Genomic DNA, 144,179 nt, shown 5'->3' with positions numbered 1-144,179 from the left:
CAAGAGAATGAGGCAGAGGTGACAATGTGTCAGGACCCAGGATAGATCTCAGGAGACCTTACACATTTTTATGTCTTTTGGAGTATCCCCTTCTCCATATGGACACGCCTGATCTCTCCCGACCAGGAGTGGGAGAGTGAGTCAGCTCAGAGGCCCCAGCTGAGGCCCCAGAGATGTGGGAGTCCACCAAGATCAGCGAAGCTACACTTGACCTAAAGGTGAGTGCAGATACATGAAGGAGACCTGCTGAGACCAAAACTTCATTTATTTGAGACCAGCTCACACTGCTGATCCACAAAATCTGAGCTAAATAAATGATTGTTCTAAGCCACTTTATTTTGACAGTACTTTGTCATGCAGCAAAAGTTAACTCATACTGCCTTTAAAAATCTCTTTACTCATATTGATTAAAAATTCAGGGGTTGAATGCAGATCACAAAATAAGATCTGTTCCATGGGGAACCAAAGAAGTATATGTAGATATCACATCAAAATTTAGGAATTTATTTCTGAATTCACTCAATTTTTATAAAGCAATAACTTTGTCTAAGGCACAGCTGACATAGCTTTTGGTTTATAATGATTCCTGCAGATTAGAAAAGTGGTTGCCATGATGATACTTAATATTCCATGTGAAGCACATTTTTATCCTTGATTCCTACAAATAGAAGACATTCTCTATCTTTCCTTATCTTGCACCCCGCCCCAGCCATACCCTTTCATGATATTCTTAAATAGAAAGTTCTTTACCATCGGAGTTACAGGTTAGTATAGAATACAATTTTGAAATGTAACCAGTTGACATCACATTAAAATCAGTTCTACTAATGTCCATTTTTGCTGATTTTTTATCAATAGCCCATTTAAAATGGTATAAATAGTCTCTGTCTAAACTGGGGAAAAGATAACAGAATACTAGTATGTAGTTCTTAGGTCAATGTTTCAAATAATGGTAGGTATTAAGATCCAAAATCTTAATTTACATTTCCAGATATATACAATGCCTTGCTTTGTTGGCATTCGTTAATTGGTTTTATTTTTATAACTCTTCAAACGTTATAACTGAATAGTTATTTTCCAAGTTTGCTTATAAAAGAAATCATTTGAGATATTTTAGTGAGTCATTCAGCAGCACAACAAGCCTTCCAGATATTGAAAGAAGATTGCCATGTCTTTGGCTCTGATTGTCAAACCAAAGCAGGGCATAGCTCTCACCAATACAATAATTATCCCATTCCAATTATGAGGCCCAGAAATATAATCATCATTACATGGAAGCTTTTAATATTTTTTTCTCAGCACTTAGCTGTTGTTAACTGAGTTAACAATTAAATGTGCTTATTTTAGCCCTAAATTCAGTGATAATAGCTGATTCACAGCCTTTGTAGGCAGCATAAAAGGCTTCTGAGCAATATATAGTGAACAATAAAAGTAAAAGAATGCAATCATCTTGAGACCTTGTTTATTAATGGATTTGGTGCTTCTTTTGCATCCATCAATGATCATTACCACTTCCTACATAAAACAAAAAGCCAATATTTTGGATAAAGCAACTTCACAAGCACATATGAAATATGTACCATGTGGAAAACATGGAAGACCCAAGTCTGAGTAAGAACACACACTAAAATATGGTAAAGAAGATAGACTATGAAAAGAGGCCAAACAGGAAATCGATGAATGCTGATAAAAGCTAGTATTTTTGAGAGCTTACTATTTTATATGCTCTCAATAATCCTATTACGCAGATACTATTATTATTCCCACTTTGCAGATAAGGCAAGTGAGAATTAGAGAGATTACATAACTTTCCTAATATTACATAGCTAGAATGAGATGGAGCTGGGGCTGATCTCTAAAGCCCAGACTCTTAACCACTGCACTACAGATTCCATACTAAAATGAAGCTGTGTGCATGCTGATTTCAATGGAATCTGGCCTTCTCTAATTTCCTCTAGTAACTCTAAAATTGTCACACAAGACATGAAAATTATTATTCAGGTGTAAGTGGATGCACATGTGAAATTATATTTTCCTTTAAAAAATTATTTGTCTTGGTATATCTTATTTTCTAGTAGTTTGCTTTTCACCTTTTGCTTTTTTTCTTTATCTGACTTCATTTTTCTAAAATACCTATGTCAGTGGCATATTTAAGTAATTAGTTAAAGAATGATTTGCTTTTATGATCATTGCAGTAGTTGGGGTTTCTTTTATGCTGTACAGGTGTGTGGTCAATGCACCTTTTAAATTCTATGGAGTGTGGTCCTCCTTTTAATTGCAGTAAATTGGTTGCAATAATTACTTAGATTTGTTGGTCAACATTTTTATAGATTTGTACCAGGTGTTCTACCAGACAATAATTACCTAACAGTACGGAGTATTTCAAAGGTATTGACTGTAAAACAAATCCAATGTTAGTCCCAAATACTGGTTTCATCATTCATTTACTCATTCACTTACCTAGTCTAAAAAATATATTGTTCATCAAGTGTGTGCCAGGCATTAAACCAAACATTGGAAAAATAAAAATTATCAGTAGATGTTCTGCCTTTGGGAATCTCACAATTTTAGTGGATATAATAATAGAATACAGGATATGATGAGCCATGAGAATAAAAAAAGAGATACATAAAAATTTCCATAAGAGTCCAAGCAGGTGAATAACTACTTTGAAGTTAATAGAGTCAGAGTGACAAAGGAGATAATTACACTTCAGTTAAATCTTGAAGAATGTGTAGAGATTCACCAGTTGTGGGAATAATGCAGTTCCCAGGAGCATCAGCACATTTTGTGATGGTGACACATAGGGGTACACAAGGGAAGAAGGTCTGGCAATGAGGCTGTGCGAGAACTCAAACCCACCCTACCCACAAATTTGTATTTGTGCAAATATGGCATGAAGAAACTGTGCAAAACCATGATAATAAGAACCCAAACTCAAAGCCATCTAAGCACTGTAGTGAAATGGGCCACCAGTCACCCTACTGATTAACCCTCTGAAGTCCTATCTTTTATTTTGGGAAAGAACTTGAACTTTTTCTGATTAACAGTGCAGAAGCATGGAAGAGCTTTAATCATGGAGTGGTTGTATCTCAGATAAAGCACAGACCACATTGCTTTGTGGTTTTCTGTGTACAAGACTGTCTTCCCACTTCCCACTAGACTTTTCGGTGTCTGGCTCATCATAGCTATTCCAGAAAGTTAAGTAAATACTGGGTGATTGAATTAATAAAATAACATTTTAAAAAAGATTACATATGGGCGGCGCCTGTGGCTCAAAGTGGTAAGGCGCCAGTCCCATATGCCGGAGGTGGCAGGTTCAAACCCAGCCCCGGCCAAAAAGATTACATAGCCAAGCAAACCATGGATTTGATTAGAGTCAGTTGGAAAGCAAGGAGACCATTTGGAAAACTTGTATTTGTGTAGATATGTCATGAGAGACTGCAAAACCGTGACGATAAAAACCAACATTCAAAGCCATCTAAGCACTGTCGTGAAATGGACTACCAGTCACCCTACTGATTAACCCTGTGAAGTCCCTGTGAGCAGTTGTGAAGAAAACATTCAGGCCTAGAATAATATCATGCCAGTTACCCAGCTTATCGAAGGTCCCCACCTGTTCTGTCACCAACTCCTTGAATGCCCCATAATCTTGTTTGGGGTTGATGCTGTCATAAGTAAGTGATGCAAACAGGTCTTCCTTGAACTTAAAATTGTATCTTTTGTTGTAATCCACATTTTCCAGCAAACATTTTAGGTTTTATTGCATTGTTCTGATATGAAGTCTACCTGAACTGTTGGCAATTCAAATGATGTCTTTTTCTAGCCTAATAATAGGGACCTCCAACGTCAGCAAAATTCTGTAGCAGCAGTGGCAACAGTAATGCTAGGTAAGAGGGTTTATAAATAAGAGAGTTGATGAGAGTTAACGAGATACAGAGAATGCAGATGATAAAGTATAGTGAGAGCTCGGTGCACATTTAAGTACCATGCTTTATAGCCAGACAGGAACCTTTGATGGCCCAAAGAGCTAAGGAATAAATGAAACTATTGCAAGGAAAGTGCTCAGAGAATGTAATAGGCCAATATTAAAAACCATTACAAAACTATGCACTTACTGCAATACTATTAGCAGTATATATTTATAAAGATGAATAGAAATTGTTTTTTCCCTGATTCTTAGAAGCACCTCTTGAAACTAGGCAGTAGAAATATTTAGAACAAACCTATACTATATCATTCTATAGACTTGTCCCTGTGGACTCAAATTGTTCTTGATGAAAACCTTTTTCTCCTCCAAATTCAGGCCAGGAGTATATGCAACAATTTTTCCTGATTCTCTTTGTCCAACTGCCTACCCTACAACCTTTGAAGCCCAAAGGTCCTTTAGGTATACCATTACCAGATATTTACCAGTGACAAGATTTCGTAAGTGTAAATATTTTGAGTGGAAGAAATCAAACATTAAAAAGTGAATGTCTTTCTGGTGCGGTGCCTGTGGCTCAAAGGAGTAGGGCGCTGGCCCCATATGCTGGAGGTGGTGGGTTCAAACCCAGCCCCAGCCAAAAACTGAAAAAAAAATAAGTGAATGTCTTTCCATTCTAGGCACAAACATGATTAATTCTCACATCACATACCCATAAACAAAAGCATGATCAATATTAGACCACTATGTTGAGACAGAGGCAAACAACACTTGAGAATCATGGAGCTATGAGCAGAAACAAGAAACCAAGAGAAAAGAGCTGGTTTGGCAAAAGATAATGAGTTTGGCCTTGGTCAATTGCTGTTTCTGAAAGATGGAAAATGCCTATATCTTGATAAATTGTCTTTTCTCATTCTCTATTCAGTTTTAGATAAGAGTTTAACAAAATACCTAAGAAAAGAATAAATATTTAAGGCCTACAAAAATGTGTACACAGTTTACATTTTAAGAAATTAAATAAATAAGAACACTAGAAAATAATGCCTTTCAAAACTGCAATTTTTATAGAGAACTCATATGACAAAAGTTTCCATTTCATCCCTTGTTCTTAAGGACTACAGCTTGGTGTCACCCTCACTAGAACCATACTTTTAAAGGTTTGCAGGAAATAAGACATTTTCATGTTTAACACTTTAAAACTCACTAACTTAAATATGTATGCTTTGAAAATCATGACAGCTCCTTAAGTTGATGAGTAAAAACAGAAGTCCACATCTGCTTTACATGGCATTTCCATCTCAGGTGACTCTTGGGAGACTGGACAAGCCCTGGTTTGCCAGCAGGTTCACAAGGCAATGCTTGAGCCAGGGTCCCACCATGTAGCCCTTCAATTAATGGAACCAGCAGCATGATCAGTTGAAACACAAGTCCAGAAATAGTGTAACGGATTTTCTCATGAAGACCCAGCAGAAAAGTGTATTGTTTCTCATTGCTCATTAGCATCAAACTATAACGATGCTTTTAATTATTTTTTGGCAAAAGGGCACATTGATCAGCCCACACATTGGCTTGTCAAATTTTTGTTTTTGCCACTGAGTCAGTTGATACAGAAATGCTTCTTCATTTAAGTAGATATATGTCAACTATGTCCCTTTTCAAATTCCATGTATCCATGCAAACCATCTCTCTTTCATACGTGCACATACGCATACGTACACAATAAGAGACTACACTTAAATGTTCTGTGTGTGTGTGAATGTGTGTATGAGAAAGGGAGATTGATTTCTGCATGAGATGTAGGTGTGACATTCAGATAGAGATGTCAGACAGGAAGTAGGATATTTAACTCTGGAATGAAGGAAAAAGGTTCAGTATGAAGACAGAGATATAGAAGTCATTTGATAGAATTAATAATTGAAAATATGGTATGGGATAAAATCATAAATGGAAGAGAAGGGCACACTAAGGAGTATGTTAAACTCAACTAAATCTGGTCTGAGGATGCTATTCTACTCTGAGTCCTTACGTAACAGATTGCAACCTAATTTTGATGTAAACTAATTGAAAGCCTAATATAAGAGTATACTTTGGTAGCAAATAGCTGAATCTCAGTCAGTTTACAGGAGTCAGGCCTCAGTCGATCACAGGCAGCCAACCTCTCAGACCACGCTCAATCAAGGCAAACACTGAGCTGTAACCAATCAAGCCACTTCTGTACCTCACTCCTATTTTCTGTCCATACATGTGCTTGCTGGTTCTGAGGGCTGCTCAGTTCTCAAATTGTTCTTTGCTCAGTCTGGTAAATTGAATTTGTCTAAAGTTTTTAACAGTGTCATTATTCTAAATTTTATGTTTATCACAAATAAACTCATCAAGTTAATAGTATAGTGAGCATTTGTTCTTGTCTTTACTTTGCTTGGTTGGTTGGTTGGTTTTTAATTTTGCCTGCTCAGCCTCTGATCTAATTTGGGGATTCGGGTAGGGGTAACGCCTTCCCTTTTGTAGTCAAGTGTACTTGCCAACCCCAGTCTACACCAAGGAAATCAACCTAGAGGCTACTGCTAGCAGGAAAGAGAGTTGACTTTTTGCTGCAGCCGCTGAGCTGAAAGGCTGTAAGTAAGACTAAAGTAGTTGTCCAGTCTTCTCTTCTCCACCTCTTAGGAAGAACTTGCTTTGGAATAATGTTAATACAGAGGAAAAGAATTTGCAGAAGCAGAGAGAAGGCTCCCTGGTGGCATCCATTAGTATATCAGATCAAGTTATGCCTGAAGCTTGATTACCTCTGGACTTACCACTTGCAGCTGAAGAAATCCTTATTGATTCAGAAATGAGTCAGTATCGGAATAAGAGAAAAATAAACTTTCTATCACAAATTTGAAACTATTAAAAAGGAAACTTTTTTTTTTTACAAAATGCTAAGTTGCCAGCAAATTATTATTGCATAGTATTTTTGGTTTATTTGTTTGCCTGAGGTATACAAACATTAACCTCCCAAGATAAGAGCTATAATGACCCAAATTTGAGACTTGCAGAAAAGTGACAGAAGATGAATCCTCTAAGAGAAGCAAAGGAAAAATGGAACTGGTGATCTATCATAATGACCCCTCCTTTCTCAAAATTGCTGCCTCTCACTGGTCTCTGTCCAGCAAGCAAAAAATGATTGTTAGTCAACTTCTCCCAAAATCTTTACTGCTTAAAATATATATGAGATTTTTCATAATTGTCAGTTTCTCATGTATGATTTTTCTCAATTCTCAATCCATTAATCTATACAACCTCTCAGACAAAACTCAAAACACATATACTATTTTAAAAAGTAAAGTAATGTTTACAAAATTTTAACTTTTTGGTGCCTGTATTAATGTAGTTAATGCTCAGAAAAAAAACATCAACTTAACTTCACATGCCCTGATAACAATTTGAAACTATCCAGACATGAAAAGGAGATTTAGATAAATGGAATGACTTACATAGATGACAAACCAGTGTAATTATATATTGCATCACCACATGCTGAATCCAACACCACTCCATTACAGTGCATCTAATTAACATATCTACTTGAAGGACTAGGGGATGATCACCTTTGCTACTGGGACCAGATTTGCAAAGCTGCCTCCAGGCCTTAGGCAAACAAGGAAACACAGGAAGAAAAATTTAGAATGCCTTCCAAGCCCCTAAATTATTAAAGCTTAAAATACTGCAAAAAGGGAGTGATGTGGTCAGCTTTCCTGCCACACATCACAGTGCCATCTCTTTGCTTTAGCTTTTACTGTGTACCACAAGAATTACTTATTTCCTGGTTTTCTTTCCCAGAAGGCTATGGACCCCTAAGAGAGAGAGATTATGTTTCATTCATCTCTGAATCCCTTGAATCTGCCTAAATAGCTCCCACAAAGAATGAGTTTAATACATTTTGGTCAAGACATCCCTTTGTAGAGTGTGTGGGGAGATTCTCCTGAAAACAAAGGAATTTTTCCTTACCATGAGATTCTAAGGCCTAATGGGGGGAGGGCAGTTAAAAATCTAGAATACCATGTGCGTTTAAGTTTATTTTTCTAATGGAATGCCAAAGAAATAAAATAATTTTTAATGATGAAAGTAAAACCTGTTTACTACAGGAAAAAAATAAGAATATTAAACTTTTAAGTCACTTAGAGTCATAATGACCAGAAATAGGTCTAGTTAACATTTTGGTGCTTTCCTTTCAATCTTTTACACACATGCATACACACAACACTATGCATGTACTTATCTAATGTACATTTTCTCTTAACATTATATTATGAACATTTTCCATATGTTTACAAAGGTATTGAAAGTGTAATTTTAGTAACTGCATTCAATTCTCTGTGTAGATGCTTCAGAATGCATTCAATCTCTCAACAACTATACTAGTCAACAAATATTGATTGAGCACCTGCTAAGTATGAGGAACAAGTGCAAAGCTCTGAAGAGATATGACAGTGAATGTTGTAGATATGGTTTGTGTGGAGTTTTCAATCCCCTCTTGATGCATTCAGGTGGTTTCACAATGTTTTATTACTTTAAGTCACAGTGCAATTAATGTTTTTCTACAAATATTTTTTAGAATTTTTTTTTTTATTAAATCATAGCTGTGTACATTGATATGATCATGGGGCATCATTCACTAGCTTCACAGACCGTTTACCAAGTTTCACATATACCCTTGTAAGATGCACCGCTGGTGTAATCCCACCAATCCCCTTCCCTCTACCCACCTCCCTCCTCCCTCCCCTCCCTTTCCCCCTTCCCCCTATTCTTAGGTTGTAACTGGGTTATAGCTTTCATGTGAAAACCCTAAATTAGTCTCATAGTAGGGCTGAGTACATTGGGTACTTTCTCTTCCATTCTTGAGATACTTTACTAAGAAGAATATGTTCCAGCTCCATCCATGTAAACATGAAAGAAGTAAAGTCTCCATCTTTCTTTAAGGCTGCATAATATTCCATGGTGTACATATACCACAATTTATTAATCCATTCGTGGATCGATGGGCACCTGGGCTTCTTCCATGACTTAGCAATTATGAATTGGGCTGCAGTAAACATTCTGGTACAAATATCTTTGTTATGATGTGATTTTTGGTCTTCTGGGTATATGCCCAGTAGAGGAATTACAGGATTGAATGGCAGATCTATTTTTAGATCTCTAAGTGTTCTCCATATCTCTTTCCAAAAGGAATGTATTAATTTGCATTCCCACCAGCAGTGCAAAAGTGTTGCCTTTTCTCCACATCCACGCCAACATCTCTGGTCTTGGGATTTTGTGATATAAGCTAGTCTCACTGGAGTTAGATGGTATCTCAAAGTAGTTTTGATTTGCATTTCTCTGATGATTAAAGATGATGAACATTTTTTCATATGTCTGAAGGCCGCATGCCTGTCTTCTTCAGAGAAGTTTCTCTTCAAATCCCTTGCCCAGCCTGCGATGGGATCCCTTGTTCTATTCTTGCTAATGCGTTTGAGTTCTCTGTGGATTCTGGTTATTAAACCTTTGTCGGAGACATAACCTGCAAATATCTTCTCCCATTCTGAGGGCTGTTTGCTTCTTTTACTTACTGTGTTCTTGGCTGTGCAGCTTTTTAGTTTGATCAAGTCCCAGTAGTGTATTTTTGAAGCTGCTTCAATTGCCCTGGGGGTCCTCCTCATAAAATACTCACCCATCCTGATTTCTTCAAGGGTTTTCCCTTCATTCTCCTCTAGTATTTTATAGTTTCATGTCTTAAGTTTAAATCTTTGATCCAGTGAGAGTCTATCTTAGTTAATGGTGAAAGGTGTTGGTCCACTTTCAGTCTTTTACAGGTTGCCAGCCAGTACACCCAGCACCATTTGTTAAATAGGGAATCTTTTCCCCACTGAATGTTTTTAATTGGCTTGTCAAAGATTAAATAACGGTAAGTAGCTGGATTCATCTCTTGATTCTCTATTCTATTCCAGACATCTCCCTCTCTGTTTTTGTGCCAATACCATGCTGTTTTGATCACTATTGATTTGTAGTATAGTCTGAGGTCTGGTAGCGTAATTCCTCCTGCTTTGTTTTCATTTCTGAGTAATGTCTTGGCTATTCAAGGTTTTTTCTGATTCCATATAAAACGAAGTATTATTTTTTCCAGATCTTTAAAGTATGACAGTGGAGCTTTAATAGGGATTGCATTAAAATTATATATTGCTTTGGGTAGTATAGACATTTTAAGTATGTTGATTCTTCCCAGCCATGAGCATGGTATGTTTTTCCATTTGTTAATATTTTCAGCTATTTCTGTTCTTAGAGTTTCATAGTTCTCTTTATAGAGATCTTTCACGTCCTTTGTTAGATAAACTCCCAAATATTTCATCTTCTTTGGCACTACTGTGAATGGGATAGAGTCCTTAACTGTTTTTTCAACTTGACTGTTGTTGGTATATATAAAGGCTACCGATTTATGAATGTTGATTTTGTAACCTGAGACGCTGCTGTATTCCTTGATCACTTCTAAGAGTTTTGTAGTAGAGTCCCTAGTGTTTTCCAGATATACAATCATATCATCCGCGAAGAGTGCAAGTTTGATATCTTCTGACCCTATATGGATACCCTTAATCGCCTTTTCTTCCCTAATTGCAGTGGCTAAAACTTCCATTACAATGTTAAAAAGCAATGGAGACAATGGGCAGCCTTGTCTGGTTCCTGATCTGAGTGGAAATGATTCCAATTTAACTCCATTCAGTATGATATTGGCTGTGGGTTTACTATAGATGGTCTCTATCAGTTTAAGAAATGTCCCTTCTATACCGATTTTCTTAAGTGTTCTGATCATGAAGGGATGCTGGATATTATCAAAAGCTTTTTCTGCATTGATTGAGAGAATCATATGGTCTTTGTTTTTAATTTTTTTATGTGCTGGATTACATTTATAGATTTACGTATATTGAACCAGCCTTGAGACCCTGGGATAAAACCGACTTGGTCATGATGTATAATTTGTTTGATGTGTTGCTGGATTCTATTTGTTAGGATCTTGTTGAATATTTTTGTATCTATATTCATTAGTGATATCGGTCTATAATTTTCTTTTCTTGTTGGGTCTTTCCCTGGTTTGGGGATCAGGGTGATGTTTGCTTCATAGAACGTGTTGGGTAGTCTTCCTTCTTTTTCTACCTTTTGGAACAGGTTAAGTAATATAGGTACTAATTCCTCTTTAAAGGTTTGGTAGAATTCAGACGTAAAACCATCTGGTCCTGGGCTTTTCTTTTTAGGGAGGTTTTGTATGGTTGATGCTATTTCCGAACTTGATATGGGCCTGTTCAACATTTCCACTTGATTCTGGCTAAGTCTTGGAAGGTGACGTGCTTCCAAGTATTGGTCAATTTCCTTCAGATTTTCATATTTCTGAGAATAAAGTTTCTTGTAATATTCAATAAGGATTTTTTGGATTTCTGAGGAGTCTGTTGTTATTTCATCTTTGTTGTTTCTGATTGATGAGATTAGAGATTTTACTCTTTTTTTCTATTAGGTTGGCCAAAGGTTTATCTATGTTATTGACTTTTTCAAAAAACCAACTTTTTGATTTATTGATCTGTTGTATAATTCTTTTGTTTTCAATTTCATTTAATTCATCTCTAATTTTGGTTGTTTCTTTTCTTCTACTGGGTTTTGAGTTGGAATATTCTTCCTTTTCCAGTTGCTTTAGATGTCCCATTAAGTTGTTAACTTCCTCTCTTTCCGTTCTCTTGAGGAAGGCTTGCAGTGCTATAAATTTCCCTCTTAGAACTGCCTTTGCGGTGTCCCAGAGGTTCTGATAGTTCGTGTCTTCATTGTTGTTTTGTTCCCAAAAATTGGCGATTTCCTTCTTAATCTCATCTCTGACCCAGCTATCATTCAGCATAAGGTTATTTAATTTCCATGTTTTTGTATGAGTATGCAGATTCCTGTTGTTACTCAGCTCAAGTTTTATTCCATGGTGGTCCGAGAAGATGCATGGAATAATTTCTATTCCTTTAAATTTACTGAGGTTAGACTTGTGACCTAAGATGTGATCGATTTTGGAGTAAGTTCCGTGGGCTGATGAGAAGTATGTGTATTCAGTTTTGTTGGGATGAAATGTTCTGTCCTTTAACTCTCCTTCTGAACGGGAGCCTCTGTGGAAAGCTGGCTTCAGTCAGCCATCTTGTCTCCTCCCCCTAGAAGTTTTTTAATAAGTGTAATCTAAGTCAGTGAGAAACATTTTTATCACAAACATATCCTTTTATTATATATGAATTAATGATATTAAAATATCATGAAATAATACTAATCCTTAATATAGACAATGTATTCCTACTTTTCTATTCTATTAGTCATTTTTCTTTATTAAATCATAACGGTGTACATTAATGCATGTATGAGTTATAATATGCTGATTTGATATACAATGTGGAATGTTTACATCAAACCAATCAACATTACCAGCTCCTCGCTTACTTAATTACTGTTGTAAGATATTTACACTCTATTCTTAATAGTTTTGAAATGTACCATTGCATTGTGCACATTAAGTGAGGTCCCACCAAATACCCACCCCAAATGCTCCTCCAGCCTCCCCCACTCCTCTCCACTCTCCCTCCATGTTCCCACCTTCTTTTGGGACTATACCTATGTTTTACCATTCATATGAATGTGTAGGTGTTATATCTTGATTTCATAGTAGTATTGAGAATATTGAATACTTCTTTTTCCATTCTTGAGGTAATTTATTAAGAAGAATATGTTTCAGCTCCATCCAGGTAAACATAAAAGACTTGAAGTCTACATCTTTTATGGCTGTATAGTAGTCCATGGTGTACATATACTACAATTTGTTAATCCATTTATGGGTCAATGGGCACTTGGGCTGTTTCTATGACTTCAATTATGAATTGGGCTGCAATAAACATTCTGGTACAAATGTCTTTGTTGTAAATTTATTTTTGATTATTTGGGTATATACATAGTAGAGGAATTACAGGATCAAATGATAGGTCTACTTTTAGTTCCTTGAGTGTTCTCCAAAATTCTTTCCAGAAGGGGTGTATTAGCTTGCATTCCCACCAGCAGTGTAGAAGTGTTTCCTTCTCTCCACATCCATGCCAACATCTGTAATTTGGGGATGTGGGCTAATCTTACTGGAGTTAGATGATATCTTAAAGAGGATTTGATTTATATTTCTCTGATAATTAAAGATGATGAGCATTTTTTCATGTGTTTGTAGGCCATGCTCCTGTCTTCATCAGACAAGTTTTTGTTCAAGTCTCTTGCCCACATAGAAATAGGGTTATTTGTTCTTTTCTTATTGATTAGTTTTCTGTGGATTCTGTTTTCTGACTTTTATTGGAAGCATAGCCTGCAAAAATTTGTTTTCAAAATAACTGGTTTTGAGTCACTACATTGATTTATCACCCATTAATGAGTAAGGACCTGAAGTTTGAAAAATAGTTCTTCAAAGAATGCTGAAGTACCATGATTTCTCTACAAGACCTGATAAAACCTCCAGCACCTACTAAGTGTCAAACTCAGCAGCTATAGAGGGAGCATGGGGCTTTATGAAAAAGCAAAAGACCCCAGCAAAACCTTAGAAAGGTTGCTGTCAGGAAGATTGTTGTCATCATCCAGGGAAACCACTGAAAGCAGTTGGTATCTCTCAAAGCCATCACAGATAACAGAATCAACCAGGAGGAAGGGTCTAAAGGGAGGATCCTTGGTAAGAAGAGCAAGACCAATACAAGAGCCTACACCATCAGGATGCCCCTCTGCCAAGAGAAATTGCCAAGAGCAGTTGAGGCATCTGACGGATGATTTGATGGCTAATAGGAATGACCTTTAAAGCATCTGGAGTATCTGGATAGAAGGATTTAAATGCCCAGAGGTCTTTAGCTTTCTTCCACTTTTTAGACCTTGTCATCTTTGAAATCAAGAGAATTGTTGAGTTTTTCAACACAGTCATCACCAAGGAGGAAGAATAACAATTTTCTGTCTGGAAATCTAATAAGTTTAGAGGCCCAGAAAACCACAGAGAGACTGAGTTGTCAGCCTTTCGATTTCCTGTGGCCCAGAAAAGAGGGCAAATGAGCTGCAATTGTAGTTACTGTCTCACAGCCAATGCAATGGCAAGCTCAGCGTGCTGCTTCAACTAGGAGAAGAAGATGGGCAGTGAGTGGGTGGGGGGTACGGGAGATATGAGGGGCAAAATGTTTTAGGGAGAACTAAATATTTTGGAAACTGAAGGAAAAAGATGAAGAGTGTAGAGTTTCTAAAGTCAGACATTTAGGGTTACCAACAGTCCTGGTTGGCCTAGGACTGTGTCAGTTTCAGCACAGAAAAGTCCTGCATCCCAGGAAACCCCTCAGTCCTGAGCAAACTGGGATGCTTGGTTACCCTGGAGTCTGGTTAGTTTGAAGATTACCAACAGTGTGCCTGTTACATCTATAGAGGGTGCCCAAAATACATATTTTAAGAAAGGAAAAAACTGTATTAAATGTGTAATACGCAACATATACCATAACATTTGTTATCTTGTATATTGTATCTTGCATCCCTTGTAATTTCAGAAGTCAAATGTGACTTAGTATTACACATTTAGTACAGTTCTTTTTTCCTTTCTTAAAATGTGTATACATATTTTTGGTACCCTCTGTATATGTATTACCACAGGGACTGACTGACTTACTAACAGTGTGATTCAACCTCTGTGAGGGATTCACTGCACATCTGTGAGCTTCAGTTTCCTCATCTGTTAGCCTCAGCTAACAGTGCTTATCCAGCTAACAGCATAAAAGGAAATCAGAAGCATTTTTTAAAACTTTTGTTCAATTTCTGTACAGGTATGGGGGCTTGCCTCACAATCAACTCTAACCACAATAGCCCCTAAGATAAGAAGACGACACAATTAAAAGAGCCATTTTTAGGTAGTATGAGGTTGAAAGGATTGTAGTGCTCACAGCAGCCTTTTGCACCCTGGTAAATTAGGAGTGATTTGGGCAATACAAAAATGGCCTGGCAGCTGAGATGCTTTCAAGATTGAGGGAAAGACAGAAGTTTATAAAAAGAAGAGTAAGTTTATTATAATTTTGTACATGTCCTGAAATATCTGTGACAAATATGCTATTCAGCTTGTTTTGTCTTCAAAACAGAACAAAAATTGTGGAAAAGTTCATTAAATGTAGTCTGTCAAGTATAAACAAATTGATATTATTCCAAGAAAGATATTATAGACAATCAACATTTTAATATCTTCACATTGTCAGTCTCACATTGGGGGAGTTTTTTGCCTTGCTTGGACTCTTAGAACTTGGTATTTCTATTTGAATAGTTTCACTTTCAGATTCATGTTCCAATCAAGTTAATGGACCTTGTTTTCATTATTGATATAGGCCATGACTAAGTTACTCCATAAACGTTTCTACACAATGACCATAGCAATCCAAACTTTTAAAGGTAATATCATTTGGTCAAGGATCAATACCACTTCTTTAAGAAAAATTTTTCTCTCTAGGTACTGTGCACCAGCTTTTCAGAAGTATGGTTTGAGAGGGACTTTTAAGCCCAATATCAGAAGCAGACGTGGCATAGATTCGTGAATGACTAACAGAGGTAAAATGTAATCCATGAAACTAAAACTACCATCAAGGATGACGTCTGGGAGAAGTCAATCAAAGAAAAACTAACCTTATCAGTTACTGTAAAGGCCAAACGATTTTCCATTGGGATGATACACAAATCCAAGATGTTTAAACTACATTTGAAGACAAGACATGAAAAGAACAGCTATAACATGTTACATGACTGGGAGAATGTAAAATTTACGAAAACGTAACACCTTAGGACCAAAATATTCTCAACCATAATACTTAAAGAAAAAGAAATAATGTTTTGTGCCTCATTCTGTGTGCTGAGCACTGAAGGAACGCTCTCCTTGCATAAAGTTTAAGAGATACGTATTGGAATCTGGCTCATCACCTATAGCTCAGTTGTTAGGACGCCAGCCACGTATACCAAGGCTGGCAGGTTCGAACCCAGCCCAGGCCTGCTAGACAATGACAACTGCAACAAAAAAATAGCTGGGCGTTGTGGCAGGCGCATGTAGTCCCAGCTACTGGGGGTGCTGAAGCAAGAGAATCGCTTTAGCCCAGGAGTTAGAGGTTGCTGTAAGCTGTGACGTCACATCACTCTACCAAGAGCAACATAGTGAGACTCTGTCTCAAAATAAATAAATAAGAAATATGTATTGGAATCAGAAAGAGGGAAGGAGGGAGGTGGGTGGGGCCTTGGTGTGTGTCACACTTTATGGGGGCAAGACATGATTGCAAGAGGGACTTTACCTAACAATTGCAATCAGTGTAACCTGGCTTATTGTACCCTCAATGAATCCCCAACAATAAAAAAAAAAAAAGAAGAAAAAAAAAAGAAAAGAATAAGAAACTTATTGAAGGTTACATAGTATTAAATAAATACTAGGCTTTGAACCCATGTCTGTCTATTTCCAAAGTACATGTATAATTCAAATAAATTAAGATTTGGTCTTTTCAAAAATTGATTTGCATAAGACTTTTATTTTTCAGGACTTAAATATGATGGTTCAACTTGACTCCCTTGTTAACTTCTAAACTGAGTTTCCACCACTGTCTCTGAGACCTGTCCTTGGACTGCAAGCACTGAGACATAGCAGATAAACATAATTTTCTTAGAGGATATAGGCCACAGCAGACTGGGACATCAGATCTTATCCAGTTAGTACATTTCAACTTTGAGAAAAATTAACCTGGGTTTGCATCCTCTTGGGACCTAGGCAACTCATTTATTCTCTCTTAATCTCAGTTTCCATAAAATTTAAAATTTTAAATATGTGAGATATTTGTACTAACAAAAAGAGATGACCCACAGGACTAAATGAGAAAAAGAAAAACAGATAACGATTAGAGGAGCAGGAAGGAATGGAGAGAACACTACTAAGCTTCCAGGAAAATAAAAATACAAGTCCCAGAAGAGCTTGATGCTTTCTTTCCATCAAGAAAAGTTCTGTGTTCCTGAGTCACAGCGTTCCTTAGGGCTTGTTCCTGAAAGGCATATCAAGGGACCTTACTAGAAAAAGTAACAGGCCTGCATTCACGTTTCCCCACACACAGCCTTACTCTCCATCTCTTTCAGATTAAATCGGTGTGGATGTTCTGTGAGCAGAAACTTTATAGTGGAGAATTAGAGTAGTTATTGCTTCATTTGTTCTAAAAACATACTGAGCTCCTTTTATGTCCCAGGTAATCATGAATGGCCCTGAAGATGAGAGGTGAGAGCTCTCCCTCTTCACTCCTATTCTCACCTCTATGCCAGGACAATGCTTTTGAATGTGAATTCCTCATGGAATAAAATCAGCTTACCCAATGCTTGTGCCTAAATTATCAAGTAAATTGTGGATTAGAAGAAACCTTTATAAAGATTAACTAGCATATTCCTTTTATACTGTGGAAAGGGAAGTGAAAGGCATGGTTAATTTCCACCTTTCCAGCCAAGGTTTCAGAAAAGTAGTGGGTTATCTGACAACTTAACATTTTTCAAAGCTGTTTAACATTCAATAAACATATGTGGAAGGCATTCCTGGCTACTACTTGTTAAAACTAACAGAGCACTATCAAGAACGATTTGTAGTTTTAGCAACATCAAAACATGCATTTCCAACAAAAATAAAAAACAAATGCTATTTGGGACTTAGCAGATACTTGGAATCATCTATAATTCACATTCTAAAATCAAAAGCAAAACATCCATTCACTAGTGAAATCAATATAGCACATACCATCCCAACATTATGCATTACACATACCTCAGCTTTCTTTCCGATGCTTTTTGCATCTGCATTTTAAATGGTTGCATTCTCAACCTGAGCCAGAGTTATATATTTTTTTCCAAAACTGTCTTTGAGAACTCTCAACTTCCCATAATTGCCACGTCTTTTGCTCAAACAAATCTAAACTCAGGTGACTACTTAAAAATATATCTGTTTGGGGGCAAATGGCCGTCTTACGTGCAAAACATGCAATGGAAAAATTTATTCTGGGCTTGAATAAGGGCATCATGTACACAAAAGCATAACAGGTAACTTCAGAACCTTTATTTATAACTAAGTCACCTTCACAGAACTTAAAGACAAAAATCAGAAATCGATGCATCAAATACAACATTACATTTAGCATATTGTTACAGCTCCACCAAGTTCATTGCCCATTGCTGAAAGAGAAGCGATGCCCTGAGATAGCAGGGGCTACTGCAGAGAAAGAGTATAGTGTCACAGGTGCCATGAGAGGAGATGAGAGGAAGTTCTCAAATCTATGTCCCAAATTATCTTCCAAAAATTCGGAAGAAAGGGTCTTTAAAGATAGTTTGGCAGGCAAACGCCTAGGCAATTGGGTCTCCTGATTGCCTGGGTTTGGGGTGGAAACATAGAAATTGTCTTCTTCTGCTGCTGAAATCAGTTCCTGGGTAGGGGCGTGCAACACCAGTTGAGTCAGTTGCTTGGTATGGGCTACTGGTCAGGAGGCTCCACCAATCCACTGGAATGTAGGGCCTGGAAGATATCTTAACTAGGCTTATGCTTCATAAGGGTGATGTTATGAGAGTAATTAAGAAATTTGAGAATCTTTATGACCATCAGGTATGTAACCCCTGAGTAGCAATTACAGGAAAGCAAAGTAGGGGACAATGGCTGGCTCCATATACAGTATTTTTTAACTATGCCTATGCCTGTGCAGAGTTCAGGCCCCTACCACAATTCCCACCTGTTGTACTTTATTAATTTTATAAAGAGCAGTTTCAATATCATAATCCACTTGGTCTTTCACAGTGGCATAGGCACTGCTATCCCATGTTACATGAAATGACAGCGCTGAAATTGAGTGGTTAAGTAAAATTTCCCAAGGTCATTTAGCCAGCACTCTAATGCATGTCTATCCGGCTCCAAATGTTGGATAATATCCCGCTAATCTTACCGTCCATGCCTCTCTTTCAAACTTCCCTATGGAATGAGCTATGGCAAAAACCAAATCATACCTGATTTTCTATATAGTTTGTCTACAACTGAAAAATTGGAAGGAACTCTAGAAATAATCTGACTAAACAGATGATCTCAGATGAATGTATGGCATTTGCCTACAGTGCTTAGAGGTAATAGTAACACCACTGAAAATTGCAATCTGGTAGATTTTGTTTTTTTGTTTGTTTGTTTTTTTTGCTATCATAGTACATCGTTTTTAATATTGTTTAGAAAGAGTATGGTGATGTTTATAGCTCAGAATTCTTTTTAATCTTAACGATGGAAAGAAACCACATTCAGTCTGCAGATTTGTTATTTAGATTTTTAGCAGTTTAGAGAAGACTTCAGTTCAATAGCACCAAGTTTAGCTTTGGACTCAAAACCTACAGGAACCCAGCTAATTTAGTCAGGAATCCTTTGATTGCAAGCTACAAAAATACAAATAAAACTGATGTAAGCAGAAACAATTTATTTGGCTCAAGGGACTAAATAGTCCAGAGGCACAGTGGCTTGAGGTACAACTTGTCTCTAAATAAGCTCTCCCCTTGTATCTGCAAGATAACCACTAGCACTTACCAGGCTTCTGTTTTACAAGTTTAATGACCGTAGCAGAAGGACAAAGTCTTATCCCTAACAGTTTCAGCAAAAGTCTTGGGTTTGAACTTCAGTGGATAAGTTCACTGTTGAACTAAGGGCCATGACTAGCCATTGAAAAATGCTAATTGTCAAGATTCAGGCCACATAGACTTAGAGTTGCAGATGAGGGTTGGGGTTCAGAGGAAAACTGAGATAGAATTTTCTAGAGAAGGAAAATTGGATTCTGAGCAGACAAAAATACAAATAGCTGGTCTGCACTCTGCATGCTTCGTACTTTTACTGTTACATCATAGAATTTTGTTTTGTTTGCTGTTAATATAACAAATCATAAAAATTCATAAGGCACTTGCCTGAGAAGTAGCTTCTTACTCTCAGAACAGTAGGATCAATTCAGTTCAAGAACTTGACATGTAACATCCCTTCAGGCAAAGAATGCCCACTAATAAACATGGGCTTTGCTAAATGCTGAGGAGTTCTCCAAACCTGTGGCCCCCTAAGGAATAGATTCAACCACTTCCTTCCTTAGGGCAAACAAGACAATTGGGCAAAAAATGTTGCCAGGATTATGGGTCCAACACTCTGAAATTTAGCATCAGTGTCTGACTGTGGCTTTGCCTCCTTACTGCCCTGCACCTCAACTTAGGTAGTACATGATCTGGGGAGCATTTTGAGACTTCATGAAAATAGGGCAATGGGCAAGAAGTAGACCAGGGCTAAGAACCAGAAAGGGTGGGGCGGGGGGGACTTGAAGAGATATATACAAAGGCATAATCCAGCAAGGAAGCCCAGCATCAGGGCATTCCAGGCAAATGGCAACCTCAAGGTTTCCTATAGTCTTTCTAAACAGACATCCAGCAAAGAACACTGGCAAGGGGACTAAGATTTGGATATGGCTCCAGTTCTAGTAGGACAACTGGAGTGCTTCTCAGAAAGACACGGTAAACATGGCATACCAGGGACTAATTTACATTTCATACTATACTTGCTAACGTACCCTTCGTTACAAGAAAAATTAGGGTGCATGCATGTAACAACAAACATTGTGCATGTTGTACATGATGTACACTAACCAGGGGTGTCCAACCTGCAGCTTGAGGGCCATATGCTGATCTCATGAGAAGTTATTGCTATTTTTGCTTATCCATGGTATAGGATATCACAAAAAGTATACATGGACCTTTTTTGTTTTTCTAATCAGCTTTTTGTTAGTGTTTGTGTATTTACTGTGTGGCCCAAGACAACTCTTATTCTTCCGATGTGAAGCAGAGGGAAAAAAAAGGTTGGACACCCCTATGTGTCCTATGACTAAGCCAAGTTTATGACATGCCATAAGGATAAAGAAACTGAGGTCTATGACTATTAAATGGCTTTCTCCAGGTCAAAAATCGGTAGGTAGCAAGGTTAAACTTGTATTCAAGTTTGATCTGTCTGACTTAGCCTGAAATTCTCGCAGGGAGTCATGGTTCTCTGTTGCCCAGTCCTATGACTAGATATTTGCTGCTTTCCCAGATGCCAACCTCCTGCCTGCTACTTTCCTGAGCCACTAAGTATCATTTGCATTTGAAATCCTCCTTTTTGGGCCTCCTTGGTGCCACCTGCTCTGCCTATAACTTTTCTATTGAATGAGCCTTCTCATACCATGACCTGGGCCAGTTTCTCTTCCATTGTTTGTTTTTGTTTGCACTTTGCAAATTTGCATTTTTGTCAGTTTTATTTTTTATTGTTAATTTCAGTAGATTTACAAGGAGCAAGTTGAGTTTCATTACATGTATATACTGCATAGCAGTGAAGGCTGGGCTTTTAGTATACCCAACACCTGAATTCTGCACATTGTACCCAAGGGACAATTTTTCATCCTTCACTCTCTTTCCCATCTTCCTACGTGGAGACTCTAATGTCCATTGTACCTCTCTGTGTTCCCTTGCACAGCCATAGTGTAGTTTCTACTAAAGAGAATATGTGGTATTTGTTTTGCCCTGTCCTGAATTATTTCATTTAGGATAATGGTGCCCAGTTCCATACAAGTCGCTGCAAAAGATAGGATTTCATTTATTTTTATAGCTAAGTCATATTCCATGGCATTTACATATGGGGGTGTGTGTGTGTGTGTGCGTGTACCTTTTCTTTATTCACTTATGGGGTGGTGGGCACTTAGGTTGATTCCACATCTTTGCAATTGTGAATTGTGTTGTAATAAACATGCAAGTACAGGTATCCTTTCTAAGTTAATAGGATGATTTCTTTTCCTTTGGGTTGATAACCAGTAGTGGAATTGCAGGATCAAATAACAGATCTACTTTAAGTTATTTGGGAAATCTTTATACTGATTTCCACAGACGTTGTACAAATCTTCATTCTCACCAACAGTGTATAAGTGTTCTCTTTAACCACATTCAGGCCATTCCACAGACGTTGTACAAATCTTCATTCTCACCAACAGTGTATAAGTGTTCTCTTGAACCACATTCAGGCCAGCACCTATTGTTTTCTGATTTTTTAATAATGGCAGACTGAAATAAGACATCTCATTGTGGTTTTAATCTGCATTTCTCTGATGATGAGCGATGCTGAGCATTTTCTCATGTTTTTTTTTTTTTTTGGCCATTTGTATATCTTCTTTTGAAAAATGGTTGTTCATGTCATTTGTCTAGAATTTAATGGGTTTGTTCTCTTCCTCACTCCCACATGGGTTCTCTTTCCGGATTCTATTAACTGCCAATCTCTACTATTTTATTGAAATTAATGAAATGAATGTTTTTCAAGTTTCAAGACAATCACTGTAATCTTCTGTTTGCTTGATGGATGTTGATTTGTCAACAGGAAAAAAGGTCTTTAGGCTTTCTCTTGGAAAAAAGTCACAACTTTAGGCTCTTGACTCCCAAACTCTGAGAGTAAATGGAGTGATGAGAGAGAGAAAGTGGAGTGAAGAGATGAGATTGGGACTATCTACTGGGAAAATCTCCAAGGGATGAGAGCTGCTTAATCTACCTGGAGAGTAGCCTGGCTATGGAAATAATTTGATATATGTGTGGACTTTAACCTCTCAGTCCTGCTTCTGAGACAAAAGCTGCAGAGCCTAAGGGCACATACACTAGTATGCTTGTTGTAGCACTAAGGAAGTTGACAAAAACCTACAGTAACCTGCATAGGAGAGGAGATGAATAAATCATGCTATTATTTGAACTAAGAATACATCTTAAAAGAATTACTTAGATTAATAATTGTTAAGCTCCAGGAAAGTCTGGTTCTTTACAGCAGTCTGACACGCCAACCACCATGTAAATACTGATAAATAGTCCGAAGCCATGGACCATCCTAGTGTGTTTCTCACCAAGTCTCACCCTGACCTAGCTCTACTACTCAAATTCCTGGCTTTAGACCAGTCTTTGACTCTTTGAGCTTTGCCACTTGGTCACCTTAACACTAAATGCTCACTATTCCCCCAAAGGACTCTAAATGCAGCCTTTAAAGCTGTAACCGTCCTAACTCCACAACCCTTTAATGCAGTTCCTCATGTTGTGGTGACCCACAACCATAAAATTATTTTCATTGCTACTTCATAACTGTAATTATTGCTACTGTTATGAATTGTAATGTAAATATCTGATATTAGGCGATCCCTATAAAAGGGTCATTCAGCCCCCAAAGAGGTCATGAACCCGCAGGTTGAGGACTGCTGCTTTAAAGAGAATGGTTTACATCTATCTATACATAGAAAGCAACAGGAAAATGTGGAATGTTATGAGATATTGTATTATAGGATATTGTAATTTTTGGAAAAATGAACAGTAGCCAAGGATATAGATATAGCTATAGATACAGATACTCATATTTAAACATTTGTATGAAATTGAAGATGTCAAAAACTCTTCATTAGGCTGTTTTCTTTGATCATCTCAGATGGTAAGGTTGGGAATGGAGACACGGGGAGGGTAGATTACTACTAGTTTTTAAATTTAGAAATCTTTGATTTATTTCAATAGTTAAGTCATCACATATACCTAATAGAATAATTTTGGAAGAGGACTTCAATAAAAAAATTTTATAGGGAAAAGAAATTATATGAGACATGCCTAAATGTGACTACACACATCTATTTGGTTGCAACACACCAGGACATTCTGACTTGGTAGCAGAGGGTGTTAGTGGGATTCTAAGCAGAGTTCTAAGCATGACTATTAGAAAGGGAGTAACATGATATTATTCATATTTTAGAATACCCCTTTTAACAACAGCAAAAAGAACATCTACCCTATCCCAGGCCCAGCCCGACATGCCAATCACCCTATATTCACCCAGGGAATAACAGACATGGGCCATGGACCATCCTTGTGTGTTCTTCACCTGATCTCACCTTTACCTAGCTCTACCCAACTCCAAATTCTTGGTTCATCCCCCAACTATGAACTTATCTTTGGCCCTTTCGCCTTTGGTATTTGAATCCTTCAATGTTTAACTCTCCATGTTCTCCAAAGGACTCTGATTTCAATGTGCCTATTTATTCTAGGCCTCCTTGGCCAGGAGAGTCTATACTGGTCTTGCTTTCTCATCCTCAATACCCACCACTGGTCTTAATGGAAAGGGATTGGAACTGGGATAGTCTCAGACTCTCCCTAAGGAAATGATTGGAAAGGATGAGTTAGGGGAAGTTGGAACTGGAGGAAAAAGGAAAAAAAGACACTCCAAAAAATGGTGAGAACAAAATTACAGGAATTCAAATCAAAGACAATAGGGAATAAACTAAACTTGGAAATATTACACTACGAAAAAAAAGAGCTGAGTTGGCAATGACTAATTCTGTGCTAGGAGATGAATTGTGAAAAGTTTACTAAGTTGCTAACTTAAGCAATATCTCTCTGTCACACACACACACATAGAGAGAATAAATATCATAAATTAAACCTTTGATATAAACTTTAATCCCTCCACACTAGGGAACCTATTTAAAATCATGCATCTTAGCCATGCATGATTTTAAAATATTATTCTGAAATATTCTTCTTTTATTTACTTGTCTCCATCATAAGAAACAATTTCTGGTTTCAGGGCTTTTACAGTCATTGCAGAGAATTCTCCCACTGCATGCACTTGCTCAAAGTTCAAACTCGAAGCCCAGAATCTTAGGGTTTACAAATCAATCTCAGTGTGTTTTATAGTGTCATTTTTTTCTTTTAGTTCAAATGGTATCTTAAAGGTATCATAACTCAATGGGTGCTGTGCTTGGTGGCAATAAAGACAGCAATATCCTACTTGCAGCCTGCTTCATGCTTTTATGCAGTCCTCCTGGTCTCTGTTTACATTTCTGTTAGATGCTTGGCTCCTGTAAGCATTTCAGTTTATCATCTCTCACATTATTTTCACAAATATACCTATACATCTTTTTGTCTGTTATTACTCAGATCTAGGCAATTTGGGATTTACAGTGGCTTCATTCTCCTGCAATATTCATTTACCTAAGTTGCTGTTTCTACTTCTGTCTGTACCTCGGAATCCTTTCCTCTACCTCCTGCCCACTGATTCTCTCCCTCTGTTTCCATTTCCCTCCTCCCCAAACCTTACCCAAGTATTATAAAGAATTAAGACAGAATACTACCTGAAAAGTAATCCCACAGTGCCAACAGCCATAACATTATCTTACTTATGGGTTATACTATTAGGCACCAGGATCTGGGTCCTGGCCAGCCAACTTCTCATGGAGTACTTATTAGTAATTCAATGGCCTCCCATCAAAAAGCCTGAATAAAACTATTTTTTTTAAAGAGGCTAATTAAGGCCAGGCACAATGGTTCATGCCTGTAATACTAGCTAGCACTCTAGGAGGCCGAGGCGGGTGGATTGCCTGAACTCATAGGTTCAAGACAAGCCTGAGCAAGAGCAAGACCCTGTCTCTGAAATAAGCTGGGTGTTGTGGTGAGTGCCTGTAGTCCCAGCACACTAGGGACTAGGGAGGCTGAGGCAAGAGAAATGATTGATCCCAAGGGTTTGAGGTTGCTGTGAGCTGTGATGCCACAGCACTCTACTGAGGGCAACATAGTAAAATGCTGTCTCAAAAAAAAATAATAAACTAAACTAAAATAAAATAAATAGGCTAATTCACTACATCACTTGAAAATCTTTCACCCTGTTCAGTGATTTTGTAAATCAAGTGACCTCATGGGATTAGACACATTTCTTTTTTTTTAATCAATTAATTAATTAATTTTTATTGTTTGGGATTCATTGAGGGTACAAAGAATTAGGTTACACAGATTGAATTTGTTAGATAAAGTCCCTCTTATACTTGTGTCCCACTCCCAAGAGGTGTGCCATGGTCACCATGGTGACTACCCTCCCTCCTCCCCTCTCCCCACTTGCTCATTCCCCTACTCACCCCCCTTATATTAGCTCATCTACTGCCTTCATATTAGAATAGAGTACTTTGGATTCTTGCTTCTCCATTCTTATGATGCTTTGATAAGAATATGTTCCACCTCCATCCAGGCTAATACAAAAGATGTAATCTTTTTTAGTGGCTGAATAGTATTCTATGATATACATATACCACAGGTTGTTAATCCATTCCTGGGTTGGTGGGCATTTAGGCTATTTCCACATTTTGGTGATTGTAAATTGAGCTGCATAAACAGTCTAGTGCAAATGTCCTTATGATAAAAGGATTTTTTTTATTCTTGGTAGATGCCTAGCAATGGGATTGCAGGATCAAAAGGGAGATCTAATTTGATATCTCTGAGAATTCTCCATACCTCCTTCCAAAAAGGTTGTATTAGTTTGAAGCCCCACCAACAGTGTAAAAGTGTTCCCTTCTCTCCACATCAATGCCAGCATCTTCAGCTTTGAGACTTTGTGATGTGGGCCATTGGGATTAGACACATTTCTAATCAAGCATCTAATCACCTCATGTGGCATACATGCCACCAGCATCACAAATTGTTTATATTACTTAACTTGGAATATAATCTATTTTTTTAATTCTCAATATTTTATAGCTCTCTACTTGAAAAAATAAAAACATAGTAGCACTAATATCATTCTTAACTTGGGTAAAGATGGGATGAACATTGCTGAATATGACAATTATCCTGGTCTCCCAGTATTGTAGACTGAATGTTTATGTCTCCCAAAATTTATATATTTGAAGCCTTAATCACCAATGTGGTAGTAGTTGCAGGTGGACCTTTGGGAGTAATTAGTTTTAGATTAGGTCATGAGAGTGAGACCTACATGATGGGGTTAATGATCTTGAAAGAAGGGGAGACAGAAGGATATCTCTCTTTCTCTCCCTCCCCATGAGTACACACCAACGGCCATCTCAGCAAACAGCTAGAAGATGGAAGTCTGTAGCCAGACCTATAAGAAATAAATGTTCGTTGCTTAAGCCACCCAGTCTATGGATTTTGTTGTAGCAGCCCAAATTGATTAAGAAATTATGGTAACAAATGTACTAATATTGAAAATCAAAATTGATAAACTGTAGTTGCATACCTAATGACTTGTCATCAGCACCTTAATTTCCCTATATGCAGAAGTAGCCACGTAGCTTATTCATTCATTGGTGATTCTGAATGAAATGGACTACTTCAAACATATAAGATGACCATCTGCTCTGTTTGACTTGATAAGTGGAATTAAGACAACAAATAGCAAGTTTATAGTCAGTAGGACTTTAACTTATGTTAGAGAAGGTAAATGATCTTTTATTCTGGGGTAACTGAACAGAATATATTCTCCAAGGATATAACTTAAATTAATGCTTATTTCATAACAGTTCAAGTTGAATTTTTCATTTGGATAGTTTTATCTCCAATGGACTTAATGAAAGCTGAATATTCACATTTTTGTAATTTCAACATTGAATCATTGTATGTTATTACCCTTCCATGCTTCCCAAACATTATATGGAGATTTAAAGGCCAATTAGGTTATTCAATAATTATTTTTACTTTCTGTTCTGCGTAGACGATTAAGGGCATTTGTTTATAGAGCTTCTGGCTGCTTATGGCATTAGAGAATTCTTTGATTCTTTTATGGCAGGAGAAAGGCTGTTTCCAATATCTAACATGAATGGACAAGTTATTTGCAAGTTATTTAAATGAATTGTCAGTAGTCATTCTGGCAAAAAGCATTAAGGGCTGCCTGCAACAGCTGCTTTGCAGAGCCAAACGACATAGAGCTCTCAGAATCAAAACAGTGTTGGACAAAAGATGCTGCTGTTCACAATACAGTCTTCCCTGAGACCTGAGAAGCTCATGCACGTGCACACAGATACTAGTATTAGTATAGTTTTATTTCTTGACTACTTATTTTTCCTGAGCTTCTAAAATTATGCTTTTTTCCACTTTTATGGGTAATTCTCTATTACTGCCTATAAGAGTAATCAAATTATTTTTATCACTCCTTCCAGGTCATTCAAAAGGATATTCAGGGCGGTGCCTGTGGCTCAAAGGAGCAGGGTGACAGCCCCATATGCCGGAGGTGGCAGGTTCAAACCCAGCCCCGGCCAAAAACTGCAAAAAAAAAAAAAAGGATATCCAATACAAGTGGCCTCATAACAATAACCCCACTGGCATCCACCTAAAAATCCTCTTCCTGTCACAATTCACAACAGGATCATTTTTCATTGTATTTTATTTGCACTTGCTCCCCCACCAATCCATTCTTCACACAGCATTCAGAACAATCTTTCTAAAACATGTCACTCCTCAGCTTAAAACCCAGTGTTACCCTTCCATTATACTTAGACTTAGGAGAAAGTCCAAAATGTTCACACCATATAAAAAGCCCTCCAAGAGCTTGTCCCTACCTAACTCTTTGGCCTCGCGTTATACCAGTGCTTTTTCATTTGCTAGTTGAGGTACCTTGGCTACCTTTTAGTTTTTCAAACATGATAGAGTCCACATGTGAACTTTGTGAGGACAAACCTGAGTTTGCCATATTTGCCACCATATCCTTTTCTACAGAGCATAGCTACTCAATGAATATTTATGGAACGAACAAATAAATGAGCCTGAAAATAAGTTTTTCAATAATAAATTTACATCTGAATCATTTAGCATTTTCTTGTAGATTTGAATGAAAAGGGAAGAAAATATTGCTTTGGTTGTAATAGTAACAAAAGTTTCATTTTAGAAAATCATAGCTCTTTTTCCTTTTCAGTCATCTCAGTAGAAAGAAGGGGGAAAATGGCAATAGATAAAGAATAAGTTTGTGGTCAGGTGCAGTGGCTCACACCTATAATCCTAGCACTTGTAGAGACCAAGGCAGGAGGATTACTTGAGGTCAGGAGTCCAAGACTAGTCTGAGCAACTTAGCGAGACCCCCATTTCTGAAAAATATATTTTCTTAATTATCTGAGTGTGATGACATTTGCCTATAGTCCCAGGTACTTGGGAAGCTGAGATAGGAGAATTGCTTAAGTCCAGGAGTTCAAGGATGCAGTGAGCTATGATCATACTATTTCACTCTGACATGAACTACAGAGTGTTATCTTGTCTCTCAAAAAAAAAAAATGTTTTAACAATAAAAAATAAGTTGTGCCACACAACCAGAATGATATTTCCACTATGTCTGAAAGCTTCAGGTTTTAGATATAGCTTTATATCCTAAGGAGACTGTCTAGTTCTTCCAATCATCAGCCCAGATGCATGATATGTTCCAGTAGATTATCTTTCATTTCTTATCAGGTTATGAAGGACATACACAGTCTTTGGGCATAAAAATTTTATGGAGTAAAACAGTACTATATCCAGTAATATGTTACTAAACATTTAATAACCAGCTAGGTATTGGTGGGGGGTGACAAGTATGTCCTGTATTATTTGTTGGTTCCTGTGGTGTAAACACTCCAAGTGTGACCAATTTCAAGTTAATTGTGTTTAATAACTGGCTTACAAAATTCCTAAAAATTTAACAACTGGTTCTTTTTTTTTTTTTTTTTTTGTAGAGACAGAGTCTCACTTTATGGCCCTCGGTAGAGTGCCATGGCCTCACACAGCTCACAGCAACCTCCAACTCCTGGGCTTAAGCGATTCTCCTGCCTCAGCCTCCCGAGTAGCTGGGACTACAGGCGCCGCCACAACACCCTGCTATTTTTTGGTTGCAGTTTGGCCGGGGCCGGGTTTGAACCCGCCACCCTCGGTATATGGGGCCGGCACCCTACCGACTGAGCCACAGGCGCCACCCTAACAACTGGTTCTTACAAAACTATGTGAGCATCTCTAACATACCACTGGCTGCACAATTTCACAAAAGTAGTTTTGTGTTTTTCACATACGCACACACAACAATTATACAGGATATAAATTAGTCAAATCCACTTTTAACATATATAGTTTTTGGACTATAATATGGAAGAAAAAACTTTCATATACAAGAAAATGTATTCTGTCAGCTTACTGTGATAAAGTTCATTTTGTAATCATTTAATTTCTTCATCCTACTTCCATCTAAAGTCTGTCCCAAAGCAATTTCACAGCTCAGATCCCATCTGTTCCACTTTAAACTTTTAAGTGGTAACATTACAAGTGTTGAGTATCATAAAAATGCTTTCTCCCTATTTACCAGAAACAACGATGGCTTACCATTCCCCAGCTTCCCCTCATTTACTGTCTGCTATCATTCACTCATTATGGAGCATACGTAAGTGTTTACCACGAGCCACTTATGAGCTGGTGGGTTCCGGGGGCGCACACAGACACAACCACTGGCTTCAAAGAACTCACAGCCTGCTAAGGAGACAGACAAGGACAAGTCTAGGCAGAAAGTCCTAGAACAAAAATAACCACAGAGTCCTCCAGTATGTAACTCAGCTAGCATTTGAAAAAGCCAACATGGAAGTTAGGCCTTGATGGATGAGTAGGAATTCGCCGGGGAAAGAAGGATGGGGATAAGAGTATGTCTATCATAGAATGTGAATGTTACTTTTCTTGCATTATCATTATCATTATCATTATTATTATTGCTCAATATTTCGTTGCAGCAATCGCCTGATTTCTTTTCTGAATATATTTATCTTCGTTCGTTCTTTACGGGATTTTTGTTTCTAGTCCTTATCTTAAACATTTTTATTGTTATTAAATTTTAAGCCTTTTTAATTTTGTAAAGGCAAAAAGTGGAAACCAAATAAACACATGTATATGTATAGATAGAATTAAAAATAAAGAAGGAGGGAGAATGCATTCCAGGGAGAGAAAAGGAAAAGCACATGGGAAATTACATGACGGCAGTATACAACTAAAATTGAAGCAATAATGGGCAAAGTATAAGAGAAGGTGGGAGGAACCATGAGGCTGCAGAGACAGGGGATGGTACAGCCATGTGGGGCTCATAAAGGTCATCTTGTGGTGCGAAAGAACTTGGGTTTTGCACTGAAGATAACACATCAGGGAGCATTTAAGGCCTTTAAGTTGGCAATGGGATTGCTGCTTTAGATAGATTATTGAGAGTCTGGGCTGAAGTCGGGTGAAAAAGAGGTGAGAGACTACCCGCCAGCCAGAGCAATGACCTCAGCCCAGCAATCAACTCTCCCTCCAACACTGTTTTCCCCGAGTTCATCTCAATTCTTTGCAGCCACCAAGTGACTTCTTTTTATATGGAAGAAAAATGGTTGCCCTCTGCTACTTCCTTTGGTTCCTAAATCTCTTTTAGGTCCATTTTCTCTAAGAAATGGTGCTCATCATGTGTTAACATTTTGCATCATAAACCAAAGGGAGAAAAAAGGCCTCAATTTAACAGACTAAAGGGACCAGATGCCCAGCACAAATTTAAGTTTGATCAAGGGAGTAGCATGGCTGCTGTGGTTGCCTGTTGCTACATCATAAACTACCCTACATTCAGTGGCTTCAAACTACAACAATCATCATTATTGCCTAGATTCAGAAGGTCAACCAGATTCAGAGCTGTGCCTCCAGTCTCTCAAGGAGAGGCAGTCAAATGGGGGCCAGGGGCAGAGGCATCTCACAGGCCCCTCACTCACATGTCTAGTGGCTACTGCTAGTTGTTGATTAGGACCTCAGTGGGTGCTGCCAGATCAGGCTCTTTATGTGGCCTGGGTTCCCTCCCAAGGCACAATGTTGGGTCAAGATACCAAGGAAAGTGTCCCAAGAGAAAAAGTCAAACCTTTTTTAACTGAATCTTGTTTTTCATATAGCACATTTCTGCCACATTCTATTCTTTAGAAGTTAGTCATTATGACCAGGTTGTTTGCAAAGAGAAGAGAATTACAGGGTGTCCCAATAGTCACATATATAAAGAAAATGGGAAAATATAGCTAAATGTACCCTTACTTACAAAATATTCATTACAAAATTTGTAAAAGAATTTTTCCATGTGTTTGTTAGCCACCTCTTTCTAAAATTTCGTAATGGATATTTTGTAAAGAAAGGTACGTTTAGCTACAATCTCCCATTTTCCCTATGTAAAGTGACTTTAGGAGCAACGTTTAAAACACTGGAGAGTCTATCTCTCGATGGGAGAAGTGTCAAAGAATTTGCAGACATTCCAAAACCATCATGATTGCTGTCATGTTTTTGACCAGTGCAAGAGATGTCCATTTTCATTTTGGCCCACCAATCAAGAAGCAGCAAAATATAACTATAACCAACATATTGGGAGGAGTACATTGGAAGGAAGTAAAACCTCCCCCATATGCGCTCTTCAGAGACTGTATCAAAACATAAATACACAAGCAAAATCTGAGAGCAGATCATGAACGTCCCTCTCAGAAAGCGAACATCCCAGGGGCAGTAAGAAGAGAACCCCAGACTGTCTCTTTAGCACTGTGGGATAAAGATTAACTTGATTTTCAAAGTTAGAAGAATCTGAAGACTAAAAGCAGAATCATTCTGAGGCATATACATCTATAAAGCAAGCTGTAAATAGCTGTCATTATTACAGACTAGAAGTTGAATAATTCTCAAAAAATCCTTTACACCTCCAAAAGGTGATAAAGAACGCCTCTAGCTATCATGTACAAGGGTGCCTTGCTCCTAAAGTGAACAAAAATAGGTAAGAACTCCCCTGACAGAATTTCCTCTTAACAAGATTTATTTCTGTCCCTGTGATACAATTTACACATCTACCTTAGAAAATGAGAAATATTTGAAATTCATACGGCTTCCATGTAGGTTAGACCAATGTAATTGACAAGACCTATAGTACCCAACTGTTATTTGAAAAAAAAAAAATCTGAATAGAAGGTAGAAAAAAGAATGCACCAGTTGTAAATGCTGAGAGAAAAACTGAAGGGAGGCTGTTCCTCCTACCTGAGTTTCACACTGCTATTGGGAAGTAAAAACAAAGCGCTTCTATTCCCACCCCTTTATAGATTGCCCAATTTCTCAGTCTGTTCTTCAGCAGGGCAACTTGGGTTATAAGAATAGAACCAGAGATCAGTCTTTAAGTCCAGAAATACTTTGTTGCCCCATATGTGTTAACCTAGTAATGATCATTTTGACAAATGGTTCTCAAATTTACAGCTCATCAGAATCACATACAGAGATTATTAAAAATGCAGACACCTGGGTATCATCACAGAGATTCAGATTCAGCAGTAGATTTGGGATAAAAACTGAAATTTATTTGAGTATCTTCTATGTGCCAATCATTGCTGTAAGCAGAGGGAATACAACTGTGAACAAGACACTCTGGCTAAGAAGGTAGACGATAAACAAACATAACTATAATTTCAGGCAATCAAGTGCTATAAAAGAAAAACAAGCATTCTAAACATGTAGAGAGTCCTGAATAATACTTCTTTACTTATTTTAAATGGAACTGTCTTTATGGGTTTTTTAATAAATGTAAAATTTCAAAAAAAAAAAACCCACCATATGTGTAAAATAGAAAAGTGAAAGCGACTTGAGAGAGAACAATGTTTACATGTTGCCCATCTTCCTGTGCTGCTTCTTGAGAAGAAAATGGTAGGAAACACACTGAACACAACCATGCAGAGATCTTAAGGTCCATTGGTTTATTGAACAACTGTCTACTAAACACCTACTATGTGCCAACCAACTACTCAAGGAGGTGGGACCAATGCAGGGAGGAGACAAAGACCCTGCTGTCTTAAGGCTGATAGTCTTTCCAGGGAGGATGGAAAATACTATAAAAAAAACAAAAAAACAAAAAAAGCTAAGCAGGGACAGAATAATATTCAAGTTTGGATTAAGGGATAGTGGGGAGTTAATAGAATCAAGAGTGAAGAGACTTCTTGGCGAATAAAAGCCAGGAAATTTTATATCAGAAATAGAAAAGAAACAGCAAAGAAAAAGAAGAGAGAAAAATCTTAAAGTGAAGCGAGGAAACTAAGTTCATGTCAGCTGACCTTGGCTTTCTCACTCACTATATCTATATCTTATCTATATCTACATCTATGTCTATATATCTATTCTGTTTCTCTGGAGAACCCTGATTAATATAGGGGAATTCACAGATGCAAAGAGGAGGTTGGCAAATTGACAAACCAAAATAAGAATCAAATACAGGAGAACCTTCGTGGTTGACCCCCCTCCCTTCATCGACCACCTCCTGTAGTTGACCTAATTTTCATAGACCGGACATGCACTATGTGTATATATGAGTACAGTAGGCCTAGTTCCTCATGTTGAACACCTCTGTATGCTGACAATTTTGTTACTTTTCCTTTGTGTGGTTAACTTACAGAGGATCTACTGTAATTCTAAAAGGTTCCAGTTATAGGAATTGCCCAAAGCACCTCTGCTAGAATAAATAAACTCCAAATGATTTCAATCTTTTCTCACTTGATTTAAATTCCTTCTGTGGTTGTTCAATTAACTTAACATGGATCATATGCCTAGACCTCTGCTGATGAACGACAGACACCTTTGTTAATAGCATACCAGAGTATTTCTAGTGAGGAAGAAGCTATGCTCTGAAAAAAAAAAAAAAATCAGTATGATGCTTTTAATAAAATAAGGTAAAATGCAGCATACTAGATAGAATACAAAAAAAACTAATGTTTCAACCACATGTAAATACAAAAGTTTGCATCTAATTTTGTAAAGTTCACAAACTTTCTAGAGTCTATACATGTACCTTTTCAGATGGGATTCTTGCCCCCCACCAGGTCAGGAACCTCTAGTCCAAACATAATTACTCTATAGCCTTGGTTACATCACCTCACTGAATGCACAGACTCCTGGGAAAGAAAGTGGTGGCTTCTCTTTGCCATCTCCTTCCACTCCACCCCAGTGGTAAGAAGTTGGCTTGTTCGCATCCTCCCAGAGGAGAAAGGTGGTATTAAACTGTTGCCAAGACTTTACTGAAGCCCTTCCCTATACTACAAAAGAGCCCAAGGTCCGAAACAAGAGGATCTGGGTTTGAATACCATTCCTACCACTCACAAACCAAGAGACCTTCAGTTTGAGAGCTTTTTTGAGTGTCAGGCCCTCAAATTTCTCTGCTGAGCTCAACAAATATTGTGAGGTTCATGTAATTACCTAGGAATCCACTTTGTAAACTATAAAGTTATGAATAATCTTTAGATATAATCCCTATATCTAGATACATACAGATAGATGATATAGATAGGTGGATGGATGGGTAGATAATTACTTCAGTGATTGTCAAACCTGGAAACATCTGGTAATCTTTTTAAAATGCAGATTCTCAGGTTCCTTCCTAGACCTATTAAATCAAAATCTCCAGGGATGGAGATATAGATGCAGGTACACATGTCAGGTTTCCCACATTCTTCTTAAATTAGCTAGATCCGGGATCCCAACCACATTTCAAATATTTCATGGTCATTCACAGTTATCTGTTGTGTGTTGATGCTTCTGATAAAATATTAATGTTTTAATATCAATATTACTACTTGTGAGACTATCTAGACTTTAATTGGATAAACAAATATATCTTTAACTTATCCCATACTGTAAGATGCAACTGATCATATATAGTCAGAAAATCTAACAGCCCCAATGAGGAAATACTGGTGCAGCAGTAACTTGCTCCGAACAAATTCTGTTCTCATTTATATGCTCAAAACCATTAAAGTAAAATTTTACTACTCATGATCATTTTAAGCACCATCCATTTATGAGTATGGCTATTTCCACAGTTTCAAAAACTTTGCAGAGAAGTGTATAGCTTCCCGCAGTGATGTATTCTTTAGTGGGGGAAAGTGAGAGAAATTAAGGAGAATGTAAAATACAAAAATAATGGTGCTGGTCTTTGTGATAACAACATTTTTCTTAATGTTGGATGTGTGTTTATCATTAAGGTATGAGAATTTGTTTTTCAATCTTTCCTTAGAAGAGAAAGAAAGTTCACAAAGTATGTAAAAATAAAGGCAGAGGAGGAATAAAGGAATTACCATAAATGCCTTTAGCTTCAATCTTCTCCAGTCTCAGCTTCACACTGTTTTGTACTTGATCTTCATAATGTCTTCATGCTGTGTCGCATTTTTAAAAAGTGCTAACTATTATAACATGAGCCATAGATGAGGATGGCAGAGGTCTTGTTGTCTTTCTTGTAGTAAGGACTAATTTTCCTTGTGGAGGGTGATGTTGACTTCAGTTCTGTTTTCCTGAGAGAATAAAGGCAGCATGTTTTGATCGAGGGTTCCGTCCCTACATGGGAGCACCAATTCCTTCCTTGCTAGCTTCTACTAGACAGAAGGGCCATCTTAGAGGTGCCACCATGAAGTCAAGAATACCATGTCAGAATGTTGATCCTTGAAATAATAAAAATATCTAACATTTTAACATTCAAAAAGTACTGATTAAAATGTAAATTAACAATGAATATACCTCCTTTCATAACTAAGGCACCCCCTTACAGGTTGCAAAAGACAGCCCTGGTGCTGCTGCATGTAACATAGGAGTGCCCCATCACAGGTCAGGAAGAGTCCAGCTTCTCCTCTTCCTGGGTCCACCTTCCCTGAATGTTCACAGAGCCCCCAGACTGCTTTCTGGAGTCTAAAGTTCCAAATGACCTTCTGTTAAATCATATTGAGGCCAAAATTAGAGAACCTTCCTTAAGACTGGCAGAATACCCGTAGTAATGAAAGCTGGTTTCTACAGAAGTGAAAGTCACGCTGCTTTTGCCACCATTATATGGACAGCTCATAGTCCCTTGATATGTCCCTAATTGCCAATGATACTCTCATCAGTAATTGAGTTCAAAGTTACCACCTGTGGAGACTATAGGTGCAATCCTAGTGATTTTCACCTTGTTCTTAGACCCTTGAAGCTGGAGGATTCTAACACCCCTACTGGAAGCTGGTTGTTCAGTATAGTGGTTCTCAAATTTTAGACTGAATCAGAATGACCTGGAGGACTTGTTAAAATACCAATTGCTATTCCCACCACTCTCAGAGATTTTTGTTCAGTAGGTCTGGAGTGGTTACTAGGAACCACGAGTAAATAAATAATAAATTATTTATTTATTTATTTATCTAATAAATTTCTGGGTGATACTGATACTGCTATCCAAGGGACTTCAATTCCCCAGAACAGCAATCTGAAGGAATGTCCTTTCCAAGACTATCTGGAGAAATTCTCCTTTTGTTTTTGGAGTTGCTGTTCTAAGGACATAAACCCTGCCTGCCCCACCCAAAATGAGAGTTGGACTGAACCCCCCTGTGACAGAGACTCCTGGCTGGTCTGCAGTAGTCCTTAGAGGGAGAGAGGAAGATCCTCAGGCCTCAAGACAGCCATGTGGATGCAGGTAGAAAGGCTCCAGTGTCTATTGCCTCACAGACCCCAGAAAAACCACTGACCTTTAGCCATCTAACTTTTGTCCAAGCCAACCCTCTGGTCAGTTTTTCTACCTTGTATGATAATTTTATCTCAGAGCTTTATCACCGAGGGTGTTTATGCCTACCTTGATTCTTGGCCCTTCCTCAGGACCAAGTAGGCTGCCTTGATAGATTTATATAACATTGGATTTGGGGGCATCTCAATCTCTTCTGTCTTTGGGGGGGAGAGGATCCTAATGCAATTTAGTTCACTCTTGTCTTAGCAACCTTTAAGTTCTATATTTGAGGTGCCGGAAAGAGACCAAGTGTGACTAAGGGCTGTTAGTAGATTTTATCACTTCAGATGATAAACTGTAGCTAATAGATGCAGTGCATTTTTTTGCAAACAGGTGTGCATGCGTGTACACATGCAAGAAAAAAGGAAGGACAGATTTGATAGCAGAACAAAGAAAAAAGCATGCAAAGTTTTCCTTTGTAATGAAATTGCTATGTACCTTGGCCTTTCCCTGCCTAATGGTGGATTGAGCATTAAGTCATTCATTAGATCAATAGCCGTCAGTCACACTGCACAACACATCCCTAAATCCCAACCTCAGTAGTGAGCTTTTCACTGTTAGCATAAATGTGATCATCATTACCAAGTAGATATGTAGACAGGAAAATCTTTTTTATCCTTGTTGACCTTTATTGTTTCAGCATGGTATTTTATCGTATATGTATCCCTAGTAGGTTGGAAATAAATATTAATAATAATAATAAAAGCCTTGCATTCTGGCCAACATTTCCTTATTTGATATGTATAGAGTTTTAAATGCATAACAACCTCAAAATTTGCTCAACGTTATTCACTACCAATGTTTATTCTGTAAAGAGCCTTAAGGCATTCTCAGTATAAAGGGCATAATATAAAATATTGTTTTCCTTTCCTATTGCTAATCTAAAAGCTAAAACAACTTCTGATATAGTTTAAGGTAAGAAAAAATTACTCATCAGCCTTTTTCACAGGTAAACAGTTTCCTTTGAGCATTGTTTTCTGAACATCCTAGTTAAAATTCCCCCACCCCATCATTCCCATAGTCTTTAGTCCATTACACTGATTTATTTTCTTCAAGGCCCTTCTCTCTCTCTGAAATCATCTTATTCGTTTCTGTGCTCTGCCACTAGAAGATAAGTTCCATGAGGGCAAAGACTTGGTCTTGACCACGACTAGGTTGGTATCTGGAACAGAGTAGATTCTTGATAAATATTTGTTGCGTGAACGGTTAGGAACTACCTCTATACAGTAAATATTCACATTCATGCCAGTAGAAGACTCCATGGAATATAAACTTTGAAGCTCCTCTTTGCAAGGGGCAATACTTCTTGAATAGAAGTTTCATGATCTGTATAATATGTTTAACAGCTAGTGTTCAGGAAAAAAATCATTCATTTGATTTGCCTGTAATGTGACCATCATGACACATGTTGAATAATTTTTCCTGTCTCATGAACACAGTGAATACCTGCATTTCATATCCACTGTGAGAAAACAGGTGCCTGTAAATCTGGGCTTCTTGTTCTTTAAAGTGCAGTCCATAATAATCAATTGACATGCCTGCTATAAATAATAATGCATAGCTTCTCAAGGAACCCAGCGTGTAATTGATTCTCTAGTCTGAGGACACTGTAGGCCTATGATGTTTTATATATATACTGACTTAATGTCTTATTTTCAGCTAGCACTTGAAATAAAGGTCCATGAATCTTTATTGTACATCCAACCTCTCTGAAACAAGAAGTGGTAGTGTGGGACTCTTGGAATGTGTTCATCCCTATCTTTGTACCTAAGGCCATGGTGACAAATAGTGTAGTAGGAGTATGTGAGCTCTGAGCATGTCCAGAGCCATCCCAGGTGAAACCAAATATTGAGGCAGGCAGTAACATATCAGCCTTTATTTCACAATAGCCTATTCCAAAAGTCTCAAATCACCAAATGCTAATGTGGCCACAATTGGAGAAGGGTATTTTAAGTTCCTGACTGATTCATAGTTCCTTTTTTTTTTAAGGAGAGCTGACTGTGTAACCTTACTCCTCTGACCACAGTAAATTGGACCAGAGATGGTGCTTGACTCAAACCTGGCCAGTGGCCTATGATATGGCATAAAAGCTCTGCCAGCAGAGCTACTGTTCTTGGGAAAGTGACCAGCTAAAGAAATCAGTTCTCTTTCATGGGGAGGGAGGTGGAAGGAAGCACAGGGGAAATGTAGAATATGTGATTTTAACTACCTGATTTGGGACCTATAAATTTCCTTTTTATTGTTTCCATAACCCTGCACATATTAAAATTATTCATGAGGATAGAAAATAAAAACAAATAATAACTGTGAGCATTATCTTGTCCCAGGATCTACTAATCTTTGATTAAAAACAAACTTATGTACCAACTTCCATCCAAGATAATAATAAACTCATCTGCTGGGAGGAAAGGCAAAGCAGACAGAAATCCAGTGAAAAGGCAGGAGGCATAATCCATGAGGCAGCAGAAGTTGTAATGTAGAAGAAACCATGAGTGAGCAAAAATCAGGAGGTAACATGGAGCAGAGAATGGTAACTGTGAGGCCTAAAGAGTTGGCAACTGAGAATAAAAAAGCAGAGCCATTACCCTGGTGAGATATTATAATGGGTAACAATACCACTAAAGAGACAGAAACTAAACAGAAAATAGCACTCAGATCATACTGAATCACAAAAGTTCTTGCAGGTTTCTGTGAGACCCGGTTGCATGGCTGTAGCATTCTTGGTGTCCCTCTCATTAAAAATTTGGTGTGGGTAAAAATCACTAAAAACATGAATGGAAAACCTACTACTCCAAATGTTGGACTGTCTGATCTAGTAGATGTAGGGCGTGACCTAGGAATTTTCATTTTATACATCTGAGCCTGATAGGCCAATAATTCATCCCTTAAGAAACACTAAGATATCCAGAGTTTGTATATATTCCTTGAAATTGGGAAAGAAATCTACATAATATAGATCCCATGTATTGCTTCAGTTTTGCAGACAGAGCCCAGAGTTAGAGAATCTAGAACACATTGGTGTACTGCTTTTACGTCACATTAAATAAATATCACTTCCAGAAATGGTCCATTTTAAGTATTTTGAAATAAGAGTTCCTCCCTATCTTGATCCCAAAGGATAGTACCAGGCTCATATTTCTCTATTGCCTTGAAGAATTCTGACTCAATCAAACTCATTGATTTCTAGGAATGGGCCAAATTCTGTTCATGTCTGAACCCACCTGTATGTGCCTACCCCATCCTACCCATCCTACCCCTAATTAGGAGAACAGTGAAGAGGAGCCCTGTGGAATATTGGGTGAAGACAGTGTTGGGTCCCACATGACTGTGTTTGGGGGGTTGTAATGCAAACTAGAACTTCACCCTAGAGACCGTCCAGCAAGGAGTCAAAACAATAGGCAAGTCAAAGTCCACAGGTGAGTATCAAGCTTTAAAAGTGGAAAGAGCAAATCCAAAGACCAGTGCAGAAGCAAGAGGCAGGAATCAAGAAGTCTCAGATCTGGAATGATAGAGCAGGCAGAAACAGAGTCTGAGTAAGAAAGTACTGGGCCATTACAGGCCAAATGGCACAAACATCACTGAGTGGCTGTAGCTTAAATTTATGGACCGGTGAGTACATGGTGAATGGGTGATTCATGCCAGCTTAAAGGCCCTTGTGAATCAATGCTTCTTCTAACAACTCCCATCTAATTTTCAGGTTCTTGTGGACTAGGTAGCTTGAGAAGACAGCCTTTGCCCAGATACTGGTACAACTTATGGACAGAACTTTTTTATGGCATTTGACTGCTGGGTATCACACACTAGGGGATTGATATCTCAATGTCCTTATCTATTAAATGGAAAATTGACCCGGCCCGTGGGTCAGTCGACAGGGATACCTGGAGGAGGGGGTGAGAATGGGAAGGGGCAAGGGGCGCAAAGAATGGAGACAAGACAGGAGTCTGATCAAGTCTTGTTTATTGCAAAGTTCTTCCAGGGTATATAAGGGTAGGTGAAGGAGGAGGTTTACGTCACCACGTATCCAAGCAACCTGGCCTTGGTGGAGATAAGTTCCAAACGGCAAGCTTCCAAATTTCGCTCACGTGATTTACGAGAAGAGGCCTGGCGTTTGCAGGGAAATAGAAACTTAGGCCTAGCTTTTGCAGGGAAATAGAAACTTAAGTCTGTTAGTACCAGAAATAGCACTTGGCCTACAAAATAGATGCTGTGGTGTCAGCCTTCCACAGAAAATATAATAGTACCTAATCATAAATTAGTGAGGATTGGAAGAATAACACACGAAACGAGATAATATATGAGTATCTAGCACTTAGCAAGCACTCAACAATTGTTGATTGTTGCTGCCACCATTTTTACTACTGTCATTATTGCTGTAATTCATTATTCCTTATGAATGATCAATCATTTTGACACCTTTCTCCTTTATGCTGGATCTCTTGACACTGACTTCTTGCCCAGACCTTTGTACTTACTATAAGCCACTAATTTCCCTCTAGATCAGCGGTTCTCAACCTGTGGGTTGACTGTATTAAAGGGTCAAGGCATTAGGAAGCTTGAGAACCACTTCTCTAGATGCTAAGTTTCAGACTGAACTCCCAGCAATTAGCCTGTCTGATCCTCGTGCTTAACCTATCACTTACTGCTTCCTGATAGTGTTACCTGCCCACCAGGTAACAAGTCATTCCTACTCACACCCCCAGATAACACAGGTTTCTTCTCCCTTACCATATGTTCTTGAAGTACTAACTCAAATTCTTCCTTCTACAAACCTGAAGGGTTCTCCTGGCACTATGGAACGCCTACTATAGGTAGTCTGAATAATTAATCTACCAATTAATCATTTACTATTTCATAAAATCTTTTCATCAAGTCCTTCAAATCATTATTTAAATCATGTATTAGTATTTAATTTATCATGCACCTGTCTTTTGTACCCAGTAAGAGAGTATCTTCCTTGATGATAGCAACATGTCTTATTCATCTTTGTATGCCCCACAGCTATGCACCATGTTTTGTGCAGAGCTCAATAAATATATGTGATTTTATTTGAAATGCTTAGTTAGAATACTATAAAAGACTGCATTGTTCCACATTTCAAGGAAGTCATTAAGATTTAAAGAGGCCATTAAGGTCTACTCCAATAAGCCAGAAGAGTGTAAATTTCTTACTTTTAGGCAGATGTGCTAACTTTTTAGGCCACTGAGGTTCTCTTTGAGCAATTTACTAAGAGTAAATTATCAAATGGATCCAGGTAGCTCAAAAATATTAATATCTGTTACTTCCTATTAAAAGGCAAGTTATTCCTCTCTTCCCTGCTTTGAACAACCCTAGCCAAGTCCATCTATTGCTTACAATATATTGAGAATTATATTTAAATGGGGTAACCATTTTGACTAAATTCATGTAGCTGAATAAAGCAGTTCTGTGAACTATAAGATTACAGTGCACTGATGGCACCCAGTGCTATCGGCTTGCCTTACTAATTGACATCACTCTTCCCTTCTTTCTACCCCATATTCTAAAACGCTCACATGTAGTATGAAAGAAAAAGACAGAAGAATTAGTTAAATTGCATTCACCATTAATTGATGCACAAACGACTCTCAACAATAGGAATACAAAGAAATTTCAAACCTGAAAATGTGATACCCGCTTTGTGAGACTGCCATCCTACTGAAGAGGTTAGAAGGGAGGTGGGGTAGAAAATACATCATCATGTCACAAGGCAGTACATCCTATAATAGTGAAATTTGCAAAGTGTTCTAGGGAGGATGCTGCCAGCTGTGGGGGAGAAGTGAGAGCAGGTATTGAGCTATGCCGAGGGGGTTAATAGAAGTTCAATGCAAAAAGGAGGCGTGGCAAGTGAATCGTGTACAACTGCAATTTCTCCAGCAGTTGTCCTCAATTTTTCCCTCCACTCACTCACTCAACAAGCTTATTGACATGAACTGTGTGCCAGGTACTCTGTTAGGAGACAGGAAGGTAAGACTGCAATAGTGACTGGGACAGACATACATCTGATCTCACAAAACTAACAAATTAATGGAGTTATGAACAGGCAAACCAGCAGTCAGAATCAAGCGTCAGTGTTGTGACAGGGAAGTACAGAGTGCTCTGGGAACACACTTGGGAGAAGCTTTCCTGCCCTGAGAGCCCTCTTTCTACAGGCTAAAACCTGACAGGTCAGAAGGAGGCAGCAGGGTGTTCCCTGAGAGGTAACAGCCTGTGTATAGGCACAACGATGAACAAAGATTCACAAAATAGAGAGGAGCACTAAAATTTCAGAGCAGTTGGCTGTCTTCTTTTCCATGCCATCCTTTAGTCAACTTCTACTTATCACATTGTAAATGACATGTTTCTGCCTCCCTTCCCTGACAAAGCAGGTCCCTTAGTGCTGAGCGTCTACTGATTGTGAACTGCAATTATTGATTCGTTACCTGGCTTTCCCACCAAACCATAAGCTCTGAGGGTAGGAATGACGCCTTTCACAGCTGTTGCACCCCCAGTGCTTCATAGAGTATCTTGAATAAATATGTGGGGGGGTGGGGATTAATGCCTGATAACGGTGGTAGACTGAAAAATGTCCTCTGAAGATATCCAATCTTAATCCCTAGAATCTATAAATGTTACCTTGCAGGAAAAAGGGGTCTTTGTAGAGGTGATTCAATGAAGGATCTTGAAATGCAGAACTTATCCCGGATTATCCAGATGAGCTCTGAATGCAATTAAAAATGTCCTTATAAAAGAAAAGCAAGCTGGAGACTGATTACAGACAGAAGAGAAGAAAGCCTTGTGACCACAGAGGTAGCAACTGGAGTGATGCAGCCACAAGCCAAGGAATACCAGTAGCCTGTAGGAGCGGAAAGCGGAGATCATTTCTTCCCTAGAGACTCCAGATGGAGCACAGCCCTGGTAAGCCTTGATTTCAGCCCAGTGATACTGATTTTGGACTTCTGGCCTCCAAAATTGGGAGAGAATAAATTTCTGTTGTTTTAAGCCATCAAGTTTGTGCTAATTTCTTATAGCAGCTACAGAAAACTAAAGCAAACACTGTTATACATCTTTTCCCATAATGATGGTTTTAGTTTTGTTTTACCATTAATTCTTTTGAATTCCCAGAAGTGACATTGTGAATTAAAATCTATGACCATTATTTAGGCTTTAAGGAGATTACTAAATTGATGTCAAAATAATTTATATAAACACCGATAACGTAAAAGAGTATCTATTCACCAAAACCTCTGCATTCATAAATACATTCACTAATTTGAATGTATGCTGTTTTAATATGCAAAAGTTTTTAAATCTTGTTTTAATTTACATTTCTTTGATTGCTAATGAAAATAAAGATTTTACCATGCTTGTTTATCAGATTTATTTCTTTTCTTTGTGTGCAAAGTTTATTTTTTAAAGAGATTTGGATGTATTTTCCTAGAGTAAAGATATCAAACTTCTGTGTCTTAAATGTGCTAAAAATATTTTGTCTTTCCCTATTGTTTTCCAGTTTAATTAGGTAGGATTTGGATTTCTGGTTTTTTTAAAGGGACTGTGCAAAACTTTAATCTGTACAAATAAGACAATGCATTAGTCTTTTCCTTAGTGCTTTCTTCTTTTGTTTCTAAACTTAGAAAGTATGTTCCCCCCTTTTCTAGAAGGAAGCCATAAAGAGTAAATTCTATTCTTTTAGATTGTACATGGCTTCATTATATTTAACTTTTTTTCTGCCTGAAATTTACTTTTGTGTATGACACATGTTAAAGCACCAAATTATCAAATGTACTGTGTTCACAAGGCCAATTGTTACACTATTGAATAATCAATTTGCTCTCCACTGCTTTATAATGCCTCTTTTATTATGTATTAAATGACCATATATAGTGGTATCTGTTTCTGATCTATATATTATGTTTCTGTAATCCAACTCCCTATAATTGTATCAATATCGAGTTTTCAACACTGCATTCTAAAATTTGCTTTCAAACATGGTAGGCCTACCTCATCACCATTCATACGACTTCTTTTTTTTTTTTGAAATGTCTCTTTGCATTTTTAATCTTACTGTAATTTTCTAACACTTGTTTTAAAAGAGTTTCATATTCTTTTAAAACATATTTATCTACAGTTCTCTCCACAACAGAAAGTATAGTGACAGATCTATAAAAAGTACATACAAATTGTAGCTATTATTAATATTGCTAAAGAATGACTTTTAAAAATGCTTTGTTAATTCTATTTGGTTTCTATGCTATTAGAGTAACTTTTTATTTTGACAATTAGGAAACAACCAAGTCCAGGAACTGTAGCTTTTTAGTAAATAAAATTATTGCTAGCATCCCCCACAAACATACATAAACATGCTCAAACACACACACACACAAAAAAAAGTACTTGTTTTTTAAAAAAAATTAAAACAAATGATTAAGAAAATAAATTCTTGTCACAATAAGCTGAACAGACCCAGAGTCTTTTACAGGACTCTTTGTCATGTCTTTAAAACTGCTGAGTTGTACCTGACATGCAAGCCCTAAAACCACACAGCGCACTTCAATAAAAACTAGGTCAACAGTAAACGTCAAGTCTTGTGAGAAACCACTCACTTCTACATATTATTAAGCCTCTTGCTCTGTCTTTAAAAATATAACCACACAATGTTGCTTACTAGAATTAGCTGATGTACTTGCCTCCTTCTTTCATTTCTTGCTACACTTGAACAAAGCAAATCCTTAGGGATCACCTATTCATGCAGTTAAATGGTATCTATTCCTCATCTATCCGTGTCTTGTATATGCCAAAGTGCTGGGAATACAAAAATTAATGATGCTGACCTTGCCCTTAAGAAGATCATATATAGCAAGGGAAGTAAACAAGTAAACAACAACTGCGGTGAAACCCTGGGAAGGGACTTCCTGCATTCAAACGGGGTTAGCAAAAGTTTTTGTCTTGAGAGTAAGGCAGGATAGAAATCACAGAAAGGCTATGTTAACCAGTGTGATGAAAACGTGTCAGATGGTCTATGAAACTAGTATTTGGTGTCCCACGATCACATTAATGTACACGGCTATGATTTAATAAAAAAAAAAAGAAAGAAAGAAAGAAAGAAAAGAATCTCAAGGAAACTCATGTAACAACTGATGTAGAAACATTGATTCTGGAGACTAATTGAAGAGAATTAGAAGACTTTTTTTTTTTTAATTCCATGGGGAAAAAAAAAAAAAAGAAATCACAGGAATCCCTCCCCCCAACTCCATTTCATTTACTTTGAAATAACAACTGGAACATTCTAGAGTGACAACACAATGGGATAAAAATTGCAACAACAAACTAGGAAAGAGGCCTATAGAGATGGTATTTAAACTGTACCCTAAAGACTAAGCATGACTTTTTCTTTCTGAAATTCGTAGACCCTGTCAGACTCTCTTATTATCTCTTCCAGGGTCACGCTTGCCCTAATTCTTTGCCTGGTTACTTCCCCAGCTTCTGTTGGGTAGTAAGCATTCCTTAGAAAAGCATTCCCCAGACATCTTATTTAAAAAATCTGCCCCTATACATACCTCACCTACTATCACAGAGAAATCTTTATTTTATAGCACTTTATACCACAAATTATAATGATTTTGTTTATATTTTGGCTTACTTATTTGTTCTCCATCTCCTCCACTAGAATGTAAGCTTCACGAGGGCAGGAGCCATATCCAATCGTCCATGGCTATGTTTCCAGCACCACGCACAGGACCTGACACGTGGTGGCACTGGAAGGAAGACAAAAAGGAGCTGGAAGTAGGAAGTGAGAGAAAGGGGGAAAGAGGGAGGAATAAAAGGAGAGACAGAATATAGGCAACCAGAAACTAAAGGTTTAAGTTTTAGGAAAAGTTCAGGGTATATTATCCAAGAACAGTGGCTTCTGTTTTTGTAGTTCTTAAATACTATGTCAGAACTCTTATAAGCAGACATTTGGAATTTTCCTTGTGACACCAACATTCACACATTGAGAGAATTAAAGCTGGTAATTAAGGCTGGCAATCAGGGTTTCTTAGCGCTTGTGGATTTAATAACCCTTAATTTGCAAATGCTTGTGCCAGAAAGACTGCATCTTCAAAAAAATCCAAAACATGAAAACATAACTAATAAACAAGTGCCCGTGTTTGATTAAATATCAGAGGAAGAATGAAAACCTAAAGAAAACATTCGAATGACTCAGTCTATCCTACTAACACAATAAGGGGCACGTGGACCAGGAATCTTTGAAGGATGCTTTGGAGCGTGCTTGGAGAACTATGCTGTTCTGAATCTCACCTCCTCCCCGCAAGCCTCAAAGGAAGGAGTGTTCTCTTCTTCTGAGCTAACCTCTCTACCTACATTCCTGAATCAATTTTCTGCATATCCTCAGGTTCCTTGCTTCAAAGGTTGCTTCCTCTTTTTACTGTATTTAATCTTGCTCTCTCCGCAGGCTCCTTCTCAGAAGCCTAAACATGCTCAGCTTCCTGTTTCAAAATGTACACTCATTGGCTTTTAATTCTCCAACAGCTCTCTCCGTCTCTGCTCAGCAAGCTCCTTCGCACACCAGTCTTTCTTCCCTTACTGCCTCTTCAGTGAACTGCCATCAAGATTCTGCTCTTCCTGCCCTCCTGAGACTACTCTGCCAAAGGTCATCTTTTATATCCTAACCCACTGTCTCTTTTTCTTCAAAATCTTGACCTCTCTGCATCACCTGATCATACTGACATCTCTCTGCTTGGAACAATTCTTCCTTTGGTTATGGCTGCTTGGGTCCCAAGCGACTAATATTGTCATTTTCTGTAGGTTTCTTTGTCAGAGCTCCCTCTTCCCTGGTCCTTTAATGTTAATAACTGCTGGGGATAATGTCCCTGTTTCTTTTTATTTTTCTTGTTGTAGAATATCAATACTTTATTTATTTATTTATTATTAAATCATAAAAACATAGATCATGTATACATTAATGCATTTATGGGGTACAATGTACTGATTTCATATAGAATTAGGAATGCTTACATCCCACTGGTTAATATATACCTCATCTCATTTACTTAATTATTGTGTCAAGACATTTATACTCTATACTAATAGACCCAACAGGTACCCTTGCATTATGCACCATAGGTATGATCCCACCATTCACCCTCCTTCGATCTGACATCTCCCCTCCCCTCCCAACTTCCCTCCTACCTCCTTCATCTTGGGCCATAGTTGTGATCTATTCTTCATATGAAAGTGTGAATGATTATAAATTGGTTTCATAATAGTACTGAGTACATTGGATATTTTTTTCTTCCATTCTTGAGATACTTTACTAAGTAGGATATGTTCCAGCTCCATCCATGTAAACATAAAAGAGGTAAAGTCTCCATCTTTTTAAGGCTGCATAATATTCCATGATATATATACCAAAATTTATTAATCCATTCATGGCTCGATGGGCATCTGGCTTCTTCCATGACTTGGCTATTATGAATTGAGCTGCAATGAACAATCTGCAAATATTTTTGTTATGAAGTGATTTCTGGTCTTTTGGATATACACCTAGTACAGGGATTGCAGTATCAAAAGGCAGGTCTACTTTTAGATCCCTACGTGTTCTCCACACTTCTTTCCAAAAGGGATGTGTTAGCTTGCACTCCCACCAGCAATGCAAAAGTGTTTCCTTTTCTACACATCCACACCTATATCTGTAGTTTTGGGATTTTGTTATGTGAGTCACTCTTATGGGAGTCAGATGATATCTCAAAGTGGTTTGATTTGTGTTTCTCTGATGATTAAAGATGAGGAGCATTTTTTCATGTGTCTGTAGGCCATGTGTCTATCATCTTCAGAGAAGCTTCTGTTCAAGTCCCTTGTCCACAATGAAATGGAATTACTTGTTCTTTTCTTATTAATAAGTTTGAGTTCTCTGTGGATTCTGGTTATCAAACCTTTGTCATAAGCATTACCTCCAAATATCCTCTCCCATTCTGAGGGCTGTCTGCTTGCTTTACTTACTGTACTCTTGGCTGTGCAGAAGCTTTTTAGTTTGCTCAGATCCCAGTAGTGTATTTTTGGTGTTGCTTCAATTGCCCAGGGGATCCTCCTCATAAAGTAATCTCCCCTGTTTCTTTTTAATATCAACATTCTCCTATGGGATCTTATCCTTTCTTGTAACTTCATCAACACCTGTATGCCAGTAACACCCAAATCTATGCCTATAGGTCCCACCTCTCTTCTGTAGTCCACAGTACCTATGTTACTGCCTGAATTACTTACAAATAGCTCTAAACTAGCTCTAATCTCTATTTTGCTGCTCTTCTGAGCGTGCCCATCTTAGTGACTGGCCTGCCATCTACCCAGTCATGTAGCCAAGAACCTGGAAAGCATCTTAGGTCCCACCCTTCTTTATTACAATCCACAACCAAGTCCTCTTGGTTCTACTTTTTCAAAATAATTTTTCCAATCTATTTTCTTGTTTTCAGCCTTCTGGCTACTGCCTTATTCAATCCCATAGAAATAGTATTCCCAGGCTCCTTCTGCCTTTAATCTAACATTTCTTCAATCCATGTACCATGTTATGTTCAGAATGTTTTTTCTCAAACTGAAGTTCTTTGTCTATGTACCATTTCTTATGGTTTTATGTCTACTCACCCACATCCCTTGACCTGAAGTATCTTGGTCCTTTACTCACTTTTCAGGTGCATTTCAAGGATAACCTTTTCTGTGGCAATTTCTTAACCGTCCCTACCCCATAAAATTGATGACTCCTAGAATACTGACATCTCTCATGCTGCCCTAAACATTGCATTGCATCTAAAAAAATTCTACTATATTCTAAGTTCCCTTTGCTCTATTTAAGATTCTTTGATGTCAGGAATGAAACTTTTTGTCTTTCCACTCCTCGTACAAACACAGCATGCAACAGATAATCAACAACATAAGCTTGCTGAATGAGTGAATAGCTCTTCCAGTGTCAAAAGAATAAAACTGCTGTTGCTAAAGACAGTCATCTTGTCTAAAGATGGTGATAATACAGTGCATTAAAAATTCACTACATCAACACTCATCTCTACCTCAAAATCTGGTTCTGCTTTTAAACTATGATCCTAACTGTATCAATAATGAAATATTAAATATTCATCAAATAATATCTTCCAAGGCAGATGGACAGCATGGGTTTTCATGTTTGCCTGGAGATTTGCTGCATGCGCTAGGAAGAGCTTTCCATTAACCACAGCCCCTCGGCTCCTGCCCCCTGTGGAAACAGAGTGCACCTGCTAGCTTCTGAATGTTCCCGCAGTCTGCAGTTAAACCACTGTGGGCCTTGAGCCATCTGTGTGCTGCTGATACGTAAGAGTGCAGGCCAAAGAGCAGGAGCTGCGTGTACTATTTTGCATCAACACCTTGTGCTTTCAATGGCATCCTTGGTCTAGACCCAAGCCCATGCTGGAGTCCTTCTGAAGATGTCATCCTAGCACTCCTGATCTTGCCCTACTTAATTTTCTCTTCCTTCCTGAATCATTTGACTACCTGGATCTGACCTATGTTTTACCCTGAACTTTAGTCTTCAGTGTTAGTTCTAGGAGGACATATGAATGCCCTAAAGGAGACCACACCTTGGTAAGGAGGAATTCACTGAAATTTGGCAGAAATCATAAGAACAGAGAAAAAACTGAGTTCCCTAGTACCAGAGCTCTGAGATCAAGATTTATAAGAAATTATTTGCAAACACAATCCAGTCTCAGATGTAGCCCCTTGAAATTAAAGATTACCTGACCTTAAGGGGTATACACTGAGTAGAGCTTCAGAAATGGAGATGGGAGAGAGTAGACCTGTCAGAATCAGAGGCAGGACGTATCAGGAGTTGGCCTAGCCCCCAGGAACAGACAGTTGTGACGTCACAACAGTGATGATGCTGTAGGACTCCAAAGCCTGTGTTTGTGGGCCAAGCACCTGAACCATTAGGAGTACTGAGGCCCAGGGCAACAGTGCATAAAACACCTGTCTTGGTGCCTAACATGTATAATGCAGTTACTGTTCATACTACTATTATTGCCTTACATTTGACCCTGCAAGTTCATGAGCCCCCTTTTTCTTTCCTGAGATTTTAATTGGTTCAGCATTTCACCACCTGAAGAAACACTGTGTATGCTTCAAATCCAACCACTCCATTATGCTCACCTGTCTTAAGAATTTTTAAAAGCTATTGATAGATTACTATTATGAATTTTCCTAAGCAATTCATTCCATTGTGAATCTTTGTGCAGAGACGTGTCTGGTGTACTCACCCTTTCTCCAGTCCACTTAAATAATAGCACTGTTATTTAAAACACGGTCCTCATGCTATGGTGACTCCATTTTGCTCTGTCAGTGCATTCTCTCTAGATACACCAGGCTTCTCTTCTTCCAGCTGGACTTTAACTCTTAGAATTTCAACACTAGTCTTCCTCACATTCCTAAAGTTGGGGTATAATATCTCAGCAGAGGTTCTTCTTTACCCCAGAGTTTCTTAAATATTATTATTTCTTCAATTGATAAGTATTCAGAATAGATCGATTCCAACACCCATCCTAGTAACAAGCTAATGCAGTTGCAGCTATGCTTTGCTTCCTATAAATATACACCAACAATCATATGTAAAATATATTTTATTAGTGTACACAAAAAGCAAAGAAGTATATTTATGAGATGAATAATCGTTTTTTGTTTTTTTTTTTCTGAGACAGAGTCTCACTTTGTTTCCCTCTGTAGGGTGCTGTGGCATCACAGATCACAGCAACTTCCAGCTCTTGGGCTTAGCAATTCTCTTGCCTCAGCCTCCCAAGTAGCTGGGACTACAGGCGCCCATCACAACACCCGGCTATTTTTTTGTTGCAGTTTGGCCGGGGCCAGGTTTGAACCCACCACCCTTGGTATATGGGGACAGTGCCCTACTCATGTAGCCACAGGCGCCACCTGAGATGAATAATCTTACTAAAAATTAAGATTCCTGGATAAGAAGCACATAAAGAAACAAAACATCTTTTAGAATGTTGTCATATTCACACAAGTTATATACATATATCTCAAAGAAGCTTAGAAAAGTACAACAGGAAAGACATTATTTTTGTTATGTTTCTTTTTTAACTTTAAATAGTTGATTTCATGTTGAAATTGAGGGACAAAGATTTTAAAATATACTCTATGGCTTATAGAGTCATGCAATAATTCCCAACATAAATTTACCAATGCAGATTTCTCCAGATGGGTAACTGCATTCGTGTTTCACCAGACTAATAATCTCTCCTTTTATTCTGTTGTTTATAAAATTTGAAGAATCTTAAAATCTGACCTTCTGCAAGCGTATAAATTTCTTTGTTATGTTTCCTTTGTCTGTCTCCAACAGGACACATGATTGAAGGAGTCCAGAGTTCCTGCCGGCTAGACAGTCATCATTACAAAGAGTGACTCATCAGTCAGATAATCAGGACTGAGATCAAGTTCCACTGAAGATAATTCTGTTATTGCTGATACTTATTGTCAGTAGTAAACAGTCACACCCCCCCCCCCAAAAAAAGAAAACTGCAAGGAGGAATTTGGAGTTTAGAAGTGGATTCTTTCACGTTCTTGAGTTTGAGTTACAAACTTCATAACATTATATTGACAAAGTCGTCGTTGCTCACATTTCAAATGTGGAAAAAATGACCAAAATAATTTGGCTATTAAACATGGTGAAAAGGGAAAAAGAACGATGCAGAGTTCAAAGGTTATACCTAGTACTTATAATGTATAGATTAAAAATATCTTTACAATTGCCAGTTATACTTGTTTCTAAAGAGCAATTTAATTTCTGATTTCTGCATGCTTGGTTGGACTGATTTCTATTGCTTTTTCTCAATGGTCTATAGTAATCCTTCACGACGTAACATGATTATTTAGTATTTTCAATGTGTCTTCTCTGCATCCCTTACTGCATTCGCTTCATTTAAGTTTTAGACGCCATAAGTGCTTAGAGTTCTCATTACATGGCTATTATATCTTTTAAGAGCCATTAAGAACTCTACTTTTTAAAAAATAATTTTATACTACTCTTTTTAAAGCCATAAAATTTGGAATCAGAAAACCTATGAGACCCAATTTTGCCACTTACCAGCTTTGCAAACATGAACAAATCCTTGATCTCCGGATCTGTTTGTTTATTTATAAAATGGAACTTGTAATGACATCTCCTTTACTTATCCATCCTCTGCTAGCAACTTGTTGTTTGCTAGTATTCACTGTCACATGACATTTTTCTAAAACTATTTTCATAATTTAAGAACAGGAAGTTAGGAAAATATACAAATATATGGTTTTTTTTTTGTGTGTGTGTGTGTGATTTTTTGGCCAGGGCTGGGTTTGAACCCACCACCTCCGGCATATGGGACCGGCGCCCTACTCCTTGAGCCACAGGCGCCACCCCCTAAAGCTCTGGTTTCTTTTTTTTTTTTGTGCAAATATATGTTGAATAAACTTAAGCATTGAGAATACCTTTGTTCTACCACACATGATGCACAGCTTATTTAGTATTTTATTATATGGTATGAGGAGAAATGAAGCCAGGTGTCATAACTATTAAACAAGTAAATTCAACATACATGGCTGAAGTGTCAATGACCTGAGCTATTATTGTACCCTAACTTGCCCTAACAGTTGATGATCATGTAATACCTACCTGATTACTCTAATTCCTGATTCTGGAACCAATTGCATTCTTATATAAAAAATGATAAAACTCTTTAGTTAATTAGCCAATTGACCCAGCATGAAGTGGCAGATTGTGTTTGGAGTCCAAGTTCCCCTTGCTCCCCACTGGGGTTTCCCACCATTCTTCCTCTACCCTCCTTTCCATTTGCCCTCAACTTTGGATCTCATTTCTTTAGATAATACTACTGTGATGGTTAATTTTATGTGTCTACTTGGCTAGGTCATGGTAACCAGATATTCAGTCAAACACCAGTCTAGATGTTACTCTGGATGTATTAATATTTCTTAAATGAGATTAACACTTAAAACAGTAGGCTTTGAGTAAAGCAAATGACCCCATGTATGTAGGTGGGCCACATCTAATCAGCCAAAAGCCTTAATAGCAAAGATTGAATATCCCCTGTGAAGAAGAAGGAATTCCTACCTTGAACTTGAGGTTCTATATCAACTCTTCCCTGGGTCTCCAGCCTGCCATCCAGCCCTGCAGATTTCAGACTTGCCAACCTCCATTGTTGCATGAGCCAATTCCTTAAAATATCTCCCCTCCATCCCCACCCCACCGTCCCTAAACCCCACCTCCGTCTCCTCTCCCATCCTTTCTCTCTCTCTCTCTTTAGGAAAACTATGGTGAGACACGAGGTCAAAGTGATAACCAGGGGACACAGAGGAAGATGCAGATTAAGTAGTGGCTTATATAGCTTGAGAGGACTTCAGTTTTTCTCAAAGTGACTTAGGAAGTCCTTGGATACTTTTGAGTAGGTATGAAGCTATTTGACATGTTTTTAAAAATACAGTCTGGCTATTGGTTGAGAATAAACCGCTGCTTAAATAATTTGAGCGCCGAAAACTAGTAAGGGAGTTCAGAAATCCTTTTAGGTTGCACTAAATTTAAGAAACTATAAAAATATGAATGGAAAGGATTTTTTAAAATCTACATTTTATTAAATGTTTTGCAATTAATTACAAACAATAAATTAATTGCTTAACACTATTTTTTTAACTAAATGCTTGGCAATAATTTATTCATAATGATCTAGGATGCTCATCGAAGTGCCCTTCAAATTCTCAGATTTCTCTATCTGCCATGGCCTCACAGATATTTTCACATGTTCCCACTAAAACTTGGCTTAAAAAGCTCCTGAAAGGAAAAATGGCAGAGATTCAGTAGTTGAAAGATTTATTGTGATTCAAGGTTAGACAAGACTAATCAAGTCTTGGCATGAGAAATTGAAATACATTGTATTGTGATGTGTTGTTTTCCTGATAATAATTGAAGAAGATATCCAAATGCTACTGACCTGACCAGATCAAGTTACTTGAGATATTGAAGATTTTTCTGCATTTTGTTAATCTTCAGTGTGAGAATAGGTCATGAATATTAGTCAGAATTCTCTAGCAAAACAGAACTGATAGCATAGATAGATGGATGATAAATATATAGTTAGACAGAGATTTATTTTAAGGAATTGTCTCATCTGATTATACAGGATGGAAAGTCTAAAATTTGTAGACCAGATTAGCAGGCTGGAAATTAAGCAATAGTTACTGCAGCAAACTTGACTGCACATGCTCCAGGGCAGCAGGATGAAAACTCAGGCAGTTTCTATATTGTGCTTTTGAGGAGCATTCCTTCCCTATGAAACCTCAGTCTTTATTCTTAAGGCCTTTAACTGAATTGGAAAAGGACCTGCTGTGTTATCAGAGGTTATCTGCTTTACTCAAACTCTACTGATTTAAATATTAATTATTATGTTCAAAAATACCCCCACAGCAACATCTAGACTGGTGTCTGATCAAACAACTGGGCACCACATAGCCTAGTGAAGTTGACATGTAACATGAACTGTCATACCATATTAAACATCAGTTCAAAGCTCTTTCCCATGGTAGCATCTCAATAAATTTTGAACTGATCATTGATTTCCAAAGAGCATACATTTTCTAAAATTTGGTACCATAGTCCAATTACAATTTCATTATTTTTCATTTTTCACTTTTTGCTGGGAAAAAGGTAGGAAACACAATTTAAATTTATATTATTAAATTCATACATGAGAACAGTTAATATTAATAAGGAAGGAGAGAGCAAATTTTCTTCTACTTCTTCATCTTTATATTGCTACAATAATTAATATAAGTTATATTTGATAATTGCTAGGATAAAAATCCCTGGACTAGGTTTATCCATTGCCATAAACTGAATGTTTGTGTCATCCCCCAAATTTATATGATAAATCTTAACACCCGTGAGATGTCATTTGGAGGTGACACCAGTGGGAAATAATTAGGTCTTGAGAGAAGAGTTCTCATGTATAGTATTAGTGCCATATACAAGAAACCTCATGGACCTCCTTTGCCCCTTTCTACCCTAGAAGGCTACAGCAAAAGGACAGCTATCTATTAACCAGGAAGCAGCCCCTCACCAGACACAAAATTTGCTCCTATCTGAATCTTGAATTTCCCAGTCTTCAAAACTGTGAGAAATAAATTGTTCATATGCCACTCAGTCTGTAGTATTTTTGATATAGTAGGCTGAATGAACTAAGACATCTATTAAACATGAAAAGTAATCTAATAATGCACAAAAATTGTTTTCAATGAAGTTGGTCTAGGATATTAGTAGTGACTAATTGTATTTTCATGAGACTTGAAGCCCTCTTCTCTCATAGCTGGAACCACTGAATTTCCACATACTAGTGTTTCTTAGAAGAACTTCTTTTCTTAAAGGAGATATAGGGTTCCATCATAGTATCTTGGAACACACTGTTTTTCTACTTTGTGTCTATGAGCTCTGACACTGTTCCCAGAACTAGGAATCTTCCTTGCTGTAAAACTACAATACCCATCTTAAACATCCAGTCTAGTTCAATGCTGAACCTGTTTTTAACCTAACTGGCATCCCAGTATTGATGCCTGGCTTTGCTCTTATTAGATTTCTCTTCTTCATGGGGACAGAACACTTGTCTCTGGGTTGAAGATGAATAAGTAAGGTCCCAGTTATTCAGGGCCCACTACCTACATGGATTTCAAGTCCCAATTGACTGGCCTCCCTGTTATGGCTGTGTAATACACATCTATTGGGATATTTCTGGAAACTCAGCCCTTCATATAGCATGCTTTTTCCATGATTTTGGGATTCCTTTCTGAAAATCAGTCCATTTTTTCTTCCCCAACTCCTCCTTATGCTTCCTTCTTGGTCTCCATTTCCCCCAGAATTTCTATCTCCCAGCAGAATTCAAAGAATATTATTGCCCTTGTAAAAGTGGGTCTGAGTTTTCTTACCTGTAAAATTAGAAGCTCGGACTAGAGATGACCCTTTCAGCTCTGACAATCTTATGATTTTATAAATGCCTCTTCTACTTAATGATCCTTGACAGTACCTCAGAGAAAATAAAATCACACCAGGTCCTGAGTAGATTATTACTACTCCTACATATCTGCTCAGCTCTCTTTTCTTATGATAAATTTCTCATCATTCCTTTAGAGTAATGCTTCTATTTCTTAGAGAGTATTTTTCCTTAAATACTATAGTTATTATCAGTTCATTCAATTTATTCTAGTGAAACAGGTAAGGGATGTGCTAAAGATTTTCCTTCTACGTTTCTTACATAACACAAATTTAACTTAAATGAAAAACGCTGTTAATCTCCTGCTACCTGCCCCTTGGTGCTTGTGACTGAGCATCCCGGTCAGGACCCGGAGCTGCCTCTAGTAATGTGCCTTTGCTGGTTAGGATCTCTTCGGGCTTGTACACTTCCTCCTCTCTTTTGGTAAAACAATATTTTTACACAATGCATTTATTAGGAATCTTGTTCTCTGAGGCTTAAATGTAAATAAAGGATTTAAAGCATAAATAATTTACATGAGATACAAACATATCAATGGAAGCATAACACATTTACACTGAACAAAAGTTAATTGTATTCAGAATAGACAAATTCTCTTGTCATTTATCGTTAGTTTGAAAAACAAAGTTCATAACAAAGAACATTTTTCACTCATTGGGCTATTCTTTTTTTCCAATCAGAGAACTTCAGCAGAGATTATTTTAGGAAATATGATATCTGTACCTATTGCATGTATCAACTGAATCTTAAAAAATGATTAATGAGATTGGTTTCCTTTTCTAAACAACTGAATTAAATTAAAAGCATGATCAAAGTACTTGGCTATACAGAAGTCAGTCATTAATAATGCTTTAATAATGTAACAGGAAACAGCTGATTCAGAAGACATAGCTATATACGGCCTGTAGGGCTGAACTTGTCTGTCCCAAACCATTTTTGAAGTTACTCCAATAGCACCAAACAAAATGGTGACAGAGTAAATGACATTAAACAAGATAAAAGATATGTGTTCTTTGGCTGTTATGTTAGCAACTAAGTACATTGAAATACTATCAGCCAAAAATATAATTTCTAAAAAGAACATTACAGACATAATAAATGTTTGTGACCTTTAAGTCTTCCAAAGGTTTAATATGGCTCTAGGAGGAAAAATTAGACATTCTTGTGCTGACTCTTCTCCCTACCTCAGGCAGAGATTGCTTTGCAGTAAAGGGCACCAGGGAAGCCCACTGACCCCAAGTCTCTCCCCCACCCACTGAAATGCCACCCTGAAGCTTCCACTAACAACCTGTTAGATTACAAAACTCTAGAAAAAGAAACCGTATTTGGGTTCACGGTGGATTCCTTTATAAAGTTTTTTGCTGAGAATCCTTTCTGCAGGAAGAGTGGTGAAGCTGAGATAACATCAACGGGTTGGAAGTCTGAAGTCCAAGGAAGAGAATGTAAGTAAGACTGAGGAGGAGAGAGGGGAAATAAAAAAGAGGCCATTCGGTACAAACTTTATGTACGTCCATGTTGTGTCCAGGGACCACGCTGGACATTCTTAAAGTTAGATTAGAAAGGGATAATGCTGTAACATAGCAAACTGAGGGGAAAATGGCAAAATGCCAGAAGAAATGAGAAAAAGATCATCAATAATTCAGTTTTGATCTAAATCAAAGGCCAGAGAGATTTTTGAGAAGCCTTCATATAAGCACATTAGACTTCCTAGTGGAAAATTCTACTAGTTCCTCTTCATATCTTGGCCTTTCATTACTTGAGCTCTCTTGGGCACTGACACACTTTGCATTTCCTCTCTTCTTAAAATATTCCTCAGTTGATGTCTGTGAAACCAAACGTTTCTGCATCTTTTCCTATCCACGGGCTGTTCTTTCACGTTCTCCCCTGATTACTTTTCCTCTACCACTGCTACTCCTCGAAATACTGGTGGTTCTTACATTCTCCAAAAGCCAACTTATCCATGCCCATAATTAGGTTCTATCTTGACCCATTTTTCTTCTCTGGAGTACACAGTGTATCTGGCTGCCTATCCCACTTCTCTACCTAAATGTGCTGACTCCAAGTTATACTCAGTATTTTCTCTGCTCTGCCTACATCACCCCCTTTCCCATATTCCCCATGACTGGGAAAGGTACCAGCATCCAGGTGCTCAAACTAGAAATCTGGCAATCTTAGATCCTACTGATACTAGGCATCACTCCACTCATCTCATCTCCTTACCACTATCTGTAGCCTCCTCCTCACTGGTCTCCATACGTCCTCTCTTTCCCATCCCAGGCTCTATCATAGATAGAGTATGACTGCACTGCTCAAAATTCTCCCAGGCTTCCCATGTCTTGCATCATACAAAATAGAACTACACTCATTTGCACATCATTTATAATTTTTAATGGTATAATTTCTGATTATATTTCGATCTTATTATCTCCCTCCCCACCTCTAACTTTTGAATCAGCTATACCAAACTACTTTGCATTCCCAGAACACATTCTATTCTTCTCTCCTATCTTTACTTAATTTTCTTCTACGTGGGATGCTTCATTTCTCAAATCAAGTGTTTTTCCCCCATGGTTTGGGTATAGCTTATATTTATTAAAATTATATTTGTTTACTGAGTAGTCCCAGCATGTGAAACAAGGACCAGCATGCAGTAGCACATAGTAGCACATATTTGTTGAGTGAATAAATGTTGCTTATATTTATTGCAATATCTGTTTCCCCACAAGCTCATAAGCTCCAAACTTTGCAGGGACTACCCTCACTAAGCATAACCACCATCATTAAGTGACAGAGTCAGGTAATATGAATTTCTACACTGTCCACAATCCTTATCACATTTCAAGGGTTCTGAAATATAACAATTGATTTTATTTTGCTGAATAATAAATTCAAGCAAATACACATTAAGGGAGAGAAGACAAAATTGATAATGGCAAATGATGAATAACAAACATAATTCACCTTGGAGTTTTAAGGTGGGAGGGTGCTCTTTGTACTTAACATTTTAATATGATACTGACTGATCAAACAAGAATTCATAAAACATTGAATACATCTTGAATTTGTACTACAAATGTCTGGCTATACAGGCAGCCTTCTCTGTTCTCTGATCTTTTTTTTTTTCCTTTTATTAAGTCATATACATGTAGATCATGAATACATTTATGTATTTGTGGGGTACAAGAGGTTGATTTTTTATACAATTTGGAATGCTTCCATCAAAGTAATTAATACAGCTTTCACCTCATTTACTTAATTATTGTGTTAAAACATTTATGTTCTATACTTGATAGATTTGACTTGTACCCTTGCAATATGCTCCTTAGGTGTGGTCTCACCATTTAGCCTCCCTCTGTCAAACTTCTCCCCTCCTCTCTCATCCCCCTCCACTTCTCTCCTTTATCCTGGGCTATAGTTGTGATCTATCTTTCATAAGAAAGTGTGAGTAATTATAAATTGGTTTCATAAAAGTACTGAGTACATTGGATACTTTTTCTTTCATTCTTGGGATACTTTACTAAGAAGAATATGTTCCAGCTTCATCCATGTAAACATAAAAGAGGTAAAGTCTCCATCTTTTTTTAAGGCTGCACAGTGTTCCATGGTATACATATACCACAATTTATTCATCTATTCATGGGTCGATGGGCACTTGGGCTTCTTCCATGACTTGGCTAATATTAATTGAGCTGCAATGAACAATCTGGTGCAAATATCTTTGTTATAAAGTGATTTTTGGTCTTTTGGATATACACCTAGTAGAGGAATTTCAGGATCAAATGGCAGGTCTACTTTTAGGTCCCTGAGTGTTCTCCAAACTTCCTTCCAAAAGTAACATATTAGCTTGCATTCCCACCAGCAGTGCAGAATTATTCCCTTTCCTCCACATCCACACCATCATCTGTATTTTTGGGATTTTGTGATGTGGGCTACTCTTACTGGAGTTAGATGATATCTCAAAGTGGTTTTATTTGCATTTTTCTGATGATTAAAGATGATGAGCATTTTTTCATGTAAAAATATGGAAGACTTCATGAATTTGCATGTCATCCTTGCACAGGGACCATGCTAATCTTCTCTGTATCATTCCAATTTTAGTATATGTCCTGCTGAAGTGAGCACTGTTCTCTGATCTTGACTTCACTCTGGGCATTAATTTCATCACCTCTACCACTGATGCTAAGGAGTAGCTTAACCTTATACACAATGGAGTTGATATCTGTCTATGTACCTGAAGCAAAGTGTAACTTCCCACCTTTCTAAAGAAGCATGTTTTGAAAAGCCTTTTTCTGAGAGTTTCTGCTGAGTGAGAGAATCAAAAGTCCTGCTTATTTTAATAGTCAATAAAATAAGTAGTGGCCAAACTTACAATATAGGGCCAGTTGAGGCCACAAAAAGCACAGCACATTGAACCTAGTATAGTGGAAATATTAAATATTGACAATAAAATTGTGGAAAACTATGGCTTTGATACCTGAATCATTAAAAACTCATAACTCAGTATCTTGATTCTCAATACATACGAATATGTGGGTCTCAGCCTGCAGCTAGGTGTATTGGCTCTTCCTAAGAACGAGCATAGAAGATTTGCTCCCTTTGAGCCTCGGCTTCAAAGCTGGCAGCTAGGAGCCTTCACTGTAGCCCACTTAGGCACTAATGTCAGGGCAAGTTTATTGAGCGTCTATTTGGTGACAGGTACTCCTACAGGTGCCGAGGACACGGCATTGAAGAAAACAGACAAAAGTCCCCGCTTACCTGGAGCCTTCTTTCTCATTTTCCTTGTTTATTCCTCAATGAAGATGGGAGCACCCAAATATTCTAATGCTGCTCTCCACATTTGCAAATGCACAGTCTATGGGCCATAAGTGGGATCATTGAATTCAGAGTACTTCCCCATCTTCAGAGAGAGGTCTGTGACTCAACTCGTCCTGTTGTTCTTTCAGAGGTATGAGGGATGTCCGAGAAGTGACTTGCCAGAACAGCTCTGATGCCTGTACTAGAAGGAGGCATGTGGAGAAAATCAGTTCATTCTGATGAGGGTAGAAAATGCTGTGAGAACAGACTTCTTGAAAGACATCATCTACTGAAATGAAGACGGGAGGAGAGTCGGGAAGAGTAAGTGTACACTGTGGGCAGTCTGGCTCTCTGCTTCTGCCTATGTGAGGCAATGGAAAATGGTAAAGTGCCCAGAGGAACCTCATGCCAGTGTATCCTGGTCTCTGGAGAACTGAAGGTTAGAACTTCTGGGTCTAATCCAGAAGGAGCACAATCAGCACAGTGGCTCTGGGACTAGCCTCTTCCCTCCCTGTTTACCGGCCAGCTGCAGCAGCCTCCAAATCACACTTCTCTACCTGTTAACTGACATTAATTGCCTTTGGATCAAGCATTTAAAAGCTAAAATTATTTTTTGAAATTTAGCATATAAGAGCATTTATAAATTTGGATTACCATCTCAGGAGTGTCCATATTTGAGCAGAGATAATGACATGGGGAAAAAAAGTTATGGTGACTAATGTGCCCTGGCAACCAGAACCAACATAAACTTCTAAGTACTTAACTTTTCTTCACTTAATTCACCTTACTGAGAACAAAAATAACATTTTTGTGTTGAAGTACTTTTGATAGAATTTCTTTAATAACATTTGCTATGCAATGGAGGCAGTGGGCTTCAGGAATCAGAAGGCCCGGACTGTTCTTGTCCATCACAGCTGGTGTGTATTCAAAATGCAAACCTGGGGTGGCGCCTGTGGCTCAAAGGAGTAGGGCGCCGGCTCCATATGCCAGAGGTGGTGGGTCTGCAAAAACCCACCACCACCAAAAACTGCAAAAAAAAAACAAAAAAATGCAAACCTCCCTGGCATTTCTAAGGAAAATATTCTTTTCACAATGAAGCTGGAATAATCTTTTCTTGAGTAGAAATGATTCGTGTTTTCATAGACTGAGCTGTTTCATAGGATTTGATGTATTCTTACAAATCAGAAAAAAAAAGTCATAGATCTTTCCTGAAGATTAAGGAAATTAGCAAACTAGGGTTCTCTGATCTTCAGAGGAAATTGTAAATACTGTCTCCTCTCATCACTGAAAAAAATTACTACAAGGGACAAAAAGCCAGACTTATGCCTCATCTAATTGACACGCACTGTTTTCTAAAACTCAAGGATAGAAACTTTTTAAAAATAAATCCGAGAGGGGTAGTGTGAGTTATTCCTGGAAAACATAAAGAAATGTAACTATATAGATTTTATTTTAAATTGCACGATAGCAAAGCATAATAAGTGTTTTGGTAGCCACGTGGGGTGGCTCATGTCTATAATCCTAGCACTCTTGGAGGAGGATTCTTTTTTTTTTTTTTTTTCTTTTTTTGTTGCAGTTTTTGGCCAGGGGTGGGTTTGAACCTGCCACCTCCGGTGTATGGGGTCGGCACCCTACTACTTTGAGCCACAGGCACCTCCCTGGGAGGAGGATTCTTTAAGTTCAGAAGCTCCAGACCAGCCTAAACAAGAGTGAGACCCTGTCTCTACAAAAATAGAAAAAATTAGCTGGGCACTGTGCTGGGTGTCTGTAATCCCAGCTACTCAGGAGGCTGAGGCAGGAGGATCTCTTGAACCAAGCAGTTGGAGGTTGCTCTGAGCTAGGCAGACACTGTGGCACTGTTGCTTGGGGCAACAGAGTGAGACTCTGTCTATAAATAAATAAACAAACTGTTTTGCTTATGTCACTTATGTTTTTAATAACATAACTGTCATTTATTGAGCAGCTATTGGGTGCCTGACATTATATTAAGTACTTTACATACAACATAGTAGAATGATTGAGTCCATGCTTCAGAGTCAGACGGCCTGAGTTTAAATGCTGGCTGTTTACTATTAATATCTGTGTGATCTTGAGAAAATTACTGAACTTCCCTGTGCCTGTTTGTTCATTTGAAAAATGGGGATAATAATAGCATCATTATCTTAGGATTATTTGAGGTCTGAACGCATAGTATACCATAGGCATTCAACACATTTTAGCAATTATTGTTATCTCTCTTCAGGCATGTAGATAAAGGAATCCCCTTTTTTCCCATTTTTTATAGGAGGGAATGTGAGGTATAAGAAGTTAGGTACTTACAAAGGTCATTTACTTAGATCAAAGCCAGCACTATTAAATTCTTGAGAACTTTGCCTTTATCTGCTGAAGTTAACTCTTGAAAAACACGGGGATGCCACTTAACATGTGCTTGGATCCAGTACTTGTGGAATGCAAAACTGTGTATGCAGTGGGCCGTTTATATACTCAGGTTCCTCAGGGCTGACTGGACTAAAGGATGCCCTGACTTTGGTATACGGTGAGGGGTGTCCTGCAACCAATCTTGCATGTATACCCTATACACTGAGGGATGACTGCATTTGCCAAATGGGGAAATTCAAATCCATTTTGGATTTTGCAGAGTACAAACAAATTACATAAGTCTGAAATTAGCAATATTTCCCTACAAAGAGCCATTAGGCTGCCATCACAGTTACCAAATTCACTTCTGATGGACTCATGCGAACATGAAATTTCCTCCTACATGTTTTCAGTTTATATCCTCAATCAGTCATGGTAAGAACCTAAACACAAAGTTATACACATTTTGAAACTTAACAGTTAAACAACGACAAAAATGCCCATAGTATCTCTTTATAAATACCACTGTCTACAGTTAACTCTCCCTTCACTGCTTTTTTCTTGGTGGGGGCAACTGAGTTCATACATATTTTATGGTCTGGTTTCACAATTAAGAAGTTGAGTTTATGAGGATAAAACTAAATCTGTGTGAATTGGAGCTATTTAAGTTATAGCCAGGATTATGTCTTTGACTATGTAGTACAATGCTGGATATACTGTCAGAGGATCGATAATAATAAATAATAACCACAATAAATGCACTAGTGAACTGGTATAGAAGCTGCCAAGATTGATGGTTCTCATTTAGAATTCTCTATTATTCAGCTCCAATGGAAATTAGAATTTACTTGTAAGGAAATCTCATTATTTAACAGTAATCTTTTTTTAAAAAAAAAGTTTTTCTTTCCCCTCTTGTTATTTATGTTTATTTAAGTTTGTTTTTTCCTTTTAAAAGAGAATATTTCTTTGAGGGGAAGGCACAAGATTTGTTTGGAAGCATGCCAAGTAACCCACTATCATCAATTTTCTTTTAATAAAAGATGATGCTCAGAGTAAACTTAAATTCTCTTTCCAACCTAACAGTGTTAACAATGGAATGGAACAAATTTTATTGATGACAAGAGTAAAAATTAAACTATCATATGTGATAACCAAACAAAGAAGAAAAGTTTAAAACCTCACAAAAGGATTTATTATTTAAGGGCATGTTTCCATAAAGTGGAAGATTACGGCCCTTTTAAAATATATCTAGGGAAAAAGAAGCAGTCCACGTACTTCTCAACTCCCAATTACATCTACTTGAGAAGTTCCAGAACCTCTTGGAAAAGGATTAAGAAGCAACAAATGGCTGCCACATTCAAGTATTTTTAAACTTAAAAAAAAATATGGTTGACACAATCTCTTAAGAAAAAGACTCAACTACCACTTGAACTTTACCTTAGAGTTGTAAACATTTGTGCACTCCTATTAATCTGAAATCATCTTAAAAAGTAACAAACATACACACAAAGGAATCTGCTTAAAATAACAAATCTTCTCCCTACAAAAACACATGACAACAAAACTTTCACAGTTTTGAAGGCTTATGAGACCCTTTGAAGCCCATCTATGGATCTAGGGGACCCTTTGAAGCCCATCTATGGATCTTTTAAGATTAAGAATCACATGGGTCTCAGGGGCATAATTTATGTTTTATAAAGTGTAGATTAGAACACTGACCAACCAGACTGTGGCTCAGTTGGTAAGGCACCGGCCCCATGTACCGAGGGTGGCGGGTTCAAACCCAGCCCTGGCTGAACTGCAACCAAAAAATGTCTGGGCGTTGTGGTGGGCGCCTGTAGTCCCAGCTACTTGGGAGGCTGAGGCAAGAGAATCGCTTAAGCCCAGGAGTTGGAGGTTGCTGTGAGCTTGTGATGCCATGGCACTCTACCGAGGGCCATAAAGTGAGACTCTGTCTCTACAAAAAAAAAAAAGAAATAGTCCAACCGTAATGGAAATGTTACCAATACTAACCACTTTATAGCTGTAGGTTTTGTTTTTATGGATTTCAAAGTGCTTTCTCACGTATGAGCTATTTGATTGATTAGCCTAAATAGCCAACTAGGTAGATTAGGTAACAAAAAGGGTTAACTACCATTGAGTTCTATTCTGCGCTGTGTTGCTTACCAATGTCTGATATCCAATTAGAATTTTTTGTATAAATAAAAATGTCCCCTCATAAAACATAAATATCCTTCATTAGTGAACAGTGAATACCTGTTAGATCCTTTCTAATGAGAAACAAAATATTTAGGCTTTGAAGGCATTAAGACACCTAGATCAAAAAATAAATAAATAAATAAATAAAAGACACCTAGATCAACAGTTCTCAAAATTTTATTTGGTGAGTGTGTTGCTGAGACTATTTCAGGAAGGTACATGAGGTCCTTCCTTTGCCAATTTATATATCTGTGTGAGTCTGGATTTTCTTCACATAATTCAACCAAAACAACATATTGCAACATATTGGATGCAGAAGCAGTTATGAGAATCCAGCTGTCTTCTATTAAGCCAGACATTAGGGAGATTTACCAAGATTGAAAACAATACCATTCTTCTCACTAAATTTTTTGTTCTGGAAAGTAGAGTTATGTAAATTTATATCTTTTTAATTTAAAATGAATTTACAAATATTTTACAATTTTATTTTAATTTCTACGTGGTAAATATATGTAGATATGACTCACATAAGCAAAAGCTCTTTGGAGTCCTCACCACATTTTTAAGTGTTAAAGGGTCTAGATACCCAAAAGTTTGAGAACCAGGTAAGCCTGAGAAGAAAAATCTAGGTGGACAAGCAACTGTAGGCGTAGGAAGGGTGTGATAGTCTGTGACTGCTGAGGGCATGTGTGTCGTGTGTTGGGGATAGGGCTCTTTGAATAGTATTAAAAGTAGACAAAGGAGGATGCTATGGACAGATCCAGTCAATTTTCTCACTTTGCTGGTAGCCTGTCCTCAACACAGCAGTCATGGCAGTGCAATTTATAGAAAGAGGTCACAAGAAATAAATGGCGTTTAGAATCCTTAACCTAGCAAAGACAACTGCAAGTTGTTTAGTGAAGAATTCTGATGCTGCTTCTTTTTATCCAATGAGAATAGAAAACATTTTTATTGTATTTATTTGACACAGAGTCTTACTCTGTTGCCCAGGCTAGAGTACCTATAGCATCAGCTTAGCTCACAGCAACTTTAAATTCCTGGGCTCAGGCGATCCTCCTACCTCAGCCTGCCAAGTGCCTGGGATTACAGGCAGCCCCACAAAGCCCAGCCAATTTTTCTATTTCTAATAGAGATGGATATCTCACTCTTGCTCAGCCTGGTCTTGAACTCTGAGCTCAAGAGATCTCCCATCTCGGAGTGCTCGAACCAAGAAAACATTTTTAGAGTTCTAGTTACTTTTCTTTCCAGATGATACAAACAAGATTAGTTAATTATTAGGTACTTATAGTATTTGTTAATACATTTTTTTTCTTTTATGTGTTGGAATACCTAGAGGGAAACCTAATGTACTCCCCCAAATGTATGCCTTCAAATATAATATTTATCCCTTACTAATCATTGTGCTAGACAGTTTGCTGTGATACAGGGGAAACTGTCTTTACCTTGGAATAAGAAAAACTATTTCAAAATATTTACTTGCTATACCGTTTTCTTTTCTATAAAATGTGGACAATAATATACATCTTGCAAAGTTGTTAGGAATTAAAAAGAGAGAACCCATGCCAACAGGACAGCATAGCGCATTGTAGGTTTTCAATGAATAGCCTAGAAAGTGCTAGTAAAGGTCAACGATAAATCTAGTAGCAGAGGTAAGACATTGTACACAAGCACTTTAAAGTGCAAAACACGGCGGAAGGTCTGACGTGCCAGTGTCACTACAGATGTGTTCAGCAGTGTTATGGGGACTAAGGCAAGGCGGGGTCACACTTGTTGGGAGCGGGGTAAGAGGTTTAAGTCCATTGGGGAGTCCTGGATGATCACTCCATCCTCTCCTCGACCACCAAGGTCGACTCAACCTAAGCATCCTAGCCGGGTGCACCCTGCATCTCTCGCTGGAGATGTCAAACGACCTCCCGCGGCTTCCACGCCAGACTGGAAGAGCTCCGCATTCCAACCTTACCCAACTCATTCCGGGCAACTTGACCGTGGGCGCCCACCCGGCCCCGCGACTGCCCTTCAGCCGGGGTCAGCCACACGAACTTGTGCCCACCGCCGCCCTGAGTTCCGTGCCGACCTCAAGTCGGCAAGTGGAGGCAAGTGGGCTTCCGGTAGAGGAAAGAACTCTCAAGTTCTCATCCTCCAACCACCCACTCTTCCCTACTCCTAGCCAACTACAGCCGCCCAATTCGCCCTCACTCCACCCAGGGGCCAACGCCGAGGCCTTGGACTGCGACCGAGCTTCTCCACCGGTTCCGCTCTCCAGCCCCCAGGAATCCAGCGGCCGGCGTTCGCGCGCTCGCTCATCGATTGGCACTGCCTTGCTCTTCGGGCCCCAGTCTCAGGGAAATCGGCCCCGAGACTGGGAAAGTCCAGCGGAGCGCGGGGCTGGAACCGAGGAAGGCGAGCCAGGGGATTGCCGATCGCACGGATGAGCGCGCGCTCAGTCTGGCGGGTGGCGGCCCCGGCTAGCCTGTGCGGCGGGAGGTCAGAGTGCTGCATTTGCCACCCTGTCGCCTCAGCGCCGGTACGCGCGCGGCCTGCCCTCGCCCCGGGAGGGCCGCCCGCTTGGGGCTCTCGCGCGGCCCGAGGTGGGACCCGGCGAGCGGCTGAGCGAGGGCCGGAGGGAGGGAGCGCGCGCGGGTGGCGGCCCCGCCCTCCCCCTCCCGCCGCCGCGGAGAGCGCAGGGAGCAGTCGGGGGCTTGGCGGCGGCGGCGGCGGCGGCGGCAGCGTCTCGCCCCGGCTCCTCCTCCCCCTCCACCTCCTCCATCTCTCTCCCTCCATCTGCCGTGGTTATGGCCCGTCGCTGGAGCACAAAAGAGTCTCCGCGGTGGAGGTCTGCGTTCCTCTGGCTTTTCCTCGCTGAGGTGTACGGTAAGTGTCCGCGTCCACGCGCCCCGCTGACTGAACAAAACTGGGGCGACCCGAGCCCCGAGGCCTCCAGGACAGGGGTTCCCCTGGAGACCCGGCGTGGGGGGGACCCTGGCGGCTGGCGGGACAAAGACCTGGCTAGGGGTGGATGCGGCAGAAGTGCTGTCCCTCCTCGGAGATGCTGTCATGTATTCGTCCACCCTGGACCCCCGGGTATTAGAGAGGAGCTGGGGGGTCCCGGCCGGGAGGGCCCCTGAGGGAGCGAGGGGCTGGCGGGCGGACTTCCCAGCTGGGCTCCAGGGCCCCGGAGGCCGGCTTCTCGACGACTTGTAGCCCCTTGTACAATCCACACACACCAAGATGTATGGCTGTGTGAGAAAGAAGGGGGATCGTCCCCGCCGCTGCCGGGACGGTCCTGCCACCCCCGACCCTTTGGGGTTAGGAAGTTCTCGCCCCAGTGAAATTCCCACTCTACCAATCCCTCCCCTACCCCACTCCCCGAGAAGCACCCGCTGCTTTCCCCCCACCCCTCCACCTCGGGGCCAGCTCTGTTGATTCCGGGCGGGTAGAGTCCTGTTGGTTCCCCAGGAGCAGCACGCGGGAGAAGGCCAGAAAATAGTTTCCAGCCCCACCTCGGTCTCTCCCTCCTAGGGCGTACGGGTCTGCCGCGACTCCTAGTTCAGTTGTTATTTCACCCATCGTCGTCAGCTGGGGTCATCACTATTGCTTCATTCGAGCCCATGGAGCAGGTTAGAAATAACTCGTTTCACGTAAAGAGAAGGCTGAAGACAGTGTATGAGGGCTAAGCTTTATATTGCGTTGGGGTCAGAACAAGAACTAAATGGAATTAATTGGAAAGAACAGTTATCTCTTGAGAGAATTGAGTTCCTTTTCTGACTTTACTGTTCTTAGTTCATCAGTTAGACACATTGAATAGATATTTCAGAGAACTGAGTTAACCTTTCCTTTTCGGAGTATTGCTTTGATTTCTCTGGGAGAAAATAATTAGAAGCTATCATTCTTCGGTAAATTTTACTTATAAAAAGTCTAAGTCATTTGCCACAAGCACTGATTCAACCAGTATAATGGTGGTGGTGGCGGGAGTTCAGGCAACATGTAATTCATCAGCAAGTATTATCTCTTTCAAAAGCATTTATCTGTGGAATTGAATGTGTTGGTGGTTTTTAAAACCTGAGAAATGTCACTAAATGAAGAATTAAGTGAACTTAAAGTGGCATTTACCGACAGCCAAGAAATAGTAGTCTTTTGTGTAATTCAGGATATGTTGCTTCCTTACCTGATTAGTGTATTATCATTTTTGTTTGGGGGAGGAAGAGTGGTTTGGTCCCTTCTTGATGTGGTACTTGCCAATGGTGTGCTTGTTTGCAACCATGAAACCCAGCGTATGACTTTTGATTGTTAGTTGCATCAAGTGGCTGTGATCCCTGCTTGCCTGATGACTTGTGGGTTTGAGTCTACACCAGAGATCAATAAGCTATTATGTTGTTTCTTCTAGCCTGAAGGAGGGTATAATTCTGCTCTAGGTTTGTTGTAATGGCCCAGAAGAGAAAAGAAAGTGAGAAGCATCTCTAATTTGGGTGACTAGGATTGTCCACCTTTGTCCTCTAATCAGAATTGAATTTCTGTGATGTCTGATCAAAGTAGATAAATGGGCTCTTCTTTCGTTAAAACCTATGTCATTAGTGTTGGATCTAAAATCTTTTGCCTCAAAGGATAAAAGGCTGTGAACCCTGTAATTTGCCTTAGTACGTTCTTCGTTGGTACTTGTACACAAAGTGAATTTCTGGTAGGTGCTTAGGAAAAGTTTATCTTTTTGGAGTTTGTGTTCAGTGATAAATTGTTAGTAAGCAAAGATTGGAACTCCATTTTCCATCACTATGGCCCCATATTATAAAACTAGCAGGTGATTATGCCACAAGTTTCAAAGTATAAGAAAAAGAAGGTAGTGAGACAGGCAGAACATTAAACTACATCAGTAGAGATTAAAGGACCTCTTTATCTTGCAACTGAGGAAATCCTCTTTATAGCTGCATTTTTTTTTGTCCTATTCTGCCTTTGTAACCATATGTGGGTTTGTATTAGTGAAAAAAAGCTGTAACAATAGTATAGAGGGATGTGGTTCTCTAACAATAGTGGAATTTGGGTAACATGAGTATGTGGTGGTTGTAATGTGTAGTGGATCAATCCTGAGAAATGGCTGTCACCCTTGAGCTTCTTAGAACAGTACTAGCTGTGATTTATGAAACTTGTGCCCTTCACAGTCAAATAGTATTTTTTTAATGTCTTCAAAAATAATCAGAAAGCTCTGTGAAAGCAGCTGAATATTCAGAATCACTCTTAACGTAGAGAAGCACATTGGTCAGTATTTAGAGAATTCCAATACTAATTCCTCAGAGAGTGAGTCTTTCTTACCTATTAACTGCAAAATTAAACAGCTCCAAGGTGTGCTTTGAACCTTTGAAATATTTGATACACCTTTTTAAAAAAAAATCTTTATTTTGGTGTTTGTACTCTTCACATGACCATTTTAGTGGACTATGATATATGACTGGTAGAGTTCCAAGTTACTTTTCTGAATGACAGAGTCTTATTTGAAATTCTGAATTGTGCTCCATAATACAGTTAATGTTTTCTAGAAGTAATTGTTCAAGGACCACTAATTATCCTGTAGAGACTGCTATATCTTTTTTTTTTTTTTTTTGTAGAGACAGGGTCTCACTTTATGGCCCTCGGTAGAGTGCCGTGGCCTCACACAGCTCACAGCAACTGCCAACTCCTGGGCTTAAGGAGTTCTCTTGCCTCAGCCTCCCGAGTAGCTGGGACTACAGGCGCCCACCACAACGCCCTGCTATTTTTTTTTGGTTGCAGTTTGGCCGGGGCCGGGTTTGAACCCGCCACCCTTGGTATATGGGGCCGGCGCCTTACCGACTGAGCCACAGGCGCCGCCCGAGACTGCTATATCTTAACTGTATTAAATGTGCCTAAGAATTAGGAGAAAGTAAAGGTTGCTTTCTGTCATCTTTGGAAGTTTGAAGGGGTGAGAACTTTAGTGGTGGTGACCACAAACTTTGCTAGACATTGCCCTAGGCCTACTGTGAAGAGGAGAAGCACTTAGGAATGTCTGGTTTTATGGATGTTTACAAAACCTCTGTCTCCTAGTTAATACAAGTTGTTAGTCTTGCTCACCTCCCAGACCACAACTTAGTAATTCTGATAGCTTTATCTCTTCCACTTCCATTTGTCTTCCAGGTCAGTGTTTTTTTGTTTTTGTTTTTTTTTTCTCAATCTCACCCTTAAAATGCACATTGCTTTGGTACTATCTACATAAAGAACAAAACAAAGTTCCTGAAATGATAACCCTATCTACCTGTGGTGCACTCACACATTTTCTATTCTATTTATTTTTCTTCCCTCTTATCCTTCTTTTCTTTGTTTGCTGATCTGGAGTCATTAAATTAATTTTGGACCCTGTAATACAGCGGTTCAAAATCTGTGGGTTATGACCCACAGGAACTGTATTAAAGGTTCGCAGCATTAGGAAGGTTGAGAACCACTGCTCTAATAGATTACAGCCCTTAGTTTGAAAATCACAATGTAGATGTAGGCTTTAAATATAATTTAAAATGTTTGTTGTGTTTGTGTATCATTTTATAATAGTCTTGAAGAACTGAAGATGGTTAGTATTTGGTTACTTGCTGCCAGAGTGTTTGGTAGCAGTAAGAACTAACTCTTCCTAAACTGTTAAGACTGATTTGAGATAAAACTCATTTTCAAAGTGGTTTTCAGCTTATTACAGTCAAGAGTCTTCACTGTGCACAGTCCTGTTCTAGATGTTCTTGCATGTGTCTAATGGATGAATCTCTCTCCATGAATTTTATGGCACACTCAGTAGCATTATAAATTTTCAGTTTAAAGGTAGACTAGAAGTTTACTTTTTAAAACATTGTAGGAGTAACTGGAACGTGGAAAAAAAACCTCTAAACCTGATACCAACTACTTCTGAAAAAGTCAAGCTTGATTACATAAAATATGTTGAATCAAAGTGAGTTAATTCCTTAACACAAACCCTTCCTTGAGTTCAGAATCTAAATTATATCCGTATCCTTGGGAGAATATAAAAGGTAGGCACTATATTCCACAAAATTCTAGGTTTTATCAGTCAGAAAGTATTAAACAATGACTTTTAAAAGAATAGCTATATTCTAGAAAAAGTATGAAGGAAATTTGAATGATGTATGGTAAATGATTTAGAAGATTCCTAGAAAGTAAAATCTCATTTGAAGAACATAAAAGGGATGTTAGGCTGAAAAGTGAGCAGAAGTTAAAGAAAACATTAAGATTTGTTAAGATTTACATTTGTGGTTAAATAATGTAAAGGTTATTTTAAAAAAGGCAACAAGGAGCCCTTTTGTGTTTCTGATCGAGATGTTAATTTTTTGTTTTTTGGGTTTTTTTTTTTTTTTTTGTATTTTACTGGTGATATTACAATTCAAAGAATGAAAGTTAAGCAAAAAATATATTAAATATGGATGAGATTTCTATAGATCTAAGTACATAGAAAATGTTTTACTTTTAAAATTGTAGAATGGTATTAATTCTATTCTTGCTGTAGAGTCCTTACAGGTAAAGGAAGGTTGTTCTAAATTTAGGAATTGTAACTGAATTGCTGATCTCTAATTTCTAAGGTTACCTTTCCTTTTTGTTTCCCCTTTTCTCCTCACTATCTGCCCTCTCCTTTTTGAGAGAGGTGGGCAATAGATGTGTACTACTTATTCCCATTTTTCAAAATTTAGGATTAGATTCTGCGAATATAAGTTACTTATGTATCTGTTCAGGTACATGTCATCAGAGTCTCTTCTTTTTAAGTAGATTCAAATAAGATATTTCGTTTCTTTACTGACTTAGGGAATGCTCAAGAAGGGAAAGAAACTAAGATTTATTAAATAAGTTTATAGAATTTATTTGATCTTTGTTCATTATTCTTTAGTAGGTCCAATTTAGCAGTCCTATAAAATATTTTTTTTAATGAAAGAGAAAATTAAAGCTCAGAGATGTTGTGACTTATCAAACCACTGGGAAATAGCACAGTCATGATTACATGACTAATCCTGTTTTTTCACTTATTAGTTCATTATCAAAGATTTGTTGAGCACTTGTTATTCTGTCACTGTTTTATACAACTTTATGGACAGTTCCTGCCCTTCTGAAGCTTAAAGTCTAGTGAATAAATTGTATTGTGCTCTAACAGAAACAAACAAGAGGGAGAGATAGTGAATAATTAGGAGAACACTTCTTTGAGGAGGGACATTTTATAAGACCTAATGGATAAATAATTGTGTTACAGCTGGGAACAGCAACACATGAAAGGCCTAGAATTGGGAAAGAGATGATATGAAATATTGATAGCTGGTGTGTTGCAGATAAATAAATGTATCTGTGAAATCAGCATAGTGGTCATAGGGGAGAGCAAAAAAGGTGAGGTTAAAGTGATATGTAGGAATTCAGGGCTTTAGAATTTATGGTTATTTAATACAAAAAGGATATTTTAATGCCTAAAATAGGAAAGGCAAATATTTCAGTGTAAAGGAAGGCCTTTTAAATTTTAACACATACAACTATATTGCAGATTTACTATATTGTCTTGTGTTTCTCATTTCACAAGAGATCAATGAAACTTTTTAATAAAGCAATATCTTGAGAAAAAGAATTTATGGTAAACAGTTTGGGTTTTATTATAAGTGTATCTATTGAAGGTGTTTAAGTGATACAGTGTGATTTATGTTTTGAAACCTTCGCTTTTGCCACTATGTTGATTATTGTCATGAATTGGTCAAGAGCAGCAATGGGATAATCAGGTGAGAGCCAGGGCAGGTTGGACCACCTTAGTAGAAGTGGAGATAGAAGAACACAATCTAGGTGTAAGGTGGAGGGCAAAAAAGGTGTACTTCCTCTCGTCATAGGAGGGAAAGAGGAAAATAATGGTGTTTAGGTCTGTAGGTATGGGATAGGAAGGAGATGAAATCTGATTGTTCCTATTTTCTCAAAGTAATATGACATGAGATCATCATTGAAAAGGAGGAATAAGTTGAGAGTGATTTCTGTTCCCTCAGTTTCAGTAATTTGGACCCTTAGAAAGTTAATTTTCTGTTACTTAGTCTAGAATAGAGAAGGGTCAGAATACACAGTGCAAGAAGGGATAATGTGGTGAATAGTTATATAACGTGATAAGCACCAACAAGAATGGACAAGAACTTGTAAAGGGAAAAAAGAAGATCAGTTCCAAGGATAGTCATTTTGTCAGTGAAATAAGTACAGAATGTAACTTTCAACAGTTTTGAGAATATTTTAGGCAAGAAGCAAAGGGTAGACAAAAGGTAGACTTTATACCTATTTCCCCAAGTTAAGTGATCAATAAAGATTGCTTTGTCTTTGGAAGAGTGAAGAATAGATTGAAAGGTTAGTGAATTTTAGAACATAGTTGGAAAAAATTGAGCTTTTACCCCTTTTTCTCAATTGTGTAGCTTTTTTACAGAAATAACTCTAGTAGATTCCAAAACTTCAAAGTAAAACTACCAGAACAATTCTCTGTAGTTTTCCTCTTAAATATTTTATAACTCTCTATCCTGCTAGAATCAGTTTGGCAAAAATATGAAATTGTTTTATGCTCGTGTTCTTATCACTGAATGATACTATCTTGATACCTACCTTTAATTTACTTACATTTCAGTTTATAGAGAAATCAAAAATGGTGATAATCTTTTAATATTAGTATTAAGTGTAGCACAGGAAGGTGTTTAGGATTTGGAATTTAACTTTTCAAATATAAATATCTGACTTAATTTTATTAATAGTTAAAGTGTGTTTTAGATTTTATGTATGTTGAAGAAAATACAAAATTAACCTTTTTATTTGGTGTATTCTGAGATAGAATTTAGTTTCTTGAAATTATAATTGCTTGTTCTTTTTTTTTTTTTTTTTTTTTTTTTTTTTTTTTTGTAGAGACAGAGTCTCACTCTATGGCCCTTGGTAGAGTGCCGTGGCCTCACACAGCTCACAGCAACCTCCAACTCCTGAGCTTAGGCGATTCTCCTGCCTCAGCCTCCCGAGTAGCTGGGACTACAGGCGCCTGCCACAACGCCCGGCTATTTTTTGGTTGCAGTTCAGCCGGGGGCCGGGTTTGAACCCACCACCCTCGGTATATGGGGCCGGTGCCTTACCAACTGAGCCATAGGCACCGCCCATATAATTGCTTGTTCTAATCACACTAAAACCTTTCACTAGTAGAATGTGGAACACTTTTACTAAATGCTGTGATAAATCCTCAAAATAACTCTATATGAGATGGATATTATTAGAAGAGACTGAAGCTTGTGAGTAGTAATCTTGCGTAAGGTCCCTGCCTCTCTACTGCTGTTCTTTTCAAGGAGAAGCCCGTTATTTTTTCTCCACATCTGTGTAACAGCTCCCACCTCGTCTTGGCTCTGGTTTTGTCCCTATTCAATCCCATATGCATAGCAGCAGCCACAGTAACTTTTCCAAAGTACAGATTTGATATTCTTATTTCTCTTCAGATGAAATAAATCTCGCTTTTTACTAAAGTACAAATCTGATCGTGTAACTTTCTTGTTTAAAATCCAACTGTAGCTCTGTATTCTTAAAAATACAAATATAACTAGCTGGAGCCTTCACGAACTATTTTTTACCTTTCTGCCTTGTCTCTTGTCATTTCCTTTCACTGCTGCCCTTTCTTTCCCCTATAGCTTGTTTCTGCCATACTGAACACTTTTTTAGGTGTGTTTCCTGGCTTATTTATGAATGCCATAGTTTAATATTAGGAATCACGTAAATGTAATTATTCCAGTGCACACTGTTTCCTCTGCCCAACTTTGTCTTTCTTCCTCCACTGCTTTCTTCATAAGGTTAACTCTAGCTTGATCTTTGGCTTTCCTTTCAGTGGTTCTCAACCTTCCTAACGCCGCGGCCCTTTAATATAGTTCCTGTGGGTCGCCACCCACAGGTTGAGAACTGCTGCTTTAGATGCTGCCTCCTTAAGGAGGCACTTTGGGAAACGGTGTCTACTAAAGTTGAAACATGCCCTGTGGCCCGCAGTTCTACTTATAGATATGAACTCTTTAAGAGAGTCTTTCTTGGTCTCTTAAAACTGGGTGCCCCTTGCCTTGGTGCCTGTAGCTCAGTGTCTAGGGCACCGGCCACATACACTGCGGCTGGCGGGTTCAAACCTGGCCCAAGTCTGCGAAACAACAATGACAACTACAACAACAACAAAAAAAAATAGCTGGTGTCATGGTGGGCGCCTGTAGTCCTAGCTATTTGGCAGGCTGAGGCAAGAGAATTGCTTAAGCCCAAGAGTTTGAGGTTGCTGTGGGCTGTGATGCCATGGCACTCTATCGAGGGCGACATAATGAGACTCGGTCTCAAAAAAAAAAAAGAAGAAACAGGTGAAATTAGAGTTAATATATTTAATCTAATATATCTGAAAAAATATTCCAACATGTAATCACTAGAACATAATTTTTGATGAGATCTTCTATTTTATATTTTTCATACTAGTTCTTCAAAATCCAGTGTAAATTTTATACTAAGCCCATCTCAGTTTCATCACATGTCAAACCACATTTCAAATTTTCAGCAGCCACTTTAGGAAACAGTGTCTATTAAAGGTGAAACGCCCTGTGGCCCAGCAGTTCTACTCCTAGATATGAACTCAGCAGAGGTGGCTACATATTATATACCAAAAGACATGTACAAGAATATTTATAGCATCCTTATTTGTTATAGTCCCAGAATAGAAATAATCCATGTGTCCATCAGTCGTAGAAGAGATGAATGAATTATAATAAGTTCATATAAGAGAATTCTATTCAGCAGCAGTTCTCAAACTTTTTAGTGTCCAACTCTACATTAATTGAGGAATTCAAAGAATGGTTTTTATATAGGAGATATATGTGATTTTGAATAGTATTAGAAATTAAAATTGAGAAATTATTAAATTTAACATGCGTTTATAAAATGATAGTAAGAAGCCCACTACCTGTTGCCATAAATAACCTACATTAAAAATGTGTAAAATGACAAATAATTATATTTTCTAAAACAAAAAATGATTTAGTGAGAAGAGTGACATTATTTTTTACATTTTTGCAAGTTATTATGAGGCCTGAGTTATGTAATTAAAACATACTTAGCCAAATAATACTTGTTGAATAAATGATGTAATTTATCCATAAGTGGAATAATTATGTGATTCCTAATATTAAACTGTGACATTCATAAATAAGCAATACCAAGTTGTTAATGATATTTTAATCTGCTGGAATACATTTACTGCTAGTTTTTGGACTTTGCATTTGTGTTTATGAGATTAGTCAGTTGTTCCTCCCTCTATCCCTTTTCTTTCTTTCTCTCCTGCAACCTAAGGTCCCCTCTCCTGGATAACTTTCATATCTGTTAATCCCTTCTTTTAGATGCACTTGTAATCTTGTGATGCTCTGTTGACGTCAGTGTTCAAGAGCAGTATAAAAGGTTTTTAGCGGTCCAGTTAGGATCATTTTGCTTTCTGAGATTAGCAAAAGAGAGATGTTTACTTATGAACTGTAGGTAGTGTGGTTAAACTAAGCAGGATAATAGAAGTGAGCCTATAAGAAATAGATCTCTTCTTAGGAAAGGACCTTAGGGTAGAAGCCAATTAGATCCCTTAGTGGAATTGTTTTGGTCCTCTGAGTAGTGTAACTCACATCTGAAGACAGGAGCTGTGGGGAGTAAAATGAAGCTTCTAGGTGAGGGTTAAGGTCAAGTCAAGGGGTAGGACTCTTGTTTTCTGTCACTGGGGTACATCCACTTTGTTGAAGATGACTCTTTAAGGCCAAACTAGTTTGCTCAACAAATATTATAACAGCTGTAGAGTTAGTCAAAATGTATCTTCGGTAATGTGTAAAAGCCATGACCTAGCCATATTACTAACATGATCACCTATACATAAGAGTATTCACCCAGATACAAAGGGTAGGAGATGAAGGAGAACTGTTACCATTGGTCCTACTGGAGTAGATCACTGTGGTTTAATGGCTATATGAAAAATACAAATGAGTATAGAAAAAATTGCATAAATCAAATTTACATTGGATGCAACTCCCATTACTTTTTTCTATCACGTTACAATAAGGGGATGAGTGTTTCATTTGATTGGTATGTGTGGATGGGTTAGAGATAATTAGAAACACAACATGTGATTTATTTCTTCTTTTTATAATTTTATTGTTAGAACTGTCTAAAAATATACATGTATTTTGCCATGTATAATATTCACCTGTGTATAATGCACACCCACATTTTTGGTCCAAACTTTCAGGAAAAATATCTTTCATTTTAATTATTTAAAGGAGGGCAGCAGTGGCCACGCTATGGTACCACCTTCTCTTGTGAGAGGCGTGAGGCCCAGATCCAGCTGCTGTAGAGAAGCTGGGAGTGAGTCCAGGCAGCAGGTGAGAATAGTCCAGACAACCTGAGCACCTGTCCAGACAACCTGACCTCTCCCAACTGTCTCCTCCAGGCCCACCCACATCCCCACATCCTCTCATTTCCTATTCCTATGTCCATTGGTAGGAATGTTGCCACAGGCCACCCTGCTGAAAACCCTGGGTATTTATTTCCCAGGAAGCTTGTGCTAGGGGCCAGGGCTGACCCTTCCTGCCTGGCCTCCTGGTGGTAGATCCCCGCCTTTTCCAGGCAGCCTCATCTCTCATGCAGCTGGTCCCATTCTGAGGCCCCTGGGACACTGTGCTGAGGAGGAAGCCTTCCCTAATGATCCCCCAGTAAAGTTTCTGCGTTTACATTTCTGTTTAGTGACTAGACGGTGATGTCCTTGAGCCATCCAGACCATGGCACTAAGAATGAATGACACCAGCATCTCCCAAAATTGCAAACACTACAAATTACCAAGGGGACTAGTTAAAATGAGACTTCCGAACCACACCCAAATATACTGAACCATCTCTCCAGGAGAAAGACCTGATCATCCTTTTTGTTAACAAGCATCTTAAATGATTCTTTCTACTGGCAAAACTGGGCAACTATACCAACTCAATACCTTGGGGGTTTGGACAAGTCATATGCTCTAAATTACAATCTGTGGTCACAGGTACCACTGAGCTTTCATACTTCACTGCCAGGTACCCTCTCAGGCAGAAACCTCATAGGAACTGAGGCCCAGGGTCACAACTGTGGCCTACTACCCTGTTTCCCCGAGGTGTGCTCCCAAAGATACGCTAGGTCTTATTTTCAGGGGATGTCTTATCTTTCCTGTAAGTAGGTCTTATTTTCGGAGGATGTCTTATTTTCGGGAAACGGGGTAGTAAAAGTGGGTCTCAAAACGCAGGTCTCCAAACCCCATTTCAGGGATCTTTCTCCTCAGTACAATGTTCTCAGAATGGGGCCAGCTGCATAAGAGATGAAGCAGCCCAGAAAGGGCAGTGATCTACTGTCAGCAGCCCAGCACAGGCAGAGCCAGCCCTGGCCCCTTACACCTGCTTCCTGGGAAATAAGCCCACCATAGTTCTCAGTGGAAGCCATGGCCACATGCCCACCAACAGGATGGGTGGGAATAGGAAATGAGAGGATGTGGGCTGGGAGGGGACAGTTGGGGGATGTTGAGCACTCATGTCATCTGGACCACTCTCATTTACCACCTGGGCTCACTACCAGCTTCTCTATAGCCACTGGTTCATACTTTGCACCTCTTCACAAGAGAAGCGGGTGCCACTTCTGCCCTCCTTTCACCCCAAGGTCCCAATGCTAACTGTCAGTTGCCATCAGTGCTGTACCCATTTCCAAGATGATGGTGGTAATGGTGTCTGGCATGATCCGCTGAGTGGATTGAAGGCTCCTGAAGCTGTGGTGCCTGCCCAGTGATGAGGGGTGAGATTACTGTATTCCAGGGTATTATTTTGCCTACGGATATTGTTACTGCTTTCTGGAGTTACATTTTTAATGGAAAAGTATAAATAAATAATTAAAAATATTTATATAGATACAGAATTAGTACTACACATTTATAATGCGTATCCTTATTTTTCCCTCAGAAATTTGAGCAAAAAAGTATGCATCACACACAGCAAAATACAGTATATCTTTGAGGAAATAACTTCAATTATCTTTTTAATTTCTTCCTCTTTAACTCAGTTTTGATACTTTACATTAATTTATATTTCCTAGAATGTTATTTCATCTGTATTTTCACATTTGCTTAACAATTATAAATAATATTCTCTTAAAAGTATTTTCTACATCTGTGATTATATCCGCATAGTCATTCCTAATACACATCTGTCTGTCCATTTGTCTGTCATTCATTTCTTGAGCAGACTTGTCACAGGCTTCTCTATTTTAGGTGTTCTTTTCAGAGAACCAGTTCTTGGTTTTATGATGTGCTGATTTCCTTGATTTCCATTTTATTAATCTCTTTTAATTTAATTCTGTTGTTTCTTTTGTTGTTTTTCTAGGTTTTAATGTGTTTGCTTAGTTTGTTTACATTTAAAATTTTATTTTTCAAATACAATAAAATTGACTCTTTTTCCTTTTATACCTTTTGGTGTAAAATTATGTGAATATTAACGTATGTGCACATTCACGTAGCTACCACCAAAATCAGAATACAGAACAGTCCTGTCACCCCAGAAAACGCCCTTTTTGCTATTCGTTACACCCACCCTCAGCCTACCATAATTCTTGATAATCACAGTGGTGTTTATGACCATAGTTTTGTCTTTTTAAGAATGTGATGTAAAATGGAACCATTTGAGTAAAACTGCTTTTTACTCAGCATGATGTCTTTGAGATTCATCCACATTCTTGCATGTATCAGTAGTTTTATTTCTTGCCATTGTATAGATGTACCACAGTTTTATCATTTCATCTGTTGAACATTAGAGTTGTTTTCAATTTGGGGTTATTACAAATAAGGCTTCTATAAACATTCGTGTACAAGTTTTTATGTGGATATAAGTTTGTATTTCTTTAGGATAAATACTAGTAGTATGCACTTTCTCCAGGATTTGGTATTGTCAATATTTTTATTTTTGTCATTCTCAATGGCATGTAGTGGTAGACTGTTTGATTTAAATTTGCAATTTTTAATGGTTAATGCTGTTGAACATCTTTTCATATACTTTTTGCCATCTTGTATGAAGCGTTTCAGTCTGTTACCCATTTTTAATTGGATTGGTTTTTTACTGTTAAGTTTTCAGAGTTCTTATACATTTTTTTTCTCTCTCTGAATCTGTAGCTTGTCTTTACATTTTCTAGACAGTGCCTTTGGCAAAGCAAAAGTTTTTAAATTTGACGGGTTCAACTTATCATTTCTTTATTTTAGGAATTGGATTTTTGGTATCATTTCCAAAAATTATTCACCTAACCCCACAGCACAAAGATTTTTTTTTTTCCTAAAAGTTTTAGAGTTTTATGTTGTACATTAAGATCTAAGATTTACTTTGATTTGTTGTTTTATAGGCTGGGTGGTTGAAGAAAATTCTCCATTTTGCATATGAGTAGCCAAATACCAATTTGTAAAAGATTTTCCTTTCTCCATTGAGCTGTCTTTGCATCTTTGTCAAAGATCAAGTAGCTATATTTGTATGAGTCTATTTCTGGACTCTATTCTGTTCTGTTCTGTGTGTGTCACTTTGCCATTACCATATTGTCTTGATTACTGTAAATAGTCTTAATGCTGAATAAAGTAATACCTTCAATCTCTGTCAAAATTGTCTTAATTGCTCTAATTCCTTTTCTCTAATATAAATTTTAAAATCAGTTTGTCATTCTTTATCTATAAAGTATCCTGCTGGGCCAAGCACAATAGCTCATACCTGTAATCCTAGCACTCTGGGAGGCTGAGGCAGGTGGATTGCTTGAGCTCAGAAGTTCCAGACTAGCCTGAGCAAGAGAGAGATCCCATCTCTACTAAAAATAGAAAAACTAGCCAGGCCTGAGGGTGGGTGCTATAGTCCCAGCTACTTGAGAGGCTGAGGCAAGAGGGTTGCTGGAGCCCAGGAATTTGAGGTTGCTGTGAGCTATGTATGATGCCACCTCACTCTACCTTGGGCGACAGAGTGAGACTCTGTCTCAAACAATAAAATAAAATAAAATATCCTGCTGGGATTTTGATTGGCATTATGCTAAATTTATGGATCACTTTGGGAAGAATTGATATCTTTTCTATGTTGAGTTTTCTAATTCAAGAATATAGGGTTTCTCCATTTATTTGGGCCTTTGATTTCTTTTGTTTGTGTTTTTAGTTTTCAACACATAGATCCTATATATATTTTGTTAGATTTGTATGTATTTCATTTGGGATAACTACTGAAAGTATTACTGTAAAATTTTGGTTTTTAATTGTTCTTTGCTTGGATGTATGAAATGGATTGACGTTTGTGTGTTGATTTTGTATTTTGCAACCTAACTAAACTTCACTTATTAGTTCCCAGAGTATTTGTGTAGACTTTCTTCTAGTTTTCTACATAACTCTGTCATCTCTGTAAATACGAACAGTGTTATTTTTGTCTTTCCAAACTATGTGCCTTTTATTTTGTTTGTGGGTGTTTTTTTTTTTTTTTTTTTTTTTTCCTTATTTATTGGCTAGGACTTTTAGTAGTTCGTTGAAGAAGAGTGGTGAGAAAGGCTTCCTTTGTTTTCCATCATGGGAGGAAAGAATTCCATTTCCACCATTAACTATATTGCCTATAGGGTTTTGTAGATGCCTTTTATCAAGTTGAGGAAGTTTTTTTATAGGTTCAGTGAGAGTTTTATCATGAGTGGATATTATATTTTGAAAAATGCTTATTCTGGACCTACTGTTACTTGATTTTTTCTTTTAGACTGTTAGTATAATGAGTTACATTGATTGATTTTTTTAGATATTTAGCCTTTCTTTCTCAGGATAAACCACTTAGTCATGTTATATTATGCTTTTTTAAAAAAAAATAACAATTTCGTATAATGAACTTCAACCTTTTAATGTGTATAATTCAGTTGTTTTTAATATTTTAAGAATTATGCAACCATCACACCTCTCTAGTTCCAGAATGTTGGTATTAGCCTAAAAGGAAATCCTATAACCATTAACAATCACTAACTCATTCTTCCTTCCCTTTGGTCTCTGGCAACCACAAATCAACTTTCTGTCACTATGAATCTGCCAATTCTGGACATTTCATGTAAGTGAAATTATACAGTAACAAGAATCAATACTTGTTTGATATTGGCTAGGTAATATTCCATTGTATAGGTATACCACATTTTGTTTGTCCATTAGTTGATAGACATTTGAGTAGTCTTCACTTTTTGCTATTATAAATGCTGCTGCTATGGACATTTATGTCCAAGTTTTTGTTTGGACATATATTTTCTGTTCTGTTATAGGAGTAGAATTGCTGACTCTTAAGATAACTCTGCATTTACCCTTTAGGAACTCCTAACTGATTTCCAAGTGACAGTACTATTTTACGGTTCCCCTAGCAATGTGTGAGGGTTGCGGTTTCTGCACACCCTTGCCCACACTTTATTGTCTGTCTTTTTGATTATAGCCATCATAATGTGTGAAATGGCTTCTCGTGGTTTTGTTTGCCTTTCCTTAAGGAGTAATGATGTTGAGGTTCATATGTGTTTATTGGCTTTTTGTTTTTATTCTTTGGAGAAATGTCTATATAAATCCTTTGCTCAATTCTTAATTGGTTAGATTATTTGTCTTTTTGTTATTGTTAGAGTTCTTAACACAGTGTGGCTATCAACTCCTTTATTTGATACATGATTTGCAAATATCTTATCCTATTCTTTAGTTTGTCTTTTCACTTTCTTAATAGCATTCTTTGAGACACAAGTGCTTTCACTTTTGAGGCAGTCCAATTTACCTATTTTTTCTTTTGTTGCTTATGCTTTTGGTGTCATATCTAGAAATTTATTTCCTAATCTAAGATCATGAAGGTTTACTCCTACTTTTTCTTTTGTAAGAGTTTTGTAGTTTAGCTCTTACATTTAGATCTCTGATCCATTTTGACCTGTTTTTGTATATGATGTGAGGTAGGGGTCAAATTCATTCTTTTCCATGTGACTGTCTATTGTCCCAGCATTATTTGATGAAAAGATTTCTCTCTTTCCCATTTAATTTTCCTTTCACCCTTGTTGAAAATCAGTTGACTGAAATCGTGAGAGTTTACTTCTCAACTCTCCATTTTATTTTACTGATCTGTGTCACACTGTCTTCATTACTATAGCTTTGTAGATTTTGAGATTAGGAAGTGTGAGAACTACAATTTGTTCTCCTTTTTCAAGATTGTTTGGCTCTTCTGGCCTCCTTGAATCCATATGAATTTTAGGATTAGCTTATCCATAAGTGGGGAGGGAGCTGGAATTTTGTTAGGCATTGCATTAAGTCTGTACAGCAATTTGAAAATGATTGCTCTTACCAATTTTAATCTTTCTGGTCCATAGATATGGGGTGTCTCTCCATTCATGTAGGTCTTTAAATTTCTGTCAATAACTTTTTGTAATTTCAGAGTTTTGCATTTCTTTTGTTAAATTTAATTATGCTTCATTCCCTTTTATGCAATTGTAAATGGACTTTTTTTCTTAATTCGATTTTCATATTTTTGTTGTTAGCACAGTGAATACATTTTTTTTTCTTGTAGCCTATGATCTTACTGAACTTATTTTATCTCTAAGTTTTTGTTTTTACAAGTATCTTAGGATATTTTAATTACATGTACAAGGTCTTATCCGCAAACAGAGGTAGTTTTGCTTCTTCCCTCCCAATTGAAATGTTTTGGTTTTTTTCCTTACCAAATTTCCCAGACAAAAAGCTCCAGTACAATGTTTAGTAGAAGTGGTCAGAGTAGACATCCTTGTTTTTATTTGTAATCACCTTTAAAATGATTGTCATAAGCCTTTTATTGTCATTGAAGCTGGAAGTGGGAGGGTGATACTTGAGAACCTATTAAACTATCCTTTCTCTTTTATTCACATTTGAAATTTTATGCTATAAAGCAAAAAAAAAAAAAAAAGGTGTTAAAGTACTTACCAAAACCCATTGCATTATAGTTTGCATTCCATTCTCAATAATTATTTTGACTCCTTACATTTTCTTCTTTCTCTCCCTCTCTGTTGATTTTTTGTCCTACGTCAATTTGCTTGAAATCTTTAATATGATAAAATTTTATTTTGCTGAACTACATTCTTGAATTATATGTTCTCTCTCCCCCCCTTCGTCTACCAGGATATGTGTATGGGTTGTATGGATATCATCTGAAAATATTTCTTTACTGTGTCCTCACACTTGAATAATAGTTAGGCTTTCCAGACTCCAATAATTTCTTTCAGAATTCTGTGTATGTTCCTTTATCATCATGTAACTTTTAAGTTACCTTTTTGTTTTCATACTTTCATCTTTTAAAAGCTTGCAAATTACTTTTTCATTTGGAGTTTACAGTTCTCACTAGTATTTGTCTATGTATGTATTTCCAGTCATTATTATTGTTTGCTATTTGGAGGGCCATTTCATCTGAACATACTATTTTTCTGTAATACCTGTATCTAGGAATATATATGCACGTACATATATATTATTGATTTCATTGTCTGGTGAAAGCTCCTTTTTGGTTCACAGACAGCACCTTCTAACTGGGTCCTCAAATGGTTGAAGGGGCAATATCAATAATATATATATGTACGTGCATATATATTCCTCTTATCCTATAAATTTCCTCTTATTAAAACTTTTATGAAGCGAATATTAGATACCCTGCCTTTTTTTTTCTCTTAGGCTTTTATATTCTTATCTTTTTATTCTATAAATTTATTCTGTAAAGATTTGTTAGTCTGGGCGGCGCCTGTGGCTCAGTGAGTAGGGCGCCGGCCCCATATGCCGGGGGTGGCGGGTTCAAACCCAGCCCCGGACAAACTGCAACAACAAAAAAAAATAGCCAGGCGTTGTGGCGGGCGCCTGTAGTCCCAGCTGCTCGGGAGGCTGAGGCAAGAGAATCGCGTAAGCCCAAGAGTTAGAGGTTGCTGTGAGCCGTGTGATGCCACGGCACTCTACCCGAGGGCGGTACAGTGAGACTCTGTCTCTACAAAAAAAAAAAAAAAAAGATTTGTTAGTCTTCCAAGTTATAATTTGTCTATGTCTATTTACAAATATTTTTTTAACAAATTTTTTTTTATAATGACAGTTTTGCTTTATCAGTTAGCTGTGGGAGCTGATTTATGTCTAATTTGTCACCTTCTCCAAGAATTCCCTCCCTGTCCTACTCCCTACTCTCATCCTCATCCCTGAGAATATGGTAAGAACTATAGGTCTTTTCCTTGGAAGTAATGCACCTCCACAAAAAATTTTGTATAGAATATTCTAGATCAGTGGTTCTCAACCTGTGGGTCGAGACCCACAGGAACTATATTAAAGGGCCGCAGCATTACGAAGGTTGAAAACCACTGTTCCAGATACAGGACTTCTAGAAACTTACTTATGAACTCTAAATACTTGGTATTCAGGCCTCTTGTGGAATTAGCTTGTGGAGGTTGTTAGAAATGCGAATCTCAATCCCAGCTCCAGATGCTTAATTGGAACCTCCAGTTTAACAAGATTCTCTGTGATTTATTTTATATGCAAATGTGAGAAACATTGTTATAAGAGGTTGGAAACTCCTGTGGTGTATGTGATCTATATTGACTTCTCATTGTTATACTTTTCTTAAAAAGTATTATTTCTGGAATGTCATCTAGAGCACTTTTTAAAAAATATACCTTGACCGTCAAAATTATAGAGATATTTTGAAGTAGTCACAGTACAATACAACGTTTGAATAGCAAGCTTTATAATATGTTTGAAGTAGCAGGAGGCAAGGAGGAGATGATGTGTAAACTCATTCTTGTAATAATAGCAAACAGTTACATAGTATTCATAGTATTACATAGTATTCATAGTTACCATGAGTCAGACAACATTGTTATCATTGTTGATATTGTGTGCATGTTTTATACATGTGTCTAAATCCATTTGAGCTGCTACAAGAATGTGTCATAAACTAGGTAGCTTATAAACAACAGTTTATTTCTCAGAGTTCTGGAGTCTGAGAAGTCCAAGATCAAACCCCTGGCAGAGTCGTTGTCTGATGAAAGCTCCTTTTTTTTGGTTCACAGACAGCACCTTCTAGCTGGGTCCTCAAATGGTTGAAAGGGCAACCTCTCTGGGGTCTCTTTTATAAGAACACTAATCCCCTTTCTGAGGGCAGGGCTCACATGACCTAATCACCTCATACGGTTGAAAGGCCCCACTTTTTAATACTGTAAGCTTAGCATTTTAGGATTTCAACAGAGGGATTTTGAGGTGGCAGAGACATTCAGACTATCTAGATTATATAGGCAGATAAACTCATTTACTTATAACAAATCCTATCACCCCGGATGCTATTTCCATTTTACAGATAAGGAAACTGAGGCACAGAGAAGTTAAGAATCTTAGCTAAAATCACATAGTAAATGGAAGACCTACAATTTGAACCCATATAGCATGGCTCTAAATGCTGTGCTGTTACCTTTGGCCATGTACTGCTTCTTTGTACTTTTACTTAGGGACACTCCTCTTACTCAGTGCGGCTCATAAGCAAGCTGATTAATTCCTGATACATTTACTTTCCTAAAGTTATTGCTAGAGCTCATCTGCTTGTGGTGCTAATAGATGAGCCAGATCATTAATGTTTTCTGAATTAATTTCTGTTTGCTATTAATTGAGATTTCTGAATGGCAAGAAGCTAGGTTATTGGATTTTATACTACCTACCCTCAAGGTTTGTTATCAGTCTATTAAATAACTTATTCAAATACTTTCTAAATTAAATGTTAATTTTCTTCCTCAGTAGATACCTGGACAAAAGATAATTTATAGAAACAGTAACTGGATGGCGAAACAAATTAGAAACAAAGATTAACTTAAAAAGCAGTCAAAGAAATGCAAATAAATGCCACCACTGAATTTATTAAATATATACAAATCAAATTGTTTTATCAAATGTTCAATAATGACACAAAAGTAAAAATATGGTTCACTGAAATACACGTTCCTACTTGACTGTGATGTAGAAATTGTAATCTTTGCTTATGGATCTACTGGTATTATGTCACATATACTTGTATTTTTCCAAATCACTTATTCTTCATAAATGTTTTCTAATGTTGAACATTAGGTGGTTTAATTGTTTCTGTCTTATTTACATTTATAAATAATGGTATAATTGACATGCCTTTATTTTTATTTGAATTTTTATTATTTTCTTTATGGTTCATAAAAGTAGAATTACTGTGTCAAAGGTTGGAATATTTTTAAAGTTCTAATAAAAATTAAAATAATACCTTATTTTTATTGAATGCCTGCCATATGCTAATGATCTGATGATTTGCATATATATTAACTGATTTAATCTTTATATCAAAACTATGAGATAGACCCTATTTTGCCTATATTTTATAGGAAACTGCAGAGGAAATTATTTTCTTAAAGTCTCACAATTAGAACCAGAATTTGTTTTCCACAAGAAATTATACTACTTTAAGTTTTTGCCCATAGAATTTAAAATTATATATCCTCTTAAACTTTCCTGTGAAATGTTGCAATAATAGCACAACAGCATTGAGCACTACTAGAACCACAGCTATGGTCTCTAAATACCATTCTTCACTAGAAAGATCCACAGGTCATGGGATGAATGACTGATTCCAGGCTAGTGCAGAAAATACAGAAGATGAACCAAAAGATGCTGTTGCAGCCAAAAGCAAAGACGCTACTAAAACAAGTCTCATGGTGAAAGGACACAGGGGCTGATAGAAAGAGGCCAAAGGTGAGAGGCCCTGAACGGCAAACGAGCACTGAAGACACTTGTGTGAAATGCGCTGAATTTATAAAAACTCCTTGTTTATAATGGTAGCTTTCCAATAAGAAATATTAATATAAGCACAACCCCAACTACAATGACAATGAATTGCTGGGTGCTTATTGGATAACAGTGGAAATATGTTGGGACACTAACTCCATACTCTGAAAATAAGCAATTGTGAGGAAAGAATTTATTCTTCCTTTTTCTGTAAATATGACAATATCTGGGAGGGAAATTTCTTTGCAGAATTTTAATTAATATGAAGTAACGATAGGATGAGAATATTATTTTGCTACTTCTAATAAAATTATTTATATAGGCTATGATTGTTAGTGGTTGAAAACATCAGTATGGTCATATGAGGACTCCCCAATGGAGAAATCAGTCTATCTTACCTTTACCTATTGATTAATCTTAATTTTCTGAAAAGGAGGGCAAACAGATAGTGTGTGCCTCCTTCTGTGATAAATATCAAATATACAACATAAGCTCTGAAGTTTTCCAGCCAAAAATGTTGAACCTGTGTTATATCAAGCTTCTATAGCAGGGGTTGCCGGTCATGCAACCTGAGTTTCAACTCTGATTCATTTACGTATTGTCTATGGCTGCTTTTTACTACAGTGACAGAGTTGGGTAGTTGCAACAGGGACCCATAAAGCTGAAAATATTTACCATCTGTCCTTCTACAGAAAAGACTTGCCAACCCTTGAGCCACATGAACAAAGTAACACCAAAGGGAAATGGCACCACAGGATATGGGACTTGTACAGGACAACTGATCTGGTTTCCGTAACAAGTCAGCGGTACGGAAAATAAGAGTATCACTTAAGCACACCAACTAAATGAAACATAGAGGCTTTGTTTGGATTCTGTGTCAAAAAAGCAAATTGCATAAAGACATTTATATCATTTATTTTTAAATGCCTTAATTCCTTAGTTTCTTTGTCAGTGTAAGCACACCCTTGGTGTTCTCCTATTCCACTGTATGAAGACATGATTAATGGAAGGACATTTATCAAGGATGGAGCTAATCTTGTCTTGGTAGCAGAAAAGCCTAGTATTTAATACTGTGATTCTCTTCCTCAGAAGCTATGAGATTTAGTCCTGTCAGTTTAATTATTGCTTTTCAACTTACTGGGCCTCAAAAGGGGAATATCAGCTACTCTTGGGATTTCTTTAAAATTAAAGGATATGCATTAGGAAAGTGTTTTATAAGTGAGGAAATTATTAGCCAAAATAAGACCCATTTACATTTAGGAAGGTACAGTGAATGAATTAATGGTCTTTATAATAAAACAGATGTAAGTTTGAATATTCTGTTTCTTAGCTGTGTCATTGAGCAAGTTTTTACTAGTTTTGAAGTTTAATTTCTTCATTTTTAAACTAGAGACAATATCTATTTTAAATATTCTAATAGCTAAGTAAATTAAAATCTGTGGAAGTACATACTATACTATTTTTTTTCTTCTTTCACGTCAGGAAACATAATTTTATGGCATAGTAGAGGTAACTGAAAAACTACCTATTTGCTGAGAGAAAAAAAATTATTGTTTAAACATTTATTAGATTGATGGACTGTAAGCTGTTAAGAATTCAGGAGCCACTGAAGACCAAAACTAGTAAAAACGTCATGCATTTTTCTTGGTGTCCTCTCCTCCCCAACAAGTTCTAAAGCCAACACAGCGACCCTTACATTCTAAAGACTGAAGCTGCTCAAGAGCTTTAAACAGTCATTTACCAAATATTTTACATTTTGAAGAGGAGTGATTAAAAAATAACTTTCCAAAGCTTTTACTCCAAGAGCACAGTTGGATCTGAAATCTCTGCCTTTGTAGCTTCACTCACTACTAGAAGAATGCCTGACTCCCTCTCCATACTTTATCCTTTTCATTCTCACCTCTTGCTCTCCTAACAAATTATAACATATAAAACCAAATTGTTAATTATGCAGAGTATGTTTTATACCTAATTTCAAAATCTGATACTGTCGATTCATTAATCTACATTTCCTGAGATCTCATTTTGTCAGAAACTGGGAGATCATTGCTGGGGAATAGCAAGGCAAGAAGAAAGAAAATGAGAGGGAGCTTTCTTTGCCTGTAAGGCCCTCAAAAGTTGGTATGAGAGACTGGCAGTTAATTTAATAGCCCCCAAAGATGATGAAGACTATGATCATAGTATGTTCATGAATCAATATATACTAATATGATACATTGTGGGAACATCAAGGAGGACTCTAACTCATTCTGAGATGGGCAGAAATGTATTTCCTGAACTGGGTTGAAAGAGGGGAGTAACGAGTGCTGATGAACTAGACTACTCCAGATAGCATCAGTATTTTGGAAACTACATGTACTGAAGCATTGCTTAAGCCGAAGTATATATGTATATGATAAAAGCAGGCACAGAATAGCAAAAGTTAAGGATGATGAGATAGGGAAGAGCCAGAATATGGTGGCCTTAGAGACTCTTACGTATAGGAGTTAAACCAGTTTCAGTTTTATAAGCTGAAGATTAATATCAGATATGCCCTTAAAAAAGATTTCTAGTAGTAATGTGGAGAATGAGAGGGGATTCACAAGAGAGCAAGGCAAATGATCAAAGAGCTGCAAGACCAGAAGTCAGAAAACTGGCTTATAACTAATTGATTAATTCATACGTTCAGCAAATATTCATCAACTGTCGAATAAGAACTAGATACTATTCTGTGTTTACATCCTGGTGGAGCTTATATTTAATGCAGTAAGACAGAAAAGAAATGTCAAAGACATGAAATAAGGAAATAGGATTGGAGAGAATTAAGAGAACATACAGTGTGTGAAGGAAGGGAAGGAATGGTACAGAAGAATCTGGAATGATTTCCAGATTTCTCCGTGGACAACTGGGAGATGTTGGTGTCATTCACCAAAGTAAGGAGTGCATGAGGAAGAGGAGTTGCGGACTGAGGTTAGGTGAAAGGAGTTCAGTCTTGCACGTGATGAGTCTGAGATAAATGTTAAGGCAAACTGTACAATAGGAAGTTAAAAAAAAGACAATCTTTAGGGTAGAAAAAGTAATCGCGGCTGCTTCATAATGTAATTATGAACTTTAAAGGTACTGGAGCACAGAAATTCCTTAGGCCGTCATCTGTACAAAGTATATTCTCATGTTAACTTCCATTATTATTTTTCAAGATTATGGGCTTTGAGCTGGATAAATCTACCTGAATCCTGGCAGTGCCACTTACTAGTTGCTTGGTATTGAGCAAGTCTTAGTTTCTCTGCATGTAAAATTGGAATAATATCTACTTTATAGGGGTGCCATAAAATAGTGTATGAAAAGTACCAACCACAGTGACTGACAAAAGATAAATGCTCAGTGACTCCTGGGAATCAAGGAAAACTTTCCACGCACCTCAGGACTAAGATTCTGATTAAGGGTAGAAATGTAAAAGCTATCCACACAGGGTATTTGAGCCACTAAACATGTATGTTGAAGGCTGAGTGTAATGACTGACACCTGTAATCCCAGCACTTTGGGAGGAAGAGGTGGGAGAATCACTTGAGCCCAGGAGTTCAAGGGTTCAGTGAGCTATGGTTGTGCCATGGTACTCCAGCCTGGACAACAAAGGGAGACCCTGGTAACAAAACTTATATGTTGAAAAAATAGTTTCTAGAAAGGGAGAGGATAATATGCCAAAAGGTCCCTGAATAGTTGGCAAGGGAAGTAATTTACTAAGAATAATGGTTGAGGAAGTTGGTTGGATACTTGAAGAGAATAATGAAAAGCTGATACAGTTTTCAAGGGAGTGGACAATAGAGCTGAATAAGGCTTTATTAAAGATTATGCAATAGTTTTGGGTATCCAGATGAATGTTCTTTATAGTTATATGGTTTTCTCCAACTATCAGAAAACTGAATCCAGAGTTGATGTTTTTGAGAATATGGTGTTTTATAGGTAGGTCATTGGTAACTTTTGCCATGTGAGTTTCAGAAATGTGCTGGGGGTATAAGTTAGACTGATGAAGTTGAGGAGCAAATAATAAAGATAAGAAAGCTCCATTCATGAGTATAGATTTTTGTTTCAGAAACTTTGGGTGAGAATTGAAAGCACAAGATAGAAAGAGGGAGGTAACATTGGCAAAAAAAAAAAAAAAGTGTTTTGTTTTTGATTTTTTTTTATGGACAAGAAATATCTGAATATACAAGGTGGCTATAAAGTTCACACTATTTAAAATTGCACATGAACTTTATGGCAACCCTGTATATTAAAGAGGAAACAAAAGAGCCAACCTCAAGAGAGGAGAATTCTGAAGGTGAAGCAAAGGGAAGGGCCAATGAATGATCTAGAATCCAGAGTGTGCATAGACTTAGTAAATCCTTGGGGCTCTCATCATAGAACCTCTGATGAACTTAAGAACCATCTGCCTTATCAGCGAAATACTTGCTATCCCTAACTTGGTGTTCTCTGATCATAGATATCACTAGAAGCAGACACAAACTACTTGTTCTCTCATATTTAGTAAACAATAAAGCTAGGAAAAAGACAACAATAGGGTATTTGCCCCCAAAAACCAAAACAGGGGTTGAGGTCAAGAAAATCTTAATTCTACAAAATTTCACGGTGATTTTTAGCAACGTACTAATTTCTTTTAAATGTTAAAAATGTACTTTGAAAACTTAGATTGATTTTCCAGTTTTGCTTTCTAATTCTTCTAATTCAGCCTTTAAAAGACTGTTTTTCTGCAGACTTGTATATTAAAATTATTTATCTTTATCTTTGTTATAATACAAAAGTCAATGCTGTTTGTAATTGTTTTCATTAGTCTGTACAGAGATGAGGGTTATTAGTGATGTCAGGAAGAATAGGAAAGTTGTAGACACATATTTGCCACAAATTCATCTTCTTATTGAATCACATGTATAAGAACATTTTTTAAAATGACCTGTTTTTATAGAAGATAACAAGCATATTTTAATATTTACATTAAATGTGGCTGGGTGTGGTGGCTCAGACCTATAATCCCAGCACTTTGGGCGGCTGAGGCCAAGAGTTCAAGGCTAGCCTAGGCAACACAGGAAGACTTTGTCTCTACAAAAATTAAAAAAAAAAAAAAAAATTAGCTGGGCACAATGTTGTGTGCCTACGATCCCAGCAACTTGAAAGGCTTAGGCAGGAGAATTCCTTGAACCCAAGAGTTTGAGTCTGCTGTGAGCTCTGATTATGCCACTGCACTCCAGCCTGGGCAACAGTGTAAAACTCCGTTTCTTAAAAATACTATATTTGTACTAAATGATAGTTATTGTACTGGTTTGCTAATATTAAGAAAAAGACATCACCTGGAATCATGTTTTTATTACAATGTTTTAAAGAGAAATTTCAATCTGTATAGCTATAGAATTTTATGTAGTATTTTTTTCAGAAGGTAGCATCTGGAACGTATTTCGGTCCACATTAGTTACAAAAGTGATAATACCTTAACAAGATGAATATTATATAAATGTATCAAGAACCAAATCTAATCATGTCTGCTTCTCCTCCCTATTTTGGGGGTGGGAGTGAGGGGAGTGGGTAAGTAGTGTTAGCAATTTAATATGTATACTTCCACATATTTTGTACATGTGTAACTTGGCTGTTTTACATGTTTTTTGTTTCTTAATTTTAAAAGAAATGGTCTCACAAAATAACACCAACTTAAATATATACAAAGACTGGGGAAGGTAACTCAAATGAATGTAGAGGGCCTGGTGTGAGACTCAGAATGACGATAGAAGGTATGCGTGCAGAAATATATGTAAACACTAATGTTTTTTTCCAAAGGAAACCAAGAAATTCAATATTTTTAGGTAAATACGTTTTAGTTTTTAATGTTAGAATTAGGTAAGTCTGGATTTGGGTCTGTCCTTACCATTTGGGTGAGTTACTTCACCCGTGTCATTTTCTTTATTCATAACATGAGGATGATGGTATCTATTCTTACAATTTTAGGAGGAAGATTTTATAATACATCACAAGTTCAGTGCAGTGCATACTGCTTATTAAATGTTAACTTTCTGTGATCAGGGGTTGTCTGGCTTTGAACATATGAGAAGGGGGTTGACTATGAAGAGGCACCAGAGACCTTTTTTGGGTGATGGAAATGTTCTTGTTTGTAGCGGTGGTTGCAGGACTGTGTATATTTGTTAGAATATAAATTTTGCCTTTGAAATTAATGAATATTTTTGCATATAAATTATACCTCAGCAATGCTCATTTTGTAAAAGGGAATCTATTTCTAAGTAGTAGGTCTCAACAGTGAGCTTAAAATGCTATGTAAACCATGCTATAAACAGAAGTGCTATCAAAAAACAAAAAGTGCTATCAAACAGGCTTTGTTTTTTCCATTTATAGGCCACTGGTAGAGTAGACTTAGCCTAATTCTTAGGGCCTTAGAATTTTTGAAATGGTAAATGAGCTTCGGCTTCAACTTAAAGTCACCAAATTGGGCAGCGCCTGTGGCTCAGTGAGTAGGGTGCCGGCTCGATATACCAAGGGTGGCAGGTTCAAACACAGCCCCAGCCAAATTGCAACAACAACAACAAAATAGCCAGATATTGTGGCGGGCACCTGTAATCCCAGCTACTCGGGAGGCTGAGGCAAGAGAATCGCCTAAGCCCAAGAGCTGGAGGTTGCTGTGAGCTGTGATGCCACGGCACTCTACTGAGGGCAACAAAGTGAGACTCTGTCTCAAATAAATAAATAAAGTCACCAACTATGTTAAGCCCCTAACGAGAGAGTCAGCTGGTCCTTTGAAGCCAGGCACTGATTTTCCCTTTCTTGCTATGAAAGTCCTACATGGCATTTTCTTCCAGTAGAAAGCTGTTTTGTCTATACTGAAGATCTGTTGTGTTGTGTAGCCGCCTCCATCAGTGATGTTACCTAGATCTTCTGGATAACTTGCTGCAGTTTCTCCATTAGCACTTGCTATTTTGCCCTCCATTTTCATGTTGTGGAGATGGATTCTTTCCTTAAACTTCATGAACCGGCCTCTTCTAGTTTCAGTCTTTTCTTTTACAACTTTCTTTCTTAGCCATCATAGAAATGAAGAGAGTTAGGGCCCTGCTCCAGATTAGGTTTTGGAAATATTGTGGCTGGTTTTAGCTTCTATGCAGAACACTGAATCTTTCTCATTATCAGTTAAGGCTCTTTTGCCTTTCTATCATTTGTGTGTTCCATAGAGTAGCACTTTTGATTTCCTTTAAGAATACTTCCTTTGGATTCACAGGTTGGCTAACTAGCACAAGAGGACTAGCTTTTTTAGCTTATCTCACCTTTTATCATGCCTTCCTCATTAGAAATCTTAATCATTTCTAGCTTTTGTTTCAATGTGAGAAATGTGCAACTCTTTCACATGAACACTTACAGACTGTTGTAGGGTAATTAATTGGCCTAATTTTAATATTGTTGTTTCAGGGAATAGAGAGGCCCAAGGAGAGGGAGAGAGATGGGGAACATCTGGTCAGTGGAGTAGTCAGAACACACAAACAATTTATCAGTTGTTTACTGTCTTATATTGGTGTAGTTCATGGCAGTGCAGAGCAGTTAGAGTAATAACATCAGATATCACAGATCACAGATAACCACTTCCAATATAATAAAGAAAATGTTTGAAATATTATAAGAATTACCAAAATGTGGCACAGAGACCTAAAGTGAACACATGGGATTGGAAAAGTGGTATGAACAGACTTGCTTCACACGGGTTTCCACAAACCTTCAGTTTGTTAAAAAACAATATCCTGAAGTGCAGGAAAGCAAAGTACAGTAAAACGAGGTATTCCTGTAACTTAAATATGTATTAGATTTAAAAGCTTATTTCCTTAAACAAGAAGAAAATACATAAGTAATAGCACCCAGTATGTGTATGTATATATTTATGTGTGCATATTCTGTAAATACATACATACCTTTTACAAACATTTTCTAACTCATTCTATGATGCCAATGTTAATGCTGAAACCAAAAATGAGAAAAGCACAGATCAATAGATCAATTTCTCTTATTTATATAAATGCAAAATATACATAACAAAATACCAGCAAACCAAATCCAGCAATGTATAAATACAGTTGACTCTTGAACGATACAAGTTTAAACTGTGTGAGTCCACTTGTATGTGGATTTTCTTCCACCTCTGCCACCACTGACACAGCAAGACCATCTTCACCTCCACCCAGTGTGAAGATGATAAGGATGAAAACTTTATTATTATCTACCTCCATTTAGGATAGTAAATATATTTTCTCTTCCTTATGATCTTCTTAATGATGTTTTCTTTCCTCTTGCTATCTTTATTGTAAGAATACAGTGTCTAATACACATAACACAGAAAATATGTTAATGAACTGTTTGTGTTATTAGCAAGGCTTCTGGTCAACAGTAGGCTATAACTAGTTAAGTGTGGGAGAGTCAAAAAACCTATAGGTAGGTTTTGACTGCCAGGGGATCAGCACCCCAGACCTCCACATTGTTCAAGTGTCAACTGTTTATTGATAAAGTATGACCAAAGTACAACTATCAAGAGAGGAAAATGGATGAATTGGACTATCTCAAAATCAGAGACACTTGTGCTTCAAAGTACACCATCAAGAAAGTGAAAAGTCAAACTCTAGAAGGGGAGGAAATATCCACAATGTATAAAGAACTCTTATAACTCAACAAAAAGACAAATAATCCAACAATTAAGAAATGGGCAAAGTATCTTAATGGACAGTTCTCCCAAAAATGTACAAGAAATGGCCATTAAGCACCTGAAAAGAACCACATCCTTACTCAGTAGAGAAATGTAAATCAGAACAATAATTAGATACATGTATCACTTCATACCCACTAGGATGGCTAAAATGACAGATGGACAATAACAAATGTTGGCAAGTATGTAGAGAAATTTAACCCTTACATGTTGCTGGTGGGAATGTGAAATGGTATAGCAATTTGGAAAACAGTTTGTCGGTTCCTCAGAAAGCTTAACATAGAGTTGTCATATGACCCACAATTCTACTCTACAGAGTGTCCCAGCAATTGCCATACATAGGGAAAATGTAAAATTGTAGCTAATTATACCTTTCTTTACAAAATATTCATTACAGTACTTCACAAAGAGGTAGCCAACATGTTGTGTGAGGTGAATGCAAGCGATGTCGCAGAGTATAAGTCCTGCAATTGAAATTGTCTAACAGAAAAGGAGGATCACCGTCTCTCTGGTGTGTGACAAGAAATCTTTATTTAACCACAACTTTCATAGGCAGTACTGCACGTACGCATCATAAATCAATAATCTAATAGCTCTAACTCAAGGACCCAGGTCCTAACCACCTGGCGTCAGGATGTCTACTGCTTAGCCAATAACAACACTTCCAACCTTATCTAAAGGTGTTTCTTATGCTAAGTAACCAGAAGTAACAAACCATAAAAACCAAAGCTCCAGGAGATCAAACAGACACAAGACAGAACTCTGGGGGACCAAAGAGCTACAATGCTTGACCTTTAACAGACCATCTGGAGGCAGTCATCCATCTTTAGGGAGCAGTTTGGGAATTCCTGACATACACAGAGCCTACCTTCAAGCTCTTCCTCCGTGCACAGGCCAAAAGTCAGCAAGCCCTGTCTCTTACATGACCAGGCCTATAACAACAATGGAGTGCTAGCCAGGATTTTCCATTCTGTCTCCCAAAGACTTTTACTTTACTCTCACAGAAATAATCAGGATAAAAGTTTTACATATAGGCTTTTCGTCTATACCAACACGTAAAGAACATTTTATAAATATTTTGTAGTATTTCCTATTTTTGTAAATACTTTCCATTTTCCCTATGTGTGGCAACTATTGCGACACCCTGTATTGAGTGTATACTCAAGGGAATTGAAAGCATGTATTTACACAAAAACTTGTGCACAAATATTTTAGCAGTACTATTCACAAAAAGTGGAAAATATCCAAATGTCTTGTCAACAGGTGAACAGGTAAACAAAATGAAGTATATTCCTACAATGGAATATTATTCGGCCATAACAAGGAATGAAGTACTGAGTCATGCTCCAACATGGGTGACCGTGAGAGGATAGTGCTAGGTGAAAGATGACAGACACAAAAGATCATGTCTTGTGTAATTCCATTTATTTGAAATGGTCAGAATAGGCAAATAAATCCAGGAAGACAGAAACCAGATTAGTTATTGCCAGGGGCTGAGGGAAGACAGAAAAGGTAAATAATAGCTAAGACGTGCAATCTTTGTTTTGAGCATGACATAATGTTCTGACAGTAGATAGTGGGGTTGATTGTATGGTTTCTTGAGTATACTAAAAACCACCAATTGCACCATTTAAAAATGTGAATGTTATGGTATATGAAATACATTTCAATAAAGCTTCAGTAAAAATATTAGTGTAGAATTTCTTCTGGCTTTTTTTCCCCTGGAATTCTGAATCCCTTCAAACCTTTATATTTTCTCTTGTGAACCATGTGGTCTGAGAGCTTCTTTTCTATGTCATAAGCTCTTATATCAGTGGTTCAAGCTAATTTTAGGACAGAGAAAATTCTTTTCATCTGCATGAATGAACATTCACTGAGATGCTCAGCAGTTGGATTCGTCAAGATCCTTGCTTGTTTTTTAAGGGATATGATTTATTCTCTGACTACTAGGAGCTGTGTTTATTTAGTATTGTATTTGTACTTTGAGTAATATACTAAGTAGTTCATTGTCATCATATCCTTATTTCCAAGACATTTTAAACATAAAATCTTACAAACATAATACTACAGGAAATGTAAAGATATAAAAACATTGAACTTGTACTGAATTAGAAAAAGATTTAATGTGTGCCATAATGTGTGCTTGCTGTTCCACCTCCTCAAGAAGCTAAGATGGTGGGATTGCTTGAGCCCAGGAGTCGAGTTCATCTGAGCAACACATTGAGACTCCTGTTTGTTTCTCTCTCTTTCTCTCTCTCTTTTCTTTTTTTGAAACAAAGTCTTGCTTCGTTGCCCATTGAAAGTGCCATAGCATTATCATAGCTCACAGCAATCTCAAACTCCCGGGTTCAAGTGATCCTCCTGTGTCAGCCTCCTGAGTAGCTGGAACTACAGGTGCCCACCACAGTGCTCAGCTAATTTTCTATTTTTTTAGTAGAGACAAGGTTTTGCTCTTGCTTGGGCTGGTCTTGAACTCCTGAGCTGAAGGGATCCTCCCAGAATGCTAGGATTACAGACATGAGCTGCCACTCGTGTCTCTTGAAAAAAAAAGAATCTAATGTTGAAAATCTCCTGAGCATAATTTAATATGATAATATAGAAGTAGAAAGTTTAAGCCATAACCTCATCAGTGTTCTCAAACTTCAATGTACATATAAATGACAGGGAGTACAGGAGGATCTGTTGAAATACAAGTTCAGATTCAATAATCTGGGATGGGCCTGGGTCTCTTCATTTCTGATAAACTCCCAAGATGGCCAATACTGCTTTCCTGTGTATGAGGAGCAAGAATTTAGGCACTTCATACTGACCTTTGGCAAACCTTATTAGGTGTTTTATTGCAATTTTATGTCTTTCTGGTACCTATTTTTATAAGTTATCTGTGATAGTACGTAAATAAATGGGTAGGGTTTTTCTAGTACTTTCTATTCTATGTACTAGGGTGTCCGCCCTGTACATAGCACTTAACATTGCTGGGAAAAAGAAATTTTGCCCTGTGTGATATTAATGCATACTACTTAAAATAACTATAGTCAGATTTTTTTGTGTACTTAATACAGCTTACACGCTTATTTAATCATTTCTTCTATATGATTCTTAATTGAGGGAAACAACATTTCATTTTGAAAGATACGGCTATCTGTAGTTGAACTAAAAATATTTTTTTAGCATTATTATTTTATTCTTTAACAATAACATACTTTACACAGTTACAAAAATGAATAGCAGTTAGTGCTGTGTGCCAGGCACTATATCAAATGCTTAGCCGGCCTGATTTCATTTTAATCATCATGACATCTCTCATTTTTTCACCCATCAACTATTTGAGTACCTCCTCTGTTCCAGGAGTGTGCATACAATGGTAAGCCAGATAAACACAGGTTCTGTTAGTGCAGTGGGAGGTGCTGTACAATAATCAAGCAGTTGTAGATCTGTGATAGCTGTAAAAGAAAAGTTGTTAATTACAACATTTGCCATGTTTTTCTACTTTCAACCACGAAAGAGAGTTCTGCTTTTGCCTTAGCTTTTCCCAACTAGCCTCATCCTCTTCCACTCCACTCCAAGGAGAATTCTTCTCGTGTCTGCTGTGTTCCTGAGCTGTTGTGATGGGAGATCCAACTAATGGGCAGAGAGAGACAAAAATTTGGAAGTAACAGTGAACAATTTATACAAGAAAGAGCAGAAGTAGGAGGAAATAATTTATAAAATGCAATTTTTAAAAAGACACTTGAATACCTGAAGAGACACTGTATTAATTTGAGGAAATAAAGTATCAGTACTTCAACTGGAAGTCTTTTTAAACCACACTTATTTTGTCAGATGCTATTTATTTGAATTTTTCTATGTGCCTAGGTCTGTGGAATAAAATTATTTATATTAGCAGCTACCAGGGTAGAATATAATTCTGTCCATGCCCTTAAGACTATTAGAGTTGTCAGTGAGAAAAGGTTGAAATATTTAGAAAACAATGAAAGACTCTTTTTTACTATTAGGGCCACACATGTTGGCCCTAATAGTAAGTAATTATATACATTTACTAATTATAAAATAGTAAATTTACTAATTATAAAATAGTAGTAAGTAATTATGCTGACTTGAGGCTGATTGGACATGCGCTTAGAAGAATGCTAATTTTAAAAAGCTATAGTCTCTTTCTAGTAGTAGTACTGTGTTCATTTTGATTATTAATTGATGGAAAATTCTTAGTGGTGCTAATCAGATCTTTATTTGACCTTTATATTTTAATGCTACATTGTTGTGATTTCTAAGATGTTTTGTTTTCCCTGTTGTTATTATGATTTGGGGCATCTTAATATATTTTGAAGATAATAAGAAACTTTAAGTTTCTGAATATTAAAAGTAGCTCTATGTTTTTCTTTTAAAAGGAAGATCTGAAAAATTTTTATAAATTTTGTCTTGGAAATTAGTTTATTCATTATGTTTGATTTTAGGAAATGGTGCTCTTGCAGAACATTCTGAAAATGTGCATATTTCAGGAGTGTCAACTGGTAAGTCATTTTTTGTAATGTTTAAATTTCATGCATGACTTATATGGTAAATATTGAAAGCCACCTGGTATCTTAAGAAGTGATATTTGGCTATAAAAATTATTACTGCTTTTTGCAGCATGTAATAAGGAATGAAGTAACTGGAACATGGAGAAATTCTCATAAGATAAAATTGATACTTGCATGCCCATGGATTGATTATACTCTTCCAAATGGACTGCATAATTATTTTTTCATACAAACATTGAAACAAGAGAAAAGTTAACTCAAGTTAAATTAGTATTCTCTTTCTTTACAAAGTTATATGAAATGACACTTATTAAAATATAATTTGAATGCTGTCCCTAGGATTAGAGCCTTAGAAATTAAGTATTTTGCTTGATTTTTAGATAGAGTACTAGTCTACTTAAAACTATTGTACTTGAGTGCATAGTTTATTTGCTATTAAAAGCACCTCCAGCAACATACTTGTGTGTGTATAAGTAGTGTATTCATTAATTCATCAATTGATTCTTTGTGTCCTCTTGTAATTTGGTGGTTTTCCTTACATAAGCAAAATGGAAGATTTGCTCTTTGTTTTGTGTATGACTTTGTGTCAGAAAGTTAATAGAGTTAACAATACTCTAAGGGTTAGTATGCACTAGTCAAACACATTGACAAGCCTGGTTTCCTAAAAATGAAAAGCAAGTGCCTCAGTACCCATATTAATTCCTTCATAATTTGATTCACTTTTTAAAATATGTTTTCACATGATATATAATTTTATATATCGCATGAAAATAAGGGTATTTTAAAAACACTTCATTTTTTCCTATACATTTTCAATAGCTAATGAGAATTATATTGCTTTTCCAAGTTGAAACTGTGGAGTAAGATTATTTACAGATGTATCTTAATTTTCACAACCAAATTTAGTAGTTTCCAAAATTTTTGGTCTTGGTACTCTTTTAAGCTTTTAAAAAATATTGAGGACTATTCATCTGCTTGGGTTGCTATAACAAAATATATGGGGTAGCATAAATAACATATTAATTTTCTCACAATTCTGGAAGCCAGAAGTCCAAGATCAAGATGTTGGCAGGGTTAGTTCCTGGTGAGACTTCTCTTCCTGGCTTATAGATGGCTATCTTCTTGCCTTACACAGCTTTTTTTCTGTGGTGTGTCTAGAAAAAGAGAGAGGTCTCCTGTGTCTTCTCAGAAGAACATCCATCCTGTTGGATTAGTGGCCCACCCTTATGACCTTATTTATCCTGTTACCACCTTAGAGGTTCTATCTCCAGGGACTTAAGGTTTCAACATATATGGGTTTTGGGGGTGGGTGTACAATTCAGTCCATATGAGGATTTCCAAGAGTTTTTGTTTATGCGGACTCTAGCTACCGATATTTTCTGTACTAGAAATTAAAATTTGGAATTTGTTTTAAAACTTATTGATTTAATTTAAAAAAAAGTAATGAATGTATTGTATTATTTGTATCGGTATGTAATTCTATGAAAAATATTTTTATTACATAAAACATTAATAAAAAAGATAGCATTGTTTGATAATTTTGTAAAGTCTTTAATCGCCTTGAAGACAGATTCTCACATCTATTTCTGCATTCATTCTTTTGCAACATAATGTTTTATTTCACATAAGTGAAGACATTCCAACCTCACGCTGATTTGTAATTGAAAAAGAGAGGAGTATTTTAAAAGATTTTTTTATATAATTGTGCGTATTCTTTAATACTAAACCAGAACTCAACAAGTGGTAGTTAGTGGCAGTGTGGAATCTGAAAATATCAGTCAACTTTTTGTACACTCTGTTACATTAAAATCTAATTGGCTTTTCTTGCCCTTTGAATTGGTTTCCTTATAATGTATGATTTTATAATATACATTGGTCATCTGCAAAATACTGATTTGCTGAATTATGCAGATTAATATGAAATATGAGAAGTTATGGAAATTTGGACAGATTCAGTGTATGTACTTAAATTCTGAACCTTATGTCAGCTCATCAAGATTAGATTCTACTTCTTATTTTTATCTGTTTGCTTGAAATTAGACTACTAGGCTTCTGATGAACATTGATAGTACCCTTTTTCCTTGCTTTTGAATTTCAAATATGTATTTAGAAATGTATATTAATTTTGTAGGGTTACCATAACAAAGTACCATACACTGGTTAACTTAACAGAAATTTGTTTTCTCATGATTTTGGAGGCTAGAATTCTGATCATAAGATGTCAAGTAGGGTTGGATTCTTGTGAGTTCTCTCTTCGCTTGTAGGTGAGTGTCCCTGTGTGTGTGGTTGTCCTAATCTCCTTCTGGTAAGGACGTCAGTCATACTGTGTTAGGGCCACCCACCTGACCTCTTTTAACTTAACTGCCTTTTTAATATCCTTGTCTCTCCAAATACAGCTACACTCTGAAGAAGTATTGGGGTTAGGACTTTAACACAGAGTGGTGACATAGTTTATCCCATAACAAAATGTGTGTTTTAACTAAATGTATTTATACTTATTTATGCCTCCATTTCAGAGCTCAGTGAAACTTTATTAATAATTACTTTTCCTAGTCTGACCTGTTCTAATTCTACTATGAAAAAAATAAATGGATGCTGCCTCCAAAGCTGCTTTTGTGTACACAGATTCTTTGCGTTTTTTATATGGCCAGCGTGGCACTACGAATGTAATGTTTAATATGATACAAGCTGTCTGAAATCCTTATATCCCCTGTAGAAACTAGGCCCCCTTCAGTGCTGGTATGAGTGGAGAACTAGCCTTTGGAAAAACCTCTAAATGTAGGATTTGCTTTCCCTTGAGACCAGCAAGCAACAGATGTGGTGAGGCACTTGGGTGTGCTGTGGGGGTACCTATTCCTGTTCTTCACTGCTCCTTTGACAGCGGATGCTACTCCATCTGCCAGTCCTTAGTGCCCTCCTTAGTCATTGTTTGCACTTTGGCAAGTATACTGACAATTTTAGAAAAATTTTAACTTTTCTACAGTTAGTGTTATCGGGTTATTTATTATCCAAATCAGGACACTTTGAAAGTGAAAGAGTACACTATTTTTAATTATGCCGGCACCACTGACAAAATCAGGGCTGTGTGGTGACCACAAAATGAGGATGTGTGGTCACCCTGTCTGTCAATGAATTAAATTCACCTGATACGGACTTTGTCCCTAGAAGGGTGGAAGTAAGCAATGAGTGAAACATTATTTTTTCAGTTAACCTATCATTTAATATCAGAAGTAAATATGCAGAATGAATCTGTCATGTGCTATTAATATACTAAGTCCTGTGGCAAATATTGAGCTTACATGTATTAAGTGAGAATATCCTGTGAGCAGTATATGACTTAATATTAACTTTTCTTATGTTATTAATTAGGAATAGTCCTAAATTCTTAGTTTTGTTTACTTATGAATTATTTTGAAATTATTAATTTCTGATTGATAATATATTTTTGGTTCTTGTGCTTGGAATGAATTTTTTATATTTTTAATATTCTGCACACTTTCATCTTTCTTTTCAAATTCTTGCCAAGAGACATGTCTTTGCCTTTTGCTGTTTCTTATGCTATAGATTGACATAAGTAATTTCAGTTAAATTACAAAAAAATAAGTATGTGTTCACTCTTAGGAAGTAAAAGAAAAAAATAAATATGTATCTGGTGATTATATAAAAGGAAAGAATTATTGGATAAGATTTTTTTTAATGCTTTTTTTCTTTAATTGGGAACTTTTCATGGTCTAGAATTTTAAATCTCTCTTCATGTATAAATTAGAAAAAGGAGAAAAGACAAATGGTATTTTTGTAAGGCTAAGAGTTCTGAAAATCATTATGAAATTACAGAAACTGCCAAGTAATTATTTACATTAAAACATAGGAAGGCTATTTTAATGATTTTTCAAAGAGTATAAATTATGGTACGTGTCTCATGAGTATTTTAATGTCTGAATTTTGTTACTAGCTAGATTACTGCTCATCTGCTACATGGAGTAAAACATATTTTAGGTCAGGTTGATTTATGACAAGGCTTTTGTACGCATTAAACAAATTTTTTTAGTATAACTACTTTAAACTTAGTTTATAATCTATGATGTTGATTTGACACAAGATAATTCTAGAAATAGTTTATGTTCTCCCTACTATTAATTACTTCCAAATTAAGTTTTTTGTTTTTACAAATTCTATACAAGTTGTATTAATATCTAGAAAAATTCAAAAACAAAAGAATTTTAAAAAGCCAGTCATTAATCTTAGTATAATCTAATTAATAATGGCATATTGATTTATTTCACATGTGCCTTTTCTGTGCATACCTTAAAAATAGTTGCATATGCATTTGAATTATAACTAACTTTATCTTCTTTCTAGATGTAACGTTATATCTTATTTTTTTCATTAGTCTTTATATCCTTTTTTTTTTTTTTTTTGTGGTTTTTGGCCAGGGCCCCACCTCCGGCATATGGGGCCGGTGCCCTACCCCTTTGAGCCACAGGCACCGCCCTATAGCCATTATTTTAATGACTGCACAGAAGTCCCATCAGGATTCTACACTGATGTTCTTAAACATGTCAGTGGGTTGTTTCCCCTGGGTTTTCTCCACTCTGGATCATGTTCAAGGGACATATTAATATACAGTTGACCCTTGAAAAACAAGGGAGTTAGGGACCCCAGCCCCCTGAACAGTTTAAAATTGATGTATAACTTTTGAGTCCTTCAAAACTAACTGCTTAATAGCCTACTGTTAACTAGAAGCCTTATCAATAACAAAGAGTTTATTAACACATACTTTGTGTGTTACATGGATTATATACTGTATTCTTATAATAGAGTAAGGCAAAAGAAAAGCAAATGTTACTAAGAAAATCATAAGAAAGGGAAAATAACATTTACAGCACTGTACTATACAGGGTGGCCATAAAGTCATGTGCAATTTTAAATTGCACACAAAGTTTATGGCCACCCTATATTTGTTGATACCATAAATTTACATTGTTTGTAAGATGAATTGTCTGTCTGAAATGGTAGGCAATTGCAGCTGCAGACCTCAATCTAATAGTACATACAAATCAATTTAGTTTTTTCTTGTAATATCATGACTCTTCTCTGCTTTTGGGGTATGCTTCCAGCATATCTAGTGGCATTTCGTATAGGTCCTATGCACTAAATATGATGGAAAATATGTGAGAACCACATGAAATCACCTTTTACCGTGATATGCAGTTTGCTGGAGAGATGAACTGCTCTCATGAGATGATCGGCATCACATGTTTTAAGTGGACACTTGCAACTCTGAGCTCACCCCAACAGCAACAAGAGGTGGCTATGAAATTATTACAGTAGTACATTAGACTTAATTTTGTGCAGTTGTGATTTAATGCCACATGCTTACATTTCTCTTGAATGCAGATGGTGCCATGTACAATCTGTAAGGTTTGTATGCATAAGTTTTGATAAATTTTAGCTTTTTATAATAATTCGTGTTTATTTTGTGGTAGTAAACAATAAAATAGACTAGTATCTACATATATTTTGTGCATTAGTGACATACTTTTTCTTAATTTTTTTCTATATTTCTAGGCCATATGATTTATTGGTAAGTTTTTTTAATCATTGCAGATGTCCAAAAAGTTTTCCAATATATTTATTGAAAAGAATCCACGTATAAATGGGCCCTCACATTTTAAACTCATGTTGTTCAAAGGTCAACATATCTAAGCTTTTTTATGTCTAAAAATATTTCCTTAGCATAAAGTTCTAAAAGTACAATTAATATGTCCAAGGTCATAAATAATTTAATGACTCTAGAAACGTTTGGACAGATTGCTTTCAAAAATGGAGTGCCAGTTTACACAGCTCTCTGCATTGTACGAGAGCAGTTACATTCTGTCTGATCATGTTTTTCTTATCTAACTTTTCTTCTTATACTTCTGTTCAACTTCCAAACTTTTATTTCCCCCAGATTGTTAAAAAAAAAAAAAAGAGAGGAACTGTTTTCTTCTGATTTTGATTTACGGCTTAGAGTATTGTAATGTTGCAAAGAATATAAGAATGAGATTGGCTTTTCTTTATAGTTAGGCAAAAACTAGCCTAAAACTTAAAAATGGTTTTCTGGTTGCTAATAGGAAGAGATGTTGGAGCTTGTTTCTTTGTCAGGTAGAAGTTTTTTTTACTTATGAGGATTAACATGTTATTTCCAGTTGTCAGTGATACAGCTTCTAAATGTTCCTACCTTTTAACCATGGCTGAATGTTCTCCATGAGTTTACTTTGATCTTAAGTCTACTCTACATTCCACTTAGAATCTTTTGTCAGGCAAAGCTGACATGTTTTGAGAGCTGACAAAAAGAATATTTACATAGGAAGTTCCTTTCTTAATCCTTATTCATATTAACTGAACTAGTAGAGTATATAAAACAGAGTTCAGATTGTTCTTTATGTGGTCAGAGTCTCTTCTGTCAGAATTGTCACTGTTTCTTGCTTTTGTATATTTGTATTTTATGGTTCCTATTGTAGAATTCAAAGACCTAGCACACTGCTGATCCTATATACCTTTTACAACTGATAAATTAGCTGTGGCCTTTTTAATTGGGTCATATTTTCTAATTTTAATTAATTTCCTTACAGATTAGTTAGCAACATTTTGTAATATGTGATATAGTAAAATGGTTTTTGTTTTTAACTACAGCTTAAAGCTTAAGTATTACAGCAAGGTATTTTGAAGTTTCCCTGGAAGATCATCTAGAGTGATAAAACATTTATTATTCTAGAATTTTTAAGATCTTCCACATAAAAAATCTGAAAGGAAATAGTAAATAAAGATGATAAACTGTAGATGATAGAAGTTTACAGCATTTCTTAAATATACAAAAGTTTCAAGAATGAGAGCAGGTAAAATAGTCCTTTGCACTTTTTCTGTGTAATTTTGATATTTTATAAATATTCAATCAAGTACCTGGACCACTTACTAAAGTTACTAAAAAAAATTTCACTGTTCTTTTCCCCAATGTTATAATGATGTGTTTTGCCCATGTTTCAAATGAAGAAAGGGGGAAAAAACTTATATTTTCGTTAATAATGAGTACATTAGGGTTTTTAGGATTTCAGAACGTAAAAATAGAACTTAGTCTGAACCAAAAAAACTATCTTTCAGATGAAGAAAGTAAGGAATACAGGACAGTCCATTAAAAAAAAAATTACTGTAGGATACTATTAATTTTTAAAGTTATTGCTGCTTTCTGAGAGTTTAGTAAGGAGGCATTTAAGCTTTTGAAGTACTCCCCTTAAGTTTTGGAAAGGACAGTAATGGTGGCATTATTATTTGCATATTATATGTTATGTGGTTTAATTTTATTGATAATGTTTTATATGAAGCATCTTTATATTACATTATTATAACTTATTTTGTATATTGTCAAATATTTATTGAACAATTATTTGGGGGAGTTTGTTTGTTTGGCACAGTCTCTCTTTGTCACCCTCGGTAGAGTGCCAGAGCGTCATAGATTACAGCAACCTCAAACTCTTGGTCTCAAGCGATCCTCTTGCCTCAGCCTCACTTGTAGCTGGGGCTATAGGCACCCACCACAACGCCTGGCTATTTTTAGAGACAAGGTCTCATTTTTTGCTCAGGCTGGTCCCGAACTCCTGATCTCAGGCAGGCTACCCGCCTTGGCCTCCCAGAGTGCTAGGATTACAGGTGTGAGCCACCATACCCAGCAACAATCATATTTTTATAACATAAAATATTATTATATATGATTATATGATATAAAATGTCATATCTTATAACATGTAAAATTATTATATGTTTTATTTTTATCTTATATTACAGGGTGAGCATCCCAAATCTGAAATCTAAAAACTTGAAATGCTTCAAAATCAGAAACTTTTTGAAAAATGATGTAGCACTACAAGGAAATGCTCATTTGAGCATTTTAAATTTAGGATTTTTGCATTTGGGATTCTCAACCAGTAAGTGTATATCTGCACATATTCCAAAAGAAGTTTGAATTACTTATCTCAAGATTTTTTGATAAGGGTTACTCAAAATCTATTATAATAAACCAAAATGAGCTCAGCATTAGAATAGTACATGGGAGTACCAGAAGTATAGATCAGATTGAATTGTGGCAGAGTGTGTGATGCCTACGTGATAGAAGTGACGTTAATCTGGACGCATCCACTCCATTGAGTGTGCCAGACCCACTGAAGGCATAAAAAAGCGAGTTGCATTCAAACATTTAACATTTTCTTTTCCACTCTGTAACTTTGAGAATAATTCTTCAAAGTGTGATAACATGTTATCCGTAATATTGCCAAAGAATGAATTTGAGTTGAATATATATTGTTCAACTATTATGCAAAAACCAGTGAATAAACTGTTAGCAGGTGAGTAAACTATACTTGGATGTCAGTTGACTAATAGCCCAATAAGACTAAGGGAGTGGTTTGATTTAAACAGTAATAGAAATACAGTATCTAGAACAAAGCAGATGATAGTGCTTTACTCCTCACTTAAACGTATTGTGGGTTATGTTTCTGACAAAAAGACAATGACTGGAACACTCCTGGAAGATGTGAGTGTACTATAAATTATGTCAAAGCCAATAGATGGCTTAGAAAGAAATCATGAGCTCCAACGCTAATTTGTTCACTCAGGGGCTGATTTCTGCCTTGCCTCTATTATGCTTCCAGCAAGAGTTATGGTAAGCTTCAAAATTTAATAATTTTTCCCACTCAGGAAAAATAAAAGTAGTGGCTTTAGTATTATAGTCTTCTGTGGTGCTTAAAAATGGAAAATGTAGGTACTATTTCAATAGTTTTTATGCCCTCTTAAGCCCTTAAAAAAGGTGTAAAGGGACGAATTTTCCCTATTCATGTTGTCTTATGCCTTGTAAGCAAAATTCAAAATGATTTTTACTACTTAGAAATTTCAGGGAGAAAGCTTTTTATATAGTTCCATTTGGGGGTAGCTATATTCAGGGGGGGGGTTTTTGCTGTCCTTTATTCATATTGTGCTGTGACCCTGTTTTTCTATTTCTCCTTTTTCTCTCTTTATTCATATTCTGTCTTTTTTACTTTACTGCCTTTATCTACAGTAACCCTTGACTTTTTTTCCTTTCTTTTTTTTTTTTTTGAGACACAGTTTCACTTTGTCACCCTGGGTAAAGTACTATGGTGTCACAGTTCACAGCAACCTCTAGCTCTTGGGCTCAGGCGATCCTCCTGCCTCAGTCTCCCAAGTAGCTGGGACCACAGGCGCCTGCCACAATGCCTGACTATTTTTTTGTTGCAGTTTGGCCGGGGCTGGATTTGAACCCGCCACCTTCTTTATATGGGGCCAGTGCCCTACTCACTGAGCCACAGGCACCACCCAGCCCTTGATTATTTTTTTTAGTTCTGAACATCATTGACTTTCAAGAAAGCAAAGAATTAACCTTCCTTGATTAGAGCTAATAGTCAAGTAAAATATTTTGGTCCTTAAAGAATGTTAGGTAGAATGAAAGCTGCTTTCATTCTTTAAGTATCTCTACTAATGCAGCGGGATATTTATATAGATTGTAAATGGATGCAGAATTTTCTACTTGTCATAGGAACATGTGATTTCTGATAATACACCTAGGCCTGAGAGTAGTAAGACAGTTCTAAATGGGAGTGATTGATTATACATCATTTTTTCTGCTTGCACTGACTCTTGCCTTTTACATTATAATTTAAAAGTTTCTCATCTTAGACTAGTAAATATTGCCACAAGTTGAGCATCCCTAATCCAAACTTCTGAAATTTCAAATATTCTAGAAAAGAATCTGAAACTTTTTGAGCACTGATATTCATGCTGAAATGATCAATTCTTTTGAGCATTTTAGATTTGAATTAGGGATGTTCAACCAGTGTGAATTATTGCAAATATTCCAAAATTGAAATAAAATCCAAAACATCTCTGGTCCCAAGCATTTTGGATAAGGGATACTGAACTTATTTTCAAATGCAGTAATTATTTCCATAAAGAGAGAATTTTAGCTTTCTGACTTCTTTAAAAAAAAAAAGAAGAAGAAGAAATTTGGAGTAATGCTAAGGAAATACTGTTCACGTCCAGTCTCTGTGGCCTTTCAATTCTGTCCATCCTCAGTATGTTGACGTCTGACATTTCCATTATGACAGAGCTCAGTTCAGGTACCAAGTGATCAGAAAGCCCATTCAAAGAGTCTAGACAACAAAGGGTCAAAGAAATAAAGACATTAGGTATGAGCAAGTTACAAAAAGAGGACTTTTGAACTGAAGCTGTTTCTCCCTTCCCAAGGGTTTCTAATGTTTGGCATTCAGGTTGCAGGGTTTAGTTATGTCATACATGACAGTCATACAAAGGACTGCTCTAGTACTTTAACTTCATTCATCTGGCAGGTTCTGACACTCACTTGGTCACTTGCCCTGTTTCAGTGGCCCATAGACTCTATATTCAATATGCATGATTTCCAAATGGATTGTCCGTTCAGTATTAACAGTCTGTAAGGATACTACCACCTTTCATTCATCACCTGGCCATCTCAGCTTTCCCCATCTCTGTCCATTCCTCTTTCCTCTGAAATGTCTCCCTTAGCTTCCACTTCATTCCCTTATTATTACACATTCTCTTTATCACTAAAAAGTAGCTTCTAGAATACTGTGTATAAAGTCTTGTAATTCCAAAGAGACCAAGAAGTTTAGTCCTTTCTGTAGGCCCTAAGTGATTATAGCAAATAGGAATCAGTCTTTAGAACTAAGCTTTAAAATAAAGCATACCCTTTTTCTCCATGTTATTATAAATTCTATATCCTTTCTCTCCATGTTAATATAGAACCAATAGTTTTGGGTTTTGTTTTGTTTTTTTCCAAAATAGACCAATTTTGTCTTCATTGAAATGTTATTGAAGCAGCTCCCTTCCACCCATCTCATAATGATTCCAGGTGTCATAGGGAGCTCCTTAGTGGGCAGTAGTTTGCCTTCAGTGGTTATGAGTGCAGCTTCTGAAGCCTGTTGCCTGGGTTCATTTCCATCTGTGACACTTGTTAGTTTTTTGTGGCCTTAAGAAAATTACTTAATTTCTCTGTACCTACATTTTCCCCCTTATCTGTTAAACAGAGATAATAATAGTATTAAATGAAAAAAGACAAGAGAAAGAGAAGTACCTGCCAGGTAGTAAGAGCTCAATAAATGTTAGCTAATTTTATAATATTATCAACTGCCCATGGATCTAGAGGCTTGAATGCAGGCCTCGCTTTGATGATATTCATAAGCCTTGGACTTATGAGCCGTAAACTTCTGACTGGCAGCAGACGTCTCATCCTCAGCATCGTGCACTGTACTTAGCCTTTAAGTTTCAAACTGCTACTGTTTCTACATTAAGAGTGAGCCAGTGGGTATCTGATTTTCATGCTAATCGTAGAACTACATGTTGTAATTCTTCCATGTTTCGGTGCCTTTCATTATTTGAATAAGACAATATTTTCCATGCATTGCATGATTCACTTGTTCACCTTCAGAATCATTCTTTCAGCCCATCTGGTCATTGAAGAGACACCATTTACGTACTAATTTTATTTTGGAGAAGGTGGTGTTTTTTAGGCATGTTTATTTTCATTGAAATCTTTCTAGTTTTCAACCCTTGGAATTGCTTCCATGCTCATCAGTCATATTGAAATTAATAATATTAATGAGACATTCTATACAGTACTCTGACATTCTATACAGTACTCTGAGATGACCAAATAATAGTGACCACTGTTAATTATAATTGTATCCTTTCCTTTACTCATGAACAAAGTGAACATGATTTTGCTCCGTAGTGGATTTTCATAAAATATAATTTTGTAAAAAGAAGGGCTTCTGTGTTTGCTTTTTTAGCTTATCTCTGCCTCCCCAGTTTCTCTTCCCACAAAAGCCTTTATAAAATATTTGGATCACATCACTTCTTTTTGTAGTAAGTCTACCTTGGCTTCGCTAGTATCTATGCAATTGGGTCATTAAATTCTTCTAACTAGTTTGGAGTGTCCTTTTTATGCTGATTCCATCTACTTCTGTTCTCTAAAAGAAATCCTTTGTTCATAGTGGTATAGCCTTCCCTGTTCTATACTTGTACAATACAGGCTTTTGGTGGGCTTTTGTTTCTGTTTGATAATAATCAGATATTTAACTTTACATGTGACACTTTCCGTAAAATTACTTTAGATACATATTATTTAGTATATAACTGTTAATATGTTTCCTGAGTTCACTTAATAAACATACATCATTGTTACAAAACTATGATTTCCAAGACAGCTTGAATTCTCTTTACTTCTTTTGTGCCCTTCATATGTGTCTTATAAAGTTAGGTGATCAGTGAACAAAGCTGATTTTCACTTGTATTTCATGTTTGTGATTTATTAAATTCAAAGGCACAAAGATTTCATGTCACTTTTAGCCTCAGCTCCATTAAGCATCAACTCTTGTAAGTTTTGAAAAGAAATTCAGTTCTTCATCTGTGGAACAGGAAATTACACTTTTTTTTTCTTTTATAAGTGGTTGAGCTCTAATTATAAATATCTTTGCCGGGTTCTTTTCTTTCCAGGCTTTAAAAACCATGAAATCTCAAATTGCAGGGCAGTTTATTTAACATTATTTTGAAGTGATCCTTTCCTCTGCAATTTTTTAAATTAGTGCTTTAAGGATAGGGAGTATGATGTATTAATCTAGTTTTAAAGCCATAGTTCTGTGCTTTTCTGTGGGATTATTAAAATAGTATCAAAATAAACATGAGGTCTTGAATGTTTCTCAGTAAGTTACTTCTCTGTTGTTCCTAAACTGTAAACAAAATTAATTTATTTTAAACCATGAAACTGATATCATAATTGTATTATGAACTTCATCAGAGAACCTGTATCTATTCATTCTTTAGTTAATTCTTCCTTTCTCAGTTGGCAGCATATATGACAAGTCAAAAACAATATGTATTTAATTAGCCTTTTAGTGTAGCTTAACCACTAGCATTAAATAATGTCATTATGTTTTATTTTTTGTTTCAGACATGTACAGTAGGTCTACTACAATTTAAATAGACGTTTGTGGACTGGTCAGATAACCTAACTACTATGTATTCCTCAAAGAAGATGCTGTCCAGGTTTAAAGGTTGCTATCTTTTGAATGAACATCTAGAATCTTTTTAATTTGGGGATTTCTGTTTCTAGAATTATGCGAAACTTTAAGTAGAGGTGTGTATCATCATCATCATCATCCAGAATACATGAACATTTGTTAATATCTAAAGCTACTGCCCAAAGTAGATTAAATGGATGACTTTTGTAGATGTTTGGGTGTTCCAAGAACAAAATATTAGTATTCCAAATTAAGAGATAGTATTAAGGAAGCAAAACAAACTGAGAGTAAAAATAAAATCATTTCTGCCCCAGCACAATATATGTGTTCCTGGAAAACCTCACATTTTGCAAAATCACATGCTAAAATAACAGTTTGGGAGGAAAGTAGTCAGACTTGGTGGTTTATGCCTGTAATCCCAGCTACTAGGGAGGTTGAGATGAGAGGATCATTTGAGTCCCAGAGTTTAAGGCTGCAATTAACTATGATCATGGCATTGCACTCTGCCTGGGTGAAAAAGCAAAAGTCCATGTCTTTAACCAAATAAAAATAAAAATTGAAATGTTGGGCCAGAGCACTTACAACTAAGTAACTTTGTAGATATAGCCCTGACAAATAAAATATCAGTCCAAACACAGCATAGTCGAATTATCTGTGGACATTTGTGATTAGAATCAGTCTATATTCTTCAATCATGCGCTCAGGTTCTTCCCCCTTAAAAATGTTTGCATCTAACAGACACCAATGTAATGAAAACTAAAAATATACTGCAGTCATGTCCTTCATCAATTAAAGTGTGATTTTGTTTCGTTTTCATAGTGGTGCCATGCCTTCACGTTTCCATGTGCATGTGTAGCTTCCCAAGATAGTTTATTATGGAAGAAAGCCAGGAAGTTCTTTAAGCCAGAAAAGTAACTATTTTTTTGCAATAAAGGAGGGTTCTTCTACAGGGTTTTTCTGTGCATTTTTTAAAACTGTGAAACCTTCTACCTCTGATTATTTCAAATCATTAGCATGCTGGGAATAAAATCTTAAATTATTTGGCATTGTACTCACACGATTCCTCTATTTGCCAATTACATATAAACTAATTCTTAAGAATTAACCAGACCATAGCTCGAATAATTATGTATAAGCAATAGAAAAGACATGAGTAGAATAAATGTAGATAAAAGGTCAAGATTAATGTATCCTAAATTGGGAGTATATTTAAAATCTCTTAAGATGAGATTCAGAACAGCAAAACCACGTGGACATCTTGGTTTGAAACAAAAAGATTCATTCCCTAAAGGAAGGTTTTGTAAATATGTATCCCAACTCCATCCTTAATCTGGATTTTACTCATGTCAGAAGATATAATTTCTCACTGTTTTCAGAGCATAATGGTGCCTAGCACTTAATGAACAATCACTGCCTTCTTTCCCACGTAGCCCAGACACAGCTGTGGTAGGTCTCAGGCATTACTACTGACTGCTCTGATTTGGTGTATCATGTGGTGTTACTTATTGACAGTTTACTACGTAGTATATAACCCAAGCAATTTACTATGTCCTTTACCAAAATAATTGTATTTAGTCCTTGCAACATTCTATATGCTAGATCATTTTAATCCCCTTTTACAAGGGAAGAAATGTACAGTTAAGTTTTATCAAATTCATTGCTATAATAAGCCACTTCAAATCTTTTTAAAAGGTATGATGATGTTAAGTGAATAACAAAAAATGAAATTATAGTTGATGGTAGGTGTAGGAGGCGAAGTGTTGTGACGAATTGAGAGTGGGAAAGCACTGAAATAACGAAAAATTAGAGGACTCAGAGGATGCCAGTTAGAAGATTGGGGCAGATGTGTAGGAGATGAAACAGGCTTTGCTTCCCTAAGAATGTGATGGGACAGGCTCAGTTTCTGACTTTGAAATTTCCAGTTTTAATTGTTGTGAGGCCTATCTTTATTTCCTGTCCTTGTAAATCCTCGTGATTGCCTGTGATATTCTTAAGGTAAATTTCTTTTTTACTCTAGTGCCTTCCATTAGCCAAATGATGCCTAAGACAATGTAGATTCAGAAAGTAGGATAAATAGAGGGATTTGGGAAACACTCAGTTCTGATCATGTTGAATTTGAGATAAGAAAGTTCTTGGGGCACTTAACTATGCAAAGCCTGTGGGTTAGAGATTTTAAGCTCATGACTTATAGATCACAGTTGAAATTGTTGGAGTAGAGGAGATCTTCCATTGAGCGTGGAAAGAGCAGAGGGCTTAGGAATGAGCTGTGAAACCAGTAAATCAGGGGCTGGCTAAGCAAGGGGAGGTTCTAGTACTAGAGAACTAACACAGAACAGTCAGAGTTAGGAGGAGAGCCAGAGAAGTGACAACCACAAAGTCAAGGCAATATATTATCAAGAATAAAAGACAGACAAGTGTCAAGTGCTCCAGAAAGATCAAGTATCTTGGAGCCTGAGGGTCCCTTGGATTTGTCAGTAGTGTCAGTAATGGCCTTTGCTTGCTAGCAGGTTTCTTATGGGAGTGAGCTATAAATTAGAATTCTGCTCTGGGAGGCCGAGGTGGGTGGATTGCCTGAGTTCGTAGGTTCAAGACCAGCCTAAGCAAAAGCAAGACCCCCACCTCTATAAATAGCCAGGCATTCTGGCAGGCACCTGTAGTCCCAGCTACTTGAGAAGCTGAGGCAAGAAAATCTCTTGAGCCCAAGAGTTTGAGGCTGCTGTGAGCTATGATTCCATAGCACTCTACCAAGGGCGACAAAGTGAGACTTTGTCTTAAGGGAAAAAAAGAAAAAAATTGGAATTCTTATTTCAGTGAGTAAAAAAGATAATGCAAAGTAGAAAATGAAAAATTTGTCAGGGCATTATGATGAGCTATCAGAAATAAAATAGAAGGCTGGGTATACTGGCTCATGCCTGTTATCCTAGCATTCTAGGAGGCTGAGGCAGGTAGATTGCCTGAGCGTTCAGTTTGAGACCAGCTTGAGCAAGAGCAAGACCAAGACCCTGTCCCTAAAAATAGACAGTGTGTGGCAGGCACCTGTAGTCCCAGCTACTTGGGAGGCTGAGGCAAGAGAATCACTTGAGCCCAAGAGTTTGAGGTTGCTGTGAGCTATGTTGCAATGGCACTCTACTGAGGGCGACAAAATAAGACTGTCTCAAAAAAAAAAAAAAATAGAAATACATCGTGATGATGGGGGGAAGAAGTGCATGATTAAGGGCTGAAGTAGGGCTCAGAGATCAAATAATAGAGCCTTCTTTTAAAACACAAGGAAACTAATACCCAAAAATGTTTAGTAGTGTACACTGTGCCAAAGCTAGTAAGTGGCAGATAGAATAGATAGTACCTAGATCGTCTGATTCCAGACCTACCTGTAATTATAGGCAAACTCATAATTCAAAAGGGTGGGAAAAAAATTGTTTTAATAGTTGTTCTTGGCATTTGAAATTTATTCTTTCTTAGACATAGAGGGGAATAAGTCATGGTTATGTTAAAGTATATTTATATCTACATCCAAATGTATTCTACATGAAGAAGAAATGTGTTGGTAAAAAAGCTACGGCTATATCTGGAACAAAATTCTAAATTCAATCATGTTGCAAATGTGCAAAACTAAATCAAGGGAGAAACTTTATCGCACTATGGTTTTGTTTTTGATTAGAGAGAATCATTAGTACTTTAAAATAATATTTTAAAAAGTACGTATTGAATGAGAAATGTAACTACTGAATTTTAAAGCCATCATTCTCATTTATGGGTGGTATGTCTTATCTTCGGGCAGTGGTATGAAAATAAAATATTAACAAAATTTATTTTTGAATATTATAGCAGCATTTTACTTCAGTTTTTGGTATAAGAGCACCACCTATGGGTTTCTCATGTATTTGGAATTTTTTTCTTAAAACCTAATAAAACAAAAACCTAATAAAATTCTTTCTAGTTTTTGCCTGTAATTAATCTATCCATTTATTTAAAAGTTAGCACTTTTCTGCTTTGTCAAAAATTGCCCCCATCTAGTTTTTGGCTGTATCTCACTGCTATTAAATCAGCTAATGGTTTTGAATACTTATATGCTAGTACAGTATTATATTAGTAATTCTAAGTTAAATATAGTTTAACTCAAAGTTGTATTATTTAATGTAGATGAATCTTTTAATGAACATTTTTCTATATTCTGGAGAATGGGTAATGACTATTTTTGCCTTTTTATTTGTATGTTTATTTATATTTTCATGAACTTAAGAATTTCTTTAGCATGTTACTTCAGAATGCTTTGGTAAGAGATAGTGAAAAAGAAGAACTTGTAAATGACTTAGGGTGTCTTTTCGTTAAATTGTTGTGATGGTGACTCAGAGAAAAGTAGAAGCAAAACTTTGGCACTTTTTTATTAATAAGCTCTTAAAATTATATTTGGATAAATTTAGTCTTTTTCTAAAATATCATTATAATTAAAATTTTTTGAAAGGGAAATGTACTTCTGTTGTAACTTAATGGAATACTAGCAGCAAAAAAAAAAAATTGAAAGCTTGTCTGTGGCTGGGTAATGAGATGAATGCTGAGCTCTTGATGTATCTGTCATTTTTATGGTATGAGTTTCTGTGTTTTGAAAGTAATTCAAAACAAGATCCCTTGCAGTGCACCCTAACTCTAGGGTAGATCAGTTTTAAGCATGAACATTTTTCTGTAGTAAAACATACTTTTAAATCCTTGAATATATGTTTTCTTTAGGGAATATGTTGCTCTATAGAAATGAGAATTTGGGTGATGCCAGTGGCTCAAGGAGTGGGGCACTAGCCCCGGATACCAGAGGTAGTGGGTTCAGGCCTGGCCCCGGCCAAAACTGAAGAAAAAAAAAAGGAAAGAAATGAAAATTGACTTTAAGAAATATAATTTGCTTTATTTTGATCATTATGAATAAAGTGTTTAAATTACATAATATACTTTGTAATGTTCTTAACCTAAATTGAACAGACTATAACCTCATTTACCAAAAAAAAAAAAAATTACTAAGAGCAATGGCACCCTTCTAGTCATACCTATTCAGGAGACTGAGTCAGGAGGATCACTTGAGTCCAGAAGTCCAAGGCTATGCTGCACTATGGTCACACCTGTGAATAATGAATAGCCACTATATTCCATCCTGAGCAGTGTAGCAAGGCTTTATTTCTTAAATTTAAAAAGGGGTCATTTTTAGAGTTGTAATAGAGATGTGTGGTTATCTTTTAGGTTACCTTATATTTAAACTATAACCAAACTTAAAAAGCTGGATGTATGTCATACCATTTTGACACTCAGTTATTCACTTAACAACTCTTTTAAATAGGCATGTATATTAATTAATTTATTAATTATTGTGATATTATAGGATAGTCTTGCCTTTTAGAAGAAAGGCAATAATCTATGTATTTTGAGCTCGTGTTTTTTGAGTTCAATACATAGATTTTATTGTTTTTCTGAAAATTGCCATATCACTTCCAATAACTGTCTATGTACCTCTGGCCGCTGCTCTCTCCACTTGTTATTTGCTGCTTCTAATCTGCTGTTACTTTAAAAATCAAGTAATCTAATTTGTTAAAATTGTATTAAACAAGAGGTTCTAGGATTTAGAATTCTACTGAAGGCTTAAACATTCATTGTATGTTTAATTGGGGGAGAATAAATTGTCAAATTATCAGGTGAATTTTGGATAATTTTAACTATGTTACAATGAGAGTTCAAGATACAGAAGAATAATCCAGGGAAGTGTTGGTATTAGTTTCAATTTATTCTATATGCATAAAGCTTTTCTTCTCTGATATTCAGATATCTAATCACACAGTTATTTTAATCACCAAATATTTCAAGACTTTACTTTTAAATAATTTAAGAATCATTCATGATCCTATAATAAAGTTTGGAAGTATTAATGGAATAAATAAAGAACTACTTTGCAGTACTTTTGAATGTTTTCCCGTCTTTATTGAATCATCCACTAACTTCTTAATACAAATTATAATGCACCATTATAGTATTATGTTTATTTAAAGTAGAGTAAAAGCTATGTAATACTCCTATGGATCTAAACAAAGTAGTATGGCCTTCAGACATGAAAAAAAGCTCATCATCTTTATTCATCAGAGAAATGCAAATCAAAACTACTTTGAGTTATCATCTAACTCCAGTAAGAGTAGCCCACATAACAAAATCCCAAAACTACAGATGTTGGCGTGGATGTGGAGAAAAGGGAAACACTTCTGCACTGCTGGTGGGAATGCAAGCTAATACATTCCTTTAAAAAGAAGTTTGAAGTACACTTAGGGAACTAAAAGTAGACCTGCCATTTGATCCTGCAATTCCTCTCGTAGATATAAATTCAGATAACCAAAAATAATTTTATAACAAAGATATATGCACCAGAATGTTTATTGCAGCCCAATTCATAGTTGCCAAGTCATGGAAGAAGCCCAAGTGCCCATCAACCCATGAATGGATTAATAAATTGTGGTATATGTATACCACGGAATACTATGCAGCCATAAAAAAGATGGAGACTTTATCTCTTTTATGTTTACATAGATGGAGCTGGAACATATTCTTCTTAGTAAAGTATCTCAAAAATGAAAGAAAAAATATCCAGTGTACTCAGTACTATTATGAAACCAATATATAATCACCCACAGTTTCATAGAAAGATAAAACACAACTATAGACCAGAACGAAGTAGGGAAAAGGAGTGGGGGGGCGGGCAGAGGAAAGGTAATTAGTGGGACCTCACCTATGGTGCATGTTCCAAGGGTACATGTCAAATCTGTTAGGAGTAGAGTATAAATGTCTTAACACAACAAATAAGTGCGGTGGAGGCTATGTTAACCAGTTTGATATAAGCATTCCAATTATATGTAAAATCACATTATACCCCATAAATGCATTAATGTACTCAGTTATGATTTAATAAAAAATGTTAAGAGTATAAAATAAAATAAGTAGTTGAGTAAATATTGGAAAGGCATTTTAAAATAAAATAAATTTAAAAAGATGAGCTTTGAAAAAGGACAAATGCATGGATGGATGAATTGATCTCTATGGTTAAGCAGGTAGTCCTGACTCTTGTAGTGTTATTTATTGATCCAATTTGAAAATTGCATTACCTGCCCCAAATGCGTACAGTAGTCCCTCCTTATCCATGGGGATAGGGTCTAAAACTCCCAGTGAATGCCTGAAACTGCAGATAATACCAAACCTGGTGGCTATCAAATTCAGTGCCTTTTCTCTCTTAACTAAGCACTTAACATGCACTGTGGCCATAATATTTGTAATTTGGGATGTGATAGCACAACTAACATAAATTTCTTTTTCCTTCACTATTTCATGAATAGAAAGTCATTCTTATTGTAGATTATAATGCAGCCTCAGCATATGATTTTTTTCCCTTTGTTATTGAGAACTTTTACCTAAATGAAATATTTTCTGGTTTCTCTTTGAAATATTCAAGTTGTCAACATCACTGCTCTTGCTCTTTGAGGCTATTATGCAATAAAATAAGGGTTACTTGAACATAAACACTTCAATACTATGACAGTTGCTATGATGACCAGGGTGGCTACTAAATGACTAATGGGTGGGTAGCACGTACTGTGCAGATATGCTTCTATTACAAAAGGACGGGACACAGCAAGATGGAGAGAGAATTCTTCAGTATTCAGAATGGTGGGTAGTCCAAAACTTGATGAATTTGTATTTTCTGGAATTTTCCACTTAATATTTTCGAACCTCTGTTGACCTCAGGTAACTGAAACTGTAGAAAGTGAAACCTCAGATAAGGGGAGCTACTATACTTAATTAGGATAAAGTACTTTGTCTAAACAGGAGGAAATTGAAATATCTCATTAGAATAGTGACTTTTTAAGGTTGACGCTACCATTATTTTATTGTCTGTTATGTGATATCTAAAGTTTTTTTTTTTTTTTAAAACACTGATTTACCTAGTAGTACTATGTCTAAAATAAAAATAATTAGCTAATATTGCTTTGGCTATCTGTCTTTCAGCTTGTGGAGAGACTCCAGAGCAAATTCGAGCACCAAGTGGTATAATCACAAGCCCAGGCTGGCCTTCTGAATATCCTGCCAAAATCAACTGTAGCTGGTTCATAAGGGCAAACCCAGGGGAAATTATTACTATAAGGTAATCCTTATATTACATAATTTTTTTATAAAATACAAATTCAGTTTTCAACATCACTAAACATGCAGTAATATAAAAAGAGTTTTTCAGAATATGTACTATAATAAATTATAGCAATCAGTATCTTTAGAATAAGAATAATGGCCCATCTGGCATGTATTTTCAGTATTTTCTGATGATACTAATATATTTGCAATGAGCCATCTATATTCTTCTCAGCTACTTTTTAGCAAAAGGTGCACATTGTATGAGCATCAGTCTTGGGCAGTGGGACAAATAAATAAATAAAACTCACTAATCCACTTGGAGATCTAACCCCATAGCTTTGGTCTCAGTAGTAGAGCCTTCTTAACTGAGTTAAAACATGATTCCAGGTGCATGGCTGTGTATGTGTGTATAAAACTTGAAATAAGCAGATAATGTTATATCTAGAAAAATCTTCTTTTTAATAACTTGAAAGCAGAAGAACATTTATTAGGAATATAAAATGAAAGGCATTCCTAGGGGAAACAACTTGGGATAAATGTGATATAAATAAGGTAGGTTAAGATTAAATTTTAAAACATTTAGTGAAGTACTTGCAGATAAGAACAATGTGGAAATAAGATACTGAAGAGAAAATATTGAGAACTAGATATTGGTTTCTTAGGAAATTATACCAAGGCCATTAGAAAAAATGTTTACTAATAGGGGAAAAAATAACATACCTGAACAAAGAACTGCAATTGGAAGCGAGACAAATAAGACTGCCATTCCCATCACAAAGACAGTGCAGTACAGAGGAATCTTCAACATCCTTTGATGTGTAACATTTTATGGGTAGGAATCATGGAATTTTAGATTTGGAAGGGACTTTGGAGATTATATATAGACTCAACTTCCTTCATTTGTGAAACTTACTAAATGTGAAATATAATTGTCTTAACACAATAATTAAGAAAATACTATGAAGGCTATGTTAACCAGTTTGATGAAAATATTTAAAATTGTATATAAAACCAGCACATTGTACCCTATGATTACATTCATTTTCACAGCTATGATTCAATTTTAAAAAATTATTTGAAAAAAAGTAATAAATAAAATGAGGCTTATAAATTCAGCCTTCTTTTTCTGTCTTTTTAAAAAGTATTTATCATTTAATGAGGGAACGAGTCTATCTTAAGAATCATAATTGTTGTCTGTCCCCTTTTTTTTATGGAGACCATGAACAGGGGCATATGGTGTGTTTTCTTTTTAGTACCTGTGCCCTAGGCTATATCTTCTGGAACCCAAGAGCTTAACATATCTGGAAACTGTTAATCTCTTCCATGAAAAGTTTGATTCTCTTACCTGATTGATTGGTAGGATGCACCATTGGGGTTTATCTTTCTGCAACAGTATCAGTGTTAGAATTTAAACAATATGCCTTTTTTCTATTATTTGTAATAATAGAAATAGAATTTATATCTTTTAACCTAAAAAGTAAACTTGCAACTTACAAGCTTAGTTATATAAAACTTGGAAATTTTTGCCAGCACAGAAGAGGTTACATGGAATACAGCTATCTGGTTTCGGTCATGTGTTGCTTCCTTGAGATTTCACAAAGTAAAATACACTAAAAACCAAGCATAATACTAAAATGCAGAAAAAAATTAAGGTAAGCCCTATATCGAAGGGGAGATTTCCTAAATTCTAGAAGGAGGTAGTGAATTTGGATTTACACAGATCAAAAGGTGATTTTAGAAATTATCCTTGTTCTTTACTAAAGTCATTATGGTAATACCAAAACTTTGCATGTACATAAAGACCAGTTTTATGTGTGGTCTTTGACACAAAAATCTTAAATACATGATCAAAAAGATTACATGCAATAATTAAATGAAGCTCTTTTAGACATATTAGGAAATAATTTATCATGTTAATAAACCAAAAAGAATATGATTATCTAGAGTACACAAATGCTTTGAAGTGTTTGAGTAAAAAGGAAATCAGCATTTATTCCTGAATGTAATACAAAATTAAAATTCTTAGTAAAAATTCTTGGTAAAATTAAAGACATGGCTTTTAAAAATCTAGATAGAAGGGGGAAACTAAAATTATAGAATATAAATAATTCTAAGAGCTCTCTTTGTAAAGTTGGCTAAAGATGAAATGAAGTCATTTTAATTCCTTTCTCTCCTTTGACCAAAATCAACAAAGGCCACCTTATCCCTGGGAAATAGAGGGTCAAATCCTAACATGCTGATTTAAAGACAAGGACTAGGTTCAGACAGTTTTGCTGAAGAAAGGAGACTGAAAAACACTTCAATTAACCACTGCCAGAACTGATAAGGGCTAAGAGCTTAGATAGATGAAAGGACATTTAAGAGTGATTCTGGAATGGTGAGCCAGGTATGGGAACGCAAAAATGGAAAGGAAGAAAGGAGAGAGAGAACACAAAAACTCCTACACAAATTGGAACACAAATTTACTGCAAACTTTTTAAGATTTATTATGTCAGGGGTTCTTTCTTAACGTTTTTTATATCATGGACGTTGGGTAGTCTGGTGAAACTTACATATTCTTTCTCAAAATAATGTTTTTAAATTCATAAAATAAAATAACATTACAAAGGGAACTCAAGGTATAGCTTTCACATTTTTAAATATCTGTAATATAGTAATATATGCTTATCTGTTAACATATTAACAAGATCAAGTGATGGTTCTAATAACTACTATAATTTCAAAGAAATTTAAGTACAAGTATTAGTGGCAGGTACTATAAATAATATCATAGTTTATTGTTTATAAGTGAAGGAATTGCTAAGTTTTTAGTGAGAGGTTAGTGAAAATAAAGTTGTAAATTGTTTTCACTCAATTTGAGAATTTGAGAGAATAGAAACACTGACTACTCTTACTTGGCCTTTCTTAGGGGAAAGAATGTGCTTTGGTATTTAAATTAAAATACCAAAAGATAACCACTGATAAAAATAGAAATAAAATCAAGCATTTAGTAAAGGAAAAGAAACCTTATAACAAAAATTATTCAAAGAACGACAGGAAAGGAGAAAAATGAGAACTCTTCTCCCCAAAAGAAAAGGCTGTCAAATACTGAGCTTGTTGGTTGTTTGGTTTGTATGACCCTGCTGTAGGAGGCTTTTATACATAAACAAAATCTAAAAGAGGGATAGGAAAAGGCTACTTCGGAGAATACTGATCAAGAGAAAGCTATAGAAAGTATAGAAAGATTGACATCAGATATAATTGAACTTAAGACAAAATATTCATAACAAATGGGATAACAATGTGGTAATCTACCAGGAAGATGTAATAGTAATTAATTTCATATACCTAATAGCATACACTAAAATTCATGCAAAGCAAAATGTGGAGAATTACCCAATAAGTTTGACTAATCCACAATCTTAATGGGAGAGTTTTAGTGCACCTTTAACGTTTATAAATTTTTTTCAACAGAGACTATACATTATTTTCAAAGACATGTGGAACATTACTGATTATGTATTAAATCACAAAGGAATTCCTAATACATCTCAGAGACTCTGCCATTCAGACTGTGTTTTCTTACCACAGTGCAATTAAAATAAAAAAAATCTATAAAAATCTGTTATGTTTGGAAACATATTCCTAAATAACACTGATTAAAGAAGAAATCATAGTAGGACTAAATATCTTTAATCACAGGGAAATTCTTACATATTAAAACTGTTTGAAGGCACTGAAAGAGTACTTAGAGAAAAATTTACAGCATTAATGCATTGTTTTAAAAATTAGTAACAGAAAATAAAGCATTCAACTCAAGAGTTTAGCAAACTATATGTTAAATTTTAAAGTAGAAATAAAGATAAGATCAGGAAAGTAAACAATAAAGTTCAATAAAACAAAAACTGGCTTTCTGAAAAACTAGGGGAAATAGACAAGCTCAAGACTGGAGAAAAAAGAGGAATGATAAATGAAATTAAAATGAGCAAGAAGTGTCTATAATAGAAATTTTAAAAGAATATTAATTCTTTTAAAAAGTGTCTATAAAGAAACTTTAAAAGAATATTATAAACAGCTTTATTTATGTTAATACTTTTATAATTAGATGAAATAGATTATCTTCTAGAAAATGTATATCATCAAAATCGACTCAAGTATTGGAAAACTGATTAATTCAATAAACACTTAAGAAATGGAATCAGCATGCAAAATAAAACTCTAGATTTAGATAATTTATAGGCAAATTTTACCAAATGAATAGAAAAGTAATTTTCTTAATCCTGATAAAGGATATCTGTTAAAAATTTTACAAAGCAAACTTAATGTCAAAGTCAGTTACAGCACCAAGGACCAAGACAAGGCTGTGTGCTTACACTGTTTATACTCAAAGGCCCTCGTTGATGCAAAAGATAGAAATCAGTGATATTAAAAAAAGGGAAGACAAAACTTTTATTTGATAGTAGTATATTTGTTTTAAGTCATGTAAAGCAAATTTAAAGATCACAGATGAGGGGAAATCTTTAAATTCTATGAAAGTACTGTGTACAGCTTTGTAGTAATAAAATTTTTTATCAAGATAAAAATGAATAATTTCTAAGAAAATATAAATGTTAGAAAATCCTAATTACACCAAAAAAAACATGAAATCCAAAATAGAGTAATGGTAAATCTCTGGTCAACCTAATTAACAACATATTTTTTAAAAATCAAATGTCTCATTTTGCTAGAGGTACGGATACTTTGATGTGTATCCTCAATGGAATTGTGAGTTAGTAGAAATATGTTTTGTCATTGTCTGTCAAATTTAAAGAGGAATTGTGTCTTTTGACCTACGCAATTCTACTTCTAGAAAAGTCCTAGAAATATTTTCTCATACATAAAAGAGAGAAACACATGTAGGGATTCTTTAAAGCAGCAGTTCTCAACTTGTGCGTCGCAACCCACAGGAACTGTATCAAAGGGCCGTGGCATTAGGAAAGTTGACAACCCCTGCTTTAAAGCATTGTTCATAATTGTGAAAAGTTGGGAACAAATTATTGATTGGCTTTTGTTATTCCAGATATTTAAATAAGTATTCTGGTGTAATAGTCCTTGGGTAATTAACTTCATTAGTTTGAGGCAATGGCAAGAAAATAAAGTCAGATCTTCACTTGTTGGCGAGATGTGTTCAGATATTGCAAAACTATATTTTGGTTTCTTTTTTCATAAGTAGTGACAGATTTTGTATGTACTTTTATTTATTTGATGTTTTTGCCCTATGCTTACGCCCATATTTTATTAACTACAAGATAATGTTTGGCTATAAAGTGATTTATGTAAAAGAGTATTCTCAAACTAAGGTAATTTTCCCTGAAAATGGTAGATTTTTGTTTGTTTATTTCAAATCATTTTACTTTGCTCAGATTTCTGCTATTTGCCCTCCTAAAAATATAAGCTATAAATTTTTCATTAAGTAAGCTGATGAATCAATCCAATTTAAGAGAAGGCTAACTTTGTTTGTGTATACTTCAGTTCACCAGACTGTGGAGTGGTGATTCTGATTTAAACACAGCACAATTGAGATGTTCTGAATTAGAAAGTGGTCCTTTCTAATAAACACACTCAGGACAGAAAGGAAAAAGTACCAACTGTCACCTGTTTTTTAGCATTATTTTGGAATCTAGCATTACTTATGAAGAAGTTTTAGAATCTGGGGAAGAGATGAGGAACATAGAGGCAGTATTATTATTTAGTAATGATATGGGGTCATATGCCTGGGAAACCCAGGAGAATCAATGAATGTGGATGCTTGTGAGAATGTCCTCAGTTACATTGTATTATGAATTTTTTCTAAAATTGCTTTTTTAATAGCCATTTTTAATTTTTTTTTATTGTAGTTTTCAAGATTTTGATATTCAAGGGTCCAGAAGGTGCAGCTTGGATTGGTTGACAATAGAAACATACAAGAACATTGAAAGTTACAGAGCTTGTGGTTCCACAGTTCCGCCTCCATATATCTCTTCAGAAGACCACGTCTGGATCAGGTTTCATTCAGATGACAGTATATCAAGAAAGGGTTTCAGACTGGCATATTTTTCAGGTGTGTTTTTAAATGAGAAGAAAGATACTGAACCAAATTCCATGGTATTAATTGTTCAAGTCACTTCAGAGCTGATCTTCTAAACCAGGGGTCCTCAAACTGCGGCCCCAGGGCCACATGAGGCAGTGTGATTGTATTTGTTGCCGTTTTGTTTTTTTACTTCAAAATAAGATATGTACAGTGTGCATAGGAATTTGTTCATAGTTTTCTTTTTAAACTATAATCTGGCCCTCCAGCGGTCTGAGGGACAGTGAATTGGCCTCCTGTTTAAAATGTTTGAGGACACCTGCTCTAAACAATGTCCCTTTAATTATAGACTAACCCCTCAAGGCAGCTGAGACTGAACTGTTAGAAGCTAAAGTTAGATGCTCTAGAACTGAATTTCCAAAAGGTGCTGTATGTAGCTCTAAAAAAATGATTAATTTTATCAATTAAGGTTAATTTTCTTTATAAACATCTTAAATAAATTTATTTAAAAAGTAGCTTTTTTTTCCCTCAAGTGCTTACCTATATTCTGGAAGTTATTTCAGAATGTATTTTGTATGAATTGCCATTGTTTTCATACTTGCAAAGAAAAGACATAATGAATTTCACCTTTATAGATCATAGTCTCAGAAGAAGTTCATTCTTTTGCTTTCTCAAACTGTACCCAGAAAGAGTGACAAGATCACAGAAATTCAGAACATGACTTATGTATATTTCTTGTTAAAAATTTTTTCATCTTTTTACTATTTATATAGTTTTTGAAACACATTTCTGTCACCTCTTTATCAATAAATAAGTTTTTAGTGGAGAAATAACTACTGCCTAACATTATCAATTTGAGGACCGTAGGAATCTAATATTATTTGGTTGTCTTTCCCTCCTTCATTGTTATATATTTAGGAAGGTTCACTAAAGTAATTAGAGTTCTATAGGCACCCCAATTTTTTTCTCTCTTCTGTTTATTTTGGTGAATAAATTTATACCTTTAGCTCAGATCATGCAATATTTTACAGTTGTGCTAAAACAAAATCATAAGATGAAAGTATTATATTATGATTACATGAAACATAAATAGTATAAATTAATCTCGTGATATAATCTTAGCAAAAGTTTGAGTGTTAATAATGTACTTGCAAAATAGACTGATATACATATCAAAATATTGTATCCACATAAATATATAGATAAGAACTAGAAAAGTATATGAAACAATTTGAAAAGATGATCATGGATAAATTATTTTTTATTTTAAAATGTCTATTATTTAATGCTGTCTATACAGCAATTTATTTAAAATTTTTTATGCATCTTATTGACTTGCGTATCTTTTGTTTTACTCAATGTTCTATAGTAAAATAGCTCTCTGCAAGAATAGAATTTGTCCTTTCTCTCTTTAGATCACAATGCAAGGATCTTTATGGACAATAGTCATTTAAGAAATTGAATTGTTGAATTAGTGTGCCAGTACTAATTTTTTATTAGAATTTAACCTGATTTTTAAAGCAAGACTTTCTTTTAACCCTTTGTGCTTAATTAACATTTATTATAAAAATACCACTTGTCTTTTGAGGAGTATGTTTTTTATCATTTCCTTTTTATCTCCCTTCTACACACATCTTCTCAGGGAAATCTGAGGAACCAAACTGTGCTTGTGATCAGTTTCGTTGTGGTAATGGAAAGTGTATACCAGAAGCCTGGAAATGTAACAACATGGATGAATGTGGAGATAGCTCTGATGAAGAGATCTGTGCCACAGAAGCTAATTCTCCAACAGCTGCTTCTTTTCAACCCTGCGCCTACAACCAGTTCCAGTGTCTATCCCGTTTTACCAAAGTTTACACTTGCCTCCCCGAATCTTTAAAATGTGATGGGAACATTGACTGCCTTGACCTAGGAGACGAGATAGACTGTGATGTGCCAACTTGTGGGCAGTGGTTAAAATATTTTTATGGTACTTTTAATTCTCCCAATTATCCAGACTTTTATCCTCCTGGAAGTAATTGCACCTGGTTAATAGACACTGGTGATCATCGTAAAGTTATTTTGCGCTTCACTGACTTTAAACTTGATGGTACTGGTTATGGTGATTATGTCAAAATCTATGATGGATTAGAAGAGAATCCACGCAAGCTTTTGCGTGTGTTAACTGCTTTTGATTCTCATGCACCTCTTACAGTTGTTTCTTCTTCTGGACAGATAAGAGTGCATTTTTGTGCTGATAAAGTAAATGCTGCAAGGGGATTTAATGCTACTTATCAAGTAGATGGCTTCTGTTTGCCATGGGAAATACCCTGTGGTGGTAACTGGGGGTGTTACACTGAACAGCAGCGTTGTGATGGGTATTGGCATTGCCCAAATGGAAGAGATGAAATCAATTGTACCATGTGCCAAAAGGAAGAATTTCCATGTTCCAGAAATGGTGTCTGTTATCCTCGTTCTGATCGCTGCAACTACCAGAACCATTGCCCAAATGGCTCTGATGAAAAAAACTGCTTTTTTTGCCAGCCAGGAAATTTCCATTGTAAAAATAATCGTTGTGTGTTTGAAAGCTGGGTGTGTGATTCTCAAGATGACTGTGGTGATGGCAGCGATGAGGAGAATTGCCCAGTAATTGTGCCTACCAGAGTCATCACTGCAGCTGTCATAGGAAGTCTTATCTGTGGCCTGTTACTTGTCATTGCGTTGGGGTGTACTTGTAAACTTTATTCTCTGAGAATGTTTGAACGAAGGTCAGTATGAAGACAGAACCATAATGATTATGCTTTCTAAGGTAAAAGCAGGTCCAAATATTGAAACAAGTTCTTTTATGTGATTAGCAATATATATTTTTATATATATATATATATTTTTTATAAAGTATAAACCAGTTTATTTCATACCCATTACCTACTTTGTTGTTTTTTTTTTTTTTTTTTTTAGAAACAGAGTCTCACTTTTATTGCCCTTGGTAGAGTGCTCTGGCGTCACAGCTCACAGAACCTCCAACTCCTGGGCTTAGGCAATTCTCTTGCCACAGCCTCGGGAGTAGCTGGGACTACAGGCACCCGCCACAATGCCCGGCTATTTTTTGTTGCAGTTTGGCTTGGCTGGGGTCGAGTTCGAACCTGCTATCCTGGCGCCCTACCCACTAAGCCACTGGCACCGCCCTTAGCAATATATTTTTGTTATATTAGTTTAGAAATGAGCAAAGACTTATTTACGATATGTAAATTAGTGTGAGAACCCCAAGACTCAAAAGGCTGAACACATTACAACTAAATACTCAAGAATTGTAAGAAAAGCCTGTGTATTTACCAGCTCCTGTTTTCAAATTAATCTGTTTCATAGGAATTTTGTAAGTGGCTGCTCTCAGTTGCAGTGTTCTAACCTGTACTTTCATAAATATTAGTTCAATAATTACAGATATTTGGGAACTTACTATGTTCAAAGCACTATGCAAGTGAGTATAAAAATGAATAAAGCGTATCATCACAAGCAATTTACAGTTAGGAAGAAGAAATTGGTACAAGTGCTGTAAGAGCTATAAAACAGTGATACAAAAGTCAGAAACCACCATATCTAAGGAAGGGTAATGGACAGGCTTTACCTGGAGAGGTGCCATTTGGTATGAGTAAAATATAGATAGGGAAAAGCTGTTATGGTTAATAGTCTGGGAAAATACATAGAAGTAGGAATGCTCAGTGTGCTTAGATGGAAGTACATAATTCACTTTATCTGGAGCCTAGGAAGGACTAGACTAGAACACCTGAGAGCCACACTTCAGAGTCCTCAGTTCAATAAGAAGTGGTTAGCCATTAAAGGGTGACCTTCAAGGTGAGTGTGAGAGGCTAAGGCAGGAGGATCACCTGAGCCCAGAAATTTGAGACAAGCTTGGGCAACATAGTACCACCCTAAGCCAAAAATAAAACATGACCTTCCACAAGAATAGTTTTTAGTGTGGTGCAGAGTAAATTGGACATGGAAGAAGTTAATGACAGAGATGTCCCCTAGAAGGCTATTATAGTGACAGTGACCTTCAGTCCCAGGAGAATTACAAATAATAATAGATTTAACAAAGAACTTTACGGGCGGCACCTGTGGCTCAGTCGGTAAGGCTCTGGCCCCATATACCGAGGGTGGCGGGTTCAAACCCGGCCCCGGCTGAACTGCAACCAAAAAATAGCCGAGCGTTGTGGTGGGCTCCTGTAGTCCCAGCTACTTGGGAGGCTGAGGCAAGAGAATCGCCTAAGCCCAGGAGTTGGAGGTTGCTGTGAGCTGTGTGTGCCATGGCACTCTACTGAGGGCCATAAAGTGAGACTCTGTCTCTACAAAAAAAAAAAAAAAAGAACTTTACATACTAGCCAGCTAAGATAATTGAGGCACACAGATGCACATTATCAAAATAAATATTACTGCGTCTGTTTGGGGGACAAATATAAATAGCCAGAAAACTTTTTGCCACATTACAACAAATGAGCACAATGAAGAGCCAGAGGTCTCGAGCTCAAGAACCAACTATTGCAGAAAGTGTATTGGTGACTCATTTCACTCTTTCTTATCTGAAAAATAAATGTGGTGGACTGAAATATCTTCTGAGAGTTTCCAATACTGCCACCTAAAGTCTGAACTCCCCTTCCCTTAAATATTCTTAGGAGTTTAAATACCTAGTATTTTTTTTTTAACCTTTTATAGGAATTTTTCAATTTAGTAAAACTTGGTGATCCAAGGTTCTACTGGTGTAAAATACCATGAGGACAGTAAGCATAATGTGTATATTCAGTAAATGTTAGCTGAACGATTGAATATACTAAGATTCAGATTGTTTTAATTGTTGACAATAAAAAATTACTTTTTGGCTTGCTGTTTTTAACCCTTTTTATTCCTGTCTACTCTCAAAGATCATTTGAAACACAGTTGTCAAGAGTGGAAGCAGAATTGTTAAGAAGAGAAGCCCCCCCCTCTTATGGACAATTGATAGCTCAGGGTTTAATTCCACCAGTTGAAGATTTTCCTGTTTGTTCACCTAACCAGGTATGTTGTAATTTTGATTTTTATTTCAGTACCTCTTTGTGCCTGCATATCTGATAAAGCAAGGACCCTTGACTATGTCTAATTTTTGCAGTCAAATCAAGGATTTAAATACATGGAAAAGATTTGAAATCGTAATTTTTGTTGTATTTTAACAAATACTACAAAATACAAAAGTATTTTTGTGTGGCACCCGTAGCTCAGTCAGCAGGGCGCCAGCCACATACACCGAGGGTGATGGGTTCAAACCCAACCCGGGCCTGCTAAACAACAATGACAACTGCAACTAAAAAAAAGAAAAAAATAGCCAGGCATTGTGGCGGGCGCCTGTAGTCCCAGCTGCTTGGGAGGCTGAGGCAAGAGAATCACTTAAGCCCAAGAGTTTGAGGTTGCTGTGAGCTGTGATGCCACAGCACTCTACCCAGGGTGACAGCTGGAGACTCTGTCTCAAACCCCCTCCCTCAAAAAAAGCATTTTTCATTTCTCTAATTAGGTTGTGCAATTCTTAAGCATCTTACTGTTTAAAATAATTTAGTACTCGGGCGGCGCCTGTGGCTCAGTGAGTAGGGCGCCAGCCCCATATGCCGAGGGTGGCGGGTTCAAACCCAGCCCCGGCCAAACTGCAACCAAAAAAAAATAGCCGGGCGTTGTGGCGGGCGCCTGTAGTCCCAGCTGCTCGGGAGGCTGAGGCAAGAGAATCGCGTAAGCCCAAGAGTTAAGAGGTTGCTGTGAGCCGTGTGACGCCACGGCACTCTACCCGAGGGCGGTACAGTGAGACTCTGTCTCTACAAAAAAAAAAAAATAATAATAATAATTTAGTACATTAAAATTTAAAAGTAGATTTGGAAAATTATTTTCTACTTGAACTGAACATTTGATTAATTCAATAAGGAATACTAAAATGAATGTTGTTAATATATTATAGCATACTAAATGGCCAGTTATAAGTAAAAGTAATTGAAATGAAGTTAACATTTTTACATTACAAGGGGAAGATGCCAAGCTGGATTTTATAGTGTTTAAGAATTTGTATCATTTTCCTATGTGGTAACTTCATTCTTTATTAATATTCCTGAATTCTTTAAATTTCTAAGCATTTTTTTAAATTTCTTTTTCAGTGCTTAAAAATGTACTAGCATTTATTTTAGTCTGACTAAAATGTCTAGATGTGTAAATTCATCTAGACATATTTATAAAAATTGTTTCTAGTATTAGAACTAAGAAAAAATTGTAAACATTGTTTTCCCAGTGATTTAATTTTGTTCAAATGGAAAAACATTTCCTTTTTGGTAAATGAGAATTCTGATTACAGTCTGTCACCTTATTTGAATCTTTTAGGAAATTTTGGTGAGAATTTGTATTTTTAAAACATTTCTCTTGATATAAATTGCTAACTGAGTAATTCAGAAGTTGCACTGATTGAAATTTCTGGTTTATTTATATCGATTGGTCTTATGAGGAAGGTTCCTTTTTTAGTAGGAATTAGACCATGGTTAATTCCACTGTCTCCTACCCATTCCTAAACTCTGTGAGGTTAGAGGGAACACATTCCACACAAGGTTACCCTCACTCCAAAGCCCCTTGCAAATTCAAGGGGCTCCCCAATATCACCCTTATGTTTGATAGTTCATCAAAAGGATTCATAGAACTCACTAAAAGCTGTTTACTCATGGTTACTGTTCACTACAGTGAAACAATACAGATTAAAATCATCCAAAGGAAAAAATGCAGATAGAGTTCATGAAGGTACTAAATATCATTCTACCAGTTGTCTTTTCCCATAGATATAGGAAAGTATTATTCTGTGTACACAGATATGTGGCAATATGTATGGCGTATTACCAACCAGGGAAGCTTACCTAGGTCTTGGTGTCCAGAGTTTTTACTGGGGTTCTATCTCATAGACTTGATTGATTGCACATGTAGCTAATCTCAATCACTGGCCTAGGAGTGTCCAACCTGCAGGCTGCATATAGATTATTTGAGGACTGTTTTGTTTATCTTTGATGTTGGATATCACAAAAAGTGCACACGAACCTTTTCTTTTGCTCATTGGCTTTCATTAGTGTTTCTGTATTTAATGTGTGCTCTTTAACAGCTCTTACTGTTTCAGTGTGCAGCAGAAAAGAAAAAGGGTTGGATACCCCTGCTCTAACCCCTTCAGAGATTGGCCCAAAGCCCCCACCCTGTGTCTCACTGTTGGTGTGGCTAAGAGACTCTGTCCCAAATCACAGTGTTACTAGAGTGGTCCAACACCTCCCCCCACCCCCAGATATTCTCACCTGAATACCTCTGTCAGGAGAGATATTTCACGGGTTTAGAGATTACGTCCCAGAAGCCAAGGATTTGGGTAAGGTTAAATTCTTTACTACCCCATTTTCTAGGGTTATAATTTACCCTTGTGTGGAAATTTTGCTTCAACATTTTAAAGTATGTTTATAAATAGAAAATTACATTTTATTCATTCAATGAGATTGTACTCTCAAATTTGGTAAATTTGTAGTAACAGATTATCAAAATTCCCACGGCAATTTTAAAAAAGAAAAATAATCGTGTAATTTATTATCTCATCAAAATAAAAATGCTTTCTGCTACATGAGCTGAAGAAGTATATAAAATATTCCTAAAACATTCATGTGATTATTATAAATCTAATGTTAGTTTGGCAATCTTTTTTTAATAGACATGTACAATTTTATTTTTTATTTTTTTAGAGACAGAGTCTCACTTTGTCGCCTTTGGTAGAGTGCTGTGGCATCATAGCTCACAGCAACCTCCAGCTCTTGGGCTTAGGCGATTCTCTTGGCTCAGCCTCTGGAGTAGCTGGGACTACAGGCACCCGCCACAACTCCTGGCTATTTTTTTTGTTGCAGTTTGGCCAGGGCCAGCTTCAAACCCGCCACCCTCGGTATATGGGGCCGGCGCCCTACTCACTGAGCCACAGGCGGCACCTCCCTAGTTTGGCAATTTTTTTTTTTTTTTTTATGAGAGTCTCACTTTGTCATGCCCTGGGTAGAGTGCTATCGCATCATAGCTCACAGCAACCTTAAACTCTTGGGCTCAAATGATCCTCTTGCCTCAGCCTCCCAGTAGCTGGGACTACCAGCACCCACCACAATGCCCAGTTATTTTTAGAGCTGGAGTCTCACTGTTGCTCAGGCTGGCCCTTGCCCTTGTGAGATCAGGCAGTCCACCGCTTTGGCCTTCCAGAGTGCTGGGATTAAAGGTGTGAGCCATTGCACCCAGCCCAGTTTGGCAGTCTTTTAATTGTACAGATTTTTAACTAAGTAGAGAGCTTCACATCACTATGACAAACTAAAAGTTAAAGTCAGTATTAAATACAGTAGAAGGTCAACCAACATATGGAGGAGGTTAACATCAGGAACAAGGCTTACTGTACTGATATGTACATGTGGTGCACGTGGAAGGATATCTGAAGAGTCTTTTGTTCATTGCTGCACATGGTAACATAGTGCTCACACAAAGCCTTGCAACTTGAAGCTAATTGGGCATGTGAACTTTTTTTTTTAATTTATAGTTAGGTACCTCAATCGGTGAAAAATCTTACTCATTTGTATAAATTTGGATATCATGTGTGCTGATATCCGTATTTCTTATTAATAATCCCTGCTTTACTATAGCTGGATTTTGAAGTGTTCCTATGATAGGAACATTAGCTTTCCATGAATTGTGTTTGCAACACTATTGGAAAGCACAAACAATGCAAACTCACTCACAAGGAAAGGTAGAGAACATAGGATATCACATCTTTCTTTTCTCTACCTTTCTTTTTTTCTGTGAGGGGAAGGGAAATAGGTATGAGTTTTGACAAAGGGAAACTATCATCATTTGAAGAGGAGAGTATATCCACTCAACATTTTTTCCTGGAAATACAATATTTTAAAAACGAAATGATGAAAGCTGTTGTTACCACGTTTGAATACTCCTTTTTATAACCACTAGGTGGAGCTTAAAGACTATTTCATTTAATGTTCATTTTTTTTAATCATCTAGAAAAAAGATTTTTGTTTCAGTTCAGCGATATAGTTACCTTTCATATCCACTAATTAAAAACATCAGTTTTCAAATAATAATGATAATTTATGGCTAATACTAAACTGTAGAAAATAAAACTTACCTTTAAAGATTGAAAAGAAATCTAAATGTGTAGATACCATTTGGCTGAAAACAAGTTAATATTTTAGCTTTTTTGTTTTCTGTCCTTTATTTTCTGTTTTATGTATTTTATTAAAAATATTTTATTATTCTGTATTATTTTCTGTTTTATATACTTTTTTAAAAATATATTAATTCCTTTGTGACAATATAATTAAATTACCATTCAGTCAACAAATCCTTGAAAACAAACTCTGAGATATAATTTTCACATGTTCTGTAAAGGTTCAGCCTTAGAAATCAAATCTAATTTGTTCTATATTTTTCTTAAATAAAAGGTAAAGGGCCTGGTTTTCACATTTGTTTAGGTCACTTAGCGAATTGTGGTAGAGGTTCTTCTACTTTTCTAGTTACAAAAGTATCAAATAATTTTGTTTTCTAACTTTAGTACAGTCAGGATTGTATTACTCTGTGAGGTTTTGAAACAAAATAGCTATTCTACTTGATATTAAATATCAATGAAATATCAAAATTTTCAAACCCATGAGCAATGATTTAAGTTATAGATTAGATTTGTGAGTGGAGTATACCTGTATAGGTGAAAGAGTTTAATTCATCCTCCACAGACTCTAATAACAAGTAATAGAATTTTTAGCTGCAAAATACTCTTAGTGTAAGAGTGTTTTCATCTTAAAACCTCTATTAGCTATCTTAATATCTTTTCTTAATTTGTAGGCTTCTGTTTTGGAAAACCTGAGGCTAGCTGTACGATCTCAGCTTGGATTCACTTCAATCAGGCTTCCTATGGCAGGCAGATCCAGCAACATTTGGAATCGTATTTTTAATTTTGCAAGATCACGTCATTCAGGGTCATTGGCTTTGGTCTCAGCAGATGGAGACGAGGTTGTCCCTAGTCAAAGTAATGGCAGAGAACCTGAAAGAAATCATTCTCACAGAAGTTTGTTTTCTGTGGAGTCTGATGATACAGACACAGAAAATGAGAGAAGAGATACAGCAGGAGCATCTGGTGGGGTTGCAGCTCCTCTGCCCCAAAAAGTCCCTCCCACAACAGCAGTAGAAGCAACAGTAGGCGCATGTGCAAGTTCCTCAGCTCATAGCACCCGAAGTGGTCACACGGATACTGGAAGGGATGTGACTAGTGTGGAACCCCCAAGTGTGAGTCCAGCACGTCACCAGCTTACAAGCGCGCTAAGTCGTATGACTCAGGGGCTACGCTGGGTACGTTTCACATTAGGGCGATCAAGTTCCATAAATCAGAACCAGAGTCCTTTGAGACAACTTGATAATGGGGTAAATGGAAGAGAAGATGATGATGATGTTGAAATGCTAATTCCAGTTTCTGACGGAGCTTCAGACTTCAATGTGAATGACTGCTCCAGGCCTCTTCTTGATCTTGCCTCAGATCAAGGACAAGGACTCAGACAACCGCATAATGCAACAAACCCTGGAGTAAGGCCAAGTACTCAAGATGGCCCCTGTGAGCACTGTGGTATTGTCCATACTGCCCAGATACCAGAGACTTGCTTAGAAGCAACACTGAAAAATGAAACAAGTGATGATGAGGCTTTGTTACTTTGTTAGGTACTAATCACCTAAGAGAGATTGTATACAAGTTGGAGCAATATCCATTTATTGTTTTGTAACTTTACAATTAAACTAGTTTTAGTTTAAAAACAAAAAAAGATGCAGGGTTATTTCTTATTATTATATATTAGCCTGCATGGTTAAATTTAACTTGTAACTCTATGAACTTAGAGTTTACTATTTTAGCAGCTAAAAATGCATTATGTATTCATATTCAATAATGTTCTTTCATTCGTTTCTAATTGTTTTTATCCTGGTACTGTAGTTCACTGTAGAAACATGGCTGCTGAAACTCGTTTGACTGTCATTATATCTATCCTATGTTAAAAGGTTTGTTTGTACAAAATAGTACCTTATTTTAATTGAAACTTTTATGCTTTTGCCAACACATCTTTTAACAATATATTAGATGTTAAGGCTATTAATGTACCAAAAAAGCCGCTTACACTCACCTATGTTTTTATTTATATAACATTTGTCTCTTACTGAATTTCATCATAATATGAGCTTGTCAAGGGGAAAAAGAAACTTTCTCTAAAAATTTTTCTTATGTTTAACATGCAGTGATGTGAAATATAGGTAGAGTTAGACAAATTAACAAAACAAAACTCTTTTATAGGTTTTCTAATGTTGACTTTAATACTCTAATACAGTACACACCAAATGGTAAAATCCCAAGTCATTTCTTTTTTCATCTCTATTTACTGACAATTTAGCGGATGAAGATATTCTACTATGCATTAAAGCTTGAACTTTATAAATATGTACAAAAGTTGTACAAGTTCCAACTGGTAATGTCTTTCCCTAATACAGGGTTATGCTTGTATTGGACCCCAGGGATTTGCACTAAAATTATATCAAGGTCTCAGACGAGTTTAGTGTATAAGCACTATCACTTTAAATACTATTATTTGCTACCACAGTGACTATATATTTCCATAGCTTGGGCGGGGGGCATTTTTATCTTGAAATTGCTTTGCTGGTTTCGTATTTATTTGTTATATTTAAAAAATACATTATTGTAGAGTGATTCTTTTTTCAATATATTTTATTCATGGGGGATCATATTATAGTCTTGAAGAAAAGAAAATTAAATCATTTGGATCATCCCCCCTTTTTAAGTAGAGTGAATTACAATACCCCCACATATTTTTTTATTGTCAATTCTTGTTTATTTATTCTTTAGCTGTCTATTTTAGTAGTTTGATGATTGAGTATGAAAAATGTATTTGTGTGTGATTATTGCTATTTATTAAATTTTTAAGTACTTTGCTGAATGTCATTTTAAAGCATGTTTGCAGTCTTGTGTATTTGTCGTGTTATGCTGTCAGGAGGAACTGACCAAAATGTTTTAATATGTATCAAAAATTAAAATGATTTTTTTTATTGCCTTGAGGTACTTTTTAAATCAAAAGCTGTTCTTTATTTTTGTTAAATTTTGGTGCATATTCAAATTCAGGCCATAAAATATGTAATGTGTCTACAATAAAAATGAAACTACTTTACCATATAGCAGTGGTTCTCAACCTTCCTAATGCCTCCTAATGCCACAACCCTTTAATACAACTCCTCATGTGGTGACCCCTAACCATAAAATTATTTTCATTGCTACTTCGTAACTGTAATTTTGCTACTGTTATGAATCGTAATGTAAATATCTGAGATGCAGGATGTATTTTCATTGTTACAAAGGGGTCGCAACCCATAGGTTGAGAACCACTACTGTATAGTAAGGTAGTAGTTTATATGAATTCTGGAAGGTAAAATTCTCTTAAAATGTGAATACTGTTTTGCCTTCCAGAAAATAGCCTCTTGAGCAGCGCCTGTGGCTTAGTGGGTAGGGTGCCAGCCCCATATACCGAGGGTGGCAGGTTCAAACCCGGCCCTGGCCAAACTGCAACAAAAAAATAGCTGGGCTTTGTGGCAGGCACCTGTAGTCCCAGCTACTCGGGAGGTTGAGGCAAGAGAATCGCATAAGCCCAGGAGTTGGAGGTTGCTGTGAGCTGTGTGACACCACAGCACTCTACCGAGGGCAACAAAGTGAGACTGTCCCTACCAAAAAAAAAAAAGAAAACTGCCTCTTGATACATCTTGCAAAATGAAGTAACACAGTTCTCTGTTTATATTATTTTCACACTTCAGACCCCTATCTAATATTCTGGAGTAATTTGGATTACCAAGTTAATCTTTAAGTCCTCCTAGTAATATATTATCAAGTACAGGGGTTTTGTTTTTGTTTTCTGGCATATGTTTTGATTTTTTTTAATTAATACATCTTCCTGGTTCAGGCAGTAAAAAGTAAGTTCCTCTTCTACCCCAACACCCATCTTTTAGTTCTCTTTCAAAGAGACACATACTGATGCCAGATTCTTGTTTCTATCTCCA

The 144,179-nt window shown here is 36.7% G+C and overlaps 1 protein-coding gene and 1 non-coding gene across 3 annotated transcripts; one reads left to right on the top strand and one right to left on the bottom strand.

The window, feature by feature from the left end:
- Positions 1-61,397: 61,397 nt before the first annotated feature.
- Positions 61,398-61,504, bottom strand: LOC128564085 (U6 spliceosomal RNA). The gene has a single exon (XR_008373973.1). It is a non-coding gene; the product is annotated as a U6 spliceosomal RNA (small nuclear RNA).
- A 7,670-nt stretch (positions 61,505-69,174) lies between these two features.
- On the top strand, positions 69,175-143,202 carry LRP12 (LDL receptor related protein 12). Of its 2 annotated transcripts, XM_053559394.1 has the most exons (7): positions 69,175-69,604; positions 103,713-103,769; positions 124,901-125,036; positions 130,879-131,081; positions 132,691-133,795; positions 135,944-136,076; positions 140,925-143,202. In XM_053559394.1, exons 1-7 carry the CDS (start codon positions 69,526-69,528, stop codon positions 141,789-141,791), a joined length of 2,580 nt encoding a protein of 859 aa, XP_053415369.1. In that variant the 5' UTR covers positions 69,175-69,525; the 3' UTR covers positions 141,792-143,202. The 2 variants fall into 2 exon arrangements, with proteins under 2 accessions (XP_053415369.1, XP_053415370.1); XM_053559395.1 differs by lacking the exon at positions 103,713-103,769.
- Positions 143,203-144,179: the final 977 nt, after the last annotated feature.

This window comes from Nycticebus coucang, chromosome 13 (assembly GCF_027406575.1).
Source record: "Nycticebus coucang isolate mNycCou1 chromosome 13, mNycCou1.pri, whole genome shotgun sequence".
NCBI lineage: Eukaryota > Metazoa > Chordata > Mammalia > Primates > Lorisidae > Nycticebus > Nycticebus coucang.
Note: the sequence above shows the minus strand (reverse complement) of the source record. Positions and strands in the feature narration are given on the sequence as shown.

Bases quoted from the DNA above. Each gene is read 5' to 3' on its own strand.
- LRP12 (XM_053559394.1), top strand. From the start codon at position 69,526: ATGGCCCGTCGCTGGAGCACAAAAGAGTCTCCGCGGTGGAGGTCTGCG. The intron at 69,605-103,712 runs GTAAGTGTCCGC...GTTTGATTTTAG, and splicing joins TTTCCTCGCTGAGGTGTACG to GAAATGGTGCTCTTGCAGAA. The intron at 131,082-132,690 runs GTGTGTTTTTAA...ACATCTTCTCAG, and splicing joins CAGACTGGCATATTTTTCAG to GGAAATCTGAGGAACCAAAC.